The sequence below is a fragment of the Hibiscus syriacus genome, unplaced genomic scaffold (genome assembly GCF_006381635.1).
Source record: "Hibiscus syriacus cultivar Baekdansim isolate YM2019G1 unplaced genomic scaffold, ASM638163v2 tig00110287_pilon, whole genome shotgun sequence".
NCBI classification, from domain to species: Eukaryota; Viridiplantae; Streptophyta; class Magnoliopsida; order Malvales; family Malvaceae; genus Hibiscus; species Hibiscus syriacus.
In genome coordinates, this window is record NW_024062662.1 from 279,356 (window position 1) to 423,534 (window position 144,179).

The following is a 144,179-nucleotide window of genomic DNA, read 5'->3' on the forward strand; positions in this document are numbered from 1 at the left end:
CTAGTAATTACTTTATATATTTAAAATATCAATAGTAAAAAAATAAGTTTTTTATTTAATTTAATGACTATTAGAGCTGGGTATACGGGCTACCTGCTTGTTTAGCCCGCAGATTTTGACGGTGCAGGTTTAAACGGAGCGGTTTAAAAAGCTCGCAATCATAAACGATCTTGAATTCTAAAGCTCGCGGCCCGTCCATTTAACCCGCGAGCTAAACGGGCTTACCCGTTTACTGTTCACTGTTTATGTGAAAAAAGAGAGAAGTTGGGAAGATAGAGAAAAAACGGCGAAGAAGAGAAACAAAAAAAAAAATGATGATATGATTCCTAAAATTTTATAACAGCGTATATATAATATAAGTCACACAAAACAACGTATTTTAGGGATTTATGACAACCATGACAAGTTTTAATATGCTAATTATGTAAGGGCTCAACCCACTTTTAAATTAATGCAATATAATCCTCAAATATAGTTTATTATTTTAATTTTGCATTTTAATTTTATGTATATTTTTTATCACTGGCTCAAGTTTTATATATTATTTGCATATTTGCATATTAGGTTATTTTACCTTTTTAATTTAATTATTATATTTATACATGGTTTAATACTTTGATTTGTTTTTTGTTTTTTGTTTTTTTAACGTATATGTATATAGTTTTTCTTATGATTAATTATTGGAGTATAATAAACTTTTTATGACTTATTTATATATATTGATGGTATTAATTATAAATGGTAAATACGTATATAAAAAGATGTAAACGTTTTTACTTATGTTATCATATTACGTTATCATATGTATAATTAATACGTTCGAACTTCAAAATTAGATATTATCAAATTAAACGTGAATTGAGCTTCATATTTCAGTGCACATAAAACGTGAATTGAGATATGGCTAAAATACACATAAAACGTGAATTGGGCTAAACGTGAATTGTCTTCCGTAAAATATAAATTAAATTAAAAAAGTAATTAAATTAAGCGGGCTACCCGTAGACTACCCGTAGGTATACCCATTAAACCCACGGATTTAACAGTCCAGGCTAATAAACCCGTAATTTAAACGAACTTTATTTTTTGAAGCCCACACGGGCCGCACGTTATACGGGTAACCCGCGGACCTTAACCTATATACCCAGCTCTAATGACCATTGATGTTTTTTACCCATAGGAGGAAATGATGATTACCAGAGGAAAACCTTTTTCAAAAATTTAATATATATGTCTGGATGAGAAAGATTTTTAATTGGGAGTAATAATACATTCTCATCAATAACTTTTTAAGGGTGTTTTAGCGAAAATGTCATTTTTCACATATTACATATATATTTTATCTATTCCTATGAGTTTGGACTAAAATATTTTTAAAATAATATAATTATTTCAAAAATACCTCCCTCTTATTTCTTATTTTCTTTCCGTGACTAAGTTTCTTTTTAGAAAGTTCAATTTTTTTCAATCCTTAAAAAAATATTAATAATATATTTTTAATTAATAAATTAAAAATATTCTCTAAAAAAATAAAATAATTCCTGTACATTTTGGTAGGAGTAAAATGGTTCATCTATTAAAATTTTCATATTCTTTTTAGTTAAATGTTGAAGTAAAATTTTAATATATTTTTAGATAAATAATGTAAAAATTAATATTAATTATAATTAAAATAATATATGATATACTTACTCTTTTATTCTACCCATTTATCTTTTAAATTTTATAGAAAAAATTATATATAAATTTTATGAATTTAAATTTTATTAAAAAATATATAAATTAAAAATAATAAAATAATATATTTTATATGAATTTTTATATAAATATTTTCATTTGAATATTTAAAATTCAACTAGTTAAAGAATATAGTACAAGAATAATTTGATAAAATATATATATTCTAGTAATTTCTTATTTCTTCAACTAAACACTATAATCTTATATTTCTACCAAACAAATCAAACATATTAATGTAACATTCATAATAATGTATCAGATAATATTATATTTCAATAATCTTATTAATAATATTATATTCCATAAATCAAATGCTCTTAAGGTAATGCTCGAAAATCATGTTTTCTCCCAAGGAAATTATAAATTTAGCGATAATTTTAAGACACCATCCCAAAATTTCAAAATTTCCAACTACCTTTGTTTTTTGATATTTCTAATGTGAATTAATGAACAATTTAAAGCCGAAGTTACGTTAATTAAAACAAATCAAACTCATCCTGTGGTAGTTGACCAAAGATGAGCCGGTGCCAATTCTCATCCTCATCCCGTTGCTTACGTGGTAATAGTACAACGATAAAGATGAATATTCTATCGAATCGAGTAAATTTTTTTATGTAATTCGAACAGATTAATCTTATTTTATAACTCAAATTTTTAAATTTCTGATAAAATTTAATTATAAATATTTATAATATTATTTTATTCAAATTTAAATGATTCTTTATAATTATATACCATACATATATATATTTCTTTATATGTATTATATATATATATATCATATAAAATTAAAAGACACTGTTAAATTTAAAAATCAATTCATTAATTATTAAAAATTTTGAGTTATTCAACATGTATTTTACAATTTGATTTAGACTTAAAAATTTTATAATCAAATTGTATTTATAAAATTATAACTTAAATTCATTTCAAATTGAATTTTTTTAAATCGAATTAAATTTTGTTAACCCTATCCGGTGGATATTGGCTCCAAACTTTCTTGTTTAGCATTGGCGTGTGTCAGCCACCAAAACTTTGTTAATACTAACGCGCATAGCTGATCGTTTTCTTTCATCAGAAAGAGAGAGAGCGAGAGACGGCTACAGCATATGAAATGAAAGCAATACAAAGCAAACTTGAAGACTCTCTCTCATTTGCAAAATTTTATCTTCATCACCATTTTTCCTGGTCATTGGAGCAAAGACATAAGGTGAACAACATCTTGCTTTAAAGCTCTTCTCTTTCTGTTTTATTTGTTTTGAGTTAAAAGACCAACATTTTTATGTCCACACAAGATACCCTTATTTATTTGGGAAAGTGAAGAAAAATTACCATAAGGTGTGCATTCTTAAGCAAAATGAATGATTCAAAAGCACACAAGTTCATGCCTTGAATCCCCCAATTACCACAATGCTTCCTTTTGGACCTCCTACAACTGACCTTCTTGAACCACCACCCATAGAGCCTCACCTAAAACCCATTCAGCTGGTAGAAACCTTAGCTGATCTTTATCGCCGCCTTGAAAATTGTTTAGAATCAGAGAAATCATTGTTATGCGTTGAGCAGTACTCGGTTTTTAGTAGCCTAGGTGATCCTAAGTTATTGAGAAGGTGCCTCCGTGCTGCCAGGAAACTTGCCTCTGATGTGCACTCCAAGGTAGTTTTATCAGCTTGGTTAAGGTATGAGAAGAGAGAATATGAACTTGAAGGTGTGTCACCAATGGATTGTAGTAGTTTCATTCTTGAATGTCCTAAGGCTACTCTGGAATCTGGGTGTGACCCAAATTTGATTTATGACCACTGCAAGTGTTATCAAGAGCATACCAACTCAACTGATGCCCAATTATCTGAGTACAACAACCTTTTCACATTGGAACAAGATGGTGATGTGTGCTTTAGTGTTGGCCATGAGGAGATTAATTGTGTTCGATTTTGAATCGCTGCACTTTCAACCCCATTTAAGGCAATGCTGTATGGGGGTTTCAACGAGTCGAAATGTTATAAAATTGATTTTTCACAAAACGGTATCTCTGCGGAGGGAATGAAAGCTTTGGATTTGTACACTAGGACTAAGAGGCTGGATTTCTTTTCTCCTAAGATTGTTCTGGAGCTCTTATCTTTTGCAGAGAGGTTCTGTTGTGAGGCATTAAAATCGGCTTGTGATATTCATTTGGCAACCATAGTTAGCTGTATAGAGGATGCTTTGGTCCTTATTGAATATGGGTTAGAGGAAAGGGCATATGTTCTAGTGGCTTCATGTTTGCAGGTGCTGCTGAGAGGGCTCCCAAGTTCTCTTTATAGCCCCAAAGTAATGAGGATATTTTGTGGCTTTGAGGCAAGGGAGAGACTGGCATCAATGGGCCATGCTTCTTTCTTCTTGTATTATTTCTTAAGCCAGGTGGCTATGGAAGAGGATATGGTGTCAAATACTACGGTGATGTTGTTAAAAAGATTGAGAGAATGTGCCACATTACAGTGGCAGAAGGCTCTAGCTTTGCATCAATTGGGTTGCGTGTCACTTAAGAGACGAGAGTACAAAAGTGCTCAATGTTATTTTGAAGCATCTACAGAGGCAGGTCATGTTTATTCATTAGCCGGTGCTGCAAGATCCATGTACAAGCTAGGGCAACAACATTCAGCCTACAAGTTGATGAGTGCACTCATCTCCGAGTATAAAGCAGTTGGGTGGATCTATCAGGAACGATCTTTGTATTATACTGGAGACGACAAGATCGCTGATTTGAACACTGCAACTAGATTGGATCCCACCCTGTCATTCCCATATAAATATAGAGCAGTCTCAAAGGCAGAGAATAAGCAAACTATGGATGCTATTTTGGAGATTGACAAAATCATTCGATTCAAGCTTGCACCAGACTGCCTAGAATTGCGAGCTTGGTTCTTCACAGCGATTGAGGATTATGGAAGTGCTGTGAGAGATATCAGAGCACTGTTAACTTTGGAGCCAAATTACAAGATGTTCAATGAGCAAGTAAGCGAGGATAATTTGATAGATCTCCTGAACCATAAGGTTCAGCAGGGAAGTCAGGCTGACTGCTGGCTGCAACTTAATGATCAATGGTCTTCCGTTGATGATATTGGCTCATTAGCGTTAATTCACCAGATGCTTGTTAATGATCCTAGAAAAAGTCTCCTTAGATTTCACCAATCTCTTATTCTTTTAAGGTAAGTATTCATATAGTTGTCTTCTTGAACTGCAATTCTTGTTCTGCCCATGGTTTTTAACAAGTTGTTGAATTTCTATGATTTTAACAATAGACACAATATTGTTTCTGTTTAAATATCCTGTTTTGTAATGCGGTTGTTCTCAGCTTTGATCTTACTATATGAGATCAAATAAAGAACACTGGATATACGTTAACATTGCAGGCTTAACTGTCAGAAGGCTGCTTCGCGATGTTTGCGATTAGCTTTCAATCTGTCAAGTTCTGAGCACGAAAAGTTAATTTATGAAGGATGGATTTTATATGACACCGGCCATCGTGAAGAAGCTCTTGCTAAGGCTGAGAAATCAATTTTAATTCAAAGGTCATTTGAGGCCTTTTTCCTGAAAGCCTACACATTGACAGATTCAAATCTGGATCCCGAGTCTTCTTCTTATGTCATTGAACTTTTGGAGGAGGCTATTAGATGCCCCTCGGATGGGATTCGGAAAGGACAAGTGAGTAAATTTATGCTTGGGGGTCTTTCATATGACCACAATCATTCCTATTTGATTGTTTATTATGATATTTTGCAGGCACTCAACAATTTAGGCACTATCTATGTGGATTCTGGGAAACTGGATCAAGCTGAAAACTGCCATATGAATGCCCTTGAAGTTAAACATACAAGAGCTCATCAAGGGTTAGCACAAATATACTCTTTAAGAAACTGGCAAAAAGATGCTTACGACTAGCTGTCCAAACTGATAGAGAAGGCACGTAATAATGCCTCGGCATATGAAAAGCGGTCGGAGTTTTGTGACCATGATATGGCAAAGAATGATCTCAACATGGCAGCAGAACTGGATCCACTTAGAGCATACCCGTATAGCTACATAGCAGCTGGTAATCTTTAAATATCTTTTCTTAGTTTCTGAATTTTGATTCTGGCTAGTGACATGTATTTGCATTTGTGATTCTCAAGCTTGCATGAGTCCTTGTTATAAAAAAAGACTACTTGCAAATATAAATAGGTCATTGGTACTTTTTAGATTGACTAAGCATACATGATCGATCGTGCTGAAGAATTCTTCCCTCTATTCTTGATCTCTTCATTAGCATTAGAAAGGAATGAAGTTCATATCTAGATATGTTGTATGGATGGAGCAAAGTAAAATTAATTTAATGTAAAGTATCATCTGGTTTAGTAGCCTGGTTTTTATCCAAGAAAGAATAATCTTCTTCCAATTTTCTATTTTAATAAATTTCAGGAGGCATAACTTCTTTATAACCACGTGTTTCTATGAATCTTTTCTTTTTTTACTGTAATTTTGTCTCTTCAGTAAAGAAGATATCATCATCTGAGAAATTTAGTCAGCACTGACATGCTGCATTATATTGTTAGTGCTAATGGATGACCAAAAAGAAACTGAAGCTATTGAAGAGATTTCAAAAGCCATAGCATTCAAGCCTGACGAGTCGATCGGTAATCTCAGTTCAGCTCTTCGTGATTGTGAAGCAGCTCTCTGCTTGGAACCGGACCATATCGACACAATTGATCTGTATAATAGAGCACAGGACCAAGCCATCAACCCTCAACAAATATAAGTGGCACTCGTCTTATTTCTCATAATCTTGGGGAGTTAACTGTCAGTAGTAAGGAAAAGAATCTTGGAGTCTTTCACATTATGTTTACTTCCTTTATGGAATGATATGGTTGCAGATGGCCGTGAAAAAGAAAGACTAAGAGAGTTGAAAGTAAATATGAGACCTATGAAAATAATAATAGTGGTGAAATGGAGTCATGTAAAGGTTAAGGTATTTAACACTGTTGTAACTATAGCGTGATTCATTACAAAATGAAACGTATACATTGTACAAAATATCAGATCATTGGTTGTACAAAATCTCATTTTTTACTCCTAACTTTTGGTTCTTAATATTCTTCCTCCTTTTCTCAATCTCTCCCTCCCTCATCGATCTCTCTCTAATGCTATTCGGCTTCATGCTTAAAAAAGGCATTCGGACTAGTGGACGAGTCTTGGTGATAGGAGTGATCTTATTAAGCTAGATGGTGCTAAATGTCGTGGTACAAGATAAATGGAAGAGAGAAGAGAATCAACAATATATTAATCTCCAAGTTCCCATACAATCCACTTTAGAATCTGAATGAATAAATGTTAGAAAAAAATGTAAAGAATGGAGGAGCAGCAGACCAAGGCTTGCAACTCTTTTCTCTCCGAATTATATACAACGAATCATTTCTATTCCTGGCTTTTGATTAGAGAAAGAAGAATCCACTCGAAACTTTGCTGATCCGGAGTGCAGCATTAGAAACAGGGAAACCAGAAAGCAAATGTATTTAACATCAATGCCACTGATCAGCTTGGTTCTGTAGACAAGATTTCGATCTCAGCCCACCAGAGGGGAGATAGTTTCGGAGTTGCTCCATCAGGTCCCATTGCTGTGATCTCTTTTAGTTTGGCTGCAACTTCTCTCATTGTCGGTCTCTCTTTTGGATCAGGATTAACACAAGTCTTAATCACTTCAAACAGTTTTTCCAGATCGACTTCTTGGAAAAGTTTAAGAGTTGGATCCACCATTTCTTTCAATGGCCGGCCCCTTTTCAAGTAGTCCGATGCCCAGTCTGCAAGTGAGCCATTATCTACTGAATAAGGGGTCCTACCAGTTATCATTTCAAACAATATTACCCCGAAGCTGTAAACATTGCTCTCCACGTCTGCTGGTGCAGATTCTAAGAGCTCCATGGTAGCCGATCTCACCTTGGCTGCAGTTGCGTTATTCAAGAAGCTGAAATCAGATATTTTGGCAGCATAGTCTTCGGTCAGATATACAGAGCAAGACTGCAGGTTTCTATGGACTATAGGAGGAGTCAGCTGGTGCATATGCTCAAGGCAGTATGCTATTCCCATTGCTATTCTTAGGCGCATTCCCCAGTCCAAGAGCTCGGCTTCTTGTACTGCAAGAAATCCAAAACTCAGCATCATCCAAACCATATAGTATTATTTTCATCTATAAATAAACACTGTTCAAATGGTACAAGTTAAAATGTAATCAAGCACTTACTGTGTAGATGTTCAAAGAGTGATCCGTTAGGAACGTACTCAAAAACCATCATTCTTGTGAAAGGCACATTTTCTTCACAATATCCGATGAGGTTCACGAAATTCTTGTGGTTCACTTTAGACAATGCGTCTATCTGAAAGAAGAACAAATAAATTGATATTCATGCAATGGTATAACAAGTCTTTAGACTATATTTATGAAGAATATCACAGTACCTTGTTTCTAAAATGTGTTTCTAAATTCTTTGACCACTCTTCACGAGATGCAATCGCAGTCGAAGTCACTGCTATTTCAACCCCAGTCGATAAAGTCCCCTTGTAGACCATGCCATCAGAAAAGGAACCAATTATATTGCTGAAATCCTCACAAGCTTCTTCAAGTTCTGATCGCTTGAGCTTCGGCACACCTGAATGCAGCAACGATAAACTTTAATCAGAAATTTTTGAGCCAAAAGGTGAAAAAAGTTTTTCTTTTCTTTTTTGTATATGATTTAAATATAAATTCCCTAAAAGAATGATTTTTGGGTTTCATACTTTTTCAGCTAATTTTACAGTGCCTGCATACACTTAGAAATGCATGGAATGTGTTCTGTAAGAAAGTAAACATACCTGTTACAAATGCTTTCTGCAGCTGACCACTTAATCCTGTGACCCAAGGTTTGACAGAAACCACCTTACTACTTCCGAAGAGGATAATGCCGAGGACTGAAACCAAAACAATCAAGGAACCCCCAAGACTTGCAACCAAGGTTAGAAAAATACGATGTTTTGAATCAGAATTCTCATCTGATATCTGCCTAGGAGTTAAACCAGGGGAATTGGCTGGGGCACTATGTGATTGTGGTGGTTCAGAGATAAATACTGGTGGATCTACAGAAGGTTGTAAAGCAGGAGTTGGTGCTAATTCAGGTGAAGGTGCAGGAGGCAAAGAGACACCGAAGGGAGATGGCGATGGAGACAATGATGAAGGTGAAGGTGACATTGAAGGTGAAAATGGGGATTCTGATAGTGAAGGTGATGGTGATAGTTGGGAAACTCTTTCATTGTCTATCTTTGAGGATTCCACCACCTGCTGCAACCGCCTCCCGTGAGCTGTATCTCCTGGCTGGCCAATGTTCCTAATAATGAGAAGATATCACGAAGCAACTAGTTAATACTCTATATAACTTTGCTGCATTAAACCAAAAATTTTCCTCAATATAAAAGGATGTGAGAGCTTGCTATAACTGCTCAACAGGAGCCACTAAAGCTATATAGCAAGTAATACAGGAAGACTCGCCCTATAAGCCTAAAAAAATCAAGGCTTCCATCTCTGCAAATGGTTCCTGCCTTTCAAAAGATTACTCAAAGGAAATCGAGATATTACATAAATTTTAACTGCTTACCAAGGAAAACTGCTGCTTTTACAAGATGGTATAGTAGCAGAATCAGTCAGCTGATTCTCATCTACTTGAAATCCAGAAAGCATTTTAATATCATATAACTCAGGTTCCAGGCTTCCCAGAAACTCATTGTTGTCGAGTAAACTGCGTAAAGAAGAAATCAGAATTAAAAAAAAAGGACTAGAAAACAGCTTCAGCAAAATAAAACTGAATCTAAACAACTTGAAAGAGGATCATACAGTGTTGTTAGGGAGAGATTATTGCCAAAATCAGATGGAAACAGTCCACTAAAGTTATTGAATCCCAAATCCAACACCTCCAGCTCCTTTAATCCGATAATTTCTTTAGGAATGCTTCCGGAGAAAGAGTTGTTGCGCAATATACTGCAATGGTATATAAAACAGAACTAAGAAAAGAGCAACATAAAGGTGATTTGTGAAATTATAGACCAAGGATGATAAACTTACATAGATTTTAAGTTCCCCAGCTGCCCAACTTCAGGTCCCAGGTCCCCAACAAGGCCAAGGTCTTTCAGATTTCTGCAAGAACCATAACTCCGACGTCAGAGCATTAACCACAATAAATATAGGAACAAAGTGATAAAATATGCAAAAAGATAACTCACAAATTTACAATTTTTTCATCAGAGCACTCGACCCCGAACCAAGAACACGGATAAATCGCGCCATCAATTTCCTTCCAGTTTGATAAAGCACCAAAAGGGTCACTCACCACTCTCTGTTTGAACCTCAACAAAGCCATACCTGCACAATTTTTTTTTTGGCGCGTTCATCCAAAGAAACTCTCTTTGAAGCTCAATAAAATGTATGGACATGCAAAGCTAGCCATGGTATAATATACCTTCTTCATTGTTCAAAGGCGAGGAAAAGCTTTGCTCAAACAATGATAAAACCAGCATCAGCACCATCATCTTGAACTTCAACTGCTCGAATCCCAATCGTCCATTCATGTCCAAAAGACGATGTTTTTTTTAAATAAAATAGAACTTTTTCCCCTATCAACCTTTGAGAATAAAAGGAGCCGACAATGTAATATTGAATAAACACAAAAGGAAATGCAAGCGAGCTTGCTGGAGGCTGCTAAATGCAAGGCTGCTAAGAGCTAGCAAATTTGTACATGACGAGAAGAAAGCGCGTGTGCATAGCGGTGCCGGTGTTCATTTGCTTTTTTTAATAGAAAGAAACATTTTGCAAGTTAAACCCGAAATAGGAAAAATGAAGGAATGGGAAGACAATGATACGAGACAGTACTTACGGTTTTAACATAGAGACAGAGAACAAACTACAAAAGTAAATTTGGGTTTTGGTCTGAATCTGAGTTTGGTCTTTTTCGGCGATCCGCTGTAGCCGGTGTTCTGATTTTGTCGACTTGGTGGAGGACTGACTCTTTCCTTCCTTCCTATATTTATAGCGCCGTCCCGTGAAATCCCCCCTGCTGCTTCTCACATGCTGAATATTCCTCTTTTCAATGTTTTGAAACTTTAATGTCTAATTATGATTTTGGTCCTTTTATCTATTTAAAAATTTTAAACTTAAACCATTTTCTTTAATTTAGTATTAATTTAGGATAAACTACACATTTAGTAGTATAGTCGTCTGAGTTGGACGTTAACCTGCTAACTGAGATATGATAAAAACTGATCTCAGTTGTATAGACGATTGAGAGTTTGATATCGAATTTTATCGTATCCCGGTCAGTATGTTAAAGTCTAAATTAAACTGTCATCATATTTTTAATGGAAAAGGACGAGTTTGGAACATATCAATAGTTAAGTGACCATTTTATAACTTTTAATAGTTGAAGACTCAAAAAAACAATACCTTATAATTGAATGATCATTTTATAACTTTTAATGGTCGAAAAACTTGACAAAATTACACACTATAATCAAAGAGGCCATTTGTGTACTTTACCCAATTTGATTTCATTTTTATTTGTATTAGATAATCAAATGGGTTTATTTTCCCAATGATTGAACAATAAGTACGGTTTTTGGTGTTGGATTGAGGCTATTCAATCATAGAATTAATGTGCATACGAAGAACATAATTCATTACTATTCTAACAATAATTTTATGTTTAATGTTAAATGTATGCAATTAATAATTTTTTTTATGATTAATACTTTTAAGTTTAGAATTTTTTAAGGTTAATTTATCAGAATAGTCATCTTTATTTTAGTTTTGTTCACTTTTGATCATCGATTTTTTTTTAAAAACATTATGTTTCGGTCACTTACGTTATCAATTTATTAAATTTTAATCACATACATTATCAAATGTTACAATTTGATCATTGAACCATTAATGTATGTTAATTTGATGAAATGGTACGTTAATAAATGGAGTTAGTTTTTAATTTTACCTTTGACTTTAGATATAATACTAATTTATCCCATAAACTTTAAATGAAATATCATTTTGACCCTAAACATTAGATAAAAGAAAATAACGACTAAAAACGAAAACAACGACAAAACGACTGAAAACATGTCAAAAGATAGAGAAAACACGTGACAGAGGTAGAGGAAAACATAACATAAAGACAGAGTCATTAGAAACTAAAATAACAAATGAAAAAACAAAGATGTGATATGAGAAAGCAAAGGAAAAAAAAATATATCGACTACGATGACTAACACCAAGGTTAGTGCCATCGCCTATCAACCAAAGATGAAGAAAGGGATAAACAACTTTTAGGATTTTTTAAAAGCTTTACGGAGTTTTTTAAATTTATAATTAATATTATAAACATAACAAAAAATAAATTTATAATTAATATTATAAACCTTAAAAAAACTATGACATAACAATATTATAAACAAAAATTATGAATTTGATTATGTCATATATTTGAATTTTTAGTGTTCGTATTTTTAAAGAAATATTGATAAATTTATTATTATAGTTTAATTTTAAAGAAATTCGAAGGGTTCTATACTAAATTTAGTGAGTTTATGACATTTTCTGATGAAACAAACATCATATTCACTTTCATGAGGGACAAAGGAGTGATGAGGTTCAACTGTTGTCAACGATGATGGTCGACGACGAATGGGGGTGATCGACAGTGACAATGGTGAGTGGCGGCCGACGACGGGAGACTTTGGTTGAATTTAGGGGATGTTTTTTTTCTAAAATTTAGGAACAAAATGACATTTCATCTAAAAGTTAGGGGTCAAATTAAAAAATTAACCCCTTTTACTAGCGTTCCAGTCATCAAATTAATAGAGTTTATGGTTCAGTGATCAGAATGTAACAACCGATAACCTAAGTGACTAGAATTTAATAAACTGAAAACGTAAGTAATCGAAATATAATTTTTTTCAAAAATCGCTCATCAAAAGTGAAAAAAATTGGAACAAAAGTGATCATTCTCATAGTTTACCCTTTTTTATGAATATAATGTATTTCAATATTACACCGACATTTGCAGGAAGTATTAAAACTCTATTAGAAGTAGGTTTTTTTGTTTCTTTTTCTATCATAAAAGGTTTAAAATTTGCGTGACTTCATCAAGGTGAATTTCCAGGAACCACAACTCATTGGAAGAAAGCTATTGACACCTTCTGCTAAGTCGCTCAATACTTTTGATCCCTATGAGACAATCAAACAATCCCTTTAAGAAGTAGCCGTCATTTGATTTTATATATACACAACAACATTAACTTATGCAGCCCGTCCTTAACTAGCAAGTTGGCTACACATGAAATCCACAATACAAACGCATTCAAAGATGAATCGAGGGGATAGGTCAGGGCAGTCGTCCTCCTAAAAATTTAAAATTATATATTTTATTTTTTATATATTTTTTCTATTAAAAATTGTTTCCATCTCTCTCAGAATTTTATAATTTATCACCTTTTAAATTTTACAAATTCACCCCTAACATAAAATTGAACACATCATTACATTATCCCGTATTCCATATTGTTTGTTGCCGTCAACTGTTGAAATGGTCGTTTTCATCCTAAGCAAAAAAACCAGTTCAATTCTGCCTGCAAAAGGACAATCCAAGACAACAATAATTCAACAAAAGTTGCTCATGTATTAGTAGTGGCGGGTAACCAAATAATGTTATTGCCTCAACATGTTGCCAGGTAGATCAAATAAAGCTATCAACACTCAGTATTAGATAAAAAAGGAGTAAACAGTAAGATACACATATTATGTAAAAGGGTAAACTACATGCTTAGTACCCTAATTATCACGTTTGTTTCATTTTAACCACCCAATTTTTTTTAAAATTATACCTAACATTACTGTTAGAAATAAACTAGAATTAGCAATTAGTATGTTTTGATTGTTAGTCTATTGGATGGATTTGTTAGACGGTTAGCAATATGGGCTATATAAGTCCACTAGTTGTAATGGGCTAAATACATTCTTTAAAATCTTTTTAATATGTCAATCAGGGTTAGTACAAATGGCTAAGATTTAAGAATTTGAGCTTGTAAGATCAAGTTCGAATTCTACCACCATCACTCTTAGTGGGCAATATGTAAATTTCTATGTAAACCCTAATTGCATCTTAGGTATGCACTAGCCTTGGATTGGGGAGCCACCCTTGACCTAAGCTTTTATGTACCAAAAAAAATCTTTTCAATATACTCTTTCTTTATTTTACTCTAATAAACAAAACCCATTTCATAAATTAGACTCTTCATTACTCTCCAAAGCCCACCGATCGTTCATCATCTCCGATCGTCAATGGCACCTTTCTCACAGTTACGTTTTGGTTTCATTTTTGGTCATCCACTGTTAAAATTTTTAACAAAACAGCTGACATGACATTTTTCTATTTTTCCAATGATGATATGACATTATCTTATGGTGACACGTCAACATCACCGTTAATTTTTTAACAACAAGTGTCCAAAATGAAACCAAACTTAATCGTTAAGTACGATTTTGAAAAAAATAATTGAGTGACCATAATGGAATAAAATTGATAATTTGACTATTAAACGTGTAGTTTACCTATGTAAAAGCAATATATTCTGCTTTTTTTTATATATAATGAGAACATGACTTTGAAGGTAAGTTCCAAAGGTTGGGAAAAGGCAGTGATATATCAAAGAAGGGACACTGAAATTGATGTCTAAGCTTCTATGAATATGATTTGAAGGCTCAGTGGCACTTTATAAATGTATTTTCCATTTTTTTTATAAATATATACATCTATTTATTCTTTAAAACTTCCCAGTTTTGAGGGCCATATATCACAAGCATACTTCTTAAGGGTACAATGACCTCCGAACTTTATTTTTTTATAGTTCGGAATTAATATAACAAATGCCAAAGGAAAGTAAAATGTCATCAAAAGGAATCGTCTTTAATTTTTCTAATATTTTGAATGATTTTCTTTGCATTTTTATATGGTTAAGACATAGGAGAAAGTTAAAAAGAAAATGGTGAGATATAATTCTGTGTTTTTTTATGGCATGTCTTTTACGCAAGGTAAACACTGAAAACTTAAAGAAACCTCAGTAGAAGATTCAATACTTAGGTTCGTGGAACCTTAGAGTAATCTTAGTGATTACAAGAATTTTATTATTCGTTAATGATTTAAGTTCGAGCAGCGTAGTATGCATATGTATATGTATATGTATATGTTTAGATCTAAAGTCTTTAAAAAAAATTATTACTACGAAGTCATTTGGTGCACCACCACCACCCGCTGTGGATCACACTTAAATTTGCCAAGAAATCGACAATGCACCGTACAATTAAAAAAAAAACAATCTGTTCGTTTATGTTTGGAGGCTAATGGCAATGATTTGAAAAAGGTAGTCTAACCAAAAAACAGTGTCAAATGGCTCTGATTTTCTAAGTTAGGATGATTACACATGGAGGGGCTCAGTGGCTGGACCCATGACCGGACCACCATCACGCAACCCAGGAAGGTGCGAAGCCTTGTGGCGTTGTTAGGTTTGTGAACCGTATTTACTTAAATCCGGAATGCTTCTAGATACGAGTCTTCATAATAATATATATGTATGTTTTATATTCGAGCATGATGTCCGTATGAATGTTTATAAAAAATAATTTTTCAAAAATATTTCAAATTTATATAATTTTTTAAAAAATATATAGTTTTAAAAAATTCACATAAATAAACTTAAAATTTCGAATTTCGTAATCTAAGCATAAACAAACCTACATGGTAGGTAGGATAGACAATTACCTCCCAGACTTTGATGGTTTAATTTCATATTAACAATTTTCCCAATCAAAACAACAAAATATCTTTTAAGTGAAAGGAAGTCTAATTGACACTCCATGCCATTCCTATGCAATTAACACAATAATTTGATCGAAGCCTGAGAGGCCGTTTGGGAATGTTTAAGGAAGTGCTTTTGGCCTAAAATTCCGTTTGAAACGCAAAAATAATCTCAAACATCTCATATTCAGTCAAAAATTATAGTTTCAAACGAGTTTATTAACTCAAACCAAGAAGTAGGAAAAACGATGCTTTTGTGTTGGAAAGCTTGTTGGAAAAGTTCGTTTGGAGAAGCATTCTCAAACGAAGCGTGAATTGATCTAACTGGTTTATTAGATCATTATTGACTCGTTGAATGGATAGTCATGAAATAATATATATTTTAAGGCTATGGGTCTAAAATAAAATCTTAATCTAAGTGAAGTGCGAAAACAAAATATTTAAGGCTCAAATTGAAAAACTCCAAATAATTTTGATATTTACTTTAAAACTCAAAATTTCTTGTTCGTTAATGAAATGAATGTTATTAATAATCTATTAGTGAAAATTTGAGTTTATTTGAGTTAAAATCAAACTTCTGGCATTTGAAGGAATTTTCAGTAAAAATCATTATAATCATTTTTAATGTTACCAAGCAGTTTTAATGGCTTTTGGAGGAAGCAACAGGGGAATGGGTTGAAGTTTGGATGACCTTTAGTATTAAGTCAATGTGAAAGTGATGCAGTTTTAATGGCATTTGGAGGGATTAGTTCTATATATATATATATATTGACAGGTGAAGTAGATAACAATTGTAGACGGTGATTGGAAGGTTTTTCTAATGGTGTGAGACTGGTTTGATCGTGAAGAAGTTTTGTACGTTTCTTTACTCTTCGTTGTATGATTTTTTATAGTGCTCTAGATAGGTGTCGGTTAGGAGTTTTCGTGGCATAGATACTGATGGAACATCCTATAAAGTGATGGTTTAGACTAGTTTGTCGTTGGAAACGATCATGTGATCACTGAAGATTTTACGCAGGAGATACTTACGGTACGGGATAGTAGATAATTGACATGTGATCACTATCGTTAGTTCGCGAAGTACGTTCCTTTATATATGAGAGTTCGCATAGATTTTCAATTCACGTTCCTTTATATATGAGAGTTCGCATAGATCTTCAATTCACGTCTCTGAAGATTTACATGAATCGTATGTTCGCGTGTAGTAACAATATATGTATTGAATCCATGTTGATGGCGGTGGTTGTTTTATCTTCTATTTCTGAATTGAAGTGTTTGAAGGGTTTTTTGATTTTGTCTACATTCAGGCAAGAGACTAATCATATTAGAATTGAAGACCTTGTCAAGGTTTCTTCCATTTCTACAATTACCAACAAAATTATGTATTCTCTAAATGTCTTCCATTCATTCAATATTACCATCTTAACCAACCTTTTACATCAATCTCCTTTTCTCCAAAGATCATAATTAAAAAATAACCCTAAATTCTAAATCCCACTCTCAAATGCTAAAATATTCATTAAAACAACTCTCCATGCCTGATATAAATCCACACCTATCTTTACAGGATAATTTACTGCTACTTTAAGTAATCAAAGCAACCCTCTGAATAAATCCATATATGGTTTTCTTTTCCCCTGTAAATGGTAATTGATTTGCAGTAAATTACTAGAAGATCGAAGATAAAATTAATGGTCAAATTTATAAAGTTAGTATATTGCATATGGGGGATTATAGTATGAGTTGGCAAATAGTGCAGTTCATTTTATATGAAGGATGAAAATGGTGAATGATAAGAAAACTTTAATCATCAAATAGTTCAGATTCAATGAAAGAAAATGATTATAAATCTTAAATATTTGATTAGCAGATTTTTTTTTATTCATCATTCCTATCCTTCTCATAAAACAATAAGATAAACTGCACATTAAATCACTCAATTATCTATGCGGTTTTGTTTTGGTCACACAACTAACTTTTATTTAAAATCATATATAACATTATGTTTTGGCATCATTTTGATCATTCACTGTTAAAAAGTTAATGGTAATGCTTATGTGTCACCATGAGATAATGTCACATCATCATTAAAATAGAAAATATGTCACATCAATAGTTTTGTTAATATTTTAATAAGGTGACCAAAATGAAACTTAATTTTGAAAAAAAATAGTTAGATGATTAAAATGGAACCATGTAAATAATTGAGTGACTATACACATAGTTTACCTAAAATAATAAAACCTAACAAGTTTTCAAATATGAATTGATTGTTGAATTTTATTCAGCCTATAGAAATTTAATATCAGGAAGATGGCAAGTTTTACATATATCAAATAGACTGTTGTCTCTCTATATATCCCTCTCTTTTTTCCTTTTAGTTTCAGGATTTCATCTTGATTAATCCGAACAATCAGTGTCGCAACTTAATTTTAGAGAATGAAACTCCCGACGGAGATTTTCAACACTGTCTATAAAACAATAATGATCTGTCTCTAGAAAAGAATAGGTTACTGCACTAATTTGGTGCATCTTACACTTATATCCAACTAGACATTGTCACCATGGGAGCTCCCATGTAACCCAACACCATTTGATTGTTTTCCTCTCCTTGGACCCTCACCCAATATGAACCCTCCCCTTCACTCACCACCTCCGTAGCTTCCAAATGGTTTTCCCAGCTCATTCTCAGAGGCTCCAACCCTAGTTTTGTGAGACAGCATCCTGCCCTCCAAGTTTCTTTCCATTGCCCAACATCAGCAAGAGAACAAAGATGGGGTACCACAAACAAACATTCCATAGCTATTCTAGCCTCTAGAAACCTAAACTGCTCCATTGACTCGAGCAATGCTTGGAAGTAGATCAGCTGTGCTTCGAAGAAAGAATCGAAACTAGTGTAGTCCATCCATTTTTCGATACCTACTCCGTCACCCAAAGTGATGACGCCTTTGGTTCTATCATTCCCAATCAATGCCTTTGCTGTTGTAAGGAACTCCTCAACGTGCTTCACACTCCTTTGTTCCATGTGAGGGAGCCCAACCATGCAATTGAATGCTAACCAGTCGCTATCCATTTTAACCTTGCTCACTAAGCCTTCTATATCCGTTTCCTCCACCTCCAATCTTAGACCAAAATTCTTTGCATGTTTACATAGTTGCTTCTTTGTGTCCTCAAAATTAGTTGTAGCATTGCAACTGCCACTCTCTTCCTCCCATCTTATTGCTGTCAACCGCAATATTTGTAGCCCTCTCCTTCCAAGTGTTTCGATCAATGGTGGCCATTGTATGCCTTTACCAATATCGAAATCAACAACGTGTAGCACAGTAGCATAGGCAGGGATGGCTTCCAGTATGGATGAATTGGCAGCGAAATGAGCAAACCTACTATAGGGGAAGATCTGATAGAAGGCCTTGAAGGCAGCCTCTTGATTTTTGCTAGATTCTTGCATTAAGTAGCTAGCTTGGTTGTCTGATGATAGGGTCAAATAAAATGCAAGTCTTTCAGTGCTTTTGCCAGTTGGAGAGGCCTTCTCTTTGAGTCGCCTGATAACTTCCCCTGCTAGCTCCATTTGTTTGTTCCCCACGGCATCCCCAAATGCTTTCAACAGATGAAGAATCGATAGGTGGTTATCGATTTCCATGTTTTCATCGGGCAAAACCAGGCATGGTTGAACTGATGGGAGGCCATTCATCGAAATTTCGCCCGACGATGGTGGGAGATGGACATCTTCCATGAGAATCCGTTGCGAAGAGATGCTGCTATCACTGACCATCCATTCAGAGCAGTTTTCAACCCCATCAAGCCTAAATTGGTGATCAATCCATGGTAAGATGGCTGGAAAATGATCGCCTAAAAAGTGGGAACTATTGATTTCACTGCCATATGGAGTTGAAGAAGAAACATCTGAGAAATCTTGAATGGAAACTGATGAAGTGGAAAACTTGAAAGTGTCAACATGGGTATCCATTTCTGGCAAGAAAAAACCTTCTTCAAAGGGTGAGCCTACTGGGTTGTATTTTGGCCAATAAGGGTGGTGGAACTCCATTTGCATCTTCTTGGATGTCAATGTAAAATGAGATTGGTGTTCATGGAGAAAGAAGCTTTGTTATATATAGCCATGGTGAAGAACAAGGAACGAATGATGACAGAAACAATAAATAAAAGAGGAAAGAAAATTCATAAAAATTCTGCACATTGTTTTTATAGAGATAATTTCTCAATACTTCTTCCAATTAAATTCCTCTAATTTCTTTGGTAGCTTATGAGATTCAGAATATTATTGTGGAATAGACTGAGTCAAATATTGCTCCACTCCAAGTCAAAAGAAAATTCAATTCTGAGGAATTCCTAAGGTACAAGCTACCTTTTTTAAAGTCTCCTCCAATCATTTTATCCTATCCCAAATTTGGATTAAAGTAATTAATGAGTGATTTGTAGATATTTCATACAAATCCAAATCAAAGTTCCATCATTACCTACCTACCATTATATAAAATTATATATGAAGCAAGAATTTGCAGCAACCAATCTTTCATGGTGAAGACAAAAAGAAAAACGGTCGCCTTATTTTTTATATTCGTCCACGTGTCCTTGTTTCTTGAAAATTCACAGTTCAATGGGATGTTACGTGGTCAAGCTACGTTGAACATGAGTTACCTACGCATCTTCTTCTTCTACCCTCATTTGGCTGCAATTCTGGCCTCTAGTTACAGTCGTTTACTGTTATTTTTATTTTATGACATATTTATTAAGTCTTTAATGATCTGGAGAATTAATAATGTATGTTTAGAATTCTTTTTACTCAATTGATAATATACTCTCCATATGTAACTATTCATATGGGGAATAAAACTTGATTTGACTTGAAAAGTCAATTTTTCAATTCGACTCTAAATTTTTTTTAAATTTAAATCGAGTTATAAAATGCAACCCAAATAATTCGAAATTTTTAATAATTAGTAGATTGATTTTCAAATTTGAGTCGAGACCCTCGACCATGTATAATATATGTATATCAAATATGAAAAAAAAATATGAAGAAATATATATTATGATTATGAAAAGTCATTTAAATTGGAATCAAATAATCTCATAATATTATATATATATATATACTATTAAATTTAGGGTAAAGTATATACATAGTACCCGAATTTTTATTACACCATTTTATGTGTTGTACTTCTCCACTTCAATCAAAATATCTAACCTCGTTAACCAAAATAAATAACTTCATGTGTTTACCCATTTTTTTCTCCTTAAAATGATTATAATAATAATAGGGGAATGTTTTTTGAAAGCTTGAGTCGTCGGAGGCCAAATCATCAGATAAAGCTCTCACAAAACCCTAGTCTCTCCTCACTTCTTCATTTCGCGTATGCCATGTCAAGGAAAAAGGTTAGAGAGCCCAAGGAGGAAAATACTACCCTTGGACCTGCTGTTCGAAGAGGGCGAGTATGTTTTCGGAGTGGATCACATTTTCGCTTCATTTAACGACACATTTATTCATGTGACTGATTTGTCTGGAAGGGAAACAATGGTTCGCATTACTAGTGGTATGAAGGTGGAGGCTGATAGAGATGAGTCTTCTCCTTATGCTGCCATGCTTGCAGCCCACGATTTTCCCAACGTTGCAAGGAGTTGGGTATTACTGCCCATCATATAAAACTACGAGCAACCGGAGGGAAACGTGACTAAGACTCCCGGTCCTGGTGCACAGTCGGAACTTAGAGCCCTTGCTCAATCATGCATGAAAATCGGACGCATAGAGGATGTTATTCCCATTCCCACCGATAGTACTCGTAGAAAGGGTGGTAGACGAGGAAGAAGGCCGTGACTCGTTGCTTCGTATCAAGTACTCATTGCTGCTGTTGCTATGATATGCTTGTGGTTTCTGTTTTAAACAATTTTCAATTTAGATTCAAGCTTGTTTTGGTGTTTTCTATTGTTGCACATTAGTTCTGTCGTGGATGTTGATGGTAATTTACACACAAGCTGTTGAACTCTTTTAATAATAAGGGAATACTATGGAATGGAATCAATGCCTGACATGACATTTTTGTCTTTATAATTTTACTGTAATAAAATGAGTTTGAAAAAGTGGGTTAACGGGGGTTTGAGAAGAAGAAAAAGAGTGGGTTTAACGGGGTGTGACAGAAGAAGAAGAATGGAGTTAATGGGGGGGGGGGGGGGGGGGGTTAGATGCCACGTCAATAAAAATAACGAGAGGGTAACGACAAGTACATTACTAAAAACGAACTAAAAATTCAATGATTATATTGAAAGTTTTAAAAGTTGAGTGATCAAAATATAAGCGTTTTAAAAGTTCATAGACAATTTATATACTTTACCCTTAAATTTAAACAGAAATTCATAAATGGAAAACTTTTTAAATTAAATTTATGTTATAAAATAAGACTTTTCAACTAGAATAACTCGATATTTTTACTCGATTTCATCAAATACTTAACCCCTACCTACTCAAACTCAGAATCTTATGATATATTTTAATGAATCACAACAAGAATCCGTAGGCCAAGTCCAAATACTAGTTATAAATTTAGTATACAACCCATATATATACATTAAGAATATCAACAATAAATACGACACGAAATCTTAACGAAGTACGTGTTCATCAACAATCTACCAATTAATGGTATATGCAATGACAATCCTACTATTCTTCACCAATAGTTTTCCTTTTTATAGTGAAAAGAAAGTACTAGAGGGGTAGAGCAGAGCAAGAAGGGCACCTGATGAGACCATTTTCATTACAGGCCGTACAAGTCTTGAACCCAGATTTTTGGGTGTACAATCTACGGCTGCCGTAACATTCGTTGCACAAGAGGAACCTATAACAGCCGCAAATGTCGCAAGTACCGGGCTCAGCATCGGGCAATCCTTCCACCAACTTCTTGAGCTCCCCCGTCTCGTGCAGCTGTTTGATCTCCTCTGCGCCGCCCATGTATCTCCCTCCGATGAAACGCGCGGCAAACTCAACTTGCTTTGACCCAGGATTCCTCGCAGTTCCTTTAAGAAACTAGAGTCCATCGACAGATCTCTCTCGTCAATCGAGACCCGGAATCCTTGGAGGATCGATCGGACGGTCTTGCAATCCTCGAATGTCGATCGAACCACAAGCAGGCTCGTGGAATATACCACAATCCGCTTGTCGGCGCCCGGGATAGAAATGGGGCGAACGGAAACCGAATCCGGGGTTTTCCCATTGGGTCCGGTGCGGTCGGGGGCCAAAGAACGGAAGAGGGAGTTGGCGAGTCGCACGCGGTGGAAGACATTGGCTGATCTTTTGGCGGCGGCGGGTGATGAGAGAGGAGGAGAAGAATCCTCGGTGCAAATGCGTTGTATATCTTTGAAAGAGGAGCAAGAAAAAGGAGATGAAGTGTGGTGAATTGGCAATGGCTTTTTTGTGTTATCCCAGGGTCGCCACATTTGATTTGATCAGAGGTTGAAAGATCAGATCACAAGTTCATTATCCAACACTTCATCAGAGACACCAAAATATGACGCCCACATTAGCTCGCTCGCTCGCTCGCTTTGTTCTATTAACTTAGATGAGGAGAGGGGTAGAGTAGGCTAGGTTTAGTCCAAATGAGATATCTAAATATTGTAGATTTGATACTTATAGTTCAAATGTGTCACATAATGAAGATCCCATCATAATTTAAGCATTGTTCATAGTCACAGTTCTACCACTTTTCTCCTGTCTTATCTTATAATTCTTAAACTTTTGGCAGGAAAATTAGAAGACACATTGCTTGTTTTGAAAACCCAAAAATCAAACATAAAAAATTGTATAGTTTAGGCCAAAAAAAAAACAAGATGAATCTTAGTTAAAATATAAATCATGTTTTTTGGTAAAAGGGCTTAGAAATTTATCTCAAGGTTTTGACTTGAGTCCACTAGGAAATATATTCCTCAACTTTTATCATTTGAAATCAGTTAAACTACAAATACAATGTTCTGGCCGTTTTTGTTTTCACAATCTATGCACGTCCATTTTATGAGATTTTAATGACCTCAAATGAATATAGGAATTAGACCTTTAATAATAAACACTAAAAAATTAAATTATAATAACAAGTAAAAATAAATAAATTTACTTATAAATTATTTTTTATTACATTTAATAACAATTTAATAAATGCATCAAATTTTAAATAAAAAACATCAACAAGTTTTATTAAACACAAAACAAGCATGACTCTCTTTTAAGAGGGCTTAAGTTTGATTTCAACCTTCTCCGTCTTGTCAAGAAAATAATAAAAGAATAATTAAATGAAAAATAAAAATAATTTAAAAATATCACATCAGCATGGACGTTAATTTTATAATGATGGATAACCAAAAATGAAATAAAATGTAACGTTCAGAATGATTTGGAAAAAAATTTAAATGATCAAAACATAAATAATATAATATGTGAGCGACTAAATAGACAATTTATCTTTTTTAATTATACTTGGACTTCATAATTTTGGGCCCTAGCAAGTGTCTCTCGTGTCCAGGCTCAGCTACGGATTTGAATATACGAGTCCTTTAACTTTATGAGGACGTTTGGTTCACGGAAAATATCATTGTCAAAAGAGAAAAATATTTTTTGGAATCATGAATTATGTGTTTAATCTTTATGATTAATTTTCATAAAATATTTTTTTATATTTTCTATTATTGTTGTCAAATAATTTGATATGATGTGTCATTGTAAAACTCGTAGTATTAATAAAATAAAAAAATATATAGCAATTAACACATACTTATACTAGTGTAAGTATGTACACAAATCAATATTTTAGTATCTAAAAATAAACACATAATAATATTGGAGTAAAAAATATATAAATTAAAAATATAATTTATTATATTTTTTTATAAACTTTCGTGTAAATATTTTGATTTTAATATTAATAATTCAATTTGTTAAAAAAGAAAATATATATCAATGATAATTTAGTAAAACATACAATTTTCCTATCTTATACTCATTCAATTAAAAATTGTAATCTTATGTCACTGTCAAACAAATAAAATAAGATAATAAAACATTTTCAGTAATATGTTAAGTAATATAATATTTTGATAATCTTATTTTCAACAATAATTTTACATCCCTAAATCAAACTGCACATAATTTTCCAAAACAGAATTTTAAGGGACCGTTTGGTTCACGACATAAGATATTACCGGAGGGAATGGAATCCTCATTCCCCCGTTTGGTTGGTCGGTAATTTTATTTCCGTTAATCTTTTATTACAAACAGTGAATTTTTTGGGATATATTACCGGGAATGTGATGACCCCTTCCCTTAGGTATTGTTAGATTACAGGCGTTTTAGTCTAAAATAGCCTTAATTTTTTTTTCTTTCAAAACTATCATTCTTCTATCATTAAATAATAAAAATTCTACGAATATTAAATTACAAATTTATCCTTAAACTATTTTTGATTTACAAAAATAGTCCATAATTAAAATTTTATATGAAGTTCAAAGTAAAATTTTACTCTTTCATTAAATCTATTTATATTTTCAATTTTGTAAAAAAAATTATATAAATTTTTAAAAAATATATATATAAATTAATTATAGTAATATTATAGTATAATTCAACTTGTAAAAAAATAAATATATAATAAGGACAATTTGATAAAATATACATTTCAATAATCTTTTATTCCTTTAACCAAACACGGTAATCTTACATTCCTACTAAACCAACCAAACACAAAATACAACATTCACAATAATCTGATTCCCCGGTAATCTTTTTATTCCCACTGATAATCTTTTATTCCCGTAATCTTACATTCCGTAAACCAAACGCACCCTAATAACATGGAATAAGAGAGAAGCGTAGTTGCACAAACTTCAAGGCAATAGATGATCCTTCTTGAGATTGTTTAAATTTTGTCAAATGGGAAAGATGAATTCATTCCTAATGGGCATTAAGTCTAGATAAAAGGAGATGTGTCAACAATGTAATTTTTATCGAGTTAGTTTAATAAATACATCAAATATGTAATTTTTCATAAATATTAGCATTAAATTGATTAAAAAATATAAACAACATATTTATAAAGATGACAAACTCATGTATCAAACATTATATCAAGCCTTCAGTTTGCATGGGGGACTTCTAAGAAGTCGAAAATGAATTTTGAGGATGGATTTCCTTTTAATTAACTATGTTGACATTGCCCTAAAACATAGGCAAATAAATAAGCCCAGCAATTTTGAGATTTTCACATCTTTACCGTTTGATGCCTTAAATTTCACTCCAGCAGCTAAAGCATGGTTTGTTGCACTTGCCCAATTCTATTCACCAACATGTGTATATTGGGCACCCAAATTCCATAATTCCTGCAACAGAGAGACGAGCGTGATCTGAAGGAATTGTTCCCTAAAAAGGTTAGAGATGACAAAAGCAAACATCCCATAGTGGAGGGCTCCCAAAGTTCCACATCTCACATGGCTTGGACAGAGGATAACAATACATGCATGATCCACATGCACCTGCACATGCACATGTACATGCTAGCGGCAAAGTGTTACCTATGCATGCATATCCAAGAAATAACATAAAGTAGAAGGATTATATCACATTCTGCAACAAAAGTAACTCAGTTTTTATATGAAATTTGCGACCGTCTAGCAAGATAAATCATAATCCGTTTTGTATGCTCATTGCTACGACACCGTAATAGAAGAATGTCAATGCTATCCTAAAATCACAGCCTTGTTTATCAGGCGGATTACTGAACACACCTCAACGATAGTAGATGGAGATCTGAGGAATGTCAATGTCATTATCATCATCATCCTCACATGCCACCACCACATCCAAGTGCGATCGGTAGGGAGGCAATTCTTCCCTGGCAATTTCCCGAGCCACATCCACCACCTTCTTATCCAATCGTTCCTTGTGTCTTGGGAACATGCTGTTGAAGAGCAGGCAACTTCCATAAGATATGCTGTAAGCATTCAAGCCCTTGTCTTTGAGCCACTGGATGAGTTCCCTCATAGTGGGATTACCTCTCAAGATCCATCTGTCCCACACAGTCCAGCTCATGTCCTGGTGCTTAGTTACCTTGGGCTGAACTGGCTCAGCCATGGAGAACAAAGGCAGTGCTAGGTTTGAAAATGTATTTCTATAGTCCTCCACTTTATGCGCTCCATCTAGAACCTTGTACAGTTCAAGGCAGACAAGGCCAGTTGCCATAGCTGTGGAAGTGGCAATTGCTGGTATGATTCTTCCTGCAATAAACTTTGCTTTTAGCTTATCCACCTCAGGAATGCTATAGTTCCTTGCCCTCATGTTGGCAAGACCAGCGATAAGATCCATGTGATAGTTTGTATCATCATCCTGTAATTCATGGAATTGCATTACCGTTAGTTACCATCACAAGTTGATTAAAATAACACCATAATCGGGGTTTGGGGGGGAGTAAAACCTCAAAGCTATTTTACAACTAACTACTCGTACTCATTTTCCACCGGTCACCAGAAGAAAAGAAGCCTAACACTAAAGACAGACAATTTTGGCCAATAGCCGATCATAATAGCTACAAAGAGTATCTAGAGATTAAAATAAGTATATAATCAATAAGAAGGATGGCACAAAAAGAAAGGGTTACAAGTTATCAGCACAGAGAAGATATGATCGAAGTTCAAACCTTTTCAAATTGAATTGGTTTCATCCTGAATCCTGGTGGCAGGTTGTTCCTGCAACGCTCTAGCTTGAAGAGTAACTCATTAATAACAGCTGAATCATCAGTAGAGGCAGTGGAAATACTAGTAGCCTTCTCATCTGTCTCAATTTTAACACCTTCCTTTGGCCGAAAATCTGGGACTATCACCTTATCAACTGCCTCAGCCAACATCTTTGGATTCTTGGCCCAATCAGGAACTGGGATACCAAATGTTTCAGCTCTAAGTATAGATGCTGCCATAATAAAGTTAAGATGGGTAGGATCAGCAGCTGAAAACTGAAGTGGACGTGGGAATCGCTTTGGAGCAGACCAGAAGGGAGTCCCAGTACTGGTTGCAGCATCCTCAGGAAATGTAAATGTTAACTGCTTCACCCGGTTAACAAAGTAATCTTCAAATCTATATACAAAAGCAGCAGAATGTCAATAAAAAAAATTCTATAAGAAACTAATGAAAACTAAGAATTTTCCTCAACCATCTAAACTGCTACCTTAGGCGAGCCCAGGTGACACAATCTTGGAATGTATCACATTTTTCCCGCTTGAGGCACTCAAGGATGCGCTCTAACTTATCCTTAGCCTGAGCATCACCAGCATTTCTCATTGACGTGGCATATTCAGATGGATTCGAAAGATAAGCATTCACTTCGGCAGGAGTTTTCTCAAGCAAGCCCTCAAACTCAGATCGAGCCCATGTCAAGCAGTGGTCAATATTGTGAGGAAATGAGTGCACTGTGCACATGGGTGCCTGTTTCTCAGGTGGGTCTCTAGAGGCTCCATAGTTCTCAGTTAGATGAGGAATCACCATCTGGGTGTTGCATTTAGCACCAAGAGTTCCCGACTCAAGAAGTGGTTTCTGGAAATATAGGCACCTCTGATCAACATAGAGTCTAGCATTGACATTATCTAATGCACTGATGACCACTGTTAAGTTCTCCCAAAAATCGTCATTAAACACAGACTCAGTTTCAGGACCGGCACGATTTTGCAGAGCTTCAATTTTAAGCTGAGAATTTATAGATGCAGCAGCTGAAGCAGCAACAGTTGATTTAGCCTGCCCGATGTTCCAATCACGGAACAAAAACTGCCTGCTGAGGTTGCTCTTTTCAATTACATCATCATCCGTGATTATAAGCTTGCCCTGAGTACCACATGAGACACCCATCAATGCCATATTTTTCAGAAACTCACAGCCTAGAGCTCCAGATCCAACTATAAACACTTTTGCATCCTCCAGCTTCTTCTGAAGTTTGGAGCCAAACACTGATATTTGTGCATCATAACGGCTATTCAATGGTTTAAAATCACTCGGCTCCAAGGGTTCAGCAGGAAGAGACTCCACTGAGTCAAAATAGAAAAACTGTTGAAAGCAAATGACTACAGTTAATTTTCCACTAAAAATCAAGTTGAAAAGCAGTCGATACCATATATCAGCTGTGAAAGTATCGCACTAAAATAAGTAGCAAAAAATTGCCAAGATAAGGGCCTATGGTACCAGGAAAGAGTAGAGATATAAGATGTAAAGGTCCAAAGAAACCCCCTCCATTTAGCAAAGTCTCCAATTCTTAAAAAAATAGAACTGCCTAGTTTGACAGATAAATTTAATGAAGTGCTTAAAAGATCGAATAGGGTTTCAATTTGTCATTAATAGAAATATAGCCAAATAGCCTAATTTGAACATGTTAACCATCTAAGCATTGGAATCCATACATGCATGCATAGACGGATACCATCTAATATACACATGCAACAATGAGAAAAACATATGGAAGAGAGTAGTTTCAACTAACCTGAAAAAGAGGATGAAATTTTCCAGAACATGCTTTGACTACCTCTTGTCCCACAATGCCTCCAAACATGGAAGCCATGGGATTCAGTACTGCCCTGGCACCAAAGGCAAAGTGCCTAAGAAGTTTTAGGTTAATATCTTCCACTTTACCCTCCCCAAGGCATTCATTGATGTCAGCAGCAATAGATGTAAGCTTTTGAGCATCCTCTTCTGACCCAGCAACAGGGAAGTGGCCAACTTCACAGATAAACCTATCGAGTGCTTGGAATGCAATGTGCAGGAGAGGTGGGCGGTCAAACTTCGAGAAATCACTCAGAAGAAAATCACCAGGATCCTTAAGAGCTTCCTTCAATGGCTTAAAGTTCAACACCTTGGGCTGTTTCACCTGAGTGACAATGCCACCTTTTACATATGTACCAAAATTTGTGGTGTCCTCCTCAAGAGTAAATGAGTATGGCCTCGCACTTTTAATCTTCCGTGGCTTTCCATCATTGAGTTCTGTCATACCCTGAACTTCAGAGAACACGACAAGATCCCCATCCTCAAACTCGAGCCTTTCATCATCAACACATGATACTAGAGCAGGGTTGTCATTGCTGATGGATGCAATTATGCCCGTGTGTGGTTCCTCTCCATCAACATCAAAAACAGTAAACTCGGGACCGAAGTCACAAAAGACAGTACCAAAAAGGCCTCTTACTTCAGTCTTGATAAAGGAAATTGGAGGCTGATGATTATGGCAGTAGTCATTATACTCGAGAGCTTTTTCGAGAGTTATATCAGTGAATACAACGGCCTGCACAAATTAGAAAATAACTAACTGAACAAAGAAAGACATTCGCAAAAAATATAATATAAGAGAGAAAGCAGAGGGGCCATGAATACTCGACCAGAATCAATGGTTAAATCTTATTTTTCCAAGTGCCAAAATTCCATAGTATGGTTCAAAGCAAATCTAGTTGAAGAAACTGTTATCGAATTGCACTTTTATCCCCAAAACTAGAATACAATTTTAAACAAGAAAATCACAGGAAGCCTAAATTTAGGAAAATAAATAGATAAACCAATGAATAAAACAATATACCTGGAAATCAGATAGTTGTTCTTTGGTCAAATTGGTAGTTAAGGTAGAAATGACGACAGCATTGTTTAGGTCCTGCAACTTCTGAACCGAAGCAAGTGCCCTATTCTTACCAACATCATTCTCCGAAAAAACAAAACCACTGGACAAATCCCAAATCTCCACCACTCCCTCATCATGCAAGGTCACAGATTTGACACCAGCAAGAATGAGATTCTTTGCTGCAGAAAGAAAAAGGCATTGAAGTAAACGTTGGAAATCATAAGCTTAATATAAAATTCAAAACAAATTATGGTTATCATAGCATAGTCCTGCACTGCAGTCTGCAGATCATAAACTCTACATATTGGGACAAGTTCATTCAACACTAAATTCTCAATCTCTTTATTCATGATTAGATGGACACACGTCAAGCATAAAAATCCACTTGTGTTGTTTGAAACACCACAGCTATTGTATAAGATAATAAACCATCTTATAATTGTTTACTACATATTGATAAAGCAAGAAAGACTATGTTAACAACAAGAATTGAATATATACTCGACCAATGGGGACAAAATTAACTCTAAAGAACATCATAGAGCACAATGACACATTAAAGCAATCACAATCTCAAGGTCACATTCATCATGCACCACAAAAGCGAGTTGTCAAAATAATATCAAGAAATAAAACATCAACAAAACAAAGCCAAATGATATGATAAACTAAGGAAAAGACGAGAAAAACAAGAAAAAGAAAAGAAGACAAAAAATCAAAATACCAATTTCAGCACCGAGGCCCTGCATGCCAGAGATGAGGATATTTGAGGCAAAAAGCCGGCGCATTGTCTCGCGGCCATACACAGCAAGCTGCCGGCTGTGCAGATCCTCGTCTATATCATTTAGATTCGCACCCCAAGGAGCCATGACCGGTAGCTCAATCACACTAGTGCTACTATAGTTACTTCTGTTGTCCCCTACGGTTAAGGTTTGGTTATTAGCAGTCAAATCGGTGGCATCGGCGGTGGAAATATGATGTTTCTTGATCGGCGGAGTGACAGCAGTGTTGTTTATGTTGTTGGTGCTATTATTATTTTCAGTCTCTCCTTCTACAACCTCTCCTTCACCAGCTCTCTTTCTAGGAAGCATATAGTGCATTAAACTGCCGAAAAAGCCATAAAACCCCAGAAAAACGACCGTCAGTGCCACAAATGTAGACAATTTCATACTATCATCCATACCAAACATTTCAGATTTATCAAGAAAACAAAAAAAGAAAAAGAACCCGAGGAAGATGGGTAAATCCAACCATCAATTTTATCATGACTATTATTATTTTATTAAGATTTAAGCATTTAAAAGAAAGAAGAGTTAAAAGAAAAAAAACGTACCGATTAGGACTCTGATTAAGAAGAGAAAAGAATCTGATGGAAAGAAGGGGAAAGAGAAAAAAAAATTTATATCTGGATTTGGATGGGTATGTTTATGGTTCAAGGTTTGTAAGGAGATGAGAAAGGAATGCATTGATAAAAGGAGAAAGAGGAGGACGAAGGGCATTTAGGGATTTCCCATAAGGAAAAGAATAAAAGAAAGCTTCTCCTGCTTAGGGTTTTGGCTTTGTAAGCAACCGTTTCTCTCTCACTCTCTCATAAGGACGGAAATTGGACTCAAACGACGAATTTTGATCCGATTTGATTTGATTGTATCATATATTTTTGAATAAAATTCATGTTCGGTTTGAGTAAGATTAATTTTTTTAGAAAATAAGTTTGGTTAGATCGTGTTCGGTTTTAAGGTGCAAATATTTGATCCAACTCAAAATATAATATAATTATACTTTATATATTTAAAGATAATTAAAACAATACTCCTATTATATTATTTATTTTCAAATAAATCTTTATTTTATTGAATAAAATTAATAATTTTATATTATTTTAAGTCGGGTCAAATTTCAGATCGGGCGAAATTATCCTATACTCGGGTCAGATTTCACGTTGAGGGTAGTGGCAGATGTATGTATTGATCAGGATGAGCACGTGCTTACCTTGAAATTCGTATTTCTTTATGTTAGTACTCATTTTTATTTAATGTATTCACCCTGAAATTTTATTTGTAATTATCTCATACAAAAAAATTGAGAGTATAAAACTTCCAGGTCAGGTCGGGTTGGCCGACAACCTACCCATGCCCATCCCTAAATCTTTGAAGAAACGATCCACGACTCTCTGCCACCTTACAAATAACATTGAAATCTCCTCCTAACACCCATGGGCTGCCATTCGATGGTTCAAGAGCTATAATTTGATCCCAAATCTGCCTGCGAATTGAGCCATTTGGACTGGCATAGATGAAGGTTATAAAGAATGACTTCTTTGTCTGCACCTCAAAGCAAGAGGCGTGAATCAACTGTTTAGAAACAGCTAGAATGTCCAAATGAACTAACTCATTCCACATGCTTGGTTAGTTGAATTTTAATGACGTTTCCAATTACCTGGACAACTACATGCTTGTCTTTATTAAGGATAGTTTCATTGTGCCCAACCCTTCCAATTGTTGCTCTTTGGTGTTGCGTCGATAGATTCTGTTCCACCTCAATCTCATATGTAGTACTAGCATCTAGGGTTGAACCCCAAGGAATCCCAACGCGTGGGGCTGCTTGCACGGCATTATAATGTGGCGTGTTGCTTGGCCCATTGGAATTAGTTTTTTCCATCTTTTTACCATGCATGTGATAGCCACGTACCCCTTCCTCATACAAGCTTTCTAAGGTACGTGAATTCTCCAAATGCTTCCCACGATCTCTCCCACCTCATTACCCAAAATCACTCCCTCAATCAAGCTACCTTTAATTGCAGCATTCGTATCTTGGGGTGTCTCATTTGAACGATTAGATGTAATCCGTGAACAACTTTCTTTTATATGACCATAACAACCACACGAGAAGCAAATTGTAGGAAGTCTAACAAATCCTGCTCTATGGTTGGACCGTTAAATAGCTTTCAGCGTTGAAAAATTCTTGAGCGACATCATGGAATTAGAATGTAATCCAATTGTATATTTAATGAAAAGTGATTCTCTGAAATAACGATTAGTGGGTTTTATAATCTTCAGTTCCTTATTGAAAGAGAGAAAAAATATTTGAAAAAACAGTTTCAAAATTCAAACGCAAAACCCAAAAAACAATTGAATTATCCTAATTCACAATCCAATTGAAGAATATGAAGTACTCGCACTTGAAGAATATGCAGCCGCAATTAAATTACGATATGACACGCATTGACTATCAGTGCAAGCAATCAAACAAATAATTGAAATAAGAATTGTGTGCTTGATTATCGAAATATGTATAGCAAACAACACTGCAACAATCATGATTAATAATAGTTTATAAACCTTAAATTATACGATTATAATTTACCAATAAACTTAATCCCTTAAAACATAAACCTTAAAATGCACAAACCATCTTACCTCAATTGTTAAAAGAATCGTTGTTGTTTCTAGATGTCACGTTCGAGCACCAACGACTACAAGGTGATTAGACGTTCATTGTCAAATGGTTGAGAGTACACGATGATATCACTTGTTAGAACCTTAAGGCTGAGATCTTCCAAAAAAAAATAGAGTTCAAAAGAAATACGAGATAATATATTTTTTGGGACCATAACTCCTTTATATGACTTATTTAAGAATCAATTATTGTTTGTACTTATAACTTTCATCAAATTATAAATACAACTTTAATAGTATCTATATTTTTATGTTCATGATACTTTTAATATCTTAGGACTTAATAATATAATTATCAGTTGATTTATATAATATTTTATGATAATAATATATATTAAAAATATTTTCTCATAATTATCGATTTTAATCCTACAATTACTAGCGACTATATTGTATTTCAACTCATTGGTTTACTGTGTTATCTTGTGATTATGATTGTCGCTTCGGCAAGCGGTAGTGACGCAGTGTCCATTGTATAGTGTATAGGATTGTGTGAAACTCATTTGCAATTATGGGCGATTACGCAATATTATGTTGTGTGGATCCGTGTACTTGAGTTTGTCTAACTAATGTCATAATGGACTTTAAATTAATATTAAAGTCAATATGTGATTCAATTGAGTAAGATTATAAATGTGCTTTTAAAATGAATTATGATAATAATATAAGAGAAAGATATATGGTTAAAAATAAGGTTTAAATGCACAATTAGCCCCTAAACTATACTACTTTTACCAAGCTACCCCTATAGTATTTTTTGGGATGTTTTGTCCCTTTAATTTTAAATCGTTATCCCGTTTGCCCCGTTTCGTTAACTCCGTTAAAAAAATCTTACTAACCAATCAGAACAAGCCATGTCACCAATTTTTTTAATGAGAAAAAAAAATTCTGAAGAAAAAAAAATTGGTGATGTGTCGTGTTATGATTGGTCCAAGAATTTTTTAACGAAGTTAACGAAATGGGGCAATCAGGATAATGATTTAAAGTTAATGGGACAAAATGTCTCGAAAAATACTTTAGGGGGTAACTCGGTAAAAATGGTATAGTTTAGGGGTTAATGGCGCATTTAAACTTAAAAATAATGATAAATTATCTTCTTAAGATGTATAAAGTTATAGGTTAAGTACATAAATGGTCCTCGATTATAGGACGTTGTTTTGTTAAGTCCCTAAATTATTAAAAGTTATAAAATGATCCTCTAATTATATGATGTTAGCTTATTAAGTCTCCGACTATTAAAAGTTACAAAATTGTCACCCCACTATTCATATATTCTAAAATCGTCTTTTTTGATGAAAAAAACACAATAGTTTGAGTTGAACGTTAACATGCTGCCAGAGATACGATAGTCGTTTGAGATTATTGGATCAGATTTTAGCATATCTTAGTCAGTATGTTAACGTTAAACTCAAACTACCGTCAAATTTTTAACGAAAATGGAAGAGTTTGGAACATATGAATAGTTGAGTGACCATTTTATAACTTTTAATAGTCGAGGACTCAACAAAGCGACGTCCTATAATTGAAGGACCATTTTGTAACTTTCAATAATCGAGAGACTTAATAAAGCAACACCCTATAATCGATGGACCATTTATGTACTTTACTCTAAAAATATAAGCGAGATGAGATTGAATTAATGGTGTTAGGTAGTGCGTACAACTAGGGGTGTAAATGAATAGAGCGTTCGGTGAACCGTTCGTTTATGTTCGTTTGTTAAGCTAAATAAACAAGTATGAACCAAAATTTAATGTTCATTAAATAAACGAACGAACATGAACAGAGGTGTGTTCAGTTTGTTTATGTTCACGAACAAGCTCGTTTATGAGCTCGTTTATAAGTTCGTTTATGAGCTTGTTTATAAGTTCGTTTATGAGCTCATTTATCGACTCGTTCGTTTATATTCATGAACATGCTCATTTATTTTTTATATTTTAAATATTGGTGAAAGTGTATACTAAATTGAATACATTGTGAAACTTAGAGTTTTAACTATGAATTCTAAGAAGTTTAAGCCTAATTGGCGTAAGTTTAGCATTTCCCCCTATTATAACACCAAAAAGCCCTTTTCCCTTCACTCTTTTCGCCGTTTTGTTTCAGCCGCTCGTCTAAGCCTCCTTTTTCCCCTTTTTCACAAACTTTGTCAACCCTAAATCTTCTTTTGTGACATTATGCTCTACATTGTCGGTGCCTTTGCGCTCCTCGTCTCGTCCCGATCATAACAGTAGCAATAATCCCCTTCCTAGACTAAAGTGCGAGTTAATTCGTTACATTTCTTTTCTTTTTCTTTTGGTCGAAATTATAATTGTTTTCCTATTCTTACTATCTATATTGAGTGTGTTCAAATTTGAGTACTCATATTTTTAGAGATCGAAAGTATCGAGTATCTGATTCTTTGGGTAGTATACTTATCGACATGTAATTCGACTTGCTAAGTTTAGGTATTCGGTAGCCAAGTACCCTAAAATCTGGATACCTGCATCTTCAAGTCATGGGTATCTTATTCATATATACATATTTAAAATTTTAATTGATTTTTTAAAATCACATGAAAATAAATAAAATTTAAAAGTTCATAATATACAGAATACATACACAAAAATTAATGATTTGAAGTTAGTTTATATATTAAAGTTTATTTTCAAAAGAAAACATTAAAAATATTATTATCGATTGTGATTTTTCATTTGAATTTCATATTAACAAATAAAAAAATTTAAATATTAAAATTTAAATGTACATAATACAAACCTAGAAAAAGTTTAGGGATTTAAATTTAGTTTTAAGGTAAAAATATTAAAGAACCTAAAATAAAAAATATAGTTTAAGCTAATATATATATATATATATATATATATATATATATATTAAAATTACTTGATCGAGTTGGGTACACAATTATAAAAAAATTTGCTCCAAAAATGGTCTAACTATTCAGAAAAAAATCACGAGTTAGGTACCCGATCCAATTAAATAAATTTTTAAATAATTACTTAGTTTTTAAGTCTGGATCAACGGATAATGGAACAAATCAACCGGGTAAAATATTTTTAAATATCCCTTGTCTCTATAAAATACAAAAAGAAATTTATTTTGATCATCCCATCATATTCATCATCCAGCTTGCGCCTACTTATTTGTTTTTCTTTTTATATTTTTCCCTCTCTGTCTCTCTGCCTATTATTTTTTGTCGGTTGAATTTTCCTTTGCTTAATTGAATTTCCTGTCATCTCTCACGATTACAGAAAAGATGAGTGTATTTGACCTAATCAAACAGAAGCATCTATTAAGAATTTGTGAGTGATGGATTGATAGCTTGGAATTCATACAAAAACACAATCCCAGCTTGAATTTGTAAAGAAAAAAAACACCTTTTTTTACATCTTATTTGAAGTCAATGGATTCTGGTTCCGGAGGCAGTGTGAATGGCATCAACGAAGCTGTACTAGCATCAGCTTCAGCCCCCCCGCAGATGGTTTCCCAGCAAAGAGGTGATGGTGGCGAGTCTTACTCCCCAGCTCCACCGAGTCGTTACGAGTCACAAAAGCGTCGAGATTGGAACACTTTCTTGCAGTACTTGACGAAGCATAATCCGCCATTAACACTCTCTCTTTGCAGTGGCGCGCACGTAATTGAGTTCTTGAAGTACCTTGACCAGTTCGGCAAAACTAAGGTTCACATAACGGGTTGTCCTTATTTCGGACATCTAAACCCACCCGCTCCTTGCTCTTGCCCACTCAAGCAAGCGTGGGGCAGCCTCGACGCACTGATCGGACGGCTCAGAGCTGCGTATGAAGAAAACGGTGGACGTCCAGAATCAAACCCCTTTGGCGCAAGGGCTGTGAGGATTTATCTGAGGGAAGTGAGAGAAGGGCAGTCTAAAGCTAGAGGAATTCCTTATGAGAAGAAGAAGCGAAAAAGACCCACTGTCTCAACTCCGGCTGTGGCCGTCAATGTGTCGATGACTTCCACTCAACCGGTTGATGGCGGTGGTGGTAATTATAATGTTGCTCCTGAGACTGGGACAAGTGTTGGTACTGCCACCACTAGTAGTGTTTAGTTTCTCTCTGAAAATTGGATCGATATCCCATGAACCAAAATTAAAATTTAGTTAGAAATCTAGTTTTAATTTCTGTCAAAGTTTCAACCAATCTCTCTTTTTTTTATCTTCATCATTTCTAAGGAATATAAGAATTCTTCTTTTCATCATTCCTCAGCAAGGAGCAAATGGCTATTACTACTGGGTTTCTCTTGTTTTGAGTTTGGACCTGATTCTGCTAGGTAATCTCCAATCAGATGTATGGAGTCCATCATCTATAGAGAAGAAATTTAACCTATTTTACTTGTAAAGAAAGTTCTAATGAAATTGATTTAAGAAAGTTCTAATGAAATTGATTTAAGTGATAGGTAGTTTAATATCGTTTAAGTAAGTCATGAGCTTAAGATTTTTTGTATGTAAAAAATCTATATTAAAATATTTTTACATTAAAATTAAATGTAAGACACGAAACTATATAAATTAATTAAGATAAAATCTTTAAAAATCGAACTGACAACCTCATAGCCAGCTAAGACAAACTTCAATGCTTGTAAAGTGGAGGCAAGAGAAGGGAAACACAGCCAAATATTTTACAACAAACAGCGCTTCTCTATGTAACCGTGCATCTCGTCCCGGCTTTCTTTAATCGGTTGGTCGTTGTTTGATTGGCCGGTAATGTTATTTTTAATAATATTTTATTATAAATATTAGATTTTTTTGGATATATTACTGAAAATATCATTACATCTTCTCTTATGTATTATTGGATTATTGGTATTTTAGACTAAAATGTCCTTAATTTTTTTCTTTTCAAAATATCATTCCTCTGTCATTGAATAATAAAAATTTTACGAAGGTTAAATTACAAATTTATCATTAAATTATTTTAGATTTATAAAAAATATAATTAAAATTTATATAAAGTTCAGGGGTTAAAATAAAATTTTATAAAAAAATTAAATTAATTTTATGAATTTAAATTTTTAAAGAAAATATATAAAATTTCTCAACTTGTTAAAAAATAAATATATAATAAGGATAATTTGGTCAAATATATATTCTAATAATCTTTTATTTCTTTAACCAAAAACGGTAATCTTACATTCCTACTAAACCAACCAAACAAAAAATACAACATTCTCAGTAATCTTATTCTCTGATAATCTTTTATTCCCACTAATAATCTTACATTCCGTAAACTAAATACAACATAAAGTGCAATACCAATTCTGATATATATGCACACGTGAGCTTCTCTGAATTTACACACTTTTGCCATTTCAGTTTCAGGTGCTCTCTCCCCTCATTATATCCTCATCATCAAGGATTTAAACTATAATTATTGTCCCGATTTTTTATTGTGTTGTGTTTATCTCAATGTAAATATATATGGATATTATTATAATTATTATAGGTATCACGATCATAAAATAACGAGTTTGAACAACACCATCATCATCACCATTATATGGTCATTATTTTGATAGATAATCATTATTTAAAATCCCTGCTCATCATATAAGATTTTTTTTAACTATTATTCTTTTTATAATATTAACTCACTCATTACTATTATTAAGGTAAGCTATGTTTTTTAGTCATTCACCAAATTCTGTAATTTTATTTTGATCACTTAACTATTTTTTTCTTTCAAAATGAGGCCTAATGTTATATCTTATTTTCGTTTTGGTTATTCTTTGTTAAAAAAATAAAAAGAATTGTTGACGTGATAAATTTTTTATTCTTTTAAATGATGACATAATATTACTTTATGGTGACACATCAACATTAATGTTAATTTTTTAACAGCGTGTGACTAAAGCGGAACCAAAACATAACATTAGATATAATTTTTTTTAAAATAAAATAATTCAGTGACTAAAATGTAACCATCGGAATCGAATGATGACTAAGTATGTACCTTACCCTTAATTTTATATCCTTTAATAATAATGGTGCAAGCAAGCGTCAATGAATATTTTAGAACAATCCTTGTCAATGATGCCCTCGTCTTATTTGAGTAACCCCCACCTCAGTATGAAAAGGACCAATACCCAGCCCTTTCTTTCACACCATATAATTGCACATAATAAGTATATTTTAATCATCTCATTATTATTGTGAATTTTACATATCTTATACCCTATACTCCAAGTACAAATTGCCATAATTTTTTTTTTATCTTTCTTCGCATCATCATATCTTAAATTTATGAGTGTGTAATTGATGTATGATCGTTTTTCCTTCATAAACATATAACCATTAATTCATTACAACTTTAAGTACCTTATTAATGTTAGAATCAAAATATAGTTGATATAAAATTTATAATCTAAGATTTATCATATCAAATCATCAAGAATAAATGTTATACGGAAGTGTGTCTAAATTAATTGATAGAGTGAAATTCTTGAATTTTTATTTCGTTATGATCTTTCAAGAAGATATATTTGTTCTTTCAGTAAAAATTCTCCGACGAATTAAGAGTAAATCCAAATTAACCTATTTTTTTAGCATCACTACCTCTTTATATAGAATAAATATTTGATCAATCTATTAAGTATTTATAACTCTATTCTTCGTCGTTTTATAAATGCAACTTACAATGTGTATACTTTAACAAATTCATGACACTTTAATACTTGCGTAACATTGAAAAAAATATCAGAAGCAGGAGGTAGTACAGCAGTGGGGGCCGGAGAGTGAGTGAATGAAAGGAGGAGCGATGTCACAACACAAGATTCATGATAAGAAAAGGAAAGCCCTTCATAGCCTGCCAATTTACTAGTTTCATTTGTCGCTATCTAAGGCTACGGGTTTTCAAATAATTCAACATTTAAAAGGAAAAAGAGATAGAAGGGTGGATACGTAAGCCGTGAGTTAGTGTAAATGCATGCACTTCTCTCGAGTCTCGACTAGTCCCTTGTCTAAAGAACCACATGCCCTTGTTTCAGATGCACATATTTAAACCAATAATACCTTAACATGTGGGCTCTCCATCGTTTTACACCTTTCAAGGGCCCCCTCGCCGTTTCCTGCACATGCACCAGTGGCATATTATTGCAGTATTGTTGCTCAGAATTGGAGAATACAACTTTGACCGGAGATGAGCGGAGGGATGTTTGAGTGCAGTTGGATCTTTCCAAAATTTTAAATTTTTATATAATTAAATACTTTTATGTGATATAAAATCATATATCTATTTCTGACTATGATCATTTCTGTCAGTATTAGGATGCAGCCCAAGTCTTAAGGTTCTCATTCTTCAATTATTCTTGTATAGAAATTAAAAGTCTATGGGTTCATTCTCGTTTCAAAGCCAAGCCGTGTTCCAAGCATTGATGTTACATCCCAATGTTATGGTCAGTAATAGTAATTAAGTAATTTTGAGGGGCTAATTTTCATTATTGCAAAATTGAGAGCTTAATTGAATTGAAATTTAATTAATTATTGATTGAATTGAATAATTTAAGAGGTTGATAGCCAAAATTGGACCTGCCATCTGACTCGCTTACCCACCAACCCAAGCTCCAAGTGTTGTCAAGTAGGACCAGTCAAGCTTGAAGCCCAAGATCCAATTAGAGCCTAGAACCCTTAGGCCTAAAGGTAAGCTTCTAGAACCCAACCCAAGTTGCTCCTTGTTCATTCCATAGACTCGTTACCCAATCCATTCGTTCATCGTTGACTTTGACTCCAACTGTTGAATTTAATTTTGAATTGTTGACTTTGAATTTTCAGCATATTTTACTCTTTCTGACTCGAAATCTTCATATTTAGACTGATTAAACTGTTTTAAACTTTGTGAATGTACCAATTGACGCCAAACTCAACAACTCAATTTATCCTAATAACGGTTTCAGCAATCTAAGTTCGAGCTAAGAAATGGGTAAACTTTTAAATATGAATAATCTTATAATATGGATTAATAGATAAATGTATTAATACAATGTATTTAATGAATTGAAAAGGGGAATTAATGGAAGAGTAATTCATGTAGCAATTTTATCACTGGTTTCAGACTAAGTAGAGTTAAACATTTTTCTGTGTAGGTGCTGATCTTGTTGGACCTAGTACATCCAGACGTAGAGAAGGCCCATGCTTCGTTGATTTCTATTTAGAGGTGTGTGTTTCACTAACATTTGTGTGTATTGTTGTGTGAAAACCATATGACTTTCATTTTGAAATCTTGTATAACTCAATATGAATGGATTGTTTTGGGTAAGTATGCTAACTTGTTTGATTGATAAGCATGGTATTTATACACTACATACTTGATTCATCCATATGCCATGCATTAAGGATAGCTTGATGATATATTTTGAATTGCAAATATACATGTATAATGGTATGTCATATTGTACTATGCATGAGATGAGTTATGGGGGAAGAAGACATTGATTCTCAAGTATGTACCAAACTAGTGATTATTACAATAATACGACTATGTATACTTGATACTGTAATACGAATATGTATTTCATTTTCTTAAACACTGAGTTCAGGAGAACTCTGTTTGTGGAGATTAGAGAGTGGACGAGTAGATATGACTTACTAGCCTATATTTCTTTCATATGATGTTATGCGACTGATTTCTGCGTCGGCAGACTCTTTGGTTACTTTTACGCACTTAGAGATTATACTAAGCTCTATAACTTACCCTTGTTTATTTCTAGTGTCAGTTTCACCCTTATTTGTAGTGTCAGTGTTACCCTTATTTGTAGTGTCAGTTGTTCTTTAGATTCCAAAAATTTGTTTAAAAGATAATAGACATATAACCATAACTGACTAACTTAGGTTTTCAGCTATAACTATTAAAAAAATCTTTCAGCTATAATACATTAATTTGGCCTATACTCATGGATGTGTCAAAGCAGTTTAATCAAAAAGTTCAATGCGATGTACTTGCCTCGACCCCTGTACTCAGAGATGGATCGAGAGGATGGGTGAGACAAATTCTTATATATTTTCGATATTTTGTTTGTATTGTCATTTAAAATCTGTTTTAGCCCTCGTTAAAATTATATAAATTCTTTCTTTATTAAAATTTTATAAGTTTATCCCTCCTAATATGAAATCATGCGTCCGTTATTATTGTTGTCCTAAACCAACAATTAAAAGTAGGCAAATCAATTCAACACCAGCAATGTAAGTTTTTTTTTTTGGAATAAAGTTGAGACGAAATTGATGAATACCAAGAGTTTCATTCTCTAATTCTTTATCATGCAGTCACCAGTTGATTGCTAAGCATCAGATCAAAGTGCCAAACACCTGCAAAATCATGAATATTCAATGAAAAAAAAATCAACTCTCTGTAAAACATAATGCAAATCAGTAAATGGAAGATCTCAAATTATAATACAAGAATTACCATGTCCCTTGCCCGCTCTCCTCAACTGAGCTACATATTCCGAGAGCTTTCTAATGGATTCAACCTACATGAAAGCAGATAGAAATGGGATGAATGTGAGACTGAGTGCAAATGTAATGAAATACAAACACCGCAGCAGTAGCGCCGTAAACGAGCCAAGTCAAGTTTGAGTATTGTTAGACTCGACTCCACTCGAAAAGTTTAAAGCTGAATTCGACTTGTTCGACTTGAAGGTTCGCGAGCTTAAAATTGTCGAACTCGAAATCAAAATTGAAGCTCGACTCGGAAGCCATCGAGCTTAAAATTGTCAGGCTCGAGTCGGGTATCAAGTACTTCGCTTCTGCTCGTTCAATATTCGAATCGAACCCATTCGATTAGAGTGTTGACCAAATCAAACTCGAATAATTCGCAATATGTTTAGTCTCATTTACAGACCTACGCAGCAGAACTGAAATCAAATTTACTTCACCTGCTCGGTCAAGAATTCAGTTTCAATGAAGTCCGCCAGATGAACGTCATTGACTTCATTAGCCATCTGTAAAATATGTAATTTATATAAATGGATCAAATGAGTAATTAAAATTTATTTTAATAGAGAAAGAGAGGTGTCTACTATGTGTAAATTAAGAAGCTTCTCATTGTTCAGCTTTTCCAAGGACAAAGCAAGTTCCATTGCTGAAACAAAAATCATAAGTCAATTAACGAACACTTGAGAGTTCTGAGACTTGGAAAAATATCTTATTCTTGTGTATTCAAAAAGTCCAACCATAAAGTGCATCGCCCTTCTCAGGATGATCATATTCTGCTATTGGCATCAGCATGGACTGCAGCACAACCTTTCCTCCTCGTTTGTTCTAATTCTCACAAGAGACGGGAGGAGTAAAATAATAGTAATAATAATAAGAGTAAAGCATACAATTGGTCCGACTATAGGGCGTTGCTTCTTTGAGTTCACTGACCACTAAAAAAAACAAATTTTTTCCGCTTATAGGGTGTTATTTTGTTGAGTCGTCCGACTATTAAAATTTACAAAATAATCACCCGACTATTCAAACAGAGGCTTGATATGAGTTTATAACATATGAATAGTTGATTGAATATTCTGTAATTTATAATAGTCGAGAGACTTGAGAACCATTTGTGTCCCTTATCCTAATAATAATCCAAGAGAAAAGTTTGGAAACAAAAAGAATATGATGCATGCAGCAATGTTTCACCTGGTAATCCATAAACATCTCGGCATGCTGCCTTTCCTCAACACTAGAATCCTTAAAAAATCTGCAAAATCAATCATCAATCAAATAAACTATTAAGATTCAAAAAAAATGTAATAACCTAAACAACAAAATGATGGATTTGGGTCTACAAGACATTACTTGGCAATGCCCTTGAGAGCAACGTTGTCTCTGTCGAAATAGGCGTACATGGCATGATACACATAGGAGACATTGTACTCCACACTGATTCAGCAAAAAGGAGCAGAATCTCAGTAAATTCTATATCCTTAATAGAACAAGAATTACCACAGAATGATCAATCCTAAGCAAAATTCGATCATTTTCTTTTGAAAGGAATATGCATCTAACAAAAAGGTCCAAAGGGATACGTAAATCAATCTATGGGCATTCATGCAATGAAAACATCATAAAAAGCACACAGGATTAAAATAAAGAAAAAAAGACTGACTTGATCTGGTCATTAATGGCAGCCTCACACCGATCCGTGTACAAATGGCGGGCAAGAGAAACTTGTGGGACGGAAGGGACGTGAAGAAGCTCTTTCTTCAGTTCCTCAAATGGCTCAAACACGACATTCGAAATGGGTCGATGGTTGGGCTCTTTCGAAGCCAAAACGACACCCACAAAACCTGAAGCCTTCCTCGGATAGCTCACAACAGTCACGCCGGAGATCAACCCATTTGAGTTATTCAAAAAAGAAGAAGATGAAAGAGAGAAATCGACATTTCCTCTTTGTATAACTGAGGGAAATGGAGAAGAAAATAGCGAACAATACTTGTTTGGGAGCATTTTACAGAGGAGATTGAATGGAGAAGGAAAAGGAAATGAGGCGACGAAGTTGGCAAGGTGAATGAAAACCACTGGGTGGGGAGATTCTTGACAGTTTATAACGGAACACGTGGATGGTTAGGTTTGATTGACATGGAGAGAGCGCGTGGCTAGCTCGTGGTTCCCTTGACTAATGTTTTCACTCACCAGATATTATAAAGGGTCCCTCTATTATGCATTTGGCATAATGTTAAAATTCTACCGTAAACATTTATTAAAATGATTATTTTGGTTTTTACTTATTTTTTAAATATTTTGGCCTCAACGTTTATTTTAGAGTAAAAAAACTCGAGCATTAATCGTTTATTAACTAGGGGTGTAAATGAACAAAACTTGAACGAATAAGTTTATGTTTGTATTTATTTTTTTAGGTGTTCATGTTTGGTTTGTATTCGTTTAAATTTTTAATATTGTGTTCATGTTCGTTTATTTATTTTTGAATGGGTTTGTGTTCGTTTATTTATTGTTCGCGAACATGTTCCTTTAATGTTCGAGAATGTGTTTGTTTATTTATTATTCGCGAATATGTTCGTTTAATGTTCGGGAACGTGTTCGTTTATTTATTATTCGTGAATATGTTCATTTAATGTTCATGAACGTGTTCGTTTAATATTCATGAACATATTCATTTATATGTTCACGAACGTGCTTATTTAGCATTCGCGAACTTGTTCGTTTAGTGTTTGTTTATATATTCAGTTTTTAGTTTTACCCTTTCATTTCCAAGCGGAAGAAAAATAGTAAAATTACGCCGCTAGCCTTGAAACTCCTTAAAATTCATAGTTTAAATTTCAATTTTTATCATGTTTTTATTTGTTCATGCCTCTACCAATATTTAAAATGTAAAAAACTAAATGAAAAAGGAGAATCGAGTAAACGAGCTTATTCATGAACATAAATAAACGAGTTTGAGATTGAGAAGTTGACAGGAACTGAAGATTTAGTTTGAATTTTGATCTACTTTTGCTGATTTTGACTTGCCTCTTTCCGTTCCTTAGAGAAGAGTTGTAGACAGATTGTTGTGTTTCTTCTTGAAAACTAAATGCTCTATAGCCCCCAACTCTTTGATTAAGTCAAGACCGGTCTCTATTTCTTTACAAGTGTAGCTGATACATATGTTAATCCTTCTTGTGGTTTCATTTTCTTTGGATTATGGTATGTTTAGAGAGTAAAAGCTAACTTTATATATATATATTTTGCATGTGGCTGCAGAATCTAAGGTATTGAGGACATTTAGAACAGAGTGGGATGAAGGAAAATCAATTTGCAAGGAACTGCTTAAAAATCAACCCACTAATTATTAAGGGTTTCGAGTTATTCTAGTCTTAATTTATAACTCAAATTTTATTTAAATTTTTTTAAATCAAATTAAATAGAGTTGAAATTTTTAATATTAAATCGAAAAAATCATTTTTTTTAGAATATGGTGTAATTTTATTCACCTTTCTCCCCAACATTCATCTTGATTTAGGGGGGGGGGGAAGCACGGCTCACGTGAATATGTGAGCTTTCACTAGCCTATTATCGTTTTTTTTTTTGTAATTTTAAGGTGAATATAAAATGATTGTATATATTTAAAAACTCTTATTCATTTGACAATGAAAAACTCTTAATCATTTGACAATGAACGTTTATATTTCAATATACATAATACTCGAATTCAAAATTTTAATAAATAACAACAATCTCTTAATTATTAAAGTTATTTGGATTCGTGCACTGGCCAATTATCATTTCCTTGTATTATAATTGTGGTTAAAACATTAATACTTTTTAAGAAAATGACATGTTAATTTGGTTATATGCACATTTACATACCATGCTATTTGTTTTTATTGTATCATATTTAATTTTTTTTAATCATATTATAGTGTTCGAGCTTCATTGGCTCGTCAAAAGTACTCTGATGAGTGATGACTGTGAAGCTGCTATCAACGAGCAAAATCAAGCGGGTTTTTTCTCTTCTTTTACATCTTAAGTCAACTATATGTATATATATGCATTTTTTATTAAACAAAGAATTTTCTTTACGTTTTTTGATTGCATCTTTCTTAAGATTACTGAAATAATTACTTTTTTTGTGTGCAGCTAATTTCATGGTTCCTATTGAATAGGTTCTTTAAGGAATCCAGATTGGAAGAAAGAGAGCATGGTGAGAAATTGATGGAATATCAGGTTTTGATCCAATCTATCCATTGCTTATCGTTGTACAGTTTCATATAATTTTGTTTGGTGAGAAAATGAAGCTGCAATCCATTTTGACGTCCTCACCGAGTACGATCATACTGAGAAAGTGATACATGCACCAGAGTCCATAATACATGCTTCTTTGGACAAATGTTTCTACTCGAACCTATTAGAAGAACAAAGTCTCGAAGATTCAAAGTATATCTATTCGGTAAGTATAATGTGAATGAATCATTAAACGATTTTAATGTTGTTCCCTTTAATGTTTCAGATTCGAGGTCGAATCTTTCTGAAGAAAGAGAGGATGATATATGCATCACAAGGCTCATATCAAAGGAAGAAGTAATAACTCTTCCAAATGATTCACTCGTCCAAGCATTGAAAAAGAAGATCAGAACAGAAGCAGACTTACGACGACTTTTTGAATGGGATCCTGATCTTATTTAGTCAAGATGTCTTCTGAAGATACGACTGTCTGTCTCTTATCTTTGCAACGGTTTTTGAATCGCATCAATCCGATATCGGGAACTCAAGATATGACTATTTTACTGAAGACGGTGCATGCAGAAAATCCTATACGGGATTAATACGGGATTTTGTAAATATTACGAATTTTCAATATTTTTATTGATTATTTGTAATATAACTTAATATAGGATGATGCATTATCTTTTAGGATTAGATTTATTATTTTATTAGGAATTAATGTTGAGTTAAAAATATTATCTTTAGTTATTATTATTTTATTAAGAATTAGAGTTAAAATATGTTTAGTTTATTATTATTTTATTCGTTAGTTATTTAGTACCTTTAGAACTCAGCCCCTATATAAAGGAGGCTTCGTTAAACTTTGTAATTCAATATTTCTTTGATTAATAATACAACGAGAGTTTGTTTTTGCAAGTGCTGATTGCCTTGTGCCTTCGAAGCTTCTTCTCATTGAGTTCTTTCAAGTTCTTGTGAGGAAGATTGATCTTCACACTCTAATTTGCCTTTTCATCGCGACTAGGAGGGTTGGTTAGAGCCATATTATCGTGTTTGCCTTTTCATTACGACTAGGAGGGCTCGATAGGACATTATCCATCGATTTTCCACATATCCATCCATATCATCAATCATCTTTACCGTTCACCTTCATAAGGGAAATCTTTTGATTTCTTGGTTATCTTATTTTATTTGCAATTCCTTTATCTTTTCTTTATCTTATTTTTTATCTTGTTTCCAGCACCAAAAAGAAACCCTAAAGAATCCTATCTATTGCCACCACATTCCCCATTCATCCCTTATTGTTCTTCATCGAGTCTAGATCTTTTATAGGTTTGATTCTTCAACAAGAGCAACGTTCATTAATCCGCCACCGCTTCCCTATCAGAAAGGAGATTCATTTGTTTACTGATTATTTTGAATTCTTTGGTTCAGCTATGGAGCTTGCCTTGTCCCTGGAGAAACTAACAAATGAAAAGCTCTTGAACTTGCACAGGGTAAGACTTTACCCTCTTTCTGTATGCATTCTTACTCCTTCATAAGGTCTAAAAGTTTCGCAGTAATCGATTTGAATTATAAAATTGCTGAATACAAATTAAAGGCAAACTTTACGAATAGTCCCCTTTATTTTTGGTTTAACCGAATTTAGTCATCAGTTCAAAAATTAAGGACAATTAATTTCTTACGTTATCGGTCTGTTCGGTATAAATCTCTTAACCGTTAACTTCTGTTAACCCATTAACAGAATTGTTCGGTTTAAGTAAAAAAACTGCAAGTGATTTCTGCTAAGCATGGCTACACAAACATCATTCTCAAAGGGAATAATATGTTTACAAAAATACACCAAACCCATAATATTAATGTTTAAAACACCGAAAATTTCAGTTACTTTTAAAGCTAAAGCATCAAACTTTTTATACAAAATTTTAATCTTCTATCGAATTTTAAAAAAATATGAAAAAATGAGAATGCCGTAAAGTATTAAACTTTTTTCATAAATATCAAAATATAAGTATCGATCTAAATAAAAAAGTGTTTAACATCATAATATATGTATCGATATTTTAACAATTGATCATCTTCATCGACTTTTTCAATATATAAAAGTATCTATCATAATCGCATAAATATCGATATTTTAAATTTTGATCATTTTATCAACTTTTTCAATATTTAAAAGTATCAATCATTATTGCATTAATATCGTTTTTTTAACTTTCGATCTTATCTTTAACTTTTTCAATATTTAAAAGTATCTATCATCATATATCAAGTATCGATATTTAAAATATCGAAATGCTTTCTTAATTTTGTCTCGATCCACTCTGAATAAATATAGATATTTCTTCACAGATAACAATCTTGGGTGCAACCGAATTTATTATAGATATTCATAACATTTGTAGTTTCTAACATATTTTGTTCAAAGCTAAAGTAACATTTTAGGCTCAATCCATTTTATTAATAAAATATTAACATTTCATATCGCAACCTAATTTTTTAGTTAATTATGACATTCTTGGACGCAACAGTATTTAATATAGATTTTTATAACATTTTTCGCCAACTTATTTTGTTATCGTGAGAAAATCTAAGGTTCCATCAGGTTAAACTCTAGTAACATTTTAGGCTCAACCCATTTTATTAATAAAAAAGTTAACATTTGAGATCACAACCTTCTTTCTTAGTAAACTATGACATTCTTGGGCGCAACCGTATGTATTATAGATATTCATAATATTTTCGGCTTTTAACTTATTTTGTTATCGTGAGAAAATCTAAGGTTCCATTAGCTTAAACTATGATAACATTTTAGGCGCAGTCCATTTTATTATTAAAAATATTAACATTCCAACTCACAACCTATTTTTTTTAGTGAACCATGATATTATTGGGCGCAACTATATTCATTATAGATATTCATTACATTTTCAAGATTTAACGTATTTTGTTATGGTGACAAAATTTAAGGTTTTATCAACTTAAATTCTGATAACATTTTAGGCTCAATCTAAAATATTAATAAGATTAATAATATTTATCGTTTATAACTTATTTTGTTAACGCTTATAATATTTTAGGTGCAACTTGTTATGTTATTATGACTATTAACATTTTTAGTTCTGAATTATAATTTTTACATTTTGTTTTTAACCGTCATTTTTTTAACCAATCACGCTAATCTTATTTTAACTGTCTCAAGGCAAACTTTTTTTTTCTTTCCTTTCAATCTCTAACATGTAAATATTTGAAATTAAAAATTGCAGTGAAATGTTTGACAGCAAGTGGACATATATTCCTCAAAGGTGGTGGTGGTTGTGAGAGTGAAATAAAATGGGACAATAAATTCATCCCTATAAAATTAATTGCTGGCTGAGCCTGAGTCAGTGTCCACAGAAATTAAACTTCTGGATGCACGAAGTAGGTCCACTGTGAGAGACATGGATATTGAATTCCTGCTACTGCCAGCTTCTCCGGACCTACTATCCTTATTAAAGCTCCCCTCCCTCCACCCCATCTCAAATCTTAACCCTGCCCTTTTAAGAGTTTGAATTAATATTGTTACACCTACTCAGTCTCCCCAACTCTCTAGGCTCCGTTATATAAATTATTTATTATTTATTTTTAAATATTTAATAATCTTATATCTTCTTATATATTATAATGACAATAATATCAATTAAATTAAACTCGATATATTTAGATATTTACATATGACATAATGCTAAAAATACTCCTACGTTTGATAAATAGTCACTTTGACCACTATTATTTTATTTTGGAGTATTTTAACCATCAATATTTTATTTTCAGATTAAAAAGTCTCCTGAGGATGGAAACAGATAGTCAATAAACAATTTTTTTTATTAATCTAGGTTAATTATAAGGTAGTATTTATTCGAATATTACTTACTACTATTTGACATTGAACGCTCATACTCATGGCATTCCTGGTGCTTGAACCCGGAACCTTAAGGAATAACAACAATTCATTTAGCACCAAGACCGCTTGATTTGTACTAGTCCATAAACAACAAATGCTCCAAAATGGAAATCTTTTGACCTGAAATAAAAAGTTGAGTGACCAAAATGCTTTATAAAATATACCCTAAAATATGTTTAAAAAATAGGTCACATTTGTTTGTCAAATACTCTGTTCATTTATTTCTAATTATTCTTAAAGAGTCTAGGGTTAGAATGTTGAGATTGGATCATGAATATATACGTGTGTGTAAAACAAACTATGCAATGATTTTGGAAATGTTTTGAGTTTTGAAATTATAGTTATAGCAATCAAATATATATATATATATATATATATATATATTGTATTTAAATTAATTTATTATTATTTTATTTAAAATATTATATATTTATATTTTTTTAAATTTGTATAAGATAACAGTGGATGAAATATTTTTAATTTATATAAAATTTATATTTCAATATATAATTTTTCTAAAAAAAATAAATCTGTTTATTATCAATATTAAATTTGAATTTCATTATTCTAAATGAAATTTAAAAAATTATTTATCAAACATCTGAATTTAAAATATGAAATTAAAAAATAAAAGAAAAGGCATATATTTAGTTCATATATTCGATTTTGAACTTGTTTATTCTCAATGAAAAAACATTGAGATATATATAATTCATTTGGATTTATTTTTTGGGGGTAAACTATCTATTTGATCATCCATCGATTACTTAGTTTCTATTTTAGTCCCTTAACAATTTTTTTTCAAATCACACCTAACATTATGTTTTAGTTTTATTTTGGTCACTCATCGTTAAAAAATTAAAGATGATATTGACATGTCACATTATGATAATATCATATCAGTATTCAAAAATAATTTAAAAATACCATTTCCACATCACCGTTAATTTTTCAATGGCATGTGATTAAAACAGAATAATTATTAAATGTAACATTATATATGATTTTAAAAGAAATAATAGTTGAATGGCCAAAATAAAAACACAGTAATAGGTGGCTGACCAAATAAATAGTTTACCCTTATTTCTTTTACATAAAAGTATATGTTATAATTAGTTATTAAATCACGTTTGGCTTTGTTAGAGGGAAAAATGATGTTAATGGAGAAATATTAGGTAGACGTGACCGTGATCTGGATGAAGTGGGGAAGGTGCCAACATCTACGGAAACATAAAAGCCTGCAAAAACCATTGGACTCAAAAGTATAAAACCCTAGCCACCAACATCCTTCCTTCTCTAATAATAATCCCAAAAAAAACAAGTTTAAGGGTAAAGTACATAAATAATTCCCGATTATAGAATGATATTTTATTGAGTCCTCTAATTATTAAATATTATAAAATAGTTCCTCACTATAGGACATTATTTTGTTGAGTTCCTAAAAGCCACAAAAATTTTCACTCGATTAATCATATGTTTTAAACTCAGCCTTTCACGTTAAAAATTGATATTTTTCTGTGTTTGATGTTAACTTATTGATTGTATTATAATAAAATTATATTTTAATAATGTATATTGCCATTGTTGTTACTTTCAAGCACCGATTCGATAATATAATATTTCAAAAACTGATTTAATGATAATAATATAAACAAATAACAGATCCATAAAATAAAGCTCGAACGATTCTGAGATCATATCCTAGTCAACATGTTAATAACTAACTCAGACACCCGCCAATCTTTTAAACAAAAAAGAAAGTTTGAAACATAAAAATAGTCGAATGAATATTTTATAATTTTTAATAATCATAAGAATCAACAAAACAACACCGTTTTATAATTTTTTAATATTTAGTGGCTCAACAAAATAATAATCTATAATCAGTGATCATTTATATACTTTACCCTTTATTTAACTATCAACATACTGAGACCATTTATATTCTTTACGCTTTTAACTACCAACGGACAACATAACGTATGCGTGATAGCTACTAATACACATAATTAAAGGTAAAATACAGAAATATAGTTGAATTAGGTTGAATTTAATATTATTATTATTATTAAAAGGGGGTTAGGTTTCAAGGACATTCGTACCTGGGATCAGGCTCATCTTATCCAGCTGATTAGAAGGATTCTGCTCAAGGAAGGTTCAGTTTGGATGGTATGGATTGGTTTTTATGTCCTTGAGGACAGATCCTTTTGGAAAGTATGAAGTTCACAAAGTTGTGTGTGTGTGTGTTTGGAGAATTTTGTTGAAGTCTAGATGGCCCTAAGTGGTCTGCTGTTATGGTGTGGAGGGAGATTAGTGGAGGGTGGAGAAGGTGCAGTGGGAGAAGTTGGTCCGACATGTTCTGAGGATTCAGTCATAGCATGGATGGCAGTCTTCGAATTCAGTTATATATATATTAAAAATGTTAAAAATATATCAAAATAGTTTTAACTATGTTTGAAAGATCAAACGAAAATTAATGAATATATCACGTATCCATTTATTAACTAAAAAATCATTTTAATAATCATTAACATACTTGCATTCCAAAAAGATTGCTGGATTTTTTTTCCAGAAACTAATAGTCAAGTACTAAAAAAATGCTACTGCAGCTTTGTAAATATCTATTTATGCCAATATTAAAAGACCAATTAGTAATTTATTTCTAAAACATATACATCATGCCACATCCTCAGATGGTTTAACTTTTTCTCGATTATTTAGTAATTTAGAATGCATATTAGGATATTCATCTTAGATGTTGGGTTGGGGAATTAGTGTTTGATCATCGAAAATACATGGTTTTGCTTTACTTGATAAAAACATGTGAAGAAGACATAGCAGTAGAGTACAAATCTGCAGATGGTGTTAAAAGAAAACAAGAGCCAGCTTTTGGCTTAAACAAAATCTTAGATTAACCCATCCAGAAAGAGAAGGAGAAATCGTTTATTTTCTCTCTTTATTCTGAGGATTTTGCTTCTCAAAGATTAAGCATTGAAATAAGCAGATACATATTACATACATACCGAGTTTGATAATTCATGGAAGCCTTCGATGGTGTGTGAATAGCAGGAAGAAACCATGAAACTCAGGATAGATAGCGCCATAGCTGATAATTTGAAAGAAAGAAATACTATTTCTTAGGCGCTATCCCTCCTGAGCTTTACAGCTTCTCCATACTTGGGTTACAATGACCAAAACCTCTTTCAAATTCATGATAAGGAAGGAGGAAGTTGCCTTCCCAATACTTATTTATACAAGGTAGGCCACTCCATTTTTAGACTTAATGTTCTCTTAATAAAATATATTATGTTTCCTCAAAACAAAATATATCAATATTTATTTATTTAGACAAATTTTTAATTTGCTATATTTATATTGCATTAGTTACGGGTGAGCAAAGCTCGACTTGAAAAATAAAAATTTTGTACTCGACTCAACCTAAATTGATTTGATTTTTAATTTAATAAACTCGACTAGAAAAAATTTCAAATTTAATTCTAGTTATGAAATACAACCGGAATAACTTGAAATTTTCAATGATTAGTTTATTGATTTTTAGGTTTGTGTCAAGTTTCTCGGCACTGTATGATATATGTATATCACGTATGAAAAAATGAAGAAATATATATATGTACAGTATGTGGTTATAAAAGAATATTTAAATTAGAATCAAATAATACCATAATATTATAAATATTTACAATTAAGTTTAAACAAACATTCAAAAATTCGAGTTGACTCAAATTTTATAAACTTGACCCGAAAAAATTTCAACTCAAATAAATCGAATTTTTTTTATTCGACTCAACTCGATCAAACGTTCACCCCTAGCATCAATGTATTATTTCCTACCAACTTTATAAAAGAAAAGAAAAAAAAGGAATGACGATTCTTGATGCCTTTTAACTTGAAAAAAAAAATATTAACGTGATTTATCAAAAAATTTTACATTCAATCAAGTAATTAAATCTATAAAATTAATCAATATAATATTTTAACAGACGAAAATCATCGTTGATCGTTATAGTATTAATGTGGACCTCATTGATTTTTTTTAAAAAAAATGAGTGTTTATTTAATCATTAAGTAAAAATTATTTTTTCCCAAAATTTAAAGATAAAATATTTTAAAATTAAAAATATTCAAAATTAAAACACCATTAGAAATTTCGAAAATGAAAAAAAATAAATAATATCATAAAATTATTCAAAATAATTTATTGAATTTAAAATATCATCAAAATATCATAAATTTCAAATATGATTTTATAAATTATTCTAAGATTTTAAAATAATGACTAAATTGAATTTTATTAAACTTAAAGCATAAATCAATTGACCTTAGTAGTTAATAGATTTGTTATTATCTCTAGAGATTACAGCTGTGTGTAAAGAAGGGAAAATGTGGCTGGGCCTAGTCATTCTCTGACGAAGAGCGAGGTGCCTCGGCACTTGCACCATGCATTTCAACAATCAACACCCCTTTTATTATACTTTTCACAGCCTACAGCTAAAGCCTCTGATTTTGCATATTATATATACATTTTCACTTCTCGTTTAGTGTGGTTTCAGTACAGTCTATAAAGGATTCTGAGGTTCCAATCTCCATCTTCGAGGAGGGAGCCTTTGCCCTAATTCTTCCCTATCTTTCCTTTTCACTACAGTCTGGGCCACTCATACTAATGCTTCCCCACACCTTCTGAGTTCTGACTTCCCTCACCAATTCAATTAAATTCTCTGTTCTTCTAATTTCTCCACAGCTTCTCAGTCCTACACTGGCACAACATCTGAAATCTATCATAACACCCTTTCTGGCCTCTTATACACCCTAGTCTATTTACTTTCTTTTATTTCGAAGCTCTGGAATTTTTTTTATTAATATCTGTGAATATAAAATAATATTTATTTAAAAATTATTTTCAATCATTTAATAATAAATATTTATATTTTTACACTCATAATACATTAAATTTAATATTTTAAGAGATAATAATAAATCTCTTAAATATTAAGTGAATTTAGTTCGTACTCAAAGGATTGGATATAAATTTAATGTGATCGGTGAGATTGAATTATTAAGATGATGCCAATAGATTGATCAACCGTTCGTTGATGTCTGTTGACTTCGAGAGTATATTCTATAATCCTTTGTTTATATTTTTGTATTAACAAATGAAAGAAATCAATACTATCAACAGTCATTGCTGATGATAACGAGTGAGAGGAGCTCTAGCTCCCAATTATTTTAAAGAAATTATTTTTAAAACTTTTGTTTGAATTTTTTGTGTTGTCATCCCCAGAGCCGGTCCAATGAGTTTTAATACCCTGGGCGAGATAATAATTTTATGCTCTTATACTTGTATAGTATAATAGACAAAACGTAAAGAATTTTTTTAAACAAAAATGTAATATAAATTATAGTCAAGCAATATCAATACTAATACAAACCAAAACCTACAAGGCTACAAATATCACCTAAAAACAATAAATTCGTGCATTTTTTGAAGCAAAAACCTCTATTATTTTACGATAATCAAGACTTTGTAAAAATTGACTTTCGATGCTTAGAATTACTAATCCGTTCAATCTATCTTGAGTCATCGTGCTTCGAAGATAGGATTTCAGGAACTTCAATTTTAAAAATTTTCTTTCTGCGGAAGCAACAGTAACGAGATTTATGATGTTACTATAGTATTTTAATATTTTTAGTAATAAATAATTACTTTTAACAAATTTAAATCGATAAAACTGATTATGGGTCAATTTGATTTGAAAATAAAAAAAATATTTAAGTCTAATTTGATTTGACACTAATAGCTAGTAAAGATAACAACAGGATATGGAACAATTGTTTAGCAAAAAGAAATTTAGAAAGCCCACAAATAAATTCAAGTGGTAGCATTGGACCCGTTGAGGTGTCTTTATTGAAGTAATGATAACTTGTCAACCGAAGGAACACTAATTTCATTGTCTCATGAAACTTATTGGGACTTCTAACCGATCGGATTAGGTTTGGATCTCATGTTCATCCATAATTATAATATATAATAAGCTAATTATTTAACTTCAAATTTTCATCACACGCATATTCTTGTAAAATGAATTAAAAATTATTTACTATTTTTTTTAGTTTAATAAAATATTTTATTCAAGTAATCATAAAAGATAGAGAAGATGGTTGTAAAATGTTAGTAGAGGTGTGCACGTGTAATACTAGTAGGCCGAGCTTTGCCAATTTCGCCTTGGGATTATATATAGGGAGCAGAGGTGCTACAGTAGGGAGCAAAGCTTTTTAGAATAAGGGAGCATAGGTGCTCCAAAAAAGGACTGTGATTCCCAAGCTATCCTTAATGAAATCACGTGACAATCATGTGCGCCTACAATAGTGCGATCATCCCAATAATATATAAAACCCAAATATTATACATACAAAGATAAAGACCCATATCAATTAGATATAAGACCCAAATAATTTTATTTATCAGTTGGGATTTATGACTGCCTGCTGCGTGATGCCCTACATGTTGTCCTGGCCTGTCGTCTCTACATGATGTCCTGGGCCGTCGCCCATCTGACACATGTATTGAGCTGGCTATGGTCCTCTTGATTCTAAAATTTCGCGTTAATTAATTTAGATTGATCCACGTCGCATAATTAGTTTTAGCAGATGAGTCTCATAGTTAGGTTTTTTTACATACACAAGAACTCGAACTTAATAACTTAGTTGCTTAATCAACTCTTGTTAGTTTTGTTTTTGATTTTTTTTAAATTCTTATTATTACTCTCACATTTTATAAACAAGTTAGCTGGAATTCATTTAAAAAAATAAATTAAATTCTTCAAATAATTAAAATTTTAATTCAAACATATAAAATTTAAACATCAAGTTACTTCATTGATATATCAGGCAATACATATGTATATGGATGATGTTGTCACGCTCGACGAGCACAGATGAACACAGTTAATGATTAATACCATTAAACTAATTTATAAAATGTTACTTTATATATTAAACATATAATTATAAATTAGTTAAAGATTTAAATGTAATTTAATTAAAATATAATATTTATAAAACATTATTTTTAGGGTAAACTATACCATTGATCACCTAACTATTTACCCCTTTTACTTTAACAATCGATTTTTCAATTTTGTCAATCGGGTCACCTAACTATTTAAATATTATCAATCAAGTAACATGCCGTTAAATATTAACGAATGAGATGATGAGAAATTTAATAAAATTTATATAATTATACATTTAGTCCTCATTACTTACATATTCTATTAATTTGGTCCTAACTTTTATTTAATTCAATAAATCTAATTCTCAATCCGATGGTGACATGTGTCATTGTGTGATTGGATTTTTTTAATATTTTTTATTTAATAATTTTTTCATCCAATCAAATGGTGCCACATGTCACTAATTAAATGAATGAAAAATAAATTAAATCAATAGCCGCTGCTAGTGGGGTTTGAATCTGGGACGCAAGCAAAAAAACTAAGCACCCTAACCACTAATTCGGACCACTAAATTTGTCTAGCATACAAAACACAAACTATACAATTTATAATATAGTTTAATAGTAATAAATGAAATAATTGAATAGTATGAAAATATAAAATATATATACACAAATATTATAATTGATTAATAAATGTATATGCTTTATTTATATTTTAAATCACATTTAATGCAAAAATTAAAATAAAAATGAATTTAATATGTTATAATTAAAATGTATCGTTTTCCATATTTTAAATTAATAAATTGTCTTCATTATTTTATTTTTATTGAACTGAAATATATTATATCTTATATTTTTAAATATTATAACGCCGATCGAATTCTAATTTTATTTAACAATTTTATATTAAAATAGACTAATTCAATAAAATCAAGTTTCCCCTAAAATTTTCTTCAAATATATATAATGAATAAATAATAAAATATAAAATTCTTACTCTAATCGGGATATAAACAAGTCAATGCATAAATTAAAATGCTTACTACGATAAACCTTCAGCTATTAGGAAAACTCAAGTCAACGAAACTCTTCGTTATATTTCAATTATAATATATTAATTTTTTTATTTTTTCATTAAAATGATTTAAAATATAAATAAAATACATTCACATATTAATCAATTATAATATTTGTGTGTGTATATATATATATATATCACATTATCGTATTATTCAATTATTTCATGTTGGAGTTTTTATTAGGTCATTTTCCCTTTTTTATTGTCATTAACTATATATATATTATGTCATGATATGTTTTTCATTTGAATGGTGCAACTTAGTGGTTGGGACGTTTGATACCTCTCTTCTTGTCTTGGGTTCAAACCCCAACAGAAATGATTTTTTATTCAATTTATTTTCTATTAATTTAATTGGTGACAAGTCGAACCATTTGATTGGATGAAAAATTTAATAAATTAAATAAAAATATTAAGAAAAAAATTCAATCACATAATGACATATGTCACCATGGATTGAAAATTAAATTTATTGAATTAAATAAAAGTTAGGGCCAAATTAATAGAATGTGTAAGTAACGAGGACTAAATGTGTAATTATATAAATTGTATTAACTGCCACGTCATCTACTCCGTTAATATTTAATAGCGGTTGGCTTGATTGACAAGATTTCAATAGTTAGGTGACCCAATTGACAAAATTAAAAAATCGGTGGTTAAAATAAAAGGTATAAATAGTTAGGTGGTCAATTATATAATTTACCTTAAAAACTAGTTTTAATAGTATTACATTTTAGTTAAATTACATTTATATATTTTTAACTAATTTATAATTATATATTTAACACTTCATAATTTAATATTTTATAAATTAATTTAATGGTATTCATTCACGTTCGACAACGTTGTAATATATATACATAGACATCAACTTTAGTCTGTCGCATGATTATTTTTAAACTCGGGCCTGAACCAAGTTCAACCCAGGCCTACCCTAAATGACCCATGTCTTTGGATTCAAGTCTAAATTCGGATTGAATCTAGTGAACCCGGTCAGATCCGACCGAATTTTTGTCTAATTTGCACAACACTCACCCTTATTTCCCAAAATTCTCAACAATTTAACTCTCCCACGTCAATCTATAGGATCTCGGGATCTTTGTGTTGATAAAATGTAAGTAAAATGTAAGTAAAATGTAAATAAAACAAGGGGAATGAGCTACGAAATAAAAAAAAACAGCACAGAGTTAGCTACATGAAATTAAAAAAATAAATAAATAGAGAGAGCAACTTTTATGAAGAAAAAAAGAACAAAAAATAAAAGAGGAACTAAAGAGGAAAGGCAATGGTACAATACAAGCATTGTAGCGGCTCGAATTTTAGGTCAACAGAATCAAGTTCATTTTTGGGTAATGAGCGAAATTCTGTAATTTCTGAAAAATATTTTTTGAATAATCATAAGATAAATATTTTTAGAAAATAATAATTAATTTTGAAAGTGAATATAATTTTATAAAGTATTTTTGGATTTTAAAATTAGTATTAAATTTAAATTTAAATTTTAGTGATTAAATTGTAAAAGAATCAAAATTGATAATCTTCAAAAGTAATTTTCCCAGATCAAATTATGTTGCTTTTTATCATTCATTTTTGTTAAATCTTATTATCATTTCCCTTGGCAAGCACTTGTTCATTTCATCAAATTCCCTCAAAGATTTCCTCTCATCTTCTCTTCATTTTTCACACCAAAACAACACCATTTTCTTTTGACCGAAAAGAAAATTGCAAGCCATTCCTCCAAGGTTTTTTAGCTATCATCATCAAGCTTTGTTTCATCTTCTCCAACGCACGAAATTCTTTTTGTTTCTTTTAAATCTTCTCTTCATCATGCTTTTTGAATGATTTGATCCTATCTTACATTAGTTTTATTGCATCTCAAAATTGATATATAATTGAATTAAATATAATTTTATATTGAATCTCATTTAATATAATTAAAATTTAATTTTATAGTACTCCAATATAAATCTAAATCAATTAATTTTGTAATTTAAAATGAATAGAAAACTTATGTTAAATAATAATAAGGGTATATTTGTTTTTTTAATTTAAAAATTACTTATAAATGTGTCTTAAAGGGGTGAGTTTATAAAATCTAAAAATAAATAAATATTTTTTTAAAACTACAGAAAAAATAAAGGTAAATATATTTATACTATTTTTTTGGTTGAACATTTCCTACCTAGAAGAAGGGGAAGATAAATTTTACTCATAAGGGATATTATAAGGGAGGAGGAAGAAAATGTGTCAATTGAGAACTTTTAACCATATAGAGATTGTCTATTATTTTATAATAAATCTTAAAGATGAGTAATTGTGTGTCAAATTGCATTTGGTAGTTGGAGATGTAAAAACTCATACCTCACAAAGCTTAATTAAAATAATATATATTAACTATTTTTCTTTAAAAAAAATGAAAAGATGATAACCATGCATGACAACGTTTTTAGTTACGTAGAACTTTATAATCAAGATTTTCTGTATTATAAATTTGAGACAACATTGATTACTCATAGTTTAAACATAGTTTTTAATATATTTATCATCACAATTAAAAAATAAAATAAGAACTCAAGTAGAAAATGTAACATCCACGTCTTCCCATGAACTTAGATTACAAATGCAGTCAAAATACTCAGACGCGTGATACAATAGCAGGGACGGCAGTGGCGGTGACGGCAGCGGACGAGGCAGCCCCACTTACAAACGAGAACAAACCCCAACCCAAATGCTCTGTTCATCGAGAAATAAATCATCCGACAACCTAAACGCACCATGGACACAAACAATCGCCAACCCCATCACGATTCCCCATATCAACAATGATCCCACGCTCGTAAAAATAAAACTACAAACGTAAACACCACAAGCATCGCCAGCTTTTCTCTATCGGTGTACGTTCGGCCCCATATGATGAACGGCTGCTCCGAGGGGCGCAGTACGTAAAGAAAAAGCCACGCCGATATTAATGACAGCAGGATTACGAGAGAAAAAGGGTGGGAGATTAACGAAAAGGCAAGTACAGCGGCCATGATGGCAAGGTAATTGGCTCGGAAGTAGAAGAAATTCTTGCGAATTCGCGAGATGGCATCAGAGAAGGAGGCTGGCTTAGCCAAGGCAGTACGGTCGATGAGGTCGGTCCAGGGACGGCAGTGAGAGAGAGTGAGGCAGACGGGACCGGAGATGCGAGTGAGAAAATTCGGGGTTGAGATGAAAGCTTTGGATTCGGCGTTGGGTTTGAACGTGGAGACGGAGATAGGGAGCATCGGAGAAGAAGACATTGAAGGAATCTTGGGAGTTAAATCAAAGAGAAACTGAAACAATTGGAGAAGAAAAGAGATCTAAGAAGGCTGAGCCCCAAGGCACTTTGCTGTATATTTAAGAAAAAAACGAAATTAAACCGAATATTGATAACATGTTATTATTGGTGATGGAATGCATCACCGTCACGGTCGGCTGCAATTTTAAAAGTGAAATGCATTTCATTTTAGAAATTAAAAATTGGAGTATGAAAGAAAGTGAATGCATTGCATTTCATTAGGAGGGCTCAAAAGATGTAACAGAAAACATTAATGTATTTGATGATCCAGCTTTTAATTCTTGGGACATGCTTCACGCTCAAGCATTAAGTTAATGCCCTCCTCCAATGACCATAGGGTTCAACCTCGTAATCTGGTATTTAAGATTTTTGGGTAAAAGGTATATGAGGTCCTTATACTTTTGAAAAAAATCAATGTGGTCCTTAAATTTTTTTGCACCCAATGTAGCCCTTCAACTCAAAAAACCAAACTTAATGTGGTCATTTGACCAATGTTTTCCGTCGTTGATCATTTTGGTGTTGATATAACAATTCACGATGCTGATATAACGGTCCACAGTGATTGATGACGTGATTGATTAGCTAAAGTGGGTTTTTAATCTTGTTCGAGGGCCATATTGTTTTTTTAAATTTCATAACATTTTTTAATAAATATTTTTTTCTTAAATTTACAATTTATATATAAAATATTCAAAAAATCAAAAAATCAAATATTAAAATATTAAAATATTAAAAATAAAAATACTATATATATATATATATATGTATATGTATATTAAAAATGAAAAAGTTATTATTAAAAATTAAAAGAAATTAAAATACCGTAAGGTATAAAATGATAATTTATATTTCATTACAAATTCAATATATTTTTAAAATTATATGTGCATGTAACATATAGTCATATCATCATTAACATTTATATAAATATTTTACTAGATTAGTCGAGATTTACAAATTTTGTATCTAAATATAATTAGAAAACATAGTAATTTTTTGTATTGATACACATCTACTCATACTTTTAACAATGTTAAAGACTATTCGTAAACTCTTGCACATTATATATAAGATAGTATAAAAATTGTCACTTCAAAATTATCTTAAATATGATTAGTTTTGTTTATTGATGTTAATATCTTACGATGTTTCCTAACTATATTTTGATACAAAATTTGTAGGCCTCGACTAATCCAGTCATAGTACTTTGTATAAGTGTTGATGGTATAACTATATGTCACATGCATATATGTATAATGTATATTTTATTTTTTTTAATTTTAAAATAATTTATAATTTATCTTAGCTTATTATATATATATATATATATATATATATTAAGTTTTAATAAAATTTAATAATACATTTAGTATTTTTAATATATGTTTATTTTTAGTAATTTAATTTATAATTTAGTATTTTTATATTTATTTTTGGAATATTTGAATATTTAAATATTTTATATTTAAAATTTAAAATAATTTTTATTTTTAAATAATCTCCTAAACTTTAAAAAATAATATGATCCTCAAACTATATAAAAAAAAAATTAATTTAGCCTATAAGTCATGTTATCCTTCACATCATAAGTCATCGTCGACTAACACATGTATCATGAACTGTTACGTCAGTATTATAAATTGTCAAGTCAGCACCATAACAACCAAGTGCCAAGTACGAAAAAAATTGATTAAATGGTCATATTGAGTTTATTTTTTGAATTAAAAGGTCATATTGATTTTTTTCAAAAGTTCAATGGTTTCAAACACTTTTTTGCCATTTTTTTTAATTTTATATCAAGATTTATTTTATTTATTATTTTGATATTTTCTTAATACAATTAAATTTAGGACACATGACATTTTAAAATTGAAACACTTCGTAATGTTGATGTTTGAAAATTATTAAAGAAAAACATATATATATATATATAAACTAGAAAATTTCAAAACTTCAAATATTAAATAATAAAATATTGAATTTCAAATTTAATCGGCATTCACCAGCCATTAATCTGTGCTGCCAAGGTGTTGACCAACATTTGGAAAAGGTTAACATGGTTTGCATTGTATTTATAAATTATTTTCTAATTTCATTTTTATAAATATATTTTTAAAATATTAATTTTAAAATTTTTATTTTTAAAATATATAATTTTTATTTTGAATATTTTATTGAAAATTTTCATTTATAAAAGTAATTATTTTTTTTATTTTTTACATATTAGTTTAATTTTAATATTTTATATTTATAAACTTGAGAATTTTGAATTACAGTTTTCTATTTATGTAATTTATATATTATAAAACTTAAAATATTGAAATATATGTTTTTAAAATTTCAAATAATTTTTAAATTTTTAGGTTATCTATATAGTTTTTTTAATAATTTATTATTTTTTTATTTTTCATAATATATTGTAACTTTCAATAAGTGTCTGATTTGTTTTAATTTTTTTAAATATATTTTATTTTATGTTATAACGACATTATATTTTATTTTTAAATTTTTTCAAAAGTACATAAAAATAACGAATGAAGGTTATTAAACAAGAACAAAACTTCAAGAGAAGATGGAAAATCATGAGAGAAAGCCCTTGAAACTTAAACCCTCCTAAATCTTCATGGAAGCTTAAGAACATCATGGAAGAAGATGGTGAACTCCAAGATTATGAATCTTAGCTTTTATTTTCAGATTTGGTGTTGATGAAGAAGAAAGATGATGTTTTTCGTCTAGCCTTTTAGTTGGGAGAAGAAAGAATCAGAAGAAGATAAGGAGAGAAGATGAGAAAGAATCAGAAGAAAGATGATGTCTTTCGTCTAGCCTTTTAGCTTGGGAAGTTCTACAGTGCGACACCTTAATATAAGATTAAAATAAAGTGTTACTAATTTTGTTATTATTTAAATAATAAAATCGGTAAAAAAAATATTTAAAATATCATTATTTTAACCTAAAACACTAATTTTTTTTAATATTTTCGATAAAAATACCCAACAATAATAAAACCAGAAGCGCCTAATAATGTTTTCGATCATTTTTACCAAATCCGATAAAACGTCCAACAATAACAAAATCGGTAGCACCTAATAATATTTTCGATCATTTTTTAGCGATTTTATAATTTAAACAATAAAAAAACTAGTAACGATTTATTTTAACCTTATATTAAAGTTGTCGCACGTAAGTATTTCTCAATTTTGGGATGAGGAGAAAAAAGAAAAAAAACAAAGAAATTGTCAGCCTTATGCTAAAATAAGCCCAGTCTATCATCATAATATCTTCCCAAAATTAACCATTATTTTCCTAAATGAGAAAATTACATTCTAGGTCCGTCTCCTTTCATCTCAAGCTTAAAAATACCATTTTTATCTCCCATAAGACTAGTTTCTAACTCAATTGAACTCAAATTCGAACTAATGGACCTCCATGTTATAATTAATCAATTAAATACTTTTTTGGGTCAACGCTTAAATGTTGGCTTCGAAATCTAGGTCGTTACAATCATATCTTAATTAAATAGAAATGAAAGTGATCAAATATTATATTTTTTAAATTTAATAAAATAAAATGTACAAAACTTAAATGAAAGTGACCAATCATGTAGTTTACCATTTTAATTATTATACTCAATTAATTCGTCAAAGGGAAATAAAATCCATATCTTCTCTCACGCCACAAAACAAAATCATGTTTGACCATACGAAACATGCATCTATGGTTTAGACGGTGCACAAAATCTTTTTAAGTCCATCGATACGTGTGTTATGTGCATTTTTCCTGGGCATATTCGTTAATTTTATTGGCATTCTGTTCCTTCAACTACAATGCGAAACTTGGTGCATCGATAAGATTCATTATAGTTAAGCTAGAAGCCTAGAAGATAACTTTGAGCGGATCTTAAAAGGATCATAGTAAACCTTTTTGAGTTTTACCGTGTTCTTTTTATGGGAGATGTATGAATATACACTGAGACAGATGTAGAATTTTATGTTAGGAGAGAGAACGTATAAAACTTTAGAGTGAGATAGATTTATAAGTTTTCAGGGGTAAAAACAAATTTTCAATAAAAAAAATCCATAAAATCAATTTAAACTAAATGGTCATTTTAAATTTTCAAGAGACAATTGCCCTCATCCATAACTTCGATCCATCCCTGAATATATATAAAAAGACGAAGAAACGAAGGTGGCGTGATTTTGAGCTTTACCTTTGTTCTATATTGGATCTTAAACAAGCTGGAATTGGGTGTAACAAATTATTCTTTAAAAAGTTGCAATAATATGGGTTCATTGAACCATATTGAAGCTCGGGAAATCCCAGCTAAGAGAAGGCAACATATAGAAAAAGTAGCAGGGTCCATGTAACTTAGTTACAATTAACTTGTTCATATTGAACACCAGGGATGTTATAAATGAATGAAACTGACATTAATTGATAGGGGTTTCCACGTTGGGACAGGCTCAATTCAATAATGGATATTATATAAATTTCGCTTCGATTCAATTGTAGTTTAGGCAGGAATCATTTGGCAGTTGCAAAACCTTAAATAATGGTGGGTGTGTGCTCGGAAGCTTCCTTCCCTATTAATTAGATTATCACACCTTAATATTCCATTTCATTTATTTCCGGCGATTAATCAAAATACATTAAATGGGTGAATGTTATTTCTTTACGAATATTAGATTGGAGTAATTATGTTTATCGTGTATGTATGTTGCCAATAGATTAAGAAATTTCTGAACAGATATTAACTTATAATCATCACAAACTTGCGTTGTCACTTGTCAAGTTCCCCGTGTTCTTCGCCAGACTGGTGCAATAATTCATGGCATTGGAAGCGTTTAATGACCAACTTATGTTCTTATCATTTTTTAATTTTATTGTACCGGAAAATTTTAAATTATTTATTCACTTATTTTCCTTAATAATCACTTTTTTTAGATAAACTAAATTAAATGCCATTAAATTGTCAATTACTTTAATTTTAACATTAAATTTTGATTTTTACTTCAATTATATCATTTGACTGTTAATTTAATTAAATGATCATATCCACAGGTCGGCATATGCAAGTTAACACAAGAGAGGCACTAGATTTCCAGTCATTTATCTTTTTCTCTTTGTTTTCTATGCTTTCTAAAAATTTAGAGGAATTCTCATAAACGTAAAACCTTATCTCATCTTTATATTATTGTTACCTTCATCATCACCATCTAACCTCATTTATGGACGATTTTTTTAACGATAGACACTTAAAAGTGTAACGGATAAAACATTAAATACTTATTTTTAATAAAAAAGTTCTTTAAGCATCAAAAATTAATTTTAAATATAATTTAAACAATTATTTTATATTAAGCCTAATAATAATGAGTAAAACAATAACAAAAATCTAGCCATATTATAAGAGTAGGAGTAGGGTATTTTTTAACTTCGAATATGCCCTAAAATATAATAGGAAAAACTACATGTTTAATGCCTAAATTATTATTTTTATTATGTTTTAGAATCCAAACTTTATTTTATTTTAAATAATACCTAATGTTTAGTTTATGTTTCATTTTTGTACCTCACTGTTAAAATTTAAACGGTGATGTTGACGTGTCACTACAAGATAATAACACATCATCATTGAAAAATAAAAAAATACCACATTAGTAGTTCTGATAATTTTTCAACGGCAATATACCAAAATGAAACATAAATTTAACATTAGGTATGATTTTGAAATAAAATAAAGTTTGAGTACCAAAACAGAACATAAGTAATAGTTTAGGTACTAAACATATAGTTTACCCAATATAATAGGATTTTAAATTTTAGTGCATAGGTTTTTTGCTATATAACATGAGATTGTCCTCCCTTAGCCACACTTGATTAGAAGAAGAGGAGAAGGAGTTTGAAAGGCGGGAGTGTAGAGAGTTAATCAGAAAGACATGGGGAATAGTTTAAGATGGTTTTAGGCTTGTGTTCTTCCCTTTGGAGCTCTAGACTTGATCCGCATAGTCCATTTGAACGAATACGTTGAAGAGATTACAGGTCCCATCACGGCTGCTGAGGTGCTCAAGTCCCACCCTAATCACGTTCTCACCAAACCAACTTCTCAAGGCATTTTACGTAAAATTTTGATCCTCTCGCCGGAAACCCAGCTCCAAAGAAGCAACATACACTTCTTGATCCCGCTATCTTCGTTGCCGGGGAAGAAGAAGAAGAGTATGCACCAAAAAAAGCCTTCCAATAATACCAACGAGAACAGCAAAACAAATGTGTTTTCGGAGAAGAAACATTGCTCACGTAAGGCTCGCCGGCACAGCCGTGCCAGATCATGGCAGCCGCATCTGGAAAGCATCTCCGAAGACTAACAACCCCTTTTTTTTGTTCTGGACCGGGATCTGATTATCATCTCCGTCAACGGGGACGTGTTTCTTTTTCTTATTATAATACGTGGGGGATTGGTTTTGTGGATATGGGTTTTGTCTTTTGGTTTTTGTTTTGGGTCTGTGTGCGTATAACAATGGCAGATCCGGAATTCCACAATGTGTTGCTCCGTGCTGGAGAGAGGATCAGACTGAAATGTTTGTATTAATGGGTATTGTATTTACAGTTATACCCTCAAGATGTAAGTAAAATGTTCTTCCCTTTTAATTGTTTTTTTTTCTTCCTTTCCAAGTGATTTTATGTTCTAAAATAAATATATATACCGTGTTATTTTATTTAATGCACAAAATTATAGAAATATGTCAGAATTGGCAGAATAAAAAAAATGGAACTTGATTAAATTGGAAGGGAATATATAAAATATGGGAAAGCGCAAAACTAGAAATTTATTAGCTGGGTTACAGTATTTTTTATTTTTCATAAATGTAAATTTTTTAGTGGAAGAGGGTTTGATAAAAATTAATTTAAAAAATTAATTCATTCAAACAAATAAAATCTAAATAATAATTACTAATTTAATAATAGATAATAAAAATATATTAAATTTCTAATTAATAATTACTACTAGCTTATTAATATATTAATTTTCTAATAAATAATAAAAAAATATTAAATATTAATAATTATTAAAATAGTGGATATTTTGTCAAGGTTGGTAGTTAATGTTTTAACAATTTCGATAATAATTGTAACTTTCGGGGGGCTACATTTAATATAGGGAGCCGCTTGTTTTATTATTTCTATATACCGTGCAAATATTGATTTGTAGTAGAGATAAGTGTCGATCTTGATGCGGAAGAAGACTATTAGATAGAGCAAAATCGCAACTGATAATTTGAGAAAATAAAAATGAAGATAAAAAGAGACACAAAATTTACGTGGAAAACCCCTAAATAATATATGATAAAAACCACGGGCAACAGTAGAAGAATTTCACTATGAGAAAATAAGAATTATAACCTCTCTCGATCTACCAAGGAGAAGACAATGATAATTCTCTCTTGATATAAAGGAGAAAACGACTCTTAAGAAACTCTCTAAATTTTCTCTAGTATTGGAAGAAAGCTAGAATGCTTTGGGATGGTTTTGAAGCTAAATGAGCTAGGCTATTATAGTTGAAGCTTTAAGGACTAATTTATAAATACCCTAAATTACAATGACTAATTGCATAGTTTTACCATCCAAAATTTTCAACAATTTGGTGGCCAAATTTGACCAATTTTGCCACCCCATTAATGCCACCAAATTGCCACCCATAATGTTGACAATTGATGCAATTTGGTGTGCCAATTTTCAACAATCTCCCACTTGAAGATTTGATTGGAACAATCATATCTTCACACCATTCTTTTTACCTTGTACCTTTCATGTTTCTTACGTTTCTGACAGGACACAGGAGGATCGACACCAGGTAAATTTATCAGCATTGATTGCCTTCGTCATGAAATCTGCTATGTTGTCTTTGGTATGGATCTTCTGTATATCTACCATTCCTTCTTCCACCTTTTCACGAATGAAATGGTACTGAACTCGTATTTGCTTAGTCCTTGAATGAAATACTGGATTCCTTGCTAGATGCAAGGCGCTTTGACTGTCACAAAACAGAGAGACATACTCTTGATTGTGCCCAAGCTCCTCCAATAGCATCTTCAACCAAATTGCTTCTTTATTGGCTTGTGTAGCTGCTACATATTATGCCTCTGTTGTGGACGTAGCCACAACTGACTGCAATTTTGAAACCCAGCTTACAGCTCCACCAGCAACTTTGAACACATATCCTGTAGTAGATTTGCTTTTATCCAAATCCCCTGCATAGTCAGAATCTACATACCCATTGATTAGTAAGTTTGATCCTCCGTAACATAATGCAACATTTGAGGTCCCTTTGATGTATCTTAGGATCCTCTTTACAATATTCCAATGCTCTTTGCCTGGATTCGCCATGTACCGACTAACCACTCCCACTGCTTGTGCAATGTCTGGTCTTGTGCATATCATAGCGAACATTAAACTTCCCACTACTGATGCATACGGTACTCGAGACATCTCCATCCTCTCTTCTTCACTGCTAGGACTCATACTGGAGGATAATTTGAAGTTAATAGGAAGAGGGGTAGAAATTGGCTTACAATCTTGCATGTTGAATCTTGACAAGATCTTCTTCAAGTAATTCTTTTGTGAAAGCCAAATCTTCCTATTACTTCTGTCTCGGTGAATTTGCATCCCTAGAATCTTGTTTGCTGATACCAAGTCCTTCATTTCAAATTCCCTAGCCAGTTGTGCCTTCAATTTTTCAATATGATCTTTGTTGGGTCCTGCAACCAACATATCATCTACATACAACATCAATATAACAAAATCGTTATCACCAGACCTCTTGAAATAAGCACAAGGGTCTGCGTTAAGTCTGTTGTATCCAAGGCACATAATGAAAGAATTATATCTCTTATACCAACACCTCGGCGCCTGCTTTAGACCGTACAGAGATTTGTTCAACCTGCAAACCAAGTTCTTCTTTTCTTTTTCTTCAAAACCTTCAGGCTGGAGCATATAAATTTCTTCTTCAAGATTTCCATGAAGAAAAGCTGTTTTAACATCTAGTTGCTCTAGATGTAAGTCCAATGTAGCACACATTGCCAAAACTACTCAAACTGTTGTCAGTCGAACCACATGAGAAAATATTTCATTGAAATCAATACCTTCTTTTTAAGCATATCCTTTGACCACCAGTATTACACGATACCTCTCAACTTGATCATCACCATTTCGCTTGATTTTGAAGACCCATTTGTTACCAATCGGCTTCCTTCCTTGTGGTAGTGGCACAAGGTCCCATGTATTATTTTTATAAAGGGCTTCGATTTCTTCTTGCATCGCCATCATCCACAGTGAAGCATCTGAGCTTTTTATTGCCTCTTGGTATGTTGATGGCCCACCGTCCTCTGTTAAAAGGCAGTATGCAATATTACTTTCTATAACATAATCTGAGTGCCAATTGGGACGTCTTCTCACACGATCTGATTGACGAGTTGTTGGTGCTTCAGAACTTTCTGGTTCTTGTTCATCATGTGCTGGTTATGCTTCAGAAGAATCTCCTTGTTCAAACTCATTTTCCACATTTATCTGTGTAGTCTCTGACTTTTCAGTGCTATCATCATCTTCTTTTCTTTGTAGTTTATCCTCTACAAAGATAATATCCCTGCTGATGATCACTTTGCGGGTAGTGGGATCCCACAAGCGATACCCCTTGACTCCATCAGCATACCCCAAGAATTTGCATTTCCTGGATTTTGGATCCAGCTTTGAGATTTCTTGGGAGTTGTACATCACGTACACAATACTTTCAAATATATGGATGTTTGAATAATCAGCTGATTTACCAGTCCACATCTCCATTGGTGTCTTCAGCTCTATTGCAGTTGATGGAGCTCGATTCACCAAATAACAGGTGGTATTGACTGCTTCTGCCCAGAATGATTTTTTTAGGCCTACATCCCTCAACATTGCTCTTGTTCTTTCTAACAAGGTTCTGTTCATCCGCTCTGCCACTCCATTTTGTTGAAGAGTATTTGCCACTGTGAACTGTCTTTTGATGCCTTCTTTCCTGCAAAAGTCATCAAATTCTTCGCTTGTGTATTCACCTCCATTATCTGTTCTGAAACACTTGATCTTATTTCCAGAATCAAGTTTCACCCGCGCTTTGAAGATTTTGAAAGTTGAAAACACATCTGACTTCTTCTTAATAGGATACACCCATCATCTCCTAGAGTAGTCATCAATAAATGAGACAAAGTATTTTGCTCCACCTAGGGATGTAACTGGTGCTTGCCATACGTCAGAATGAACTAATTCTAGAACATTTTTGCCTCTAGAATTTGACGTGTTGAATTTCAACCGGTGCTGCTTACTTGTTATGCAATGCTCACACAAAGTAAATGATACCTTTGTTAAGCCTGGAAGTAGCTTTTGCTCCACAAGAACTTTCATTCCTTGTTTTGACATGTGTCCAAGTTTTTGATGTCATAGCATTAAAGAATCTGAACTACATGAGGCAACAGAGGCTTCTGCTTCTAGCAAAGTCTCTCCCTTCAGCATGTACAAGTTTGCAGCTATCTTTTCGCCTTTCAGCACCACAAGTTCTCCACGGAACACCTTCATGATTCCTTTCTGTGTTTCAATCTTGCTTGCATTATTATCCAACAATCCGTAGGATAATAAATTTTTCTTCAGGCCTTTCACGTGCCGCACATCTCGAACAACTTTGATTGTTCCATCGTACATCTTCAATTTGATGGTTCCCACACCAACGATCTCTAAGGCATGATCACTGCAACTATACACAGATCCTCCTGAGACAGGTTCATAATGATTGAAGCATTCTCTTCTTGAGGTAATGTGATATGTTTCTCCCGAATTAATGAGCCATATATTTGCAAATCGTTTTCTTCCTTCCACGGTGGTTGATGCTTCACAACATAGAGCATCTCCATCATCTAAAGTGTTTGTGGTATTGCCTTGTGGATTGGAGTTTTTATTTAGACTCCAACAATCATTCTTCAAGTGACCCTTCTTTCCACAGTTGTAGCACTTTAAATTCTTCTTGCTCCTCGACTTCGATCTACCATGTTTGTGATTGCTGCTTTGGCCACGTTCTGTTGATCTCCCTCTCATCGTTGTCATCATTGTCAACGCTTCTGCTTGTTGCAGATTTACTTGTCTGTCTTCCTTGTTTTTGCGCCGATTTTCTTCTTGTAGAACAACAGCTACAACGTCATCGAAGACTAGACTGGTGACATTACTGTTTGTCAAGTTGATGATGAGTTGATCATATGAATCCGGTAGACTTTGAAGTAGAAGTTCAGCACGTTCTTGTTCTCTTATTTTACAGCTTAATGATATAAGCTGAGAAAATAAAGTGTTCAGTGTATTTAAGTGCTCCGTCACTGAAGTAGATTCTTGCATACGGAGAGTGTATAATTTTCTCTTAAGGAAAATTTTATTGTGCAACGATGTGGCCTCGTACAGTTTGGTGAGATGATCCCATATCTCCTTAGCTGTCTTCTTCTCCTCGATACTTGACAATACTTCATCTGCTAATGCTAGATGAAAGTTTGCCATAGCATTTCCGTCCATTTCGATCCATTTGCTGTCATCTGCAAAATCCACCGGTCTTTCACTGATAGTCGCTAGACACTCGTATTTCCTCAGGATGGCATTCATCTTTAATTTCCACAATGAGAAATTTCTCCCATTGAATTTTTCAATATCAAATTTCGTTGCCATAGCTTCTTTTACGGATAGCTCCCACTATTTCACTATCGTGAATAGTTCTCTGGAACCTTCAAAGATTGGGTAATAACTTCTTACTTTCTTATGTTGGAGGATCCACCTTTTGGTGGCAACCACAAAGACAATAAGCAGATATTACACACTCTAATCTAGCTCAGATATTGTTGCGGAAGACGGCTATCGGATAGAGCAAAATCGCAACTGATAATTTGAGAAAATAAAAATGAAGATAAAAAGAGACACAAAATTTACGTGGAAAACTCCTAAATAATATAAGGTAAAAACCACGGGCAACGGTAGAAGAATTTCACTATGAGAAAATAGGAATTACAACCTCTCTCGATCTACCAAGGAGAAAACAATGATAATTCTCTCTTGATAAAAAGGAGAAAACAACTCTCAAGAAACTCTCTAAATTCTCTCTAGTATTGGAAGAAAGCTAGAATGCTTTGGGATGATTTTGAAGCTAAATGAGCTATGGTATTTATAGTTGAAGCTTTAAGGACTAATTTGTAAATACCCTAAATTACAATGACTAATTGCATAGTTTTACCATCCAACATTTTCAACAATTTGGTGGCCAAATTTGACTAATTTTGCCGCCCCATTAATGCCACCAAATTACCACCCATAATGTTGACAATTGATGCAATTTGGTGTGCCAATTTTCAACAGATCCCTCTATGGAGTAAAGAGAAAAAACAAAGTAAAATTATATAAGATTAAATATATTAATTCATTTAGTTCTATATTATTATCATTTTGACAGTACATAACTCATTTAACTAAGCATGATCCGATACGAATTGTTGGAGCTGTTCCAGTACAAGGCTTGGAGGTGACTCAAATTCCGTCTCCCCAATGGGTCCACCGCGGCTAGATCCTACTAAACTATCAGCTACATAGTTTTGATTTCTTCTCACATGTTGAATCTTTACCTCCCAATCCTGTTGTAGTAATCTTCGAACAGCTTCTACTATCTAGTTCCCTTGCAGTGCTCTTATATTGTCATTAATTGAATTGACTGCATTCAAACAATCTATTTCCAATATCAGCTTTTTGATTCCCAACCTCCATGCATGTTTGAGAGCATCACGGATAGATCCATTAGCCTTGATCATCTCTAATTACTCCACCACAAGCTGTTGCCTCGTCTGTAATTCTTACGGCACCATGAACGTTAGCTTTGGTCCATCCAAGTGGAGGGCGCTGCCAAGAAACATTCTATATCTTCCTTTGTTTCATGATAATGTTGTCTTGTGCACGTAACACCTCTTTATCTATAATAGAGGAGTATAATCCGCTGCTTATTTCCAAAATATCGTACATTTTCACAGTGAGCATCAAAAGAGTCATTTATTTCGTCTCTTCCACAAGTTCCAACAAATGATAGCGAAAAGGGTTGGCCAACTATCTCTTTCTCTCGATTACTTATTCAACTTCATTAAATTCATTCTCATCCGTTCCTCCTCTCCAATTCTATAGAAATCATTTCTCCTCTCTTGTGGGATGATTTGATCCCAAGCTCTTTCAGTTCCTAAGAACGTGAATAATATCCTCCTCTTCATTAAGAAAATATTTGCTCTCTACCTCTTGAGTCATGTGTCGACGAGCTTTCTTTACTGTTCAATAACCTTATACATAATTTTTTCTTTATTATTTGTTTATTTCAAAAATAATATAAATGATAATATCAAATGAACACATTAATTCTAGCAGTTCTATAAAACAACAAGTAGAAAAATTTAAGTTGATCATTGAGTTGTTTTATGTCAAATAAAAATATATATAAAATATTACTTAATTGTTTATCTTTAAAAATTGACAATTAAATTTGGACTATTTCGATAAATCTCTATAATCATAGTAGAATGTATTTAATTTTGTTGTGGAGTTGATAATTCTATTGCAATATTTTATGAAGGAGAATATTCTTTATGATTCCTTTACTAGGGTAAAAGTTAAATTTATAAGAGTGATCAGGCCTCCTCTGGACCCCAATGACTTTTTATCCCTTCAATACTATATGCATAGTTTACCGTAATTTTTTAACGAATCAATCTGTCTACATGAACACGCATTCTCTCAACATGCATTATAGGATATGGCAGAAATGAAAGGAAAACAAAAGTCAATTTAGATAAGAAAGCATGTAGATGAAAAGAGAAAACCATTTACAGAAGGAACATAGTCAAGTCACAGCCATTGGTGCACCAGAACCCCTCTAGCTCTCAAAGAAGTAAACAAATCCAAGCATTGTCGATACGTGTAGTGATACTTGGGACTTCTTTGTCCAGGACAACATTTCTTCCATCTATTATAATGACACTCCAAAAACACCTCATCCACCAAATCCATCGCCCCCGTCTCGATCATCCTACCCATCAGATGAAACTCCTTGCCCTCCACGTCCATTTTCATCACCACGAAATCTCTCTCCTCCACCACACTCTTCTGTCACTCTGCTAAATCGAACCCCTGAATCTTATCCACTTCATCCACGTAGATTGCCATTGACTGAATCGGGTTGATCCTCCCCATCCCCTCTGCCTTTCTGCATTGCAATGCTCTTCCTTTTGGGATCCCTGTTTATCTCGAAGAACAACGTCTCGTTCCTTATCCAGGCCGTGTATGGCAGTAGGTTGACACCTTTCTTCGACTTGTACTCTTGGTGAAATGCCTTGTCGGCTTCGATGGCGTATATTTCGAAGTTTTTGTTCTGTTTTGGGTATTGTTTCTTGATCCAGTTCCCGATACTCGACTCGTAGCTTCTTGCTCCTCCGTCTATGTAGATGTACCTGCGTTTGAAACTAATGTCCACCATTGACGTCAAGTATTTGATGTTTTCGATGTTTCTTTTCCTTGTGATCCACCGTCTTAAGGGTTCTTGTTGGATCAAAGGCTCTGCGTTTCGGATTTTTTCACGTTTCAACTCTTGAATAGTGCTTTTGTTCTGCGGCCTATCTTTCTCTTTCTTCATCACAATCTCCTGGATTTTTGTGGGGGGATCAGGGCCGTTAATTTCACTAGACCTGATAAATGTCAAGCAATCAAACAGATCAAGAAATGATTGAAAACTGTAGGCGTCTTTAGTCGTCACTTGAACAACCAAGAACCCGCCTGGCTTTAGCGTCCGACAAACCTCCGAACTGAACTAGACTGGGAAACCCGAACTCTCTAAGCCGCTTGAGATCGAAGTCGAAGGTGTTTGCTTTGAAGGGCTGTTTCCATCGGGATGGCTTCTTGGAAATGCCGATGGAATCTGAAACGCCAATTGTTTCCAAGGCGTGGACTTCTTCTCCGGTCAGGGTTTCAATGCAAAGAGACTTTGAATTGGGAGAAAGATAACCATAGGCGATCAAATCTCGGAAAACGAAGGTGTAATAATGAATGTATCTTTTTGCAGAATCGACGGCAACAGAAGACATGTGGCGTACGTTGAAGAGGCAGAAATCGTCACCGGCAACGAAGGATTGGCCCCTGAGGGCGATTAAGAAAGCGACGGCGAAGATGAGGACGCCGAAGGAGAGGAAGCGTACGAGGATGTTCTTGAGGAGGTTAGGTTTCAGTTTAGAGGGCTCCATTCACGGTTGGTTATGGCTCCCGATCTGACAATAATTCTCTTTTTTCTTTCAAGGAATTGAAAGGACAGGTTTGGCGCCAACTAGTAGTGAGCTCAGATTAAGAGCTAAAGGTTTTTTTTTTTAACAAACTCCAAAATTATCAAATTTGTTTTAATTTTGTTCAATTTTTTCTCCCAAATTTCACAGGTTTTACTCGGACTAATCTAGACTAACCTATGTGTGATTTTGATGGATAAATATATCAATGAAAATTTTCTACATACATAAATCTTCGAACAAAATAAAAGAACATATCTAACGAAACCAAAAAAATCCTAAATGCTTAAAATCAATCAAGATAAAAATAAATAAAAGAAAATGTTCTTTTATTTAAATTTATAGAAAAATCATTTACTTTTTTAAGTACTTGATAAATGGATAGATAATGTTTATATTTTCTAAAAAAATCAAATTGATACTTTTAAATATCCGAATTTTTTATATTTTCTAAATGGTTAGATAATATTAATTGATTTGTTTAAATTTTTATTCCCTTGATTTTGTCCTAATAAGTATTAATTTTGAATTCTTTTCGATTAATGGGAGAGACTGGGGGATACTTTTCGCAGTTATATGCTGGAAAATATGGAAGCGAAGATGTGAGGTGGTTTTTCAACCTGATTATGTTGATCGTGAGGATATCCTGGTGCAATGTATACGGTTGAAAAATGAGATAGTTGAGGAGAAGGCTTCAGACCAGAAACTCGTGTTACATATCGACAACAGTGAGATGGAAGGGTCCTGCGACGGGTTGGATGAAGGCTAACGCCGATGGAGCAGTGGGGGTGTGCGAAAAATGGTTACTGCTGGAGGTGTCTTGCGTGACAGCAGTGTTCTTTGGCTGATTGGTTTCGCTCGGAGCTTAGGAACTTGCTCTATCCTAACCGCTGAGTTGTGGGCTGTTCACGATATTCTGTCGTATGCTTGGGAGTTGGGCTACAGGAGGGTCGAAGTGGAAACCGACTGTGTTATGGTGGTGGAAATCCTAACTCAAGTATCTAAAAGGATTTATTGAACAAGGATCGGGAGACGCGGATTACCCACACTCGTCGTGAGGCTAATGCGGTTGCTGATATGCTTGAGTCATTGGCTAGGGACTGTCCGATAGGGGTGGTTGCCTACCATGCTCATCCTAACGAGGTGACTGGTTTAGCTGATAAAGATCAAGCCTCGTTGTGCTAGTCTTGAGTGTCATTCTGTATTATCGGAAAAAATTGAATTCTTTAGGAGGAATTACAATATTCCTTTTATTTCAATTGAAGAGAAATAATAGTATTTATATATTTAAAGAGTTTTTCTCCTCAATTGAAAATTATAGAATATTGTTACTCTTTAAAATACCCGTTTTAATAAAATGGTATGTATTTATTTGTTCGAAATAAGAAAGATGACAATTTAAATTCATATTTGAATTTACAATCGCTATTAGTATATATAACTTAAAATGTTAACGATAACTCCTAAAAGTTGTAGGGTTTTCACTTAAAATAGAATACCACTTTTTTTAAGCTTATGAATGGTTCCAACAAAATACATAAATACAAATTATATTATAATATAATAAAATAGGGGTGAAATATTGTTGCGTCAGTAAATAAGGCATATGAAGATTTAAGAACAAAAAAAGAAAAGAAAAGTTGGACAAACACTACTTTTTCTTCTTGCTTCTTATTCTTTTCTATAAGAACAAAGCTTCCATCATTTTTAGCTATACGATCTGAGTTTGTTTTCGCACATTATATCCGCATGTCTGTTCATATATATATATATATATACACAGTATACGACATATCATAAAATTTCAAAATTCAAGAGTCTCACATATGAATATCATTTAAATCCGTCAATGTACAATCCTTATGGTCTATTTGTGTGACTAAAAACCAATTTTTCATTTAGTTATTAGAAAAGTGGCAGAAAAAATTACAAACAAAGTATCTTAATTGTTTTTCATAATGAATATTAATAAAAAGACTTCGTAAATCTCTCATAATTTTAGATTTGATAAATCTATTCTTATCATAAAATATTTTAAGAACCTCATTTTAAAAAAATACAGTACATTTTTTTTAAGACGGGCATTGGAATCTGTGGCTATGATTTGGGCTTCAAATCAAATGTTAAGTAAAAGAACATTTAGCCCAATGCAAAATTGGGCTGTGGGTATATCCAAATCAAATGCTTTTATCCCATTGTCTTCTCTACTCACTCTTCCTTGTCCCAAACCTAAACCTCTCAAACTCAAAACCCCATCACCACCATACTGCAAGGAGATATATAGAAGGGTTAGCTGATCGAGGACGAAGAAATGTTGAGGTCCATTGCAAAACGAGCTACGCTCTTCAACCTCCGATCTGATGCATCTGTAATCCCTCCGCTGGTCTCACCCCAATCGAAACTCTATTCTTCGAAGAACGCAAAGGCCTCCCACGGGAAATCCAAGAAAGGCGACGCCAAGTCAAAGCCCAAGTCCAAGAAAGCCGGTTCCTCATCCGCCGTTGCTTCCTCCACTGGCGATGATTTCGAACATGCCGGCGACGACGACTTCGAGGCCCCCCTCGTGCCCGCCGCCTGATCGAGGACGAAAATGACCCTTCTCTTGATGTGGGTCCCAATGGACGTCCCTTATTCACTTCGACTCCCTCGCTCTCCCTGCTGACTCGGAAAGACTGTTGCTCGTATATGAAGTTCAGTGAGAAGGGATTGAAGGAAGTGCTGCCGGAGGGATTGCCGACGGGAATGGAGATGGAATTCAAGGAGTCGATGAGGCCGGCGCTGCTTGTTCGACAAAGTTTCTTGGATCTTCGTGATAATTTTAGACGCATTGTAGATCCTCCAATGTGGCCTTCTCATGCTAAAGGTGGATCTTCTTCATCTTTTCCATTTTAAAGATGCAAAATTCAGTTTCATTTTCACATTGGTTTGTTTTGGATTATACAGTCAAGCTCAAACGATATAAGTTACACACATATAATGTTCCTTGCTATTAGATGGTAGTGTTGCTAATAAACTGTGTTTATGGTGTGAAATTATTGCTGTATTTACGTCTTCAGCTCCTAAAACGAGAAAGCAAGTAGTATTGGATGGTCCAGTTAGCTGTGGGAAGAGTATTGCGTTAGCAATGCTTGTGCATTGGGCTCGTGACGAGGGTTGGCTTGTGCTCTATGCCCCTAGAGGTCGTGAGTGGACGCATGGAGGATTTTTCTATAAAAACCTTGAAACAGGCTTGTGGGATACACCTTTACACGCTGAAAATGTTCTTAAGGCAAGAACCTTTTCTCTACATCTATTCAAACTGTTTTCTACTCCATTTTATCATTATCTCCTTTGCAACTACGTTTTAAGTAAGTCTGAATAAACAAATATGCTTATATTTTCTTCTCCATACTCATTATCAGTTCATTTTCCTGGTATACTATTCTTCATGAAATCAGAGCAGGTGAAAGTTTAGTTGTTGATGCCCTATCCCCCTTTTGCATGAGAGAATTTTAACTCTTGGTTTGTTTTATGATGCAATGAAGTTGTATGCCATGTTCTTGGGGGGTTTATATTTCTGCAGGATTTTCTGAAATACAATGAACCACGCTTACAATCATTGCGGTGCCAAATTTTTGATCCTATTCGATTGGGAGAAGGTGCCGGTGTTGGATGGATGAAGGGAGTTGAATCCATGGCCCTCCCTGAAGGCGCAACACTGTATGACCTGATTCAAATGGGAATCAAGTACACACATGCAGCTGTTGGAGTTGTAGTTCGGTTGAGAAAAGAATTATCACTCGTTAAAGATGTCCCTGTGCTTATTGCAATTGACCAGGTTGGCACCACTACATGGTTAAACTTTATTATAACTTCGTTTTTTTAAAATATTTTGACTGATGTATCCAGTTCTGTCTCCAGTATAATAATTGGTTTACCTTCAGTGAGTATGAGGAGCCAGTGACTGTTCGTTCTCGTCGACCAATACATGCTAGAGAACTTGCAATGGTTGGTATCAACTCCTTTGTTTCATTAATAGTGCTTAGTGGACTATGTTCTTTCTTAGCATTAGGGGGGATAAACTAATCCTTTGTGAGAAGGTAGAAATCTAGGTATGAACTTTCTTTTGGCCGTTTGACTGTGGAAAAGAATGGCATCTGTATCTAACTATTGTTTCCTTCCAGCTTCACTATATTTTTTTTCAATCATCCTTGAGATTCTATATTTCTTGTGTAGGTGAATGCCTTTAGGTCCATGATGCATGATGATATGATGGTTGGTGCTTTCTCTCATTCAACCGCTGTGGGAAAACTTCGTCTAGATTTGCCAAACGTACCTGTAGATGCCCGTGTTGCTATGCCTCGTTATAGTCACGATGAGGCAGAAACTGTTTGCCATTACTACCTCAGGTTTGCAAATGTGTTTTGAATTTCATTTGGATTTTTCCTTTGTATATTACATGGTCTGCTGTTAATCTCCAACATGCGTTGCAGGCAAAGGCTTATACGAAGGGAAGCATTCTCAGAGGAAAGCTGGAAAAAGGTGTACTACTTAGCCAATGGAAACGGGGCAGAAATGAGGTGGCTACTTCCTTTGATGCGGTAAATCAAGTTTTTAAGGCATGCATTGGCCCCTTTTTCTAATATCTGGTGAGGTATTTGGCTGAAGCCATGTCTTATACTCCCAGATAATGTAGCCGACTTTCTCAAGTCATTAGTGCTCCATGTTTAAGAAATTATTGGTTGGATTTCTATCCTAATGATATTTTTTTCCCAACAAACCCAAACCTTTTGGGAAAATGGATTGTTTCCTGTCCAAGACTGAAATTTAACATTATGCGTGTCTACTTTCCTTTCATAAATGATTGAACTGAAATAAATTCTCTTATATAAACAAACTGCTTATTGTCTATGCTTCATACAAATGGTTCTTTATATAAACACTGGCTAATTAATTTGGCCTACAAAGTTTATCCAATTTTATTTTCCCCTTTCATTTCTCTTTGACCGCTCACTACTAAACTCTTAGAAATACCTAATTAATAAGATTAATCGAATGGTGGGAACTCCATTTTCTAATAAGCCCAATTTTCTTTGAAAAATAATAATATTAATAATAGTCTCAAAGAACTATTTCCAACGTAACTATAAAAGAAAATATTATTTTGAGGATCTAAATTCAAACATTTGTGTTTGTAGGACTTATATTTTTAATAAATACTAGCTTGTAATCACCTCATACTATTAAAAAACTATTTTCCAACATATTGAAATCTTGCTTTAAATTCAAAGGAGTTGGGGGAGGGATGAAATTATGCAGTTTTTAAATCACAGATTTGATACCTTTACAAATCATTTGCCAATAGATTAGATAAGTAACAACCTAAAATTTTGGACTTCGTCTTATATATTTTTTTGACAAATTGACCCAACTCTCAATCACAAATACTTGGTAGTCCAATTTACCGCCGAAGATTCTCAAGTTAGGGGCAGTCGCAAATCCTCTTTCAAAAATATTAAATATATATCCAACTGACTATAACATAAGCTTCTGCCTCAATAGTTGACTTATTAACTCAGAGATTCCTGATGACCATCTTGTTCACACCTGCGTTCACCCCCAACATTGTCAAACTTTGTCCAATACCATGATTAATTAATTAATTGCTTCTACGTATTTTATTTTGTATCTGTCGCACATGTGGATCAAGAGTACACAATTTATTGAAATTTCATTTTCTTAGCAAAGAATCAAATGATAGACAAGCAGATGAGTTCTACATTTGTACGTTATATATATATATATATGTATAGTTATACACACATGTACGTTAGCTGAAATCAGAGATGGATTTAGGGGACTAATAGGGTGATCACCTCTTATCAAAATTTCAAATTCTCATATAATTTAAGTATATACTTTGTATTTTCTAATGAAAATATGTTTTCGTCTACTATAATTTTATAAATTTACCTTATTCACGTGAAGTTTTGCATCTGTCCTTGAAACAGATTAGTGCAGGTAAGAGTTTTCCAAAATGTTTTGATGAGTTGAGGAGGTGAGAGATCCACTGTCCTAGTTTACTATTATTTGCTACTTTTTGACAATGGGACGGGAGGGTAACATATTTGACATTCTAGCAAACTGCTTCCCTATATATTCAGCTGAATTTGCAAATCAAATAGTACCATCCCAAACACATCCTGCTCTGCAATTACTCAGATTTGTGATGGAGTTTCACTCCTATTATTTGAACTTGTGTGTTTTTTTTATGTTAATCTTTTGTGGACCGTGCAGTGCATCAGCTGATTATTATTCCAAAACATGCCCAAAAGCTCTCTCCATTATCAGTGCTGCAGTGTATGGAGCAGTGGCCAAGGAATCTCGCATGGGAGCTTCTTTGCTGCGTCTCCATTTCCATGATTGTTTCGTCAATGCATGTTATCCCTCCTTTACTCTCTCAACATCTCATGCACGCTTTCATTTCAATTCATTATAAGCATGTTCATATTTATTTGTTGTTTTTATGCAAAAACATATTTTCACGTTTGGTTTGCATTAACAATATTACACTGCGTAATTTGAAACTTCCATATAAATTTGTGGTGTTTGATTTAAAAATATTACAGAATGTCGTTATCTAAAATTATGAATGTGGTGTAATATAGGGTGTAATCTTGTTTTGATTTGTTTTACCCTTAATTTTATTATTTTAATTCATTTAATCTTTTCTTTTTGAATAAAATAAATATTTTATAGTTATTGTATTTTTAAATTTTAATACGACAAAATATTAAAGAATTGACTTTATCTACAAATAAATAATTTTTTATTTAAAATTTTTTAAACTCATCACACCTAACAAAAAAAAAACTATGAATCAATATTAAATAATTCTTATATAAGTAGTTATATGCTGAACTGGGGTAAGCGTGGAGCAGGGCTGTGATGCTTCTATACTACTCGACGACGATGACGCTTCAAGTTTTACTGGAGAGAAGAGCGCAGGCCCCAATGCAAATTCCCTAAGAGGCTTTGAAGTGATCGATGGTATTAAAGCTAAGCTGGAGACTGCCTGCCCCGGTGTTGTTTCTTGTGCGGATATTCTGGCAGTTTCTGCTCGGTATTCTGTCGCTGCAGTAAGTTCAAAAACGATTATTTTTATTCAAATATAACTCATTAAAAAAATATTTATCAATATATCATCAAATCGAAATTATTTCTTAATCTAGTATCTATTAAATCTCATTAACTTAAAATTCACTATTAAAATATAATTTAGATTCATATTAATTAAAAATCCAATATTTTTATATGCTAAAATATTTAAATACTTAAAATTTTTAAATCGTGATTAAATTTTATTAAGAAATATTTTCATGAGAGTATTTAAATTAAAATTGAAATCAGATAAATAATTATGTATTTTATTATATTTTCATGAGAATGTTTAAATTGATTACAAATAAATGACTAATTTTAAAATTTTAAATTTATATGAGGAAAAATAAAATTTTTAAATCAATTTATACAATAACCGTTTTTTTTAAATTTCTAATATTCGGATTTTATAAATTTTTTTAACAAATTTTATTTCATAATTTATAAGATTATTTACTTTAACATTTTAGAATATTAAAATATTTAATTTTAATTCATATAAACATAATTTTTATTTTAATAGATAAGTAAAAATAAAAAAATTAAAGATTACAGGAGAATTGATGAATTCTCTTTAGCTTGTAATCCCATATTATTAAAAACAAATTATAATACTCAACTTATGCTATAAACTAAGAGATGACTATCCAGCTCAGTTGGTAGAGCACAAGGTTCTTAATCTTGAGGTTATGGGATCGAGTCCCACGGAGGGCATTTCATAATTCAGAGGTCTTCTACGGAAGTTGCTCTCAATATGGTATTGGGGGTAGCCTACTATCTTACCTCCCCCTTACCCTATTACATATGGGAACAAGAGATAACCATTTATGCTATAAACTAACATAAATAGGCATTCTAATTCATGGAGTGGATAGAAAAACACTTTTTACCGGAATCGTTTTTGCCGACTCATATGTCACATATATAAGACTCTTACCTCCCCTTACCCTATTACATATGGGAACAAGAGACAACCATTTATGCTATAAACTAACATAAATAGGCATTCTAATTCATGGAGTGGATAGAAAAACACTTTTTACCGGAATCGTTTTTGTCGACTCATATGTCACATATAAAGACGCTTTTTATAGAACACACATTAACCTTATGTGTAGAAATGAATCCTAAATTAAGAATGATTTTAAATAGGTGTTGTATTGATAAATATTTTTTAATAAGATATATTTAAATAATAAAACCTTAAAAAAAGAATATAATTTCTGGAATATTTTTTCTCCACTAGTCTATATATTTTATCTCACTAATTAATTTATTTCACCAGTTAGGGGGCCCAACTTGGACAGTTCAATTAGGCAGAAGAGACTCGACCACTGCAAGTTTCAGCAGTGCCAATACGGACCTTGCTTCCCCACTAATGAACCTCGATGAACTTATATCCCTTTTCTCCAGAAAGGGTTTCAATGCAAAAGAAATGGTTGCTCTCTCAGGTAAAAACCTCTTGTCCAGTTCTCAAATTAAGTAAGAGGTTTAAATAGAGGTTTGTTATCGGAATACCAATATTTATATAACGATAGCGATGTTGTTTAGAAACATTATTGTATAATTGTAATATCCGCAATGATCACAATAACACCCTCTATAATTGCAGTCGCGATAAACATATACGATATCAATCGCAATTTAAATCCCTGAATTAAGCCATCCTAAATACTTTAAAAACCATCAGGGTCACATACCACGGGCCAAGCCAGGTGTTTGCTGTTTCGAAATCGGATTTACAATGAGACGAACATAGATTCAACGTTTGCAAAATCCATTCAATCGGACTGTCCAAGCTCAGGAGGCGGTGACAACCTCTCTCCGCTAGATGATGGCAGCGCAGTCATTTTCGACAATTCTTATTTCAAGAACTTGGTCGATAACAAGGGCCTTCTCCATTCAGACCAACAGCTCTTCAACGGCGGCTCCACCGACTCTCAGGTCACTACATACAGCAACAATCCCATCACTTTTAAAGCCGACTTTGCTGATGCTATGGTGAAAATGGGGAACATGAGCCTATTGACTGGAACCGCCGGCCAAATTCGCACTAATTGCAGGAAAGTGAACTGATTGAGCCAATAATTATCACAATCTGCTACGGGTAATGGCCATTAGCACTTGCTATATATGGTGAATTGCTAGCTTCTAAATTCCTTCTCTCTTTTCCCCCCATTGTATTTCCGTTTATATGACCAGCTAAAGTTGCCTATGCTTGGTTCACATGCAAACCTTATGAAATAAATACATACTAATAATAAAAGTTATTTCTTTCTTTTTCTCTTCCGAAAGCGATGCTTTTTGTTTGGTTGCTGTCTCAATTTTTTCAGAATTTTGTCTTAATTAATTTGAATCAAACCTGTGTCGCACAGTTAACTTTGGCGGGTGAGTCTCGAACGAGAGTTTTCTATATAAAACATCGAACTCGAGATTTGTTTAAACGATGATTATGTCAAATTATTTAATTATTATGACATAACTAGAGTTAATTACCCACCATGGATTTTAAAACTTTTTTAATTAATCTCCATAAGGCGGCTTCAGATGGAGGTAATAACACTCTTCTCTTTGATTGTGTTGCTCGTGTATTAAATTGTTTCTAGAAAACCATAGATACCAGATAGTTATATCAGTAAGATGTTGTCTACCTCTATTTTGGGGTTGAAAGAATCTAAGAAGCCATTCCTTAAAAATAAAGTTATCTGCCTCATGTTGATGTCAAGTTTGGTCCAAATCGTTTTTGCAAATAAGCAGCCTCTGCTAAAATGAATCGTATCTTTCAGTATAAAACAACATCGGGGACAATTAGCATTAGTGGCAACTCATTTAATAACGAGAATGTGCATTGTAGGAACAAAGTTTTTCGCAAACTTTCAACTAAGGATCTTCACCTTCGATTGACATGAAACATTCCAGTTAAAATGGAAAATATTGTCTACATGATCCTCCAAATAGTTCTCTTTAATGAGCAATTTATAGCCACAACAAACCGAGTATAAACTCAATCCTTCACCTCGAACATCCTCCTGGGGAAACTAGAAGGCGAATATCAATTATAAATTGTGCATCTTCCTCATTAAAAATAGATTGAATTAGTTGGGTATCCTAGTGTCTTTCGTTTGTCAGGATTAAGTCCAAGACCTTATCAACCTAAGACGACATTGTGTTCGCCAACTTCTAAACTGAGAACCCCAACAACCAATAAGCATTTCATATAGAAACTTAGACTCCGGACCCTACTCTCGAGCCCAAACCCATCCCAAGAAGTCTCCTTGAGCTCCAAATGCTACGCCATTCTTTCCATCCTCTCCAATTCTTCTCTTTTGAATCCCCTATATCTCCATTATGCCTTCATCTCTATCACAGAGGAACACCGCCCAATGATCATTTTCTCACCGACCACAGTTCTTTCTTCAAACCAGAAGGGGTAAATCGTCAACGACCAATGACTCTCTGTGCCGAGATGCCTCACGCTACATAATACGTCTTAAAAGCTGACTGAAAGGGTCGAGAGCCTCCACTCTAACAGATTGTCGAGATTCCCCCACCTCGGAACTGTTGAGGTGTCTCTATAAGCCCGACTGGTGTAGGGATGGCCTCTCACTCTTGGTGATACATCTCGAAGTTGCTTCTAAAGAGTGTTGAGATACCTCCGCCACAGAGTAGAGATGCCTTTGCCATGGTAAGAGGAGAGTTGACCTTGTTGTCAGAATGGAAAAGATGCATTTAGTCGACAACCGGATCTCTTTGAGAGTGATGAGATGTCTTCTCCCTGGCCGAGGGCTTAGAGCTGCCTTTGCCCTATCTCTTGCAACTGTCTAAAAGAGATGAGATGCCTCCACTACCCCTCCACAACGTTGAGATATTACTATGACAATTGAACCCTCCTTGTGAGACGGTACATATAGCACGAAGAAAATGGCGTAGAAAAGGTTCTGCCTCCCCTTTTAACGCTCCTGATTAATACATCCACTTAAAGCATCAAAAACTTTGTGCGAAGAAACCTTCGCTTTGTAACGAATACCTCTACATAATCAATAAATTTGCGTGAAGAAGCCTTCACCATATAAAAATACCTCTACATAAAACATCGAGAACTTTGCACGAAGAAGCCTTCTCCACATACCAAATACCTTAGCATATAAAGCATCGAGAACTATGCTTGAAAAAACCTTCGTCCTATAACAATACCTACTTATAAAACATCAAGAACTTTGCGCGAAGAGGCCTTCGCTCTATAATGAATACCTTCGTACAAATTCAAGGATTCATTTTTTAAGACACATGATATCCAATAAGTAACTAGATATAACATATCAACAAAATTTTGAGTTAATAAATGGAATTATTTTTAAATTCATGTGCCAATTACATATCTAAGATTAGATATAAGGACCAAATAAAATAATAAAGCAACTAAATGTTTAAGGCGAAATTCAAAAGTAGCCCGTCTAAATATACTCTTGAGGAGTACCAGCAACAGTGCATAAAAATTTTGAATTTTGAAGGAAGGTTATGAAGCTGATGGATGGATGAAATTAAAAAGAAACAAATAAAAACTTTCCCTTGGTTCTGCCCACTATTCGTTTGACAAATTCAGCAGCTTATATAATTTATAACAAATTCAGATCGCTTATCACAAAAATATAGAAATCAAACAAAACATACAACATCAACCATCACAAACAAACGCGGCGGTAACTAATAAATTAATCAAGATATTGAAAACCTTCTCCTCCTGGGCTTGGTAACATCCACTCCAATGTTATCATCGATATGAGAAGTGTCCTTGGAGCCATGTCGGAAGGGATTTAGCTTGCCCAGAGTCTTGGACATGGAGGAGAAAAAGGTAGGCTTTTGGTCCCACTGCTCCTTGAACTTGTTCCAGTTTGATTGTTCTTCTGCATGTCGGATATGTACATCTTCATCTTCAAAAGCTCCGTTCGCAAAGCCTCGTTCTCCTTTACCAGCGATACGTCTGCCTTCAATTGATTCCTGGTGGTCACGGCGTCTGGCTCGGTGCGGTCATCCGGTCCGCCACTCCTTAGCTTCAGCTGATCATAGTACAACGCGTGCAAAACAATCTGCACGGGCAACCGCTTGTTTTGGGATGCATGCACTCGAGCTTCGTATGACAGCTTCAAGGGGTCCATGGAGCTGCATACCTTCTCCCTTTCAATCTCATCTAGATTTGGATGAGACTGCATGCATAAATTCATTTGTTAACTAATCCATATGCTCAACAATGGTAAAGCACTTAAGTTTAATTAGTATTAAGCAAACCTTGAGGTAAATGTCAATGGCCCGATAGAGATCATCCTCGACCTTTCTAGCTCCTTTGGGACGAGATTAGCAATACCGTTGAACTTGGAGATGGTGAGTTCAACCACGGTTGCTATCTCAGCAAGGTATGCGTCTACAGTCTTAGCAACTCTCTGCATGGCTGAGGAACTTACATCCCTAAAATCACCGCCGTTGAAAACAGCCATGTTCTTCTCTTTCTCCACAAACCCGGAGATGATCCTCCGGACGCTATCGAGTTCGAAGAGCCTCTCACCATCATATGTGAAAGAAAAAACCAAAAGATCTTCAACCGTGACATGCTCCAATATGAGCGAAATCCGTTTCTCCAGCTCGTTCTTGCAAGCACTGCAAGTTTTCAGAAAAATTGCAGAGCGGAGAAGACAACACAAGAAGTGGACCGGAAAAGCAGCTCTCTCTGCCGGTAGCAGTGCCACTATGGACTCCAAAAGCTCACGCTGCTGGATCCGAAGATCGGAGTCTATGGGCTCGGAGAACTTGATGCCATTGCCCGAGTGATTGCGTACTAGATCTCGGAGCCATCTCTCTGCGTAAGTTATGAGAGCGGTGGTTATGGTTAGCGCCTTCGCACCCTTTTGTTTCATTGAGGAAATGATTCTGCCAAAGAACTCAACGTCCAGGATCGACAGCTCTTCCGTCCACCAGTTTGGAGGCGTACGGCAAGGGAAGCTCGCCTCGCTACAAGCCTGCACACACCATTCATGTTCCAACCAATTGTATTTACTCTCTAATTTTGCTTCCTACCAAACCCAGCTGTGTTCTTGGTGGTATATATAAATAACATGATCAAACTGATTTGCATAAAAATATACTGACCCTAGCACTGGCGACATCAACGCATCTTTGAACAATTTTGAGTTCCTCAGCCATGGGAAGCAGATCCTCGCATGACTTGAGAACGACGACGGCGCCAGAAAGGCTAGAGAGGGCAACTTGTGAGAGGAAATCTTCGGTGCGCCCTGCTAAGTTGTTATCGCAGTATTTATCAGTCATTTGAAGATACTCGGCGGCACATCGGAGAGCCGCCACGTTATGGACCGTAATCTCGAAGTTGACGCCATAACAGAACTTTGCTGCTTTCTCGAAGATCTCAGGGCCTCCGGGGATTTCGGACAGGTTGATTCTCGTCAAATCTGCTTCTTCTGTTTCCATTATCAGTTTCCTTATGTAATTGCTCTTCGCCACCAGCATGAACTACACAATTCAAAACATCCTCAATTCAACACTAAACAATAAAAACATCATACACAAAGGCACACTAGTTCTGAAAAACTAATTTCACACCTTGTGAAGATTGAAATTGGCTTCACCAACTTCAACTATAACATCAGTGGGGATCTCTTGGGAGAAAACCCTGAAATTAGCCATAAATAATTACGTGTTTAGTCAAGAATCAGACTAGGATAATACAATTCATGCACAAAACAATTGGTCGAGTTAAGTATTTGTACCACTGGCCTGTCCTCTCCATGGCAGCTGACAGCCTGCTGTTTCCGTTCAAAGGAGTGGCCATAGGCGAGCTGCTCAGAGAAGAAATGGATCTGCTTCTAATATAAGAATCGGTACATCTTAGTTCTTATAGAGATTCTTGTTCAATTAACTTCTTTTTCTGTAATAATTGTTCGATTCATCTTATTGGTTCCTTTGATGTTGATTTTGAATCGTTTTGCTTTGCTACTTGTGATCTTATCCGCTGAGCTGTGACTAAGTTTTGGGTATGTACCATTCTACCCCAGCACTGCTTTACTACAGAAAGTACTTTTCCTTGGCTATCTGATTGGTTGTATCTTTTTGGTTCAAAATATCTAATTTATATCTGTGTAAGCTTGAACATCATGGGGATGTAAAGTATTTTATCTATTCAAGTTATCTTCTAAATAATGTAATAATAATTGGTTGCATAGTTGTAAAATTAGTCTTCTTATTATTTACGTTGATGACATAAAGGTGACATTGTAGCTGCTTGTTCAATTGTACAAGTCGAATACAAAGCTATGACATAAGGAATTTGTGAGCTCATTTGGTTGGGTAATTTTATGAAATTCTAATTTAAGGTTAATTTAAAATAGTTTAAACTTAAAATATTATCATTTTCAATTTAACTGTTGATCTTTTCTGGTCAGAAAATACTATGACATTGTAGCAGTTGTATTTATCATGTGAGTATATTATCGATTATTAAAAAAAATTTATAAATAAATATTATTTTGTAATCAATCAAATTAAAAAATATATAAGTTTAAGAGGTTAGAGCGGATAATTTGAAAAAATAAACTAGTATGCTATAATTTGTTTTGCCTGAAGAGTTTTTATTTTTTTAAAAGTTTACAAGTAGACTTAGTTATATAGACTATAATTAACGATAAGTTGATATAGTGAGATGCATCATTAGGTCTAAGATTAGAAATTTGAATTATGGTGTTTATAAATGAAGTAAACTGGGTTGGAAGGGTCGTTCTCGTCTCTATAGTACTCGATCTGCATTAGTCAATTGATAAATCAGATACCAATGATTATAAAAAAAGTTATATATCCTATAACAAAGGGTGCTCACTTCTCGAAATTAACTAGATTAATGGACTGAATCGAATTAGTTCGATCGAAATACGGTTAATTTTTTAATATTAAATTAATAGTTAATTATGTTCGAAATCGATTAATTAATCGAATAACTGAAAATATTAAATATATAATATATATTAAATACATATTTCTAAGCTCAAACTCATTAAGAATTAATATTAAAATATGTTTTAATCATATTAGACTCTTAAATTGTCAAGATCAAATTAATTTTTAATTAAAATAAAAAAATCTCTATTAAACTCAAATTAGATTAATTTAAAAAAATTATAAAAAGTTTCAATTAATTCGGCCACTGACAAATTAACCAAATTTTATTCAATTAGATTAATGGTTCGATTAATTTGGTTAATGGATATTTGGTCGGTTTGATGACCAGAATTATATCTTAATGGTATAGTTGTAATAATAATGATGTGTGAGGGACGAATAAGTAAATTGAAGACGATGATTAAATCTGAGAGGAAACATTTAGGAGACATAGGCCAGCACATCACAGCCAGCGGTCAATGAAATGGTGAGTGGGCCGAGATTTGTGTGTCCCCACTCTTTGAGAATTGAGAACCAATGCTTGGTTGGTGCTGATTTCATAAAGCTGTGGCTTCTGCATTGCCACGTGTTCCCTCCGATACAATATCCAAAATGTGGATGACGATAACAGCAGTGCAAGATCAAGTCCAGACTAATAGAAGCTCGACACGTCATACGTAAGTGCCAACATGCTCTTGATTTAATTGAAGAAATCGGTCCTATCCACTTCACTCAAAATTCGATTCAATTTTGGTTTTAATCGAATTAGGAGGACAGGAATAAGAATAATTGCTGGCCCCTCCTCTCATTCCTCATCTATCACCGCACGTTTTATACTATTATTCATCATGTATATGATTCACGGGACACAACGCAATATAGTGATTTTTTAATAAAAATTATATTTAATATTACATTTTAATTTTATTTTAATTATTTATAATTAAAAATTAATAATGATGTTAGAGTATTATTATAAGATAATATCATGTTATCATTAATTTTATTTTAAAATATTATATCAATAATTCTATTACTTTTTAACGATGAATAGATAAAATGAACAAGTTGTCAACATGAAATGTTTACACAAGTTAGGATAGACAACAACAATACTTTATGTGTCTTATCTTCAATCGCTTAATGAATTTATGTTTAAAAATCTACATTTAAAAACTTCAAAAAAAAATGTAAATAATTGAAGTAATAAGTGATTATGAACCCGAATGACCTAATATTTTAGAAGGCAAGAACTTGTTATAAATTACATTTATTTTTAATAAGTGATTAATTGAAGTAATATTTTCGGTTGGTCTAGTATAATAACTTTTCAAGTTGATACAGTAAAAAATATAATCAAATTTGTAATTTATTTAACATTTTTGGTTAGTAATGAGGAGTTCTTTGTTATCAACCTAAAATGTTACTCATGTAACTTAAATTTGTTGAAATTTCTGGTTGAATCTTAAAATGTTATCTTAGTTTTTAAATTGGATCAAACTTAATATTGAGAATATTTTAGGTTGCAACTTGAAATGTTACCAAACATATAACATATTCGGTTTGAAACTTGAAATGTTACTGTAAACACCCGTTTTTGTCTGGGTCTACAAAAAAATTATATTATATTATATTTATTATTATTTTTTTATTTTTTTTATTTTTGCAGGCCCCACACTCAACAACCCTGATTTAGTGAGATTCAAAAAATAAATCAACGTATTTGAGTCCTATTGAAATACTAAAACCAACGTATTTGAGTCCTATTGAAACACTAAAACCGAAGCATTTGAGTCTAAGTAGGACTCTAAATCTAAGCTAAAAATATGTTTCTTTAAACTATAAATAGACTATAAATAGACTCAAGCATCAAGAGGAAAGGATAGAGAAAAACGTGGGACCACATTCCAGAGTATGAAACACAAAGCACCCAGTGTGTTGCTGCTTCACACGATCCCAAGACATTTAAATCCAAGTCCGGTGTTACACCAGTGGTGCAAAAGCAAGCAAGAAGAAGCGCTAAGGATTTGTAGCTGAGCTGAATACAAGAACTTTAATTTCCATTTGTAGTTCGAAAGGTTTTTTTTAATTGCTTTTGTTGTTTTGGAACGTGTTTGTTTGCAGAATTTTATAACTAGATGGATATTAAATGCCTTTGAACAATGAGCTGGATAACCCCATGATATGCAATGGATGAATTTTTGTTTTTTTTTTCTTCTTTATAAAATACCAACGCTGACTGTTTTGAAATGGATGAATTCTATATTTATTGTGCTTATTTCACATGTTGGTGTTTCTCATATTCATTTGTCATAATAAATAGGAATTAGGAAATGATAATACATTATTTATTATTTTATGTATTTATTATTTTATTATTATTATTTATTATTCATTTTTTTTCTTTTTTTTTAGCATTCAATATTTTATTTTGTCATTTACCATTTTGTTTATTTTTTCTTCGGTAGTAATTTCAACCGAAGGTAAATAATTTGAATCGGATTTTTAAATTTCAATTTTCGCAATTAAAGACAACCGATAAATTAATTGGTACCAAAAGGGCGGTTCAAGGGTGCTAATCTTTCCTTGACCATAACCGACTCCGGAACCCCACACGTTTCTGGTACAACGCAGATCATGTAAGATGGTGTCCGACTCACCTAAATTCATTTTAAAATGGTTGGTGGCGACTCTAACCCAATTCATTCTAGTCAAAGCCCAATTCCGGGCCCAACTGAAAGACGATTCCGACAGCTACCTAACATATAATATTTTAGGTTGGTATTGGTAACATTTTAGATTTCAACCTATATTCTTACATGAGTTTTTGATCTTCTTAGGTTGAATGTTTAACGACAAGTATAGAAACTTAGACTCTGAATTCCGATACACACCAAGCAAACCTAAAATATTATATATATATATATATATATATATTGGTAACATTTTAGGTTGAAAATGATAAGTATTAAAACTCAAAAAATAAGTTTCGATACTTACCAATCCAACTTAAAATGTTATCAATATTTATTACATTTTAGATTTGCTTGGTAAGTATTGCACACATAACAAAAATTTCGATACTTGTTGTGAAATATACTCAACCTAAAGTATTATATATTTTGTAACATTTTCAATTTATTATCTAAAATGTTTTGATACTTGTCGTGAAATATTAAATTGGAACCAACTTAAAATTTTAGATAATATTTAGTTGTATCAGGAAATATTTCGATACTTGTTTGGTATTTGTAGATGTCGTACAGCAGACTCATTCACCATAAAGGGATGTATGATGAAAACATCACCTAAGCTCACTCATTTACTTATTATTCATTGTCATTCTAAATATATACTATCTATAACGACCTAGGATTATAAGGATGGTCAACAAAACCTAACAAAGGTTTCGCCCAAACGACGACAACACTTTACCCCGGAAATACCAAACCTACGTGAAGGGATAATTAGGGATTATAATAGGTCGGGTTAAGATTTTTTCCATCCAAATTCAATTTGAATATAACATTTTTCTTTTCATCATTTGATTCGATTTAAATTTATGAAAGTTTTATTCAACCTAACTTTTAAGATAAAAACTCGTAATTGTACCTAATTTGACCCAATACAGTTGAATATTTTTTTTCAATTTATTAGATAAAATATGAATCTAATTGAACAAATATAAATAAAAAAATATTATAATAATTATCTTAAAATATATAGAAGTTAATTATATTATTATTTTAGGTCGAGTTAGATATTTTTTAATATATAATTTGATCTTTATCTTTTAAAAAATCTAAATTTTTTTTTTAAATTTCTTATAAAATTAAATAAAATCAAAATTGATCAAATTTTAGATAAATATCCATCATTAGGACCTCAATTTACCCCGAAATACCAAACCCGCCCGCCTTCACACCGAAATACCAAACCCGCCCGCTTCACACCGAGCGTGACAATCTTGAAAGCAAAAGAAAGCTGTGGGTTCAATGCAGACCACAATTTAGATGTACAAGGACGGGAGGTGAGAGGGGAGGGGACACTCATTTATTGCTTTCTCATAGGCTACATGGCTAATAAAAGTTTGCAATTTGCAAAAAGAGTACGGACAATATTAATTGTACTCTCCCCACATATGACAGTAATACCACCAATCATTCATCCTCTGTACTATTAATCACATTAATGCATTTTTCTTCATATACATTCTCCCCTTTTGTAGATTCCAATTTCAGTTCAGTTCTTCAATTTTCCACTCATTCACCTAATAAAGGATAATCTTTGTTACATCTTAAGAAAAGACCCTCTAGAAGTTACCGAATCTTCGTTAATAAAGATTGTTGGAGGACTACACTATCTGACCAGAACCTCTAGAAGTCCTCCGAGGACATCTCACCATATCCGAAATCATCCTATGTTGGGATCGTTCTCCAGAGTCCACACTCTTCAATTTTTGACATGGCTTTTGATAAAGTCAAATCTGAGAGTTGGCAATATATCTACATAATATATAAGCATATTAACATGCATGATGTCCCTAAGCCTGACACTAGTCACTCTACAATACAGGTATTTATAATACCCTAGGAAAGTCTAAAAAAGGATCTACTCTATAAGTTCTCATTAACATCATTCATCTTCTCCTTCACGACGCTACTCTTTTGCTCATTCTCTTATAGAGAATCATCGATCAATGGTCAATATTCTACTAGTTACGACTCTTGGCCAAAACTAGAAGGGATGAACCGCCAACGATAGACAATGTCAAATTTATTCCTATCAACAATTGGTTTGATGAACATGGAACACATTCCGACATAAAAGAATCAATTGAGATGAAACCCGACCCTTATTTCCTATTCAAACATCCATGTAAGTCAACATGTTCAAAAGTTAGCTAATGTCTCTCTTGAGCTTGTGACGGGTGAAAGGTATAGATGAGGTATCGACGATGGTATTTTTGGGAGAGATCTTGGTCAGAAAAAATTTTAACGGGAAAGATAGATTCATCGAGATAAATTTATGGATCGAAAGTCTTATCCGATACCATGTAGAAAACTGGTATTTTGAAGAAAACTCTCTTAGTACATGTTAATGTTGTAATGCCTTTAAGGCGCGCAAACATCAAAGTTCTTACTCTATTGTGGTAATTTCAACATTCACCTCAATAATGAGAGGCATATCAGATCCCCATATTGAGAAACAACTTCTTTACACTCAGCACTGACCACTCCTTCTGCTCCAATAGCGTGATTGATTTCAGTGACAACTGCCTGAACTCACCACATGTTATTCATTGAACATTAAACTCAAAACACCGAGTATACATATATATAAAGAGGTCTTACTGTGGGGCCAGCAAGTAAGGATGTTCCAGAATCCACAATAGCAGCACAGCTTCCCAAACAAACGCCTGTGGAATGGTTCCCAATAAGAAAGTCCCCCATGCCAAACTGAAAAACAATTTGGAGACATTGAGGAATAAGTTCCCTTCCACAAACAAAAAGAATACTACTCTTGCAATAAAGAAATCCACAAGTTTGGCAATGGCAGGATAATAAACTGTTTTAAGGTATGTTTAGCCATTAGTGACTCTCCACTCAACTGCCAATAGCCTTTTTGAGTAATAGGAACATAAGTATGCTTGCCCTTATAGTGCATAGGGTCAACACCACCAAAAACAATTTCACCTCTTTATGTGGTCGATGGATCCCTGTTAAGCCAGAATGAAAACATGTCGTCTCTGACAGCACCTTGGTTCAACATGTTGTACCTGTATGTACTCTTGTCATGCTTTACTTAGTGTATCTCTCAACAATAATGGAAGAAAAATCACAATGAAATTAAAGAAAGTGTGTAGTTGAATTAGTTCACAAAAACAACACTAGCATACCACACAGGAGTAGCATTCCCCACTGAAATCTCCTGGAATCCAAGCCCAAGGATTCCATCGAACTTTGCCAACACAATAGTAGGGAAACTTCCTTATCGGGTAGCCTCAATGAAAACCTCAAGATTGAAAGAAAAGAAATTTTGTAAACAAATTGAAATTGAAAGAGCTAATTTTTCAACGAAAGGAACTCAAAAGAAGATAAAACCCACTTGATCCTTAACAACAAGACCCCCAACTTCAACATTTTCTTGACTGAAGAAACCAGATATTGATCCAGATCCATAATTTATTTCACATGGTTTTCCTGAATCACATAATTTATTTGTAAGTTCCAGCAAGAAGCATCTTGAACGCATGATTGAGATGAAACAAACAAAATTACCAATCTTGGTGTATGTACTGGATCGGCTAGACTTATATTTCTAGTGGAAATAGTAAGCAATCTTCAAGTAGACATAAATAAAAGGTAAGATTAGTAATGCTACCATAGCGTGGCAACAACAGTTGTACAACTGAGAAGAAACTTACAGAGAAGTAGCACTTGGAAGAAGGAACCCAGAGATTGGAACTGCCAGTGTCAAATATGACGGTGAAGTTTTGTGGATGTGAGCCAATGCCTATTACTCCATAATATGGGGCATCCATGTAGTTTTTTAGAGGTATTACCTCTCCGTCTGAACTTCTAAAGTTACGAAGCATGCCCTTACAATTCGTGCAGTCTTAATACCATTAAGATCCAATCTTTGCTTCTTTAAAGTAACTCAGGATAGGCCAGCAGAGGGAGAGGGAAGAAATAAGGTTGTAAAGACCCACAAGCACAAAGTCACTTGAACAAGTTTGGGCACCATGTTTACACAAACACCTGAAACATTACAGAGAGAGAGAGAGAGAGACAGTCGGTTCAAGGGTCATCCTAGGCATTCATGGCTAAAGATGAGCAATGAGCCAAAAACAAGGTATGCATATATAGAGCTGCATGACGTGAAAACATTATACATATTATATTACCTTTGCTAAGAAAAGCTTTAAAGACAGTAGCTGCCTGTGGGTGTGGTTGCAGCTGAGATTCCAAGCTTCAAAACCATAAGCAAGTGCGTATCTTTATACTTTGAGGAGTGAGTAGACGAAGACTATGCATTGCATTGCATGCTCCTCTAACTACCACGAGAAATGATGAGCTCCAAACTAAGCGAATGAGTATTGACCCTTGTTTATCTAGGAGTAGCCCAGTGTCACGGTTGGGACTCGCTTTATCTGGATTCCAAAAGATAATCACGCTTCGGTTGGTGATCGACACGTGGTCGTTAATAATGCTATATAGGTGTATTCATAAGAGTAGTTGATGGTCGACCCGTTGTTATTTACGATGCACTATCTGTGTGGATCTTATATTCGCGTCCTTGAAAATTCACACTAGTAGTATATTTATTTATACCGAGAATCACAGAACTGGGGTCTACCGATAGTAACAATTTGTTTTAATTAAAATTATTTTTCGCACGTACTAGATTATCATATTAAAAGGTGAATTCCACTAGCAATGAAGATTGCATTGCCGAATACAAGTAGTAAAATGAAAACAAATATGTACAATCATTACGGAAAGATGAGAATGAGAACACATTGGGGGAAATTACAGAGAATCTTCCTGAGTATAACACCCTAGAAATTGCATTGAAACTTCCTTCCATGTTATCCTCACAATAATACGACAAACTAATCCATAAATACAGCTCTTAGGGATTGGAAGATACCACCTTCTTTATGTTATCCGTTTGTTGATGTACAAATTAGCTTGTAGTTGCCAATTTGTTTTGATTCTGACGCTGCTGCTTCTTGGATATATGGAAGATAAAAAATATCTACCGAGGCGGATTGAATTATAGGAGGTAAGCTTTTTAATTTCAAAAGAAATAAGATCTTAAAACATAATTAAAAACTATAAAAATTAAGAGATTAAAGGTTTAATTTCATTAATTTTAAAATTCAAACATCTTGAAATGTATTAAATCAGATATATTTGGAATTAAGGCTTAATTCTATTAATTTTAAATCTAACAATGCTCGAAAAACAATTATACCAATTTTTTTAGAGAAATATAAGCTTAATTATAATAATTTCAAAATTACTAATGACTTAAGATGCAATTAGACCGTCAAAGGCCATAAAGGCCTAAAATCCAATTTCATTCAATTGGAGCTTTTAAATTTATTAGTTAATTGAATGGCCATAAAGGCCTAAAATCCAATTACATTCAGACCCATTATCCATTACACTCGTTGGCCCAACAAAATCCAATTACACTACCAATAAAATCAGCCCAACTATCCCATGGTCCAACAAACTAAACCGGCCCACAACCCATTTACACTAACTCTCAATAAAATTAGGGTAAGCTACATGTTTAGTACCTAAACTATTACTTTTGTTTTGTTCTAATACCCGAATATGTTTTTTTTAAACAATACCTAACGTTTAATTTAAGTTTCATTTTAATACCTTACCATTAAAAACTTAACGTTGATTTTGACGTGTCACCATGAGATAATGTCATGTCGCCATTGAAAAAAAAGATATATCGTCAGCAATTCTGTTAATTTTTTTAACGATATGATATCAAATTAAAACCTAAATTAAATGTTAGGTATGATTTTGAAAAAAATAAAGTTCGAGTACCAAAACAAAATAAAAGTAACATTTTAGGTACTAAAGATGTGGTTTACCCAAAACACTATAACCTAATCCAACCCTCATTGACCACCGTCACCAGCGCCAGCCACGACAACCGCTATGTCTGCTAGTCCTTTCCTTTGGCATCACGATCAAACAACTTAACCAAATAAACTCGAACGAAAGATAGATACGAACAAATTTGATCGCATTGAAAAACAAACCACAAAAGAGGATAAAGTTATTGAAAGACCACTGACAAATAACAAATCAGAATCGAGCGCCGTGAAAATACTATCCACGAATGCAAATCGCATATCCAAATCCAATCAGAGTGTCCAAAGTAGAGAATATTAACGTGATAACAAATAAGCGTCATCTTGATCAGTCGTGATGATATTAAATCTAACATTGAAAAAATGATAAACGAAAACAATGACCAAACGACAAAAAACATCCCATAAAGACAAAGAAAAACGTGCTATAAAGGCAGAAGAAGACGTACCATAAAAGCATAAGAATACGTGCCATAAACGTAGAATTATTAAAAATAAAAAAAGAAAAAGACAAAGATACATTGTAATAAAGCAAAGGAAAAACAATGAATATCAACAGCTGACGATCAACACCAAGGATGCTGTCGTCGTTGATCACAAAGATGAAGAAAAGAGACTAACGACAACTGCGAAAAAAGAGTGAAAAATAGGACAAACCCTAGATAAGTTCTATATAATCTAATTTCTAATCTAATAGAAGTAATAATCAATAAATGAATCATTTAATAAAATTAATTTAATAGTTATAATTAAATTATTTAATGTAATAATCATAATTAAAATAGAAAGTAAACTTATTAATTTAATTATTATAATTAAATTATTAATCTAATGATCATAATTAATAACTTGTTCTAAATTCTGAAGAATTATTTTTTATTAACTTTATCAATCCCAAGTTATTAATTATTTATAAAATACAATTTATAAATATAAAAAGTAAACATATTATAGTTAATTATGTTACTTTAAATAGTGAATAAATATTCTGTCACATTATAACATCAAAAAATTATAATCTTACAACTTCATCAATTATAACTTACAAGTTAAGTAAATACAAAGTCATGTGAATATCATATCAGTTCAATAACAAGTTGGATCATTTACAGGTTGAGTCAATTATAGATCAAGTTTATAACATGTTAACATCAGTTATTTATCAGGTTACTCTTGAGTTTAGATTCATATAAGGTGGATGCAGATTAGGCCCGGTTATCATATTATCATGTTCAATTCGAATTGAAGTCGGGTATAGTTCAGGTTAAGATCTAAAATTCTCAAGTCCAACTCATGTTCAAATTAATACCAATTTAAATTCGAATCGATTTCAAATCATTGTCACCTCAAATCACAAATAATTTTAACCAAAATCAATTTCCGTCAATTTTACATATAAGATCAACTTTTTACCTTCCTAATGTTACCATTATACCGGAATTCTATTTGGTTTGACCCGTAAAGAGGAAAGGCCCGCCTCACGTGAAAAATAGAGTACATTTTGCAACTTGCAAAGCATTTGGTTGCTGCCAATAGGCTGAAAATATGGTTCATGCAATTGCAATGCGATGCAACATCATTTTCTGAATGTAGAACCAACAACTTTTTTATTGACGTAATATTAAAATTAGCACCCAATGCTTATAAAAAATGATTATATTTATTTTTATTATTTTTCAATGATTTTAACTATTCAACGTTTTATTTTATTTTATTTTTCTTTATTTTTAAATTATTTTGTTCATCAACATTTCATTTTAGGATTAAAAACTCTAATTTAGAGTGTTAACCGTTTGTTAATTAGTTGAGACAAAATACTCTAAAAAAGAATAAAAACCAAAATAACCATTTTAGTCGAGACAAAATACTCAAAAAAATAAAATAAAATAACCATTTTAGTAAACCTTGACATTATACAATTATATTATTTTCATTGATTGCTTCAACTGATGATAGTAGTAAATTACGCTAGTTAAGAAGATAACAAATGCCAAAGCAGCATATATGGAAGGGAATAGGCATTTCGAAATTTAAACATAAACTTGTGTAGACTGAGTGTTCTAGACCTCCTTCACTACATTCACAGCTTCGGTCTTCACTTGATCCTTGTCTTGTTTCTTCTCCTTAACTTCACCTTCAATCTCAAAAGCTGATACAGGGAAAGATCTGGAGAGGCCCGCAGGTGTCTTGAAAGTGATTTTCCCAGTTGGTGGATCATCAACATAGATATCACTGAGCGTGATCCAAACCAGAACCTCCTTGGTCTTCACCCCAGTGAGCTTCTTGATCTTGTTTTTCTCCACCACAGCGGTGACCTCATTTGCGTAGGAAACGAGCCTCCCGATCTTGTCGAACCTGTGGGTTATGCTCTTCTTCTGTTTGAGCCACACGAAACCTGTTTCCTTCACGTACCCACATTCTTCGATGTCTCTGAGGGGCAACAGTCCTCTGGGCATCCCTACTTCCTCCAGCAGAAACTTCGATTTCTCTTGGCATGTCTCGTCTCCATGGTACATTTCTGAAGCACTGGCTTTGATCTCTTCGGTCACGAGAGTCATCCTTCTTGATTTCCTGTATTTTTTTTTTTGGGGGGGGGGGGGGGAAGATGATATGCTGAGGCCTCAAGAGAGTGGGGTTGATATAGTTGTAAAACCTATTTATTCACCCTTGTGGGACGGAAAATATTTTGATAATGCCATTAGCATGCGCATGCACATTCTTTTTATATATATATATAGGGTGAAAACAAGAATTTTTGTCAGTAAAATCAGGACTTGAGGTAGAGATATCTGGGTGATTGGCCCTTCGATCTTGACTAACTTTTTTTATTAAGTATATAAGTAATATATTTTTAAGATAAATGTTTGGGTCAAATCTATAGGTGAAATAATATAAGTATATTGTCGACCAATTGAAACCTAAGTTTTGATGGGTCTAGTTTTAGTTTTAGTCCCTATAGTATACTGAAATTATGTATTTATCCCTTGAACTTTAATTTGATATAATTTGACCATTTATCTTTATTATGTTGTTTGGAGTTTCAAATTGATAATATTATATTCTATATAGATTTTTACACTATGATAGTTGGAACAACATTTTTTATATTAAAAATCTATTTCATCACTTTAACGATAACTATTAACAATGATATCAATTTAGGTTTAGTGATAACATCAAGAAAGTAGATGATCAAACTATGTAAAAAAATAGAGAGATCAAATCTCAAATTCAAGTATAATTGAGAAGGTAAAGCCAGAATTAGACCATTCAGGTAACACAGCTAACGGTGGGTGAAGAGACTAGGGCATTTATGATACAGTTGGAAATTCGATAAATTAAAAAGGGTAAGTGAGCGGTGGTGGGTGTTGGCTTGATGAATGCCAATACGAATACGCCCACTGTGTCATTTAGGTGGGAAGGGGAATAAATTTTGGTCTCCCCGATATCATATTTTAAAGGTCCAGGGACCATTCTTGCGATTTATTCTCTCTTCTTTTTCATACTTGAAATTTATACTCCAATACTGATTGCAGTTGGGAAAATAAGTGTTCCATGACAACATATTCAAGCACTTTCGTTGCATACTATTTAGTATGGAAAACAGTAACATGAAAATACCTACATTTTCTTTACCAGAGATAGGAAAGGAAATTACTAGCAATGGAACAAGGAGCCTACGTGCTTATCGTCATCCTAGAAAGAGTTTTTTTTTAATGAATCTAAGGTGAATATAATGTAATATATGTTCAAAGATTCTTAATTTTTTGATAATAAACGGTCATATAACTGTATATGCGGTTTTTGAACTTAAACATTAAGAGATAATAATAAATGCTTTAACTATCGAGATCACTTTATTCGTGCCATCCTAAAAATACTTGAAAGCGGATCAGTGGCTAATTTCTGAAACTTATTTACTATCTCTGAATTCAAGGAGGAGCAGCCTTTAATATTTTTCTGATCTGCCACTGTGACTTTATGGGTCAAGAATGGTAGGTCCACCAAGCCCCCTTGACTGTCCTTGCATTGCATTCATGTTTCGCTACTTTTACATCGCAACAAGAAGTTGAGTAAGAGATATTTTGTGTTGTTTACTATTTTGAAAATAATTGGCAAGGTAACATGCAAGTTAGATTTACCTGCTACTGCTCGTATTTGTAAAAACGGGAATACAAAATATACATTTTTTTCATCGAATAGTAGAGAATACATGCAGCTTTTATATACACAATTACTAATTTTTCCAACTATGTGCTAACCATACTGACCAACTTGCCAACTACTTTCTACATTCCCAATAAAGTGAAGACACGGCAAAAGACTACGCGCCGGAACAAAAACCGACCCCTTTCGCAGCGATGGACGAAAATGAGAACATACAAGCCCAAAAATTCCACTGCAATGAAAGCAGACCTACCAAAACTTGGGCTCAAGTTCTTGAACTAAACACTTCGTCTAAAATTGAAGCCACCAGGTGGAACACTGGCCTTCTGGTTAACTCCAAAATTAAAGCCTTGCTGATTTTCATTCCCACCATCTTGGAGATTCTGTTCGTCTTCTTCCTCTTCAGCCCAGTATCTCTCCAAGATCTTCACAGTCTTCTCGTATATCTCATAGTTGTCATGAGTTTGAAGGTCTTTAATTTTATCCAACCCTTCACATTCATCAATCATTTGTGCATATAGATTGATTCCATCGTTCATTCCCATTTCTTTATCAGCCTCACCAACCTTCAGAATGTTCTCAAGCCCCTCGAGGCACACACTCACAACCCGTGGATCTGGACAGATTAGTAGGTCACACAGAGGCTTAATGCAACCTTGGCCCACGAGGAATCTGCAAAATAAAACATCACATGAGGTTTGCCACATTCAAGGAAGACTAAGTTTCAGTCTCACATGCATATGATTTAAGCATATGGTTAAGAACCATATCATGAAAGATTACTCAAATGAGGACCACATTTTCATTACGCATTTCCATAAAAGCATGTACAATCTAGCTATTATTCACTTATTAAAATTGACATGATTTGTCATCATATTATGATGAAATAAGTTGAAAGAGAATAAATATAATGATTGCCTTCATTACCCCATTAACTAACTAATTTAGTAAAGTAAGCCAAAAGCTCTTGTTCCCATTGATATTGGAGCCAAAAGATATTGTTCCCATTGATATTGGAGCCAAAAGATCTTGTTCCCATCGATATCTGTGTACACGTGTGTACCTTGATGCTTATATTGCATTTGGACAATATCTGTTTATATTCTCAAGTGAGTCCATGTGTGAAGGTTTGCATGCATTTACGTGTCTTTTATAAAAACATGCATGAATATTGGATCCAAAAAGGATAAACTGATATGTAAGAAGAAAGGAAGCAGGACATACAGAATCTGCTCATGAGAACCTCCAGAGGTGGCATTTGAGATGGCCCATGCAGCCTCCGTCTTAATGTCAAACTCTGCATGTTGAAGAAGGTGTACAAGAGGGAGAATAATATTGGCCTCAATGACTGCCTGTGCCACATAAAGTCAATAAAAAATATAAATAAGAACACTAGAGCCGCTAATAAGAACACTTCCCAGAACTAGTATCAACTGAAGTCAGTCCAAATAAGCAATGCTTCAGCAGCTGTCAACTAAAATTTATCAACGCTTCAGATTTATAAGCAACACATGCTACCACTTCCTTATCCAGGCAAACAAGATGACTGAATATCATACCCTTCCAGCACACGTTGAGGAAATAAATCCTCATAAAACAAAAGACGGATAGGGAAACTATACCTGTATTTGAGCTCTATTCCCGGCTGTTATATTGGAGATAGTCCAGCAAACTTCTTTCTTGATGCTTTTTTTGTGATTTTGTACAAGAAATTGATAGAGCTGAGGAAGCACCTTGTTGTCAATCAAAAACTGAAAAATGTACGTAGTGTTATTGCGGCTTTTGAAGCAAAGAAAGAAACATGACAACAATTGTTTTTCTATGTAAAATAATATGTAGTTTGTTTACTATTTCCTTACACTTGCATTAAAGTTGATTGATAACAACCCAAATGACACAAAGAAAGCAAGCACAATAGACAACAGAAATGACGCTGACTGTTGTGAACATGCATAAATGTATTTTATACCTGAGTCTGATTATCATCTCCACTGACAATATTTCCCACAGTCCGAAGAGCAGGTACAAGAACTGTAGGCGATGGATGACTGGCATAAGTGAATGTTGGTCAGCACTAGTAGTCAAAATGTTAACAAGAATAAACCCACAAAGTATACAGGTAAAAACCCTGTTACAGAAGCGAAAACTATTGGCAGTAGCTGAAATGGAGAGGATGCATGGTATCCACGCTGAAAAGGTACTTAGAAAAGGATAGCAAACTAAGGTTGTTAGCATTCCAGTATTTCTAGAGCACTCATAAGCTTACGCTAGAAGTTCCACCAATCGTTGGCAGACCCCAGCTTCAATGACCGCCTGAATTTTGTCAATTGGGCCATCTGAAAGATAAGATAGTGCCCAGCAAGCATCTGTCAGAACTTCTTCATCATTCAAGTAAATAAGTTCCTGTAGAACTGGTAAGGCAGGTTTCACCTGAAAAGAATACAAGATTGTTATCATAAGCTCTATTAAGCTACCAAAATGAATGGCTAAAAACAATAAAGTAACTGTGAAAACTTCTTTTATTACAATATCCACAGAAGCCTCCACAATCTCTACCTGCTCAAATGGCGTCGGCGGCTTGCCACGGCAGAAATTAGATAATGTCCATGTAGCATTCCTCAGCATGGATAATTTGGAGCGCTCATTTAACTGAGCCAACAATGGCATTAGCGCACCATTACCGAGAACTAGATCTTTACAACTTGGAGAATCACCAGCAACATAACCTAAAGCCCATACAGCCTAAACAGAAAATATAGGAAGCCAGGGTACTAAATGCATCAGTCGCTGCTGCCTAAATAATATCGATAGAGCATCTGCACATAGATCAAATGTAAAATATACTGGTCCGACAAGTAAAGCAAATGCAGAGAATGTAAAACTAAAATCCTAACAATACATGTTACATGGAAAGTAAGAGAATATTGTCACTCTAAACAGGTGCAGAAGATACAGATGAGTTATTGGGACAAGAACTGACCTTTTCTCTAACATCATCACTAGCAGAGCTAAGCAGCTGCACAAACATTGGAACAGCACCATGTTCAATAACAACCCGCGTGTGCTCCGATGTTCCGGAGGCAACAATAGTCAAAGCCCAGGCAGCCTCAAACTAAAATCAAAGGCAAGTAGCATCAGTAATAATAATCTCTTATACAAATTATTCCAATTTCAACACGAGGCTCAAACATCATACTTGCAATTGGTGTACATCCTGCCTTCCAAGAAACTCCACGAATCGAGAGACAACTCCAGTTTGATTACTTCATCAATTGGAGGTCTGAGCTCTACAGATAAAGTAGATGAAAGTCAACAACATATGTGGACATATTCCTTAATAAAAGAACTGTTCTAAGAATATGAATTAGAAAATACAACTTGCCTATAGATAACAGCTTCCTAAACTGAGTTGTGGCTTCTAACTGCGAGGCAGGATTGTCAGACCACACCCCTTGTACCATCATAGGAATATCTTCCAGCTGTTAGATATCATCAGGAATATTATTTTCAGGATCCATATAACGAAAAGCCTAAAATTGAGAGGATCACAACCATAACAAAATCCTCTCCCACACTTTCTCTGCATTCCAGCAGAATGCAGACCTAAAGTTAGATAACCTAACTCAAGAACAGAACTTCAATACACATTTACCCTTTCCAAATCTCAACTCTGCCTGAAGAAAGAGATAGGATCTAAAATGCTAAATTTCATCCTCATCTAATCCCTTTTATCAAGCAGTAAAACCGAACAGACAATGGTTATTTGAAGAAAACACTCCTCTCATTGAAAAGCTAATAGAGCACAGAATATCAGAACATTGTCATCCTAAATACATAACCCCAACCAATTCCCCCTTTTCTGTCAATTAAAAAACAGGTATTTCGGCAAACCCTGCATTCAAAAGACTATCGATCTCAAATCCTTGAAACATTAGGGGAAAAATAATAGCAGACATAAAAAAAAGAAAAGTTTTTTGCTTATTCGGAATAAGAACGCCCCTCCCTTTACCAAAATACTTATACTTTAACCACTATAAATCAGAAAAAACAGCACGAATAAAAGTGAGTTTAAAGATCTTGATTGAGTGAAGAACCCAAATCTTGAAGAAATATATTTTTCTAACTTACGTTAATAAAGGAAGATCTTTCCTTTCCGATGTAAGAATTAATGATTGCAATTGAATAATAACAGCAACGACAACTAAAACTAGTAACAAGAAAGAACTCAGTCACATCGAGATCACAAAATTTGCTATCAATAAAGAACCCAAAAGGAAAAGAAAATTCTACCTCTTTTTGAATAGCCTCAGCATATTGGACAGAATCGAGCAAAGACCGGTGAGACTGAAGAAGAAGGCCTTCTCTACGCTTTTTGAGGAGATTGTCTTCGCGCTTGTTCTTCCTGATCTCAACCAAATTGTCTTCTCTTCTCCTTCTGGCTTCATCTGCATCCACCCCAATCTTGTAACTCTTCTTCCGCACCTCGGTTCGGGTACCTGGTCGAAGCGACATTCTCTTCTCTTTTGAATCCTTGTATTGATGTGTTTGTAAACTAAATGGAAGGGGACTGATTCGTGGATGAAGGGATTGGTTACACAGAGATTGTGAAATATAAGTCGCTTTCTTTATACACTTTTCTTCGCTTTTATTTATTCAACATGTACTCAGTGAGGGTTAACCGTTAAGACTTTTAGCAAAACGGTTAATATATAAAATTAAAAGGGTTAAATTATATAAATAGCCACTACTATTTGAATACATTTTCGTTTTCTTCGTTAAAGTTTAAAACATAATAAAGTAATTGAGATTATTTTACGATATATGTTCGAAAATAATTTAAACCAATAAAAACCTCAACGACACAAAAGGAAGCAGTCGAAGCATTAGAACGGGAAAAAAAACTTTCAGATCGTTGAAGCTACAAAAATCAACTATTTATTTAACCTAACCTCTTTCTTCTTCTTCCATGGAGAAAGAAAATCATAAATATCAGCCAATATCTTCGTTTAACCTACTTGATCTTCTTAAGCTCTTCATATCTCATAAACAACATCTTCCATGGCTTCTCCATGCTTTCTTTCCAGTACCCCTAAAACATGGTCCCATAAAGGTCCAAATACTTCTTCACCTCTACAAAACAACTCAAAAACGGTCCTGCGATGACCAATCAGTCATATTTATCGTCCCTTTAAGAAAGTGCCACTATGAGACAATGATGCCGAAGAGATCGCAGACTATATAAACAATCCAACAATTAATCGACTAACATTGTATAGGGAAGATGAGTAGAGAAGAGCCTTGGGGATGGGATATTATAGAGATTTGGATTAATATTTTGGTTGTAAAAATTGATCTCGAAATGAGGAACCAATTCGTGAGGGTTTTCAGAGTTTGAGGAACCAAATATAATAATTTTTTTTATTTTATATATTCATTGTACCAAATTAATAATATGTCGATAACTATATTTTAATTAAATGAAAAAGATGGGGGAAGTCTCACGTGCGGCAGCCTAATATACGGCTAAGGAAAAGCGCTACCGGAAATATTATTATTTTTTTAACATTTCCGGTAAAAAAATTACCTAAAACATTATTATTTCTACCAAAAATGTTATTATTGGGCGCTTTACCGGGTTTGTTAACATATCCGGTAAAGTGCTACCTAAAACATTATTTTTTCTACTGGAAATATTAATATTGGACACTTTACCTGAAATGTTAAAAAACATTAATGTTTTATGTAGAAATAATAATGTTTTAGGTATTTTTTTACCGAAAATGTTAAAAAAAATATTATTATTTCCGGTAGCGCATTTCTTTAGCCGTATATTAAGGTTTCCGCACTGCAGAACTTACCGAAAACGATAGTAATCAAATATCATGTTTTTAAAATTCAATGAAAAAAAGTACAAAACTTAAACGAAACTGATCAATCTTATAGTTTAATCTTATATATTTTACGCTCTATATTTTGAGAGACTTGACGACTCACTGAGCTTACTCGAATGATCTGAATTACTAACTTAAAAAGGGTTAAATAGATGTTATTTCTTGAGATTTTGGATTCGAGCGCCATGTATATAGGGGTATGAGCGTTAAATGTCAAATAATTAAAAGTATTTAAACATATATTATATTGTATTTACCCCAAATTAATAAAAAAAAGAGTTAAATATTTGATTGATCACTTTTTTTTTTCATATTTGTACACGTTTTCTCTCCAAATTCAAAACAATTGTGTTTCAGTCACATATCGATTTGTTAAATTTTGATCACTTATGTTATGGATTGTTATTTTTTTTGTCATTGAATGTTTAATATATGTTAGGTTATGATATGACATGATAGTCAAAATGAATTAATTTTTAATTTTGCCCCTAAATTTTAGATAGAATATTAATTTGACATTGAAATTTAGATAAAATATCAATTCGACTCCTAAACTTTAGATAACATATCAATTTGACCTTAAATTCGATCAAATTCTCCTGTCGTCGGTCATCACTCACAGCCATCATCAGTCTCCACCACTAACCGGTGTCACCAATCATTGGACCATAAAATCCATAGCTCACTCCTTTTTGGCCTCCTGAACGTGAATCTAATATCTGTTTCACCGAAAAATGTCTCAGACTCAACAAATCTAACCTATAACTTTTCGGTTTCCTTTAATATTAGACCATGATAATAAATTTATTATTAATATTCTTTTAAAATTAAACCATAATAATAAATTTATCATTAATTTTTTTATCATCTAACATCAAAAAAATTATAGACCAATTTTTGAGGTGTTACAATTATGGTCGTCCATGGGGTGATGATGTAAAATGTTGATTACAACTCTTCAATAAAATGGAGGTATTTGAGATTCATATATTCCATGGCATTTCATATGTATACATGTGACCACATATCACTCTTTATTGTCATGTTATTGATGAATTTATAAAGTGATGAACCTGTGACTTGAACTTGTTAGTTTCGAAAGTATTATACATGATCAACAATTTAGATTTGGAAAAATATGAACATGCTAACGATCCTTGAAAATGAAGTGCTTGATTTGTTTGTGTTAGCACTTAGTATTCTTTCACTTAACCATGTGTATTATGTTTATATTAGAGTGCTTCTCGGACATTCACTAACCTTGTAAAACTCACACTCATGTTTGGTTATGATTTTGCAACCAAGAGTTGATCATGGAGGTGAGGTGATCCATAGCAAGGTAAACCATTAAAACAATGTAATAAATGCATTTTGAGATTAAAAAGGTAACGTGGTTTCTTTTTTGCGTTTAGTTGTAAATAACTTATTTTTGTTGTTGTTTTGTAATATGTTCTAGCATGTTGAATGCTGAAATGAGGTTTAGTTGATAAATAAAGGCGTGATGTTGATTTGTAAGTAAAGCTAGATGAGTTGTGGTTAAGAATCGTTAATAAGGTCAATTGGTGGTGTTCGTGTTGATTATGCATTTAATGTGTTTGAACATGTTCAAAATGATCATTTAGTTCATATTTGATTATTTTATGAATTTAGGTAGAAAATATTTTTAAGTATGCTATTTGTGAGTTAAATATGTATTTTCGAGTCAATTTAAATTTATGAAATTACAACCGATGCTTTCATAGTCTGAAGTTCACAATAACAAGCATGTGGGAAAGAAGGGGAAGAAGACGAGGGAGGGTGAGAGTGAGGTTGGGGTTGTAATATGAGATTTAGGATTTGGTTTATGTTTTGAGGGTTATGATATGTGTTTAAATTTTAAGAGTATAATTTAATATTTTTAGTTTTATTTTTTATTATGAACCTATATAGATTCAAAATACTAATAAAATTTACCACATCATATGAAAATAATAATAAAATAATATACGTCATCGTAGAATAATAAAAAAATTTCAGTGTATAAAGTTTAGTAATTAAATTGAAAAAATTAAAAGTACATTGAATATAATAGGAGAGAAAAATAGTTCAATTACTAAATTTACAATTTACCCTAACTTTTTAGACGTCCAAACAGATGATTTCATCAACATAACTAAAATATTAGCAAGATGAAATAGGGATCAGATCAAGATTGGCTAAAACTTTTGATTACCTAAATATACAAGAACATAAAGATAAAACTTGTACCATAATCGCAAATGAAACTCATATAGTCATCCAATGAAGAGAATCATAAACCGAAGCTGAACATGTAAATTTAGCAAGTAACATCAGCTTCAAATCTTTGGTTGTATGGTTGATTGGGTGATTTTAACACAACCAACTGGCAAATTAAGGTAAAGGGGAGCAAACATCGAGAGTTTGAAACATTTTTCGATTAAACAATAATTGAATTTATGTTTAAGAAGTTAGAAAGGAGTGAATTAAAAAATTTAGATCCGACGGTTGTCAATGACAACTGTCGATGGCGATTGGTAGTGACCGACGATAGTGGTGAGCGAGAGGGGGCTTTCGTATGGTCCAATAGTTAAATTAATATTTTATCTAAAATTCAAGGGTCAAATTGATATTGTATCTAAAGTACGAAAATCAAATTAATATTTAATCTAAAATTTAGGGTTCAAATTAAAAATGAATTCATTTTACTAATATTCCACATCATCAAACTAACATTATTTGACATATCAATGACCAAAACATTATAAATCCTAACATAGTTGATTAAAATGTTATGTGTTTAGCCTTAGGTGACTAAAAGTGAATGCTTACAAAATGAAAGTGATTATATTTGAAATTTACCCTTAGAAAGATTATTTTTTGTATAATTATATTATGAGGGAGGAGAGTTGTCACAATCAAATACCCAAAATGATCGAATACAATCTTTTAAAAAATTGTCCGACCAAATTAATAAATGCAATGGAACTTTGAGTTAAAGAATAGTATTCAATTGGATAGGAACGAAAAAGGTCGCAGTTGCAAAGCTAATAACATTATGACATGAAAGACTGACTTTTTAACTTCAAATTTCAACAATTAGATTCACATCCAATGTCTTGACAATAAGAAGGATTGTAGAATATTACCTTTTTGGTTTTATTTCAATCATTTATAGTTAAAAAATTAATAATAATTGTGGTATTTTTTTTTCTTTTTGAAATTTTAAGCGAAAATTCAAAAATAGATACTTGTAGAACGGAATTATATATATTTTTATATTAATCTGGAACAAGTATAAGACAATATTTGTTCAAAGACAACTCTAAATCATTTGATATTAAATGTTCATACCCCTAGTATTTATGGGGCTTAAACCGAGATCTTAAAGAATATTAACAATTCTTTTACAATTAAGGTCGCTTAGTCGCGCCAAGAAAACACCTTAAATATAACTAAGAGAGAACAAATAAAAAAAAATGAATATGAGTATGATATTAAGCTTGATTTTGAATAATAAAAAAATAAATAATGATGTATTATGTGATTGTTAGATTGAGATCGGAGAAAATTAAAAGTTAAAAATATTTGATAAATCATAAATTGTAGAATAGGATTGGAAAAATAGAGAGAATAAGGTTAAATTTTATTTAAAATTGAATGAACTAATAATAGAGATGGAAGAAGATATTTAAAATTAACGATTTTATGGAATTAAAAAAATTAAGAATTCTAATTATAAATATAAAAATTGGGAACCCTAAACAGTTGCTCAAAGTGCTCTCCTAAGAGACAATCATATTGATGTGACATTATCTTATTGTGACATATCAACATAATTGTTAATTTTTTACTATTAGATATGATTTTGGAAAACAATATTTAGATGACAAAAACATAAATTAAGTAATAGGTGGGTGGCTAAATATATAGTTTACCCTATTTTTTAAAATCGTATTGTAAACCCTTTTTACATTTTTGTTTGTTAAATTAACCACCAACTGCATGAGTAAAGTCAAAATCAGTCCCACATAAGATCATACAAATGTCAGTTAACACAAAGAAGAACTACCTAAAGAAGAAACGTCAAAATTAATTCCCCATAAGATCATACAAATGTCAATTGACATAACACAAAAATAGCAAGATGAACTGAACCTCGCAAGTCACCCTTAATGTAAGTAAATTTCTGTCCGAATTAATTGTGAGATTAAGATTAGACATAATAATTGTAGATTTGGACTCTGTGTCTAAGTCTTTAAAATATGATTAATAAATAGGGATGGACATGGGACTCGACCCCGACCCAATCGGGTCGGGTTGGGTCAATTTTTTAAATATAATGTTCAGGTCGGGTCGGGTTTAGGGTGAAAAATATCCGACCCAACAAAAATTATAATTTTACATTATAAATTTAGGAATAATTACAATAACACCATTTTTATATTATTTTTTAATTAAATCACTGTTTTTATTAAATAAAAATAATATTTTTTATTATTTCGAGTCTGGTCGGATTTTTAAGTTATATATCGTGTCGGATTCTGGTCAGGTGAAATCTTGTTTTAGTCGGTCAGGTCGGATGGACAAAAAACCCGAGCCATGCCCATCCTATTAAAAAATGACAACTACAGTAATCCTGGTGTCATTTCTGATATTTTACCCACATTTCGGACTCTTTTAGATTCTAATGAACTAGCCTAATAACCTCATCTCTATCTTATAAAACCTGACCATTATTGAAAAGCTTTGTCCAAAATCATTGCCGGAAAACCATACAACCTCAAACTTTTCCTTTCCATGCAAAAAATCCTGCTCACTAGGTCTTGTAATAAAATATTCTTTCAGAGAAAAGCTAGCAGCTCCCAATCCAACAAATACCTTTACACAAAACATTGATGTTCTATATGGAGGGGGCACTGCTGAAATCATCTTCAGTGTTCCCTTACTTCTTTCTAGTAGCCTTTGAAGCTGGAGGGCTCTTAAGGGTAGTCATCCTCTTCCTTTTGTACCCCATCATCTGTTTGGTAAGTAAAGAATGGGGTCTAAAGATTATGGTTTTCGTTTGCTTTGTGGGATTAAAAGAGGAGAGCTTCAGCATTGGGAGAACGGTGTTGCCCAAGTTCTTGTTAGAGGATGTTGGGAATGAAGGGTTTGATATGGTAATGAAATGCGGTGGTACCAAAATTGCAGTCACCGATATGCCTAGAGTTATGGTGGAGTGCTTCTTGAAAGACTATTTGAGGATCGACAGTGTTGTAGGGCGAGAGTTGAAGGTCGTTTGTGGGTATTTTATTGGCTTGATGGAGGACCAAAATGGAAGCAAGGTTGAAGGGGAAGGGAAAATGGACTCGTCTATTATTGGCATCAATTGCTTAAACAGCTCCCTTCATTACGAACTCTTTTCTTGTTGCGAGGTTTGTCATTGATTCTGCATGTTCTTTTTACTACTTTCTTGTCATTAATTCTGATGTTTGTACCATTTAGGTTGTTTATTTGGTAAGTGAAGCTGACAAGAACTGGAGTGCCCTTCCTAGGGAGAAATATCAAAGACCCTTGATTTTCCATGATGGAAGATTGGCTTCAAGGCCAACTCCTGTTGCTTCTTTATTCATGCTCATGTGGATGCCCTTTGGGATTTTCCTACTCCTTGTTAGAGCAGCATTCTTCTTCTTGTTACCATACAAGTTGTCTATGCAATTCCTATGCTTCACAGGTTTGAAAGGCACCTTAATTGTCTCCGATGACGGACGTAAAACCGACGAGCTAAAACGATTAGGTGAAGATCGTGGTGTGCTCTTTGTATGCAATCATAGAACTTTGCTCGACCCAATCTACCTTTCAATGGCTCTAGCTCAAGTCCGATCTCCTAGTCAGAGACTCGTCACAGTCACATACAATTTAAGTTGGGTATCAGAGTTGATTTCACCAATCAAGACGATTCGATTAACAAGAAACAGGGAGAAAGACTCAAAGATGATGGAAAAGCAATTGAAACAAGGTGATCTAGTTATTTGTCCAAAAGGAACTGTTGCGGAAGACGGCTATCGGATAGAGCAAAATCGCAACTGATAATTTGAGAAAATAAAATGAAGATAAAAGAGACACAAAATTTACGTGCAAAACCCCTAAATAATATAGGGTAAAAACCACGGGCAATGGTAGAAGAATTTCACTATGAGAAAATATGAATTACAACTTCTCTCGATCGACCAAGGAGAAAACAATGATAATTCTCTCTTGATAAAAAAGGAGAAAACAACTCTCAAGAAACTCTCTAAATTCTCTCTAGTATTAGAAGAAAGTTAGAATGTTTTGGGATGGTTTTGAAGCTAAATGAGCTAGGGTATTTATAGTTGAAGCTTTAAGGACTAATTTGTAAATACCCTAAATTACAATGACTAATTGCATAGTTTTACCATCTAAAATTTTCAATAATTTGGTGGCCAAATTTGACTAATTTTGCCACCCCATTAATGCCACCAAATTGCCACCCATAATGTTGACAATTGATGCAATTTGGTGTGTCAATTTTCAACAATCTCCCACTTGAAGATTTGATTGGAACAATCATATCTTCACACCATTCTTTCTACCTTGTACCTTTCATGTTGCTTACGTTTCTGACAGGCCACAGGAGGATCGACACCAGGTAAATTTATCAGCATTGATTGTCTTCGTCATGAAATCTGCTATGTTGTCTTTGGTATGGATCTTCTGCATATCTACCGTTCATTCTTCCACCTTTTCACGAATGAAATGGTACTGAACTCGTATGTGCTTAGTCATTGAATGAAATGTTGAATTCCTTGCTAGATGCAAGACGCTTTGACTGTCACAAAACAGAGAGACATACTCTTGATTGTGCCCAAGCTCCTCCAATAGCATCTTCAACCAAATTGCTTCTTTACTGGCTTGTGTAACTGCTACATATTCTCCCTCTGTTGTGGACGTAGCCACAACTGACTGCAATTTTGAAACCCAGCTTACAGCTCCACTAGCAACTTTGAACACATATCCTGTAGTAGATTTGCTTTTATCCAAATCCCCTGCATAGTCAGAATCTACATACCTATTGATTAGTAAGTTTGATCCTCCGAAACATAATGCAATATTTGAGGTCCCTTTGATGTATCTTAGGATCCTCTTTACAATATTCCAATGCTCTTTGCCTGGATTCGCCATGTACCGACTAACCACTCCCACTGCTTGTGCAATGTCTGGTCTTGTGCATATCATAACGAACATTAAACTTCCCACTGCTGATACATACGGTACTCGAGACATCTCCATCCTCTCTTCTTCACTGCTAGGACTCATACTGGATGATAATTTGAAGTTAATAGGAAGAGGGGTAGAAATTGGCTTACAATCTTGCGTGCTAAATCGTGACAAGATTTTCTTCAAGCAAATCTTCCTATTACTTCTGTCTCGGTGAATTTGCATCCATAGAATCTTGTTTGCTGATCCCAAGTCCTTCATTTCAAATTCCCTAGCCAGTTGTGCCTTCAATTCTTCAATATGATCTTTGTTGGGTCCTGCAACCAACATGTCATCCACATACTACAGCAATATAACAAAATCGTTATCACCAGACCTCTTGAAATAAGCACAAGGGTCTGCATTAAGTCTGTTGTATCCAAGGCACATAATGAAGGAATCAAATCTCTTATACCAACACCTCGGCGCCTGCTTTAGACCGTACAGAGATTTGTTCAACCTACAAACCAAGTTCTTCTTTTCGTCTTCTTCAAAACCTTCAGGCTGGAGCATATAAATCTCTTCTTCAAGATTTCCATGAAGAAAAGCTGTTTTAACATCTAGTTGCTCTAGATGTAAGTTCAATGTAGCACACATTGCTAAAACTACTCGAACTGTAGTTAGTCGAACCACAAGAGAAAATATTTCATTGAAATCAATACCTTCCTTTTGAGCATATCCTTTGATCACCAGTCTTGCACGATACCTCTCAACTTGATCGTCACCATTTCGCTTGATTTTGAAGACCCATTTGTTACCAATTGGCTTCCTTCCTTGTGGTAGTGGCACAAGGTCCCATGTATTATTTTTATGAAGGGCTTCAATTTCTTCTTGCATCGCCATCATCCACAGTGAAGCATCTGAGCTGTTTATTGCCTCATGGTATGTTGATGGCTCACCGTCCTCTGTTAAAAGGCAGTATGCAATATTACCTTCTATAACATAATCTGAGTGCCAATTGGGACGTCTTCTCACACGATATGATTGACGAGTTGTTGGAGTTTCAGAACTCTCTGGTTCTTGTTCATCATGTGCTGGTTCTGCTTCAGAATAATCTCCTTGTTCAACCTCCTTTTTCACATGTATCTGCGTAGTCTCTGACTTTTCAGCGCTATCATCATCTTTTTTTCTTTGTAGTTTATCTTCTACAAAGATAACATCCCTGCTGATGATCACTTTGTGGGCAGTGGGATCCCACAAGCAATACCCCTTTACACCATTATCATACCCCAAGAATTTGCATTTCCTGGATTTTGGATCCAACTTTGAAATTTCTTGGGCGTTGTACATCACGTACACAATACTTCCAAATACATGGAGGTTTGAATAATCAACTGGTTTACCAGTCCACATCTCCATTGGTGTCTTCAGCTCTATTGCAGTTGATGGAGCTCGATTCACCAAATAACAGGCGGTATTGACTGCTTATGCCCAGAATGATTTTTCTAGGCCTGCGTCCCTCAACATTGCTCTTGTTCTTTCTAACAAGGTTTTGTTCATCCGCTCTGCCACTCCATTTTGTTGAGGAGTGTTCGCCACTGTGAACTGTCTTTTGATGCATTCTTTCTTGCAAAAGTCATCAAATTCTTCGCTTGTGTATTCTCCTCCATTATCTGTTCTGAAACACTTGATCTTATTTCCAGAATCAAGTTCCACCAGCGCTTTGAAGTTTTTGAAAGTTGAAAACACGTCTGACTTCTTCTTAATAGGGTACACCCAACATCTCCTGGAGTAGTTATCAATAAATGAGACAAAGTATTTTTGCCATACGTCAGAGTGAACCAATTCTAGAACACTTTTGCCTCTAGAATTTGATGTATTGAATTTCAACCGGTGCTGCTTACTTGTTATGCAATGCTCACACAGAGTAAGTGATACATTCGTTAAGCCTGGAAGTAGTTTTTGCTTCACAAGGACTTTCATTCCTTGTTCTGACATGTGTCCAAGTTTATGATGCCATAGCATTGCAGAATCTGAACTACATGAGGCAACTGAGGCTTCTGCTTCTAGCAAAGTCTCTCCATTCAACATGTACAAGTTTGCTACTATCTTTTCGCCTTTCAGCACCACAAGCGCTCCACGGAACACCTTCATGATTCTTTTACGTGTTTCAATCTTGCTTGCATTATTATCCAACAATCCGTAGGAAAATAAATTTTTCTTCAGGCCTTTCACGTGCCGCACATCTCGAACAACTTTAATTGTTCTATCATACATCTTTAATTTGATGGTTCTCACGCCAACAATCTCCAAGGCATAATCATTGCAACTATTCACAGATCCTCCTGAGACAGGTTCATAATGATGGAACCATTCTCTTCTTGAGGTCATGTGATATGTTGCTCCCGAATCAATGAGCCATATATCTGCAAATATTTTTCTGCCTTCCACGGTGGTTGACGCTTCACATCATAGAGCATCTTCATCATCTGAAGTGTTTGCGGTATTACCTTGTGGATTGGAGTTTTTATTTAGACTCCAACAATCATTCTTCAAGTAACCATTCTTTCCACAGTTGTAGCACTTTAAATTCTTCTTGCTCCTCGACTTCGATCTACCATGTTTGTGACTGCTGCTTTGGCCACGTTCTGTTGATCTCCTTCTCATCGTTGTCAACGCTTCTGCTTGTTGCAGATTTACTTGTCTGTCTTCCTTGTTCTTGCGTCCTTTTTCTTCTTGTAGAATAGCAGCTGCAAAGTTATCGAAGACTAAACTGGTGACATTACTGTTTGTCAAGTTGATGATGAGTTGATCATATGAATCATGTAGGCTTTGAAGTAGAAGTTCAGCACGTTCTTGTTCTCCTATTTTACAGCTTAAGGATGTAAGCTCAGAAAATAAGGTGTTCAGTGTATTTAAGTGCTCCGTCACTGAAGTAGATTCTGGCATACAGAGAGTGTACAATTTCCTCTTAAGGAAAATTTTATTGTGCAATGATGTGGCCTCGTACAATTTGGTGAGATGATCTCATATCTCCTTAGCTGTCTTTTTCTCCTCGATGCTTGACAATACTTCATCTGCTAATGCTAGATGAAAGTTTGCCATAACATTTTCGTCCATCTCGTTCCATTTGATGTCATCTGCGAAATCCACCGGCCTTTCATTGATAGCTGCTAGACACCCGTCTTTCCTGAGGATGGCCTTCATCTTCAATTTCCACAATGAGAAATTTCTCCCATTGAATTTTTTCAATATCAAATTTCGTTGCCATAGCTTCTTTTACGGATAGCTCCCACTATTTCACTATCGTAAATAGTTCTCTGGAACCTTCAAAGAATGGGTAATAACTTCTTATTTTCTTATGTTGGAGGATCCACCTTTTGGTGGCAACCACAAAGACAATAAGCAGATATTACACACTCTAATCTAGCTCTAATACCAATTGTTGCGGAAGACGGCTATCGGATAGAGCAAAATCGCAATTGATAATTTGAGAAAATAAAATGAAGATAAAAGAGACACAAAATTTACGTGGAAAACCCCTAAATAATATAGGGTAAAAAGCACGGGCAATGGTAGAAGAATTTCACTATGAAAAAAAAAGGAATTACAACTTCTCTCGATCGACCAAGGAGAAAACAATGATAATTCTCTCTTGATAAAAAAGGAGAAAACAACTCTCAAGAAACTCTCTAAATTCTCTCTAGTATTGGAAGAAAGCTAGAATGCTTTGGGATGATTTTGAAGCTAAATGAGCTAGGGTATTTATAGTTGAAACTTTAAGGACTAATTTGTAAATACCTTAAATTACAATGACTAATTGCATAGTTTTACCATCCAAAATTTTCAACAATTTGGTGGCCAAATTTGACCAATTTTGCCACCAAATTGCCACCCATAATGTTGACAATTGATGTAATTTGGTGTGCCAATTTTCAACAGGAACCACTTGGAGGGAGCCGTATTTGTTGAGATTCAGTCCATTATTTGCCGAGATAACCGACGACATAGTCCCGATCGCCATTGATTTCCATGTGAGCATGTTCTATGGAACAACAGCTAGTGGGTATAAATTCTTAGACCCAGCTTTCTTGCTCATGAATCCAACAACTCATTGTTCTGCTACAATTCTTGAGAAACTACCAAAATCATTTACATGTCAAGGAGGGAAATCAAAGTTGGAGGTAGCCAATCACGTGCAAGCACTGATCGGCAAAGCCTTAAACTTTGAATGTACATCCTTAACAAGAAAGGATAAGTACATGACATTGGCGGGCAACGAAGGAATTGTGTAGCTCTTTGTATATGTTATAATCATGCCATCAATACCAGCAGAAATTCAAACAGAAAACAGAACTTCTAATATTGTTATAGGAAGAGACATGATGGGCATTTGGGTAGTTGAAAATTAATGATATTTGATGATCTGTAATTCGGTTTTTGTTTCTATTACGGAAATGTTGTGATAATATCAAAATAAACCACATCACTTTAATTAAACTTGTTGGCTTTTAGTATCACTTTGGCAAGCAAAATGGATACATCTTGTGGGAGGTTCCAGATTTCTGACTCAAACATTACACTAATTAAACTTAGCTATTGATGTCGGATTTTAACATATGTAGTGAAAATTAAGGAGGACGAAATTTTGGTTCGATTAAAAGAAAATTATTTGATTTGATTAAAAAATCAAATAAAGTCCGAGATATAAAACAGAACTCGAATAACTAATTATTTTTAATAATTAGTGAATTAGTTTTCAAGTTCAAGTTGAGTTTCTGCATGATATATGTATATTATATATCAAATTTTTTTTTACTCAATTCGACTCGATGAAAGATTAACAATAGCGAAAACACGTAGAATTGTATACCATTAAAGGATTAACAAAAACATGCTTATGTGTAATCAATCAATCAAAAAAGAAAGTGTAACAAATGTAAAGTAACTGCACACTGATTGCAGAGGTTCTGCTATGAATTAAATATTTTTCACGTCTGAACTTCGTAGTCAAAACCCTTTGTTTTTCTTCCTGTGTGTGTTTAAAATTGGTTTTCCTTGTCTATTCACATAATTAATGGTCCCTAATAAATATTTTGACTTAGATGGGATATGTTTATTACGTGTTTAATCAACAATCATAATCCTCATTTTATGAATGTACAAAATTTCAGCTTCTGTGTAAATGCATATACATGACAATCAATATTATTGATGGTCCACACTTAAACAATTCAAGAGTCAATCCACACAGATTGGAGGACACACCCGTTATTGTGGGGTTGTGTTTTACTTTTATAAGTTGGGGTGACCAAAACCCAATACTATTAAAAAATATTTTAAATTCGAATCAAGTTATAAAATAAAACCTGAATAACTTAAAATTTTTATTAATTAGTAGATTGATTTTTAAGTTTGAGTTGTATCCGGTGGCGAATCTATGTGCATGACAGGGTGGGCACGTGCCCACCCTGAAATCCGAATTTTTTTATGTTAATTATTCATTTTACTAATAGTGCTCACCCAGAAATCTTATTTGTACATGTTTCATACGAAAATTTTCTATTATTAATACATATATACCCACCCTAAAAAAATGTTTTTGGATCGTCACTGGTCAAGTCCCTCAACTCTGTATGATATATGTATATCACATATAAAAAATATGAAGAAATATATATGTATTGTATATGGTTATAAAAAACCCTTTTAAATTAGAATCAAATAATATCATAATATTATAAATATTTACAATAAAATTTACATAGAAACTCAAAAATATTGACTCGGCTTGAAATTTTTTAATATAAATTCAAGTTATAAAATAAGACTCGTCAACTCAAATAATTTAATTTTTTTTTGTTGGACTCAACTTAATTACTAGGCTCAACTCTCAAGTGTAAGTTTTGAAATAATCACTCAGATAGAAATGGCCGCCTAAACCTTTGTTTCATTTTCAGCATTCCAGAAAGTAGAAAATGAGGTAGAATTATTAGGGGTTTATGAAAATATAAAATATTCTGTACCGATAAGTATTACATGATTTGGTAAGTTAGATTATATTTCTAATAAAAATATGAGTTTAAATATTTTTAAAGATCATAATTTTAGACATTTTTAATATGAATTGTAATACGTATATAAAATATATAAATGATAATAACAAAATATAGAGTGGAATAGAATAGGTCAAACTAATGCCCTCTACATTTAAATGAATATTTATATTAAGTGGATTATAATAATAATAATCATCATCATCATCATACTGCAGTGTAGCTGAGGTGCAAGGACTTCTCAACAAGTTATATGAGAAGTTGGACCGGCGAGACAATTCCCTTAAAGCTGCAATGGTGGTTTTGAAGGAAGAGATGCGAGAACGCATGGACAATCAGATAGCGGTTATGAAGGCCGAGATGATGGAGGAGGTGAAGGAGATCAAGAGCGAGCTACTCATTTACCATACTGCAGTGTAGCTGAGGTTGGGACGCTTAAACCCCATATCGATATCCCTGGAATGAAGGAGTTCAAGGGGATAAGGACTTCCAAAGATGCGGCAAACTTCATTTGGGAATTGAATCAATACTTTCAAGCCATGGTATCACTGAAGATATATAGAAGGTAAACAATGCTTATGTTTATTTGATTGATGTTGCTCTTTTGTGGTGGCGTCGTCGATGCTCTGAGGAGAAGAGCAAGGACTTTCACATTAAGACATGAAAAGAGTTTCAAGCTGAGTTTAAAGAATAGTTTTACCCAAAGAATGATCAACATGAAGCCTAAGGGAAGTTTCGATAACTTAAACATGATTCTTCCATCTACAAATATGTCAAACAGTTCACCAAACTCAAGATATGAATCCTGAACTTGAGCGAAGAAGAGGGCTACTTTGCCTTTATCGATGGACTACAACGATGGGCCAAATTGAAGATACAACGGAGAAGAATCCAAGAACTCTCCAACGTATTGGCCGCAACTGAATCCATATCAAAATTTAAAGTCGAGAGGACAAGTCATCCACATCAAAGACAATTAGAGGAAATGGTGAGAGAGACAACGAGGTGCAGTCCAAGGATGGATCCGAGAAGTTTTTGAGTTGCAGCGAGAAGACATTAAAGAACATACCTTACAAGCAAAGGAGGTCATGGTGAAAGAAGAGTGGCGAGCCCTTCAAATGTTATTTTTGTAGCAGTAAGCACGCGATAAAGAATTGCCTTAAGAAGGCCAAATTGATGGCCATCGCCGATAGAGGTGACGAATCTGAGGAAGGTGTAACACAGTTGGGTGTAATTGCAAGAGTCAATACCGTGAAGCCAAAGAGAAAGAGGAAGTAACCAATGAGCCACCAAGATAAGGGGATGTGCGAGTTGCAAAATTATCCAGATCAAGCCAAATCGTCCAATGAGGAAGAAAAGCTGAGGATCAATGAGGCTTGGTATCATGATATTGAGTTATGTCAAGGAGAATGGAGGCCAAAAACATAAAAGGTTGATATACGTAGACATCAACGTTGCAGGATGATCAAAGAGTGCTCTAGTGATATCGGACAATTATTTTTTCATGTCCAAGAAGGTTGCCGACATTCTTGGTCTTAAAGTTGAGTCAATGAATGGTGTGATCAAGACTGTCAATTTCGAGGGAGTTCCAACAGTTGGAGTGACACGAAAGATATAGATGTAGATTGGTGATTGAAAGGTAAAAAAAGATTTCAAGGTAATCAATTTGGATGACTTTGATTGTGTCATTGGTTTGAGTTTATAATTAATGTCAATTTGGATGACATTTTATAAATTTACATTGATACAATCTTAGAGATTTGATCGTAGTATCTAAATCGGATATAGAAAATTATAAATTTAGTGGAATGAAATGTTGAATTCTTTAAATAACATTCAATTAAAATCTTAATATTATAAATAAATTATGTTAAATTAAGAAGATCATCTCGTGATATTGATAAAGTTGCAAATGTTTTTGCACAAACTGATGGGAGGTATATTGTTTGTCGAACACGATAAATAATTTTACTTGAGTATACTCAAATAGAAGATTAAATATTTACAGTACTCTAGTTAGCTTTTTCTTTAAATAGTTCTGTTATAATATTACGGTAAATACATTTTAACTCGTCAAATATTTTTTACCCAAAACAATAAAAATTAAGAGAGCATGTTAAAATATAAAAATAATATATAATACATATTGATAAATTAGGGTTAAATTTTAATTCATTACTATTCTTTCATTTTCTATCTAATGGGAATTTAATCATCATTCAAAGTGTGAATTAGACAATCAATTACTAAATCATATATATATAAGACATTAGAAAAAAACATCATATAAAATAATAACGGGTCAAATCTCAACCAATCAATTATTATTTTATTATTTCATAAAAAGTAACAGAAAAATAAAATAAATTATATAAAAAGATATAAAGTAAAAAAATACCCTTAACATTTGATTAAATATTCACTTTGACTTCTGTCATTTCAAAATATTTTGACAACAACGTTCTATTTATGGTAAAAAATAATCATTTTGACAATTATTTTTTGGAGTATTTTAACTTTCAATAGTTCATTTTAAGATGAAAAAAATTCAAATTTTAAAACATTGATTATTTGTTGACTAACAATTTTCATCTATGGAAAGACTTTTTTTTATCTCAAATATATATATATATATATATATATATATATAACAAAATAATTATTTAATCAAACACTAAAAAAATATGTTTTGACATTATACCAAAAAGTAGCCTCAATCTTTTAATAGATTATTATTCCATGCTTTTAATAGATTATTATTCCATGCATTAACGATGAAAAAAATTGCTCAACATACAGAGTTTTAATATTGTAATCTGTAATTTAATTGGTTCACTAATTGAAAATTATAAAACTACAAATTATTTAGTAAAAAACGTAAAATGTATGATAAGAGAATTCAAAGATAATTAATCTCCATATGATTTACCGTCAATTTAATAGATTAATCATATAAGACTAGTTTCAAAATTATTCATGTGTCTATTTACAATTTTAGCCCATCCACATAAGACAGATTCCATAATTAGTATATATGATTTCATCATCATATATATAAAATTGTCAATTTTTCGAACACATCAAGTGTCCAGTATTTAAAGAGTCTTATAATAGTTAAAGGAAGTGTTATTCTTCCTTAAAATCTTAGATTTAAGCAACTACGTTTGTAGAATATATGCGTTATAAATAATTAAGAAAAATTCTAAACAGATACAACCTTATAATAACTCGAGACTATTAAAAAATCTGTCAATTTTCCAAAGCTTGTAAAAGGATACCAAAGTAAAGCATCTGATAAAAGATATTGTCCATCAAAAGAAGAGACGGTCACAAATGAGAGTTTATGACAAGGGTGGCTGCTACTCAACAACAACGCTTGTAAACAAACACTAACCAAAACCAAAAAGCTTTCGAATACAAAATAACATTCGAGTTATTACAGATTACTACTTGAAGGCACAAGAAAAGGAAAAAGGAAAAGGGTGTGAAGTTGAGGCATTCACTAGGTTCACAAGAACTGTGGTGTAATCAACCACATCTGATCTCCCTACAAGATAGATGATAACACGTTCCATGGGTTCGAAAATGGTAGAGAAGAGAAGGCAACAGCAGCCAACATGATCACAACATTTCTTGTGACCGTCGGACGCAGCGACCGACCTTTCTCTTGAATTCATCTTTCACCTCTCTCCATTCCTTCTGCCAATACCAACAAGTATTGATAAAAAAATCAGGAAAATAGGTTTTGATTCTTCAGTTCTACAATCTTAATAATATACATGTCAAAAAACTTCTTCAGATTCATTAGTATTCACATGATTCTACAATAGAACGATATGCTGATAGTTACATGATGCTATAGGATTTACTGAGGTAAAGAAAACCATGTTAAACCACGGAGAATCCATAACAGTAGAAGCCTTAACAGAAGGGAAGACACCATGTTAGGACATCAAACATTCGGAAGTAACATCACATGAAACCACAGAAATTAGTAAGTCGTACTTAAGGGAGAAATGAAACTAGGAAGCTAAAAAAATCAACAAACTCAAAACGCCATACTAAAACGAAAAAGGATTAAATTAATCGATAAATTCAACAATCACTTACAGCAGCTTCAACATTTGCAGGAGATTCATCATTGGGGCTGGAAAGGGCTGGAAAGCATTGATATGATACTCAATACAATACTTTCAACCTGCCACATTGTAAGGATATACATTTGTTAATGCACTACCATAGTGTCGAGATAAAAGGGGGCAAAGTACAACAGTAAGGAGCAGGGTGCCCATAAATTAAAGTAGTTGAACTTTAAGCAATTTGAAACCAATGGCACTATGAATGTTATTGGCACTTGCAAATGATGATGATGATAATAACAATAATAAATAAAAAAGACGATTCAAGCATATTTTACACTTCAAAAACATACTGTATGGACTGGCATCCAGCGTTCACTTGCAAGCTCATAGCCATTTGGATCATCACCCGGAGGATGAAGAATTGAAATACAAACACGCCCATCAGGATAAACTGCAAAAACATTAAAAATCAAATTAATTCTTGCATCAGACAGGCACAAGAGTATGAACAGACAAAGGTATACCATTTGGGTGCCAAATCTCTGTTGTAAATTTCACAGTTGGAGGGCTGTTTGGATAATTAGGCGGAAAGCTCATGATGGCATTGAAAAATCCCCCTTCACTGAAATTAGAATACTTATGTTAAAGAACATTAATAAACAAAAATCATATAGTTACAAGATACGCCCTAAAGAACTCAATTCCACGTTGAGATTACTGGAGGGAATAGTAGTAGTAAAGAGAATTATGCAGTGAGAAAGTAAGACACATTAACAAGGAACATATGCTGCAAAACAAAGAATCTTATCCTAGCAGTAAACATATACCATTGTTGAGAAGAGTTTGCAACTAAACAAATTAAAAACACAAGAATGATCTTCGCTACTCATAACTAACATCCATATAGAAGCTAAGAAGCTACCATTTATCATTCTCAACTGAACCAATTCCGCAAGAACAAGGTCTTAACGATGAAACTTAAGGATTAATATACAGAATCTTTCAGCAACCGCTATCCATAGTCATTCCATATAAAAGGTGAAAACAAACAATTTCTTTCAGTGCTGTTGTTGTGTGCAATGAGTTCAAAAGAAAAACTTACTGAAAAGCAATTGGAAACACAATCACTAGGTAAACTAAAAATCATATATTCCAACCTTTCAATCACCTAAAATTAAATCAAGATAATCCAATTTAGAACCATAATTCCATTTGAATTTGATAGAAGACCTTTAAATCAACTATAGCATCAATTAAAGACCAGCAAAACCAATCTAATTTCAAAAACCTAAACCCTATTAAGCAATAATCTCATTATCCAATTTTAACACACAAAATCCACATCAAAGAATCCATAAGAAACAACTAATTTCAATCATAATTAAAAAATAAACTTTTACCAAATAAACTTTAAAAAACCTTACTAAAGAGTATCAGGAGGTCCAATAATCGTAACACTCCATTCAAAGATATTGTTCTCATCAACCAATCCGGCCGAGAACCCATCAACCGGATTCTTACAAAGATCTGGCGAAAATACAGAAATCAGAACTCCTTTCAAAATCGACTCAAACCCTAAAAAACATATAGTATAGGGAATCATTAAATTTGAAATCGATCAAAGGAATGGAGTACCTTTGAGCTGTTTTTGAAGGAGGAGGCTGGCTTGAGATGCCATATAAACAATACCGCGTTCAAAAGAGAGCTAAAAAAAGCCCTGTGATTTGAAGAGAGAAGAAAAATTGGAGGAATTTAAAAACAGATACTTTTGTTGTTATTTATATATATGTTAAATATCCATTTTGTACTCTGCTGCTTTTTTTTATGTCAAATAGTAAATATTTAGAAAATAAAATTAAGATGTAATTCTTTTTTAATCTAGGTTTACTCTTAATATATTTATTTTTTTTCTTTGATTTTTGTTTAATCGATGACTATCTCGGTTTTAATGTTAGTTGTTCACCGTATGTGATTATTAATTTTCTTTTTTCTTTATATTATGTTATTTGTTTTTTTTTAATATTTTTTTTTCAATTTTGAATAAGTATATCTATGTAACAACCCGATTTTCAAAATAATATTTAATTGAAATTTTAGAGGTTAATTGTGAAAATTGGTAAATTATTGGTGACTAAATCAAAATTTATGAGAGTTTATAGGCCATTTTAGAAGTGAAGAAAATCCAAGGACCAAGCCTTGAATTTACCCTAAAACTGTCGGCAGCTTTGATTATAAGCGTGCATTTGGTTCTGATTTTCAGAACCAAAAGGCTCCCAATTTTCCTTTCCCATACGCAGTTTCCAACTCCGATTCCGACGCCGTCCAAATTCCGATCATCGTTTTAAACCCACCGTTGTGTTCATCATCGAGCGAGGAACAAACCCTTCAAATTAATTGAAGCGAAACGCGGCCAAACGTCGGGAATTTCCAGTCAAAGTAGCGACGGTTTTGTTAGCTCTATCGCCGAGGAAATCTTAAATTCACCGCTGATCGTTGCTCCGTTTACGACACCTCCCGCACCATCGTGTTCCTTGTGCCGTTCCGAGTTCACCGGTGTCAACCTTGTCCGCCGTAGACGGCGGCGCGTGGGGAGGTGGTACAGTCAAAGATTCGGCCGATTTGAAATCGAGCTCTTCGCCGTTCAAAAATTTGAACCGATCGTTGTAAGTATCTTGAAATCGCTCAAAATAATTTTTAGAAATTTTTCCGGGATTTTTAGGGCCCCGGAGGACGCCTCACGCGCCACACGCGCCGCCGCAGGGCGAGTGGCTGCTGGAAACCGGTTTAACCGGTTTTCAACCGGTTCTGACCGGTTTGACCGGTTTCAACCGGTTCGAACCGGTTTGACCGGTCTGAACCGGTTTGACCGGTCAGACCCGACCCGACCGTTGACCCGACCCGACCCGACCGTTGACCCGACCCGACCCGACCGTTGACCCGACCCGACCCGACCGTTGACCGTTGACCGTTGACTTTCTTTGACCAAAACTTAAAATGGCTTTGACCGAGCATTAAACGACCGTTAATCTTTTCCGAGTATACCTATCCTGATAGTTTTCGACGTGCCGAATCCGTTTCCGTGGTCCGTTTTGTCAAATTCGAATCCGAAGGTCTCCAAATCTACGGTCAAAGTGGTTGACTTTGACTTTGACCAAGAATTTGAATTTTCGAAAAGTCATACTTTATGTTTTTCGACGCCCTGATTCCGATTTCGTAATCCGTTTGGCCAAATTCAGACTCGAAATACCTCAAATTGATAGTCAAACCCGAAAAATGCGTATATACTTAAGAAGTTTAGCTTTGAACAATTGAATAGGATTTGAGACTGATAAATATTATTGTTTGAAGGTACAAGAGACTCTCCGGATCGTTCGACAGCTCGACCCAGCTCTTCTAGATCAGTTAAACCACGTGTGCCAGTATTCACCCGTTCGAAAATTGTAGCAGAGCGTGGTGAAACCAGCAATCAGTAGATTTGTTATTTGAATCTATTGTCGAGGTGTGTTCCCTACTTATTATTGAACTGTTTTATTGGTTTTAATATGTGGTACACCGAATTCATTGGCTATTGTTTTATGGATGCACCAATTTAATGTGACAATTTATGGAATATGGCTGCTATCTAATTTTGTTTTGAAATGGTATATGATTACCATGTTTTTGGATTTATGGAATTTATGTCACGGTGCAATTGAATTTTGGAATTGAAATACGATGGAATAGCTCTGATCAAGCTAATTGGGCCTAATGTGACTCTTGAGGGCCCCAAGATGTTTCATTAGGTCGGCTTTCCTTTGCTGTGTGCTTAGGGTAAGCTATATGGACTTATTGACTTGGGCTTAAGGATACAAGCTTCAGAGCCTATCCTTAAGTCGGCTTTCTTTTTGCTATGTGCATAAAGTAAGCTATATGGAAAATAATTTTGGGAACTACTGATGGTGTACCAGAAAAGGGTTTAAACTATGATTTTCAAAAAGTTAAACTCTTTTACGAATTTGTGAGATTACTGGACTATGATTTGTACCTATTGTGATTTTATGGAAATGTTGGGACACACTGAGCCTAGCTCACCTTTTGAAAATGTTTTCCCCTTTCAGATACTGTTGGGTAGATACCTTGGTTCGAGCACTTGGAGGATCAACATATCTCTTGAAGTAAATCAGATTGTAATGTTTTTATCTGGCAAGTTTACTTTATTTTGGTGACATGGACCTTATTTTAAAATATCGGATTTTATAATGATAACACTTTTGCTACTACTGCTCGGTTTATTGTGATTTTGAATTTGAAGACATGTTTTAAAGTAAATTATTATTTATTTGTACTATATTTACGAGTTGGTTTTTGATAGTATAAATTGTTTATAATTTCATGTTTTTATAATGTGATTTTATATTGATGGAATAACGGTTGCGAAAAATGTCTTTAATAATTATAATGTGATCCACTAGACTTAGTCGAAACGCATAGGCCGGGTCTAGGGGGTTACATTTATTTGGTATCAGAGCTTTTGGTTTTTAACCCTCGGACTGTGTATGAGTCCACATTGAAAATACGGTTTTGAAATATTTTACAAAACGAGTTACTAAGGCCATGTCACAAAGTTATTAAGATTTTAACTATGTTTGAGACTCCAAGTGCTTAACTAACCCTAAGTTTTATCTTCTGTAGTAAACTTGAGATCCATCAAAATGAGTGCTAGACGTAGTCGTCGAACTAGCCGTGGACGAGGTCGAGTGGCTAGATTCGCAGATCCGATCGATGAGATACGGGTAGATCCCCCACCTCCGATAGGTGATCATGCTCCTACGACCCCAACGGATCTGCCTCCTGCCGCTGGTATTGGCATGACTACACCGATAATAGGAGCGACCGATATTGAGTTAGAGTCTAACGGAGTTGCTTTGGATGAGAATTTTGGTAGACAATTTCTGCAGTTAATACAGGGAGCAGTCAGAGCTACTGGTGTTGTATCTGAGGTTCCTATTTCGCAGACTTTGATTGCCAATGGAGTTAGAACTTTTGGGGACAGATAGGTGGAGCTCCTACTGAAGCTGAGGATTGGCTCCAGGATACAGAGAGACGCATGGATCAGTTGGGTTTGGACTCAATTAAGAGATATCAGGGTGCTGTGGCGATGTTAGATGGCAATGCCTACACTTGGTGGGAGTCAGTGACCAGTAGTGTTCCTACCGATCGTTTGACCTGGAATTTCTTTAAGGATCGCTTTCGGAGCCGTTTTCTGGGAGAGCGCTACTTAGCTCAGAGACGACAACAGTTTCAAGACCTGGTTCAGGGAGACATGACTGTTTCTGAATATGAGATCGAGTTCCTGAAATTGCTGAAGTATGGATTCAGTATGGTACCTACGGAGAGAGATCGATGTCGTAAATTTGCCCTTGGACTCAGATACGAGCTGCGTAGGCAAGTTGTAACCCATCAGGATGAGATATTTGATGTGCTGGTGGGCAGAGCCAAAGATGCGGAAGAGGTGGAGTTTTTAGCTTCTGGTAGAGAGCGTGTTGATCAAGATCGATCTAAGAAATTTTCAGTCCCGATGGAGTCATCAGCACAGTCCGTAAAGAGGACTCGTACTTCAGCCCTCATAGAAGCAATACACGTTTCAGGCCTGCAGCATCCTCACCTTTAGCTGTCAGTCGAGGCGGTTCCTCGTCGTATTATAATGGGCCCCTTTGTGAGTATTGTGGTAAACAACACTCAGGAGAGTGTCGTAAGAAGATGGGTCTTTGCTATCAGTGTGGATCTAGTGGTCATTATCGGAGGGATTGTCCTCAGTTAGTTTCGTTTGAGCAGACCACTACCCAAACTCCTGTGCGTTCGCAGACTACAGTACAGACCCCAATTAGAGATCGTAGTCAAGGAAAGACTCGAGGATCAGCGTCCAGGACAGACAGTAGAGCCCGACCTCAGCAAAATAGAGGGCCAACAACTTCTGAGGCTAGACAACCAGCTTTGGTTTATGCAACTAGACGTCGTGATGACAGAGATGAGCCTGAGGTTATTGCAGGTACATTTACTATTTATTCTACCCCATACTTTGCATTATTGGACAATGGTTCCACTCACTCCTATGTATCGAGCTCAGTATCTCGAAACCTTCAGATTCCGATCGAGAACACTGAAAATACTGTTACAGTTACAAGTCCAGTAGGACAAGCGGTATTAGTGAATAAAGTATTCCGACGTTGTCCTCTCGAGGTTCAGGGAGAAATTTTTCTCGCTGATCTTATGGAGCTTCCTTTAGAGGAGTTCGATCTAATTCTTGGAATGGATTGGTTGAATAAACACAAGGTAAAGCTGGATTGCGAATACAAGCGGGCTACTCTGAAGACTTCAGATGGTCGGACTGTTGTGTTAATTGGTGAACGGCGTGGTTATCTCTCCAACATAGTTTCAGTGATGGAAATTGATCGTATGATCCGGAAGGGATATGAGACCTTCATTGCTTGTATTTTGAACACCAAAGGTGCATTGTCCACGATCGAGAAGATTCGTACAGTTAGCGAGTTTCCTGATGTTTTTCCGGAGGAGTTGCCTGGGTTACCTCCTGATAGAGAGGTAGAGTTCGAGATTGAGACTTATCCAGGGTCTTCACCTATTTCTATGGCACCTTATCGTATGGCTCCAAAGGAACTTAAGGAGTTGAAAGTCCAATTGCAAGAATTATTCGATCGAGGATTTATCCGACATAGTACTTCACCATGGGGAGCTCCAGTTCTATTCGTGAAAAAGAAGGATGGGTCGCTAAGATTATGTATTGACTATCGGAAATTGAACAAGATGACGGTCAAGAATAAATACCCATTACCCAGGATTGATGACTTATTTGATCAATTGCGAGGAGCTACTGTATTCTCTAAGATTGATCTTCGTTCGGGGTATTATCAATTGAAAGTTAAAGGATCTGATGTTGCAAAAACGGCCATTCGCACTAGATATGGTCATTATGAATTTTTAGTGATGCCTTTTGGTTTGACGAACGCTCCTGCAGCTTTTATGGATTTGATGAATCGGGTGTTCCGACCATATTTGGATCAATTTGTGGTGGTCTTCATTGACGATATTCTGATATACTCTCGTACTGAGGCAGAGCATGACGAGCATTTGAAGATCGTTCTGCGGACTTTGAGAGAGCATCGTCTATATGCCAAACTAAGCAAGTGTGAGTTTTGGCTTCAAGAAGTGTCATTTCTGGGGCATATTATTTCTGCGCGAGGTGTTCAGGTTGATCCCAGCAAGATAGAGGCCATTATGAATTGGAAACGACCTAAGAACGTATCTGAAATCCGCAGTTCTTGGGCTTGGCTGGTTATTATCGACGTTTTGTTGAGGGCTTCTCGATCATTGCTTCTCCTTTGACAAAGTTGTTAAGGAAGAATGTGCTGTTTGACTGGGGTGAGGCACAACAGGAGAGCTTTGAGAAATTAAAGGCGGTTTTGACTCAAGCACCTGTGTTGATTCAACCGGAGTCCGGAAAGGATTTTACAGTGTATAGTGATGCTTCACATTCAGGACTTGGTTGTGTTTTAATGCAGGAAAGTAAGGTGGTGGCTTATGCATCCCGTCAGCTGCGGCCGCATGAGAGTAACTATCCTACTCATGATTTAGAGTTGGCAGCAGTAATTTTTGCCTTGAAGATTTGGAGACACTATCTTTATGGAGAGAAGTGTTACATTTTCACAGATCATAAGAGCTTAAAGTATCTTCTGACCCAGAAGGAACTTAATTTGAGACAGCGTCGCTGGTTAGAGCTTCTAAAGGATTATGATTGCGTGATTGATTACCACCCTGGTAAAGCTAACATTGTAGCAGATGCTTTGAGTCGAAAGACGGTATCGGAGTTGAGGTCTTTAATGGCCAAGATGAATTTATATGACGATGGCACTTTGTTAGCAGAATTGCAAGTTAAGCCGACCTTGGTTGATGAGATCAAGGCTAAACAGCCCCTTGATAGCTCCTTGTTTTCCATCATTGAGCAAGTAGAGCAGGGGACAAACACAGATTACGCAATTGATCAGGATGAAGTTTTATGCTTTAAAGGTAGATATTGTGTGCCTGATGATGCTGAGTTGAGGCAGACTATCCTTACCGAGGCTCATAGTAGTCCATATGCTATGCACCCCGGAGGAGATAAGATGTACCGGAATTTGAGAGAGAGGTATTATTGGATTGGTATGAAGAAAGACATATCTGACTTTGTGGCTAGGTGTTTGACTTGTCAGCAAGTTAAGGCAGAACATCAACATCCATCAGGTTTGTTACAGCCTATCAAGATTCCTGAATGGAAGTGGGAGCGTATTACTATGGATTTTGTTACTGGCTTGCCTATGACTCCTTTGAAAAAAGATTCAGTTTGGGTGATTGTTGACAGACTTACAAAGTCAGCTCACTTCATTCCTGTGCGAGTAAATTATACTTTGGATAAGCTGGCAAGATTGTATATTTCAGAGATTGTCAGATTGCATGGTGTTCCATTGTCTATTATTTCTGATCGAGATCCGAGATTTACTTCGAGATTTTGGAAGGCGTTACATACGGCTTTGGGAACAAGATTGGATTATAGTACATCCTTTCATCCACAAACTGATGGTCAATCTGAGAGAGTAATTCAGATTCTGGAGGATATGTTGCGGGGTTGTGTAATCGATTTTCATGGTAGTTGGGAGAACTTTTTGCCGTTGGCTGAATTTGCTTACAATAACAGTTATCAGACCAGTATTCGTATGGCACCCTATGAAGCACTCTATGGGCGTAAATGTCGCACTCCGATCTGTTGGACTGAGTTGCGTGATAGGAAAACGTTGGGACCTGAGTTAGTGCGAGAAACGGAGGACACAGTCAGATTAATCCGTGACCGTCTGAAAGAGGCATTTGATAGGCAAAAATCTTATGCAGATCAAAGAAGGAAGGATATACAGTTTGAAGTGGGAGATCGGGTCTTTTTGAAAGTTTCACCCTGGAAGAAAGTATTAAGATTCGGGCGTAAGGGTAAATTGAGTCCAAGATTTATTGGACCATTTCGTATCTTGAAGAGGGTAGGACCTGTTGCATATCAGCTTGAGTTGCCTTCTGAGCTAAGTCGTATTCATGATGTCTTTCATGTATCAATGTTGAGGAGATACCGTCCAGATCCAGGTCACATTATTCAGGTTGAAGAAGTAGAGCTGAGACCTGATTTGTCATATGAAGAGGAGCCCATTCAGATCTTGGAGAGAGATGAACGAGTTCTTCGGAATAGACGAATTCCAATGGTCAAAGTTCAGTGGAGAAATCGAGGCCCCTCAGAAGCCACTTGGGAGACATTGGAGTCAATGGAGGCTCAGTTTCCTCAACTATTCTCATAAGGTAAATTTCGAGGACGAAATTTCTTGTAGAGGGGGAGAATTGTAACAACCCGATTTTCAAAATAATATTTAATTGAAATTTTAGAGGTTAATTGTGAAAATTGGTAAATTATTGGTGACTAAATCAAAATTTATGAGAGTTTATAGGCCATTTTAGAAGTGAAGAAAATCCAAGGACCAAGCCTTGAATTTACCCTAAAACTGTCGGCAGCTTTGATTATAAGCGTGCATTTGGTTCTGATTTTCAGAACCAAAAGGCTCCCAATTTTCCTTTCCCATACGCAGTTTCCAACTCCGATTCCGACGCCGTCCAAATTCCGATCATCGTTTTAAACCCACCGTTGTGTTCATCATCGAGCGAGGAACAAACCCTTCAAATTAATTGAAGCGAAACGCGGCCAAACGTCGGGAATTTCCAGTCAAAGTAGCGACGGTTTTGTTAGCTCTATCGCCGAGGAAATCTTAAATTCACCGCTGATCGTTGCTCCGTTTACGACACCTCCCGCACCATCGTGTTCCTTGTGCCGTTCCGAGTTCACCGGTGTCAACCTTGTCCGCCGTAGACGGCGGCGCGTGGGGAGGTGGTACAGTCAAAGATTCGGCCGATTTGAAATCGAGCTCTTCGCCGTTCAAAAATTTGAACCGATCGTTGTAAGTATCTTGAAATCGCTCAAAATAATTTTTAGAAATTTTTCCGGGATTTTTAGGGCCCCGGAGGACGCCTCACGCGCCACACGCGCCGCCGCAGGGCGAGTGGCTGCTGGAAACCGGTTTAACCGGTTTTCAACCGGTTCTGACCGGTTTGACCGGTTTCAACCGGTTCGAACCGGTTTGACCGGTCTGAACCGGTTTGACCGGTCAGACCCGACCCGACCGTTGACCCGACCCGACCCGACCGTTGACCCGACCCGACCCGACCGTTGACCCGACCCGACCCGACCGTTGACCGTTGACCGTTGACTTTCTTTGACCAAAACTTAAAATGGCTTTGACCGAGCATTAAACGACCGTTAATCTTTTCCGAGTATACCTATCCTGATAGTTTTCGACGTGCCGAATCCGTTTCCGTGGTCCGTTTTGTCAAATTCGAATCCGAAGGTCTCCAAATCTACGGTCAAAGTGGTTGACTTTGACTTTGACCAAGAATTTGAATTTTCGAAAAGTCATACTTTATGTTTTTCGACGCCCTGATTCCGATTTCGTAATCCGTTTGGCCAAATTCAGACTCGAAATACCTCAAATTGATAGTCAAACCCGAAAAATGCGTATATACTTAAGAAGTTTAGCTTTGAACAATTGAATAGGATTTGAGACTGATAAATATTATTGTTTGAAGGTACAAGAGACTCTCCGGATCGTTCGACAGCTCGACCCAGCTCTTCTAGATCAGTTAAACCACGTGTGCCAGTATTCACCCGTTCGAAAATTGTAGCAGAGCGTGGTGAAACCAGCAATCAGTAGATTTGTTATTTGAATCTATTGTCGAGGTGTGTTCCCTACTTATTATTGAACTGTTTTATTGGTTTTAATATGTGGTACACCGAATTCATTGGCTATTGTTTTATGGATGCACCAATTTAATGTGACAATTTATGGAATATGGCTGCTATCTAATTTTTGTTTTGAAATGGTATATGATTACCATGTTTTGGATTTATGGAATTTATGTCACGGTGCAATTGAATTTTGGAATTGAAATACGATGGAATAGCTCTGATCAAGCTAATTGGGCCTAATGTGACTCTTGAGGGCCCCAAGATGTTTCATTAGGTCGGCTTTCCTTTGCTGTGTGCTTAGGGTAAGCTATATGGACTTATTGACTTGGGCTTAAGGATACAAGCTTCAGAGCCTATCCTTAAGTCGGCTTTCTTTTTGCTATGTGCATAAAGTAAGCTATATGGAAAATAATTTGGGAACTACTGATGGTGTACCAGAAAAGGGTTTAAACTATGATTTTCAAAAAGTTAAACTCTTTTACGAATTTGTGAGATTACTGGACTATGATTTGTACCTATTGTGATTTTATGGAAATGTTGGGACACACTGAGCCTAGCTCACCTTTTGAAAATGTTTTCCCCTTTCAGATACTGTTGGGTAGATACCTTGGTTCGAGCACTTGGAGGATCAACATATCTCTTGAAGTAAATCAGATTGTAATGTTTTTATCTGGCAAGTTTACTTTATTTTGGTGACATGGACCTTATTTTAAAATATCGGATTTTATAATGATAACACTTTTGCTACTACTGCTCGGTTTATTGTGATTTTGAATTTGAAGACATGTTTTAAAGTAAATTATTATTTATTTGTACTATATTTACGAGTTGGTTTTTGATAGTATAAATTGTTTATAATTTCATGTTTTTATAATGTGATTTTATATTGATGGAATAACGGTTGCGAAAAATGTCTTTAATAATTATAATGTGATCCACTAGACTTAGTCGAAACGCATAGGCCGGGTCTAGGGGGTTACAATCTATCATTGACATATTTTTCTATGCTTTTGTGACACAATCCTTATGACTTTTGGTACGTTTCTGGCATATTTTTATGGTCGTTTTGGTGCTCGCATAAAGATCCTCATGATATTTGTTTTTTGATTGGTTTGTCGGTGGTCACGTATAGTGAGATTCCCTCTTTGATAAAAACTTTTTAGTTGATATAATTAGAATTGTATAACGAATCAACCTGTCATATAATTTGATTCGCTCAACAATCCTTTATCACTTCGTAAAGTGTCTTTTTCAACAGAGACAAGAAGTTTTTATAAAGGTTACTGAGTTCTTTTGATGTTGATCGTCATTCTCAAGGTAAATTTCATTTTTCTTCGTATCTTTAGGCTTAATATTTTTTATTTTGTGTGACTATTGTTCCTATTTTTCTCTTATGTTTGAGTGTATTGTAATTCTGATTCATTCTATTATTTTTTATTGATGAAATCCAATTGTCATTATTTGAAAATAAAATCAAAATTTGTTAATTTAGATTAATTTTTAATATAATTACTCAAATAATATAAAAGAAAATAAAATTAAAAGTCTAATATGCCCTTTCATAAGTTCTAAGAGAGAACATGCCACATGGTGATGCGAGGGGAAACGTCCTTGCTTGATTGATGTATAGTGATGCTTGCATAGTTAAACTGCTTTGATTGGTAACTCAAATCTGTTGGCCTATTTTAATGTTTGACATCTTTAGATATGTAGGGAATGCTTTAGGATTAACTATATTCGTTGTTTTTAAAACCTTATTGAGGTGATTAGAACTCTGAGATAGCCAGAGAGATAAAGAGAGCGGTGTCGCTTTAGCTTCATTTTTTAGGTGACCAAACTGATGTATTGTAGGGTGTTTGCTTATGTAACACAATCTGGGACTGAGCTCGACTCTTTGAGTCCATAAAAATGGGATTGAAAAGGAGATACATTTATCCTATGTGTATGTGAAATTAATTATGTTTCAAGTTGGACATAAGCTGCTAATAAATCATTGATGATTATGAACATTTAAATTGTGTCACATGAATTAAGAAGCATGATTAGTTTTTCATATGAAAAAGGATAACTCTAGTGAACTCATGATAATTTAAGTAGAATGACATTGTAGTTGCCTTAAGGTAAGTTAAGTGTGATGCATGTATTATGCAAAATGGTATGTACAATTGCATATAGAATGCTTCCTTTTAACCTTTTTTATTGTGATTGTTTTTGGTAAATTGTGGCATTCCTTGAGTTTATTTATGCTCACTCATGTTGTTGTTTGTCCTTTTTAGAGAAATAATCATTTGGGGCTTGGAAAAGAGGTGGTCGATCGATCCTTCGCAAGGTAAGTTGAAGTATTTAATAAATTCAATTTTAAAACATTTTAAGGCAATGTGGGTATCTTTTAGGGACTAGAATTTTGCTTTGGTTTGTTTTGTACTTTTCATGGACTTTGGACATTTTAATAATGGTTTTTTTTTTTATGAATTCTTGATTGTTTTGGCATGAATTAATATGCATGATTAGGCAAAATGAACAAGTATACAAAAGACCAAGTATGTTAATTTAGTGTGCATGAAATTGGCATGTTAACCTCAATAGCTTATAGAATTAACCTTTGTCCTAGATTGTATAAAATGACTATAGGAGATCATAAAAAGTGACACTAATTGCATAAATGAACTTTTGAATGATTAAGCATGATCAAGTTTGAATTGACTATTATAAAGCACGACTTTGTTATATTTTGGCACGTTTTTTTATGTTACAAGCATGTTCTTGTATGTTCATTAAATTTAAAAATTAGGAATTGGATTGGTAGCTCAATTATATATGATCTAAATGAGTTTTGTGGTTTTCAAAAAAAAAATATTGATCCTTTAGCTACTGAAATGAAAATGATCGATCATTTTACACGAAGCATACATCTCTCCGGAAAAAAAATCGATCCCTTGAGTCAAACTCAAGGAAACTTGTTTCAAACTATGTTTTAAAGCCACTAAAGTTGGTTTTTAATTTTTGGTACTTAAATAAACATTTTTTTATAAATTAGTCCCTATATTTTGAAATTAAAATAAAGGATGAATTCTAAACCGAATTAAGTTGAAATTTCATTAGTAAGCTTGTTGTAACTTTATTTCAAGTTTTTAATGAAATTAAATGTAAGAATGAAAGTATAGAAATTATTTAGAACTTTCCCTTTTAGTCCTTAGAATTCTATGTCTATGCAATTGAGGTATAATTTGTAATTCGTTTAAGCTGAAATTTTAATGGTAATCTTAAAATAAAAGTAATTTCATAAATGAAATGGAAATTTAATATTTTAAAACTTGGACTCATAATTTTGCTAGAACTGTATAATTAGGTCCTCAACTTTAACAATAGGTACAATTAAAGAACATTTTGAGCTCCGTTTAAGCTATAATTTTGTACGTAACTTATATGAGCATGAATAATATGATTGGTATGTTTAGATTTAGGTTTCAAGCATGCCTCATGTTATTTCTATAAAATTACCAATTTACCCATATGATTTATTTTCTTGCTCAACTTAGCTTTAAAAGCCTGACTTAGGATTACGTGCCTACCATGTCATAAGGTTTCAATACTTTCGTTGACACGTGATAAGTAATTTGATATAATTAATAAAAAAAAAGAAAAAATAGGAGTATGTTTAGGTATTTTTTATTCCAACTAACTTTGATGGTTAATTTGAAGTCTGGTATTCAGGTCAATTTGTCCGAGTCAGGTATAGAGTGACACACAAAATTTAAGTAGATTTTTTATGATTGAGTCAGTATGCTTTAGGGATGGTTTTCACATAATTATGTAAGTGCATTAGGTTCAAAATGGAGAGATACGTTGTTAGGTTGCACCGCATTAGGTGAAGATCCTTGAGGATATTATGGTTAAGGCTAAGATCGTAGATAATGTTGAATAGTTCGTAAGTAAACCTTATAATCTTAATGAAGACCAGAGTAAGAAATGTGACAGAGGTATAAGAACACATTCGTGACCACCCAAGTAGTTCTGAGATGATAGGTCTCAATAGAGTTTTGACGGGACTTGATAGTGGCACCATCTACATCTAATGCCAGATCACATGGGTTTACCATGACACTAACATACTGTCATTGTAGCCTCCGCCATGTCGGAAAGTGTCGGAGGAAGACATATGTATGTTTTTGGTGTTAATCTCCGTAGCATCATTTGATTGACTAC

The 144,179-nt window shown here is 33.8% G+C and overlaps 10 protein-coding genes and 9 pseudogenes across 11 annotated transcripts; 7 read left to right on the forward strand and 12 right to left on the reverse strand.

The window, feature by feature from the left end:
• Nucleotides 1-2,841: 2,841 nt before the first annotated feature.
• On the forward strand, nucleotides 2,842-6,563 carry LOC120116227 (annotated as a pseudogene).
• A 616-nt stretch (nucleotides 6,564-7,179) lies between these two features.
• Nucleotides 7,180-10,388, reverse strand: LOC120116193 (inactive receptor-like serine/threonine-protein kinase At2g40270). The gene is made up of 9 exons (XM_039136731.1): nucleotides 10,233-10,388; nucleotides 9,997-10,135; nucleotides 9,839-9,910; nucleotides 9,611-9,754; nucleotides 9,375-9,515; nucleotides 8,599-9,107; nucleotides 8,206-8,396; nucleotides 7,991-8,123; nucleotides 7,180-7,883 (listed from the first exon to the last, which is right to left on the reverse strand). Exons 1-9 carry the CDS (start codon nucleotides 10,339-10,341, stop codon nucleotides 7,285-7,287), a joined length of 2,037 nt encoding a protein of 678 aa, XP_038992662.1. The 5' UTR covers nucleotides 10,342-10,388; the 3' UTR covers nucleotides 7,180-7,284.
• A 7,662-nt stretch (nucleotides 10,389-18,050) lies between these two features.
• LOC120116240 (protein NODULATION SIGNALING PATHWAY 2-like) lies at nucleotides 18,051-19,740 on the reverse strand. The gene has a single exon (XM_039136781.1). It carries the CDS (start codon nucleotides 19,663-19,665, stop codon nucleotides 18,154-18,156), a length of 1,512 nt encoding a protein of 503 aa, XP_038992712.1. The 5' UTR covers nucleotides 19,666-19,740; the 3' UTR covers nucleotides 18,051-18,153.
• Nucleotides 19,741-20,909: 1,169 nt separating this feature from the next.
• On the forward strand, nucleotides 20,910-21,602 carry LOC120116228 (annotated as a pseudogene).
• Nucleotides 21,603-22,235: 633 nt separating this feature from the next.
• LOC120116198 lies at nucleotides 22,236-23,214 on the reverse strand (annotated as a pseudogene).
• Nucleotides 23,215-26,196: 2,982 nt separating this feature from the next.
• On the reverse strand, nucleotides 26,197-31,803 carry LOC120116229 (ubiquitin-activating enzyme E1 1-like). Of its 2 annotated transcripts, none has more exons than XM_039136771.1 (7): nucleotides 31,583-31,803; nucleotides 30,974-31,353; nucleotides 30,211-30,428; nucleotides 29,128-29,922; nucleotides 27,829-28,697; nucleotides 27,305-27,737; nucleotides 26,197-26,994 (listed from the first exon to the last, which is right to left on the reverse strand). In XM_039136771.1, the coding sequence occupies exons 2-7, from the start codon at nucleotides 31,347-31,349 to the stop codon at nucleotides 26,398-26,400; spliced, it is 3,288 nt and encodes a 1,095-aa protein (XP_038992702.1). In that variant the 5' UTR covers nucleotides 31,350-31,353; nucleotides 31,583-31,803; the 3' UTR covers nucleotides 26,197-26,397. The 2 variants fall into 2 exon arrangements, with proteins under 2 accessions (XP_038992702.1, XP_038992703.1); XM_039136772.1 differs by lacking the exon at nucleotides 31,583-31,803 and adding an exon at nucleotides 31,421-31,528 and having other exon boundaries at nucleotides 30,974-31,285.
• A 5,023-nt stretch (nucleotides 31,804-36,826) lies between these two features.
• Nucleotides 36,827-37,913, forward strand: LOC120116177 (protein LIGHT-DEPENDENT SHORT HYPOCOTYLS 6-like). The gene has a single exon (XM_039136723.1). It carries the CDS (start codon nucleotides 37,102-37,104, stop codon nucleotides 37,762-37,764), a length of 663 nt encoding a protein of 220 aa, XP_038992654.1. The 5' UTR covers nucleotides 36,827-37,101; the 3' UTR covers nucleotides 37,765-37,913.
• Nucleotides 37,914-42,873: 4,960 nt separating this feature from the next.
• On the reverse strand, nucleotides 42,874-45,185 carry LOC120116195 (ferritin-3, chloroplastic-like). Its single transcript, XM_039136732.1, has 8 exons — nucleotides 44,798-45,185; nucleotides 44,488-44,571; nucleotides 44,329-44,389; nucleotides 43,878-43,965; nucleotides 43,725-43,786; nucleotides 43,581-43,646; nucleotides 43,112-43,175; nucleotides 42,874-43,011 (listed from the first exon to the last, which is right to left on the reverse strand). The coding sequence occupies exons 1-8, from the start codon at nucleotides 45,136-45,138 to the stop codon at nucleotides 42,962-42,964; spliced, it is 816 nt and encodes a 271-aa protein (XP_038992663.1). The 5' UTR covers nucleotides 45,139-45,185; the 3' UTR covers nucleotides 42,874-42,961.
• A 16,796-nt stretch (nucleotides 45,186-61,981) lies between these two features.
• LOC120116197 lies at nucleotides 61,982-62,633 on the reverse strand (annotated as a pseudogene).
• A 5,968-nt stretch (nucleotides 62,634-68,601) lies between these two features.
• On the forward strand, nucleotides 68,602-69,074 carry LOC120116194 (annotated as a pseudogene).
• A 7,514-nt stretch (nucleotides 69,075-76,588) lies between these two features.
• On the reverse strand, nucleotides 76,589-77,976 carry LOC120116188 (annotated as a pseudogene).
• A 2,255-nt stretch (nucleotides 77,977-80,231) lies between these two features.
• Nucleotides 80,232-82,771, forward strand: LOC120116231 (28S ribosomal protein S29, mitochondrial-like). Its single transcript, XM_039136773.1, is given in 7 exon segments — nucleotides 80,232-80,569; nucleotides 80,572-80,875; nucleotides 81,069-81,280; nucleotides 81,575-81,829; nucleotides 81,913-81,999; nucleotides 82,228-82,400; nucleotides 82,485-82,771. Coding segments are annotated over 7 exon segments (1,389 nt in total). The 5' UTR covers nucleotides 80,232-80,323; the 3' UTR covers nucleotides 82,597-82,771.
• A 1,419-nt stretch (nucleotides 82,772-84,190) lies between these two features.
• LOC120116244 (cationic peroxidase 1-like) lies at nucleotides 84,191-87,401 on the forward strand. The gene is made up of 4 exons (XM_039136784.1): nucleotides 84,191-84,427; nucleotides 84,933-85,130; nucleotides 86,438-86,603; nucleotides 86,843-87,401. The coding sequence occupies exons 1-4, from the start codon at nucleotides 84,221-84,223 to the stop codon at nucleotides 87,226-87,228; spliced, it is 957 nt and encodes a 318-aa protein (XP_038992715.1). The 5' UTR covers nucleotides 84,191-84,220; the 3' UTR covers nucleotides 87,229-87,401.
• Nucleotides 87,402-89,737: 2,336 nt separating this feature from the next.
• LOC120116232 (root phototropism protein 2-like) lies at nucleotides 89,738-92,026 on the reverse strand. Its single transcript, XM_039136774.1, is given in 7 exon segments — nucleotides 89,738-90,014; nucleotides 90,017-90,356; nucleotides 90,439-90,491; nucleotides 90,494-91,163; nucleotides 91,294-91,671; nucleotides 91,762-91,831; nucleotides 91,929-92,026. Coding segments are annotated over 7 exon segments (1,719 nt in total). The 5' UTR covers nucleotides 91,991-92,026; the 3' UTR covers nucleotides 89,738-89,868.
• A 6,229-nt stretch (nucleotides 92,027-98,255) lies between these two features.
• On the reverse strand, nucleotides 98,256-100,268 carry LOC120116190 (annotated as a pseudogene).
• A 3,485-nt stretch (nucleotides 100,269-103,753) lies between these two features.
• On the reverse strand, nucleotides 103,754-104,323 carry LOC120116200. Its single transcript, XM_039136734.1, has one exon. It carries the CDS (start codon nucleotides 104,272-104,274, stop codon nucleotides 103,777-103,779), a length of 498 nt encoding a protein of 165 aa, XP_038992665.1. The 5' UTR covers nucleotides 104,275-104,323; the 3' UTR covers nucleotides 103,754-103,776.
• Nucleotides 104,324-106,077: 1,754 nt separating this feature from the next.
• LOC120116233 lies at nucleotides 106,078-110,472 on the reverse strand (annotated as a pseudogene).
• Nucleotides 110,473-116,497: 6,025 nt separating this feature from the next.
• On the forward strand, nucleotides 116,498-123,451 carry LOC120116234 (probable glycerol-3-phosphate acyltransferase 2). The gene is made up of 3 exons (XM_039136776.1): nucleotides 116,498-117,191; nucleotides 117,262-117,799; nucleotides 122,917-123,451. Exons 1-3 carry the CDS (start codon nucleotides 116,673-116,675, stop codon nucleotides 123,267-123,269), a joined length of 1,410 nt encoding a protein of 469 aa, XP_038992707.1. The 5' UTR covers nucleotides 116,498-116,672; the 3' UTR covers nucleotides 123,270-123,451.
• A 4,862-nt stretch (nucleotides 123,452-128,313) lies between these two features.
• LOC120116235 lies at nucleotides 128,314-134,487 on the reverse strand (annotated as a pseudogene).
• Between the last annotated feature and the right edge of the window lie 9,692 nt (nucleotides 134,488-144,179).

Coding starts and splice junctions, on each gene's coding strand:
- LOC120116193 (XM_039136731.1), bottom strand. CDS start 10,341: ATGAATGGACGATTGGGATTCGAGCAGTTGAAGTTCAAGATGATGGTG. Junction 9,108..9,374: donor AAAAGCAGCAGTTTTCCTTG/GTAAGCAGTTAA, acceptor TCTCATTATTAG/GAACATTGGCCAGCCAGGAG. Junction 8,397..8,598: donor GCAGAAAGCATTTGTAACAG/GTATGTTTACTT, acceptor TGCTGCATTCAG/GTGTGCCGAAGCTCAAGCGA.
- LOC120116240 (XM_039136781.1), bottom strand. CDS start 19,665: ATGCAAATGGAGTTCCACCACCCTTATTGGCCAAAATACAACCCAGTA.
- LOC120116229 (XM_039136771.1), bottom strand. CDS start 31,349: ATGCACTATATGCTTCCTAGAAAGAGAGCTGGTGAAGGAGAGGTTGTA. Junction 30,429..30,973: donor GGGCCTCGGTGCTGAAATTG/GTATTTTGATTT, acceptor TTCTTTCTGCAG/CAAAGAATCTCATTCTTGCT. Junction 26,995..27,304: donor AACCAATTCAATTTGAAAAG/GTTTGAACTTCG, acceptor CATGAATTACAG/GATGATGATACAAACTATCA.
- LOC120116177 (XM_039136723.1), top strand. CDS start 37,102: ATGGATTCTGGTTCCGGAGGCAGTGTGAATGGCATCAACGAAGCTGTA.
- LOC120116195 (XM_039136732.1), bottom strand. CDS start 45,138: ATGCTCCCAAACAAGTATTGTTCGCTATTTTCTTCTCCATTTCCCTCA. Junction 44,572..44,797: donor GCCATTAATGACCAGATCAA/GTCAGTCTTTTT, acceptor TTGCTGAATCAG/TGTGGAGTACAATGTCTCCT. Junction 43,647..43,724: donor AGCTTCTTAATTTACACATA/GTAGACACCTCT, acceptor CATATTTTACAG/ATGGCTAATGAAGTCAATGA.
- LOC120116244 (XM_039136784.1), top strand. CDS start 84,221: ATGGAGTTTCACTCCTATTATTTGAACTTGTGTGTTTTTTTTATGTTA. Junction 84,428..84,932: donor TCCATGATTGTTTCGTCAAT/GCATGTTATCCC, acceptor AGCGTGGAGCAG/GGCTGTGATGCTTCTATACT. Junction 85,131..86,437: donor CTCGGTATTCTGTCGCTGCA/GTAAGTTCAAAA, acceptor TTATTTCACCAG/TTAGGGGGCCCAACTTGGAC.
- LOC120116200 (XM_039136734.1), bottom strand. CDS start 104,274: ATGACTCTCGTGACCGAAGAGATCAAAGCCAGTGCTTCAGAAATGTAC.
- LOC120116234 (XM_039136776.1), top strand. CDS start 116,673: ATGTTCTATATGGAGGGGGCACTGCTGAAATCATCTTCAGTGTTCCCT. Junction 117,192..117,261: donor AACTCTTTTCTTGTTGCGAG/GTTTGTCATTGA, acceptor TGTACCATTTAG/GTTGTTTATTTGGTAAGTGA. Junction 117,800..122,916: donor TCTAGTTATTTGTCCAAAAG/GAACTGTTGCGG, acceptor AATTTTCAACAG/GAACCACTTGGAGGGAGCCG.